This window comes from Malania oleifera, chromosome 12, assembly GCF_029873635.1.
Source record: "Malania oleifera isolate guangnan ecotype guangnan chromosome 12, ASM2987363v1, whole genome shotgun sequence".
NCBI classification, from domain to species: Eukaryota; Viridiplantae; Streptophyta; class Magnoliopsida; order Santalales; family Ximeniaceae; genus Malania; species Malania oleifera.
The window spans coordinates 59,502,590-59,646,768 of NC_080428.1; the positions used below are offsets into that span (position 1 = coordinate 59,502,590).

The following is a 144,179-nucleotide window of genomic DNA, read 5'->3' on the forward strand; positions in this document are numbered from 1 at the left end:
TAGCCTTTGGGCTAAGTATACAACTGAACTCCTATACTTGGGAAATCTTTCGTGCGGCTCATTTTTAGAGTGAGTCACTATCCAAGTACTACTTGTCCTTAGAGAAGGACGATCTCAAACACACCTACAAGAAGGATTAAGTAACTGACACTGGTCCCCAAATTATGTTGGGTTCACAAAGGTTAGTGTCTAGATTAGCTTTGACTCTCCACACCTTTCTATTTTTTACATGCTTATTTCTAAGTGGACAGTCCAACTGGATATGACCAATTTGTTTACATTTAAAACATATCATTCAACACCTAAGATCTTGAGGTGGGATTTGGGATTTTGATTCTCATGTAAAATATCCTAAATAAAGATCAGGTCGTCTCACATTTTCAACCCCATTAAATCCAAGACCTTCTTTTCTAAGAGAGTTTCTTTGGGCCCCTAGGAGTTTTTAAAAATATTATTGGCCCTCAATAAATTTAAAAACAATTTTGGAGCTATCCTCCAATTTTCTCTCAAGCTTGGCAATTTTCAAATCTTTTTCTTTAAGAATCGAAGCAAGAGAATTCTTTATAATTTCAAACAATTTTGACCAATTTTCAAATTTCTTTTTCAAAACATCATTCTCCTTGGTCATTTTGTTCAACAATTTGGATACAGAATATATTCATATTACAATTCTCTAAAAGCAAGCATGCTATCAGAATTACAATCATCATTAGAATAATACGAAGATAAAGAACAAGATAATGATACCTCATCGTCCCGTGCCATTAGGCACAAGTTTGCAATCTCAGAGTCACTGCCATCTGAATCTGAATCGCTGTTGTTTTGTTTATCCCACGAGGTACCTGCTTTCATGGCTTTCTTCTTTTTCCTAAACTCCTTTTTCAAGAAAGAGCAATCCGGTTTGATATGCCCGATTTTGTTGCAATTATAGCATGTGGGAGCATTCAATTTTTTTTTTCTTTTACTAGACTCGCCCTTCTCAGATGCAAATTCCCTAAACTTTCTGTATGGCATATTGTTCTTCCTGAAGAACCTGTTGAATTTTCTAGTCAGCATAGTCATGTCATCTCCAGATTCAGGTTCATTGCACTCACTAGAAGTATTAGTAGATGTTTTTAATGCAGTCACCCTTTTCATCCTATCGTGTTCATTCAGTCCCTCATTAATAGCTAACTCATAGGTGATAAGTGAACCTATCAATTCATCTAATGACATAGCCTTAAGGTCTCTACCCTTAGATATGGTCATAGCCTTTGCTTCCCAAACAGAAGGCAAACCCCTAAGGTCTTTCTTAATCATATCATACGGAGGATAGGTCTTACCTAATGCATGCAGTGAATTAATGATGTGTGTGAATCTAGTGTACATGCTCTGAATGGACTCACCAGTGTTCATCCTAAATGCTTCATACTCACTGGTCAACATATCAATCCTACTATCTTTTACATCTCTAGTACCCTCATATGTGACCTCTAACTTATCCCATATCTCCTTAGCAGATGAACATAAATCTATTAAATTCATGACCACAATACAGATTATTCATGGCAATAGCATTTAAACTAACAGCTTCATATCATCATTAGTATACTCCTCTTCAGTTATAGGAACTCTAGTTGTACCTTCAATTTTCATAGGAATATAGTTTCCCTTAGAGACAACTCTCCGCACCTTCTAGTCAATATTCTGAACATAGATGCGCATCCTCTATTTCCAGAAGGTGTACTTGACACCACTAAAAACCAGAGGTCGTGTGGAAGAGGATCCCTTAGGGAAAAAGGTTACAGTGTTATGAGCCATCTAGATCTTTTGCAAAATAACTATTAAGTTTAAGCCACTAGGCTCTGATACCAATTGTTAGCTTTACTGTAATCCCAAGAGGGGGGTGAATTGGTATTTTAAAATTTAATCCCCTTGGTCAATCCACTAGCAGCAGTATTACACAAACCTAAGGTCAATCTAGTGCATATAAAATAAATCAGTATATATATATATTTTCAACTAAAATTAAACTACACAAGTGATTTAATTAAGCATGCACGATTAAGTAGTAAATAGAGACGACACCATAAATGTTATTGAGGTTCTGCAAACTACCCACCTCCCCGCCTTTGCTCACCAGCACAATGATTACACTATGGGTTCACTTAAAGGGTGGAGCGGCACTTAAGTACAACTAGGTCAATTAGCACAGGGCTGACCTCAACCTTTATAACCAATCTTTCTGGGCTGGATTACCGCCCCCTCAAGCCATGCCTGAAATACAAATAAAATGCTTCTCAATCAAGTAGATTTGTACCAGTAATAATCAGAGCACACCAATCATGTAAGAACAATAAGCTCAATGGTGTATATGTGCAATCCACACTCAGAAAAGTGATTATCTCAAATCTAGCACAAGAGTGTATCTACAAGCAAGTCTTTGAAACTAAGTAATGATAAAATCTCAATCTTAGTTTAGGGTTTCAAAGATTCAAGCGAATGGAAATTTAGAATATCTCAAAAATATCTTTCTTAATATCAAGCACAAGGAGATATTCAAATCTGGGCTTGTAAAAATATTTTTGCACACAAAAATACAAGCCCTAATGAGTCTTGCAATAATAGTGCAAAGACCCACAAGGCTATGAGATTTTTCCCAACCAAAGATTTACTATATAAAATCAAGGGGAAAATCTTTGCTTAACCCTCAAATAAAAATAAAATACATAAGAGCATGTGAGGATCTCTAACAATAATATTCAATGAACAAAACACTCACAATGCTAAATTTCTCAAAAGAGTAGTAGAATATGAGTGTATGAGGTTTGTATAGCAAAATAGGGCTTAGGATTTTTCAAAGGATTTTTTCTTAATCTCTTTTGCTAATTAATCCATAATCCAAGAAAATTAGCCCCTATATATAGAGAAAGGCTTAATTTTGACTGTTGGGGATATAGGGGTAATTATTAAAATTATTTTAAAACTGTTTAAACAAATTAACTCCATTTAACCTTTCTTAACCACTATAAAAATTAAAACAACCCGAGAGTTTTGGGCGCCTGATCCATGGTTTAGTCGCCTGAATAGACACAATAAAAAAAAAAGTTAATTTTTGAAGTTCGAGTGCCCGAAACAAGATTCAGTTTGCTGACCTAAGGCGATTTTCATTCTATCTGTGGTTTGGTTGCCTGGTCCTAAGTTCGGTAGCCCGAGGCATTTTTGAACATGAAGTTAGACTACCAGTACGTTCATTTTGGTTCGACCGCCCAATACCAAGTCAACTTGCTGACTAGTTACTGATTCAGTCACTTGAAGTGTTTTGAACACAGTGGTTCAGTCGCCCTAAGCCTTACTAATTTTACCTTATAAGTCCAGTTTTACTTCAATTAAATCCCCTGATAATATATGTGATTTTGGGGACATCTTATGTGTATGTGCAAGGACCTAAGGTCTTTTGAGCTTATTGCATTTACATGCATGATATGGAGTGATTATTACAGACATTTTCCTAAATTACTATTACAGACCCAAATGAGCATAAAATAAATTACAATAAGAATAAATCTTTTGAATCTTTAGATTTTAAGTCTTCTCATGCCATCAAGTGATCTTGCAAATATGAACCTGCACACAAACTTAATAGACATTAAATACCTGAGTATTTGTCATAATCAAAATCGGGTATGACCAATAGGGTCAACATCCAATATATGTCCAAATCTCTAAGTTGAGGACCAATCCCACAGATCAGAAACAGAATCATCTACGGTTTGTTATGGTTTATCAGAACCCATCCACTGCTTCAGAAAAATCATAGAAAGCCGTCGACGTACTTCTGCCTCCAGCCTACAAGACAAAATCCTATAACTCTCAACACCTAACCTACCCATTTCCTATCCTCATTGTCATCTATTCCTATACTCTGGTATTAATTATCCGCAAGTCTACAGAACCTAAAACCTAATACTCTGATACCAAACTGTAATGCCCCGAACCCAAAACTAGGGTCCAGAGTGTTATTTAAAATATATCTCCGATACAACCTTTTGACGCCCCAAACCCACCAAGTGGAGCTCAGGTGCCACGTGTTCCATTACCTCTATCTGATATTCTCACATCAATTACGTAGCGGAAATAATAACAACTCCTCAATAATATACCAGAGTTTCTACATATCTATAATCTCAAAAGGTATTCTCCATCATGTAGTATTCAAACACACACACACACACACACACACACACACACACACACACACACATATATATATATATATACATCTCAAAAAACTTAAATATAATACAACCCCAAAATGTACAACTCAAAAATGTAACCAAAGTTTATACTCTCTCTCTCTCTAAAAAATGCTATGCCAAGCCCGAGCTTACTGAGCTCGATCACGTGGTCCTCCTGAAAAAGATAAAATTCCATATCGGGTGAGACACATCTTAGTAAGTCGAAATAGATTAACACCAATGTGTGGCTAACATAAGGTTTATGTACAAATATATAATCATCATTTATAAAAGTATCACAATTATGAAACCATTCTCTGTCCTTACTCACACACATGCAAAATATTTTACCAACGAGAGTTTCCAAGGATTGGGGTGATTACTTGCCCATACAAGTAGCACCCCTTTTCTCTGATACCTTATGCAACCTATAGCTACAATTGAAGCATATCAGGGCACTTACCTTACTCAGTAGGCCCTCAGGTGATTCGTTTATCTCATACACACTCACATTCACACAAATGTTTACTGGCAGAAGTTCCCGAGAATAGGAAAGATTACCCGCCCATACAAGCAGCTTCCCTCTGCCTAATACGTTATGCAATTCAGTATGGCTACATCATATACTAATCAGGGCACTCGCCTTTCTTAGCAAACCCTTAGGTGGAGTGTATACTTCGTCCCAAATAAATATAATACTATAATATATATAATACATATTTACTTTACTCTATATCTGTTATCTCTGTACTACTCATTTTTTCATGTTCTTAGTATTTCACATTACATAATTCACTTTCACATTTCACATCACGTGAATCTCATTTCCACATTTCACATCATTCACATTTCACATTCACATTTCACATTACTATGATTTCATGCTATTCTGTATTCACGTCTACATTCACATATTCTGTTCTCATATTATTCATTGGTCAAATTAAACAATTATGCATTTATAACTCACTACCAGGTGGATAATCACTATCATGCTTCCCCCCATGACGGGCCATGCGACCCAAATAATGGACTTAACCCTGGTCGGGCCACCAGAGTTAAATTAGAAAACAACCTCTTCGGTATGTAATTCAGATTGGCTTTCCCACACTGGTCTTGACTCCAGAGGGAATCTCTACCCTACACAACACAATCGACCATCCCGTCTCCACACTCTCCACGAGACGTGTGGGTGCACTAATCTCTACCAAAAATCACGCGCAACAGTATGTGCCTCACTATGGTCCACCGGAGTTCTCAAATCATAGATTACAATTTAACATTCACATTCAGCTCTGATTAACAATACACATGCAAATAATCCCAGTGCATTTTAGTATTTCCAACATGTCATACATATATCACAACTCAACTCAGTATTTTCATTTTACTCATGCCACACATTTCAAATAATAAGTATAATTATATCTCATTAAAATAGTAAGCCAACCCATATTCATCATCCATTTTACTGAAGATACACATCAAATTATCTTCACAATTTCTAGAAAACACATTACTTTAATCATTCCATTTTCACAAATAATAACTATAACCCTAGGCTCAAAAACCGTAGTTCAAACGGTTGGATTTTCTTTTAAAACTCACATATTAAACATGTATATTTATATACAAATATAATTTCTATTTTAACCAGTGAATTCACAAAAACTATTGACTTAATCTATTCCCCTTCCCTGGTTTCCTGAATTATGCCCGTAGGGACCTCGAAACGATGCTTGCGGCGCTCACCTGAACCCTAATTCAATCAAATCAACCCTAAATAAAATACTATTTTAACATTTTCTAGGTCCATAAATTCCAAATAAACAATTAAACTCCCCAAAATAACCAATTTTCTTAATTCCCTAAATCTTACCCTTGCTTTAGAGTGGTGCCTAGGACCCCCAAATTGAAAATTTGCTCCGACCAAAATGACGATGATTAAGACTAAGACCCCATGGTGGTGCCCAATCGTCGATTTAACTAAAGATTTAAGGAGAAATTGAGGAAAGAGAGGGAGTATACCTTACCCCAGAAGTGGTGCCTACGCTGCTCCTACGACAAATTCACTTTAGTAGAAATATCGGTGGCGGAGATTGGAACTCAGCGATATCTTCCATTTTCCAATCGGCCAAATATTTGCCGAGAAAATGAGGAGAGAGAGTAAAAATGACTGCTGAAGTGAGCGTAAGAAGTAGAGAGAGACTAAAGAAAGGAGGCTGAAGAATTGAAATAGCTTCCTAAAGAAGCTTTACTAATATATATATATATATATATATATATATATATTATACTTTAACTTATATAAATATATTATAATAAACTTACATATATATTTATTTATGTATGTATTACTTATATTATATTACTCTTATGTATTATATTACTCTTATATATATATATATATATATATATATATATATATATATATTCCAATTAGTTTTTTGTCTTTCATAATATTCCATTTTATTTGTTTATTTAATTAATTAATTTAATAATTTTTAATTAATTGATTTATTAATAATAATATTTTTTTTCCGATTACTACATTTTGTGCCACATATCATTCACCGTTCAATTTTGTGTCCTTAAGATAGAACTCTTGTTCTGCCTACGTTGCTAGCATAAAAGGGTCATTTTGATACCATGTATTGCTAAAATTGACACTTGTAAAGTAGGCATCTGTGTTTATCTCACTCTTTTTATTGCTAATGTCCCACTAGGTACACTGGAACATGTGGACAAGTATGTTAGTTCCATAGTGAAGCTCTAGAATGTCATCCAAAACTGTCACTACTATTATGAAATAATTTTTTTTTAAATAAAAGAACTAATAGTGACGGTTCTTTAAACTATCACTAATAAGGGACTAATAGTGATGAATGTCTAAAACCGTCACTAATGTTGTGAAATGATTTTTTTTTATTTTTTTTAAATAAAAGAACTAGTAGTGACGGTTCTTTAAACTGTCACTAATAAGGGACTAATAGTAACGAATGTGCAAAACCGTCACTAATGCTATGAAATTATTATTTTTTTTTATCTATTTAAAATAAAAGAACTAGTAGTGATGGTTCTCTAAATTGTCACTAATAAGGGACTAGTAGTGACGAAACTATAAAACCATCACTAATATTGTAAATTTCTTTTTTTAATTTATTAATACAATAATAATAGTGACAGTTGATTAACCATCACTAGTAAGTCCCTTTTAGTGACGCATTGAAATCGTCACTAATACCTTAAGAATCGTCACTAATATTTTCCCAAAATAGTTTTCGTGCGAAAAGTACTTTCCCTCGCTTGTTTGAGGGGGGGGGGGGGGAAACTAGTTTTTTGTGACAGAAGTTTTAGTGAATGATGGAATTTCGTCACTAAAAGTGTAGTATTAGTGACATATTGAATTTCGTCACTAATACCTAAACTATTAGTGATGGTTTTAAAAACTGTCACTAATACTAAACTTTTAGTGATGAAATTTCATTCTTCACTATAGCTCCGTCACTAAAACCAATTTTCTTGTAGTGCATCTAGTTAACTGAAATCATGACTTCATAAGACTTATTTTTGAATTCTAAATAGTTTCACAAGTCTTATGCAGTTTCAAATTTGTAACCATGTTGAACATAATATTTTTATCTTAAGTGGTCATTTACAATGTTACATGCATTTTGCCATTACTGAATATTCACTGTTAATGCATGCTAAAAAGGATCATTTGCATGATGTTTTAAATGATATATGTAAGTCTTCGCATGCTTAATGATCATGGTTTGAAATCCATTGCATGTTGATTGGACAAAATGAATATATTTAATGCATGTAAATTAATTGAATAGATTAGTACATGTTAAATCCAAAATGCTATATAAATTGAAAACATGTACACATGTTATAATCTTAGGTAGGAAATTCTAGTTCATGGACATATTATGGTCCAAATCCTTGGGTTATAAACTTCATGTAGGACCCAAATGGTAAATCATGTTGTTTTTAAAATTCAATATCACATGTCATGATTATTGTCCATAAACTAGGATGAATGCATGACATTGGGGTATCCTTTATTTTTCACACACTCATTGAGTATTTTGAGTTGTGTAATCTTCATTATGAACCACAACTGCATAATCATTACACAATATGAATATAGCCTTGATTGACTATCAAATTCTGGATTGAAATGCAATATGTCATGCTTGTGTACTAAATGTTTTATATTTGTTGCATGCTGAAATCCTTTGAATGATGAATATATGATAAATGCATGCTAAATGAACATCATCCTTGAACTAAATGCGAGTATGCGAGCATGCAAATATACAAGGGAGCTTAAGCCCCATCCTAAAGAATAAGGATTAAAATCACATAACCTATGGACTCATATGCATTGTCTTTCTACTGGTTTTATTTTGGGTCTTGATGATATTATGGAATACCTTGAATATTAAATGATTATTATCTCTTCCATGCTAAGTTTTTATTATGAAGGATAAACATATGACGAATGTGTTTAAATGAAATTCATCCTTGACCGTACATACACTTATGTGTGCTTGAGAATACAAGGGGAGCTGAGTCCCATCATTAGAGAAAATTAGGGCTTTAATGTAACATTCTTGTGGATATCATATGCATTGGATCATCATTTTTTTTTTTCGTTTTTGAGTCCTAGGCTCGTGTGAAAGCCATGAGCATCGTATCCTGTTTTTATGGATCTATAAGATGATATGGATTGTTCTTGGTGTTTATGAACACAAAATGGTTTAATATCGTTTTCTAATGCATATGTGCTTTATAAGAATGATTCTATTGATTCTGTAAAATTATTTTAATCAATATATAGTAGAAATGTTTAAAAAGTATAAGTAATTTATTGCATCTAAGCTAGCACTCAAATTGAAAGGGGGAGCCCTTGAAATTAAATTTCCATATCTTGTTGTGCTCACTAACATCTTTAGGCTTGGATTTATATTGACCTTATTGTGGCATGTGCCTTAAAGTGTGACGATTTTATTGAAAATATTAAATGAAAATATATTGCTTAGCCACAATATCTTTGAATTGCCATATGATCTTGTATTGAATGTTCTATATTTTAGATTTATATGGTTGCATCTTTTTGGTTAATATATAAATTGTTTTGTGCTTAAATGTATACTAGAAAAACATAGCTTGCTTGAATCTTCATGTCTCTTTTTAGCAAGCTTGGGTATCAGCCCCCTGTACTTGATTGATAATGTGGAAAAAGGAATTTTTTTCGAGCAAGAACTGACCTTATATAAGTTATATCTTATATCTTGCCATGTGTGATTAAATGAATTCATGACATGCACTTTGACATCAAATTCATTTGTGTCATGAAATTTTTTTAAGGGCTCTGGAGTTTAAATAATTCTTTCAAGAAATTTTATAAGCCCTTTTACTTATGACAAAAAAGGGAGATATTTTATGAGCAAAATTATTATTTCTTTCTTCCTGTTGTTTGTTCTTCAAAAATGGAAAATGATAAATGTGCTTAATTAAATATTTTCCTTAAAGAAAACTCCAATACATAAACTACACATTGACTTGAACTATACGTAAATGTTCAACTTGGAAAATCCTAAAGTATTCATGTTTGTATATAATTGTTTATATTGAATATCTTTTTAAATTATACATATTGTAGGGGGGGAGCCTTGTCAGAAAACCTAATTTTACTCCTGTGTTTATCATCATCAAAAAGGGGGAGATTGTTGGCTTTTTGAGTATAATCCCTGTTTTGAATATGACAAACCACAATATTTCATCTCTATGTTTAGTATATGAACAAGTTTATATCTCTGGAAGCACGAATGACAGATGGAAAATAGAAGTTGTATCAGCACTTAGATGATCATACCTCGGCGTATTCCATGGCGTATTAAGGAGCAAAAGCATGAAGATTTTATTTATTATTCAATTGTAATATTAATAGGTTTCAATTGTGCATGCATATCATCTCATTTAAATTGAAAATCTACCTAACCTTAGATTGACCTTAGGAACCACGAACTTTCATGAAAAAACTTTTTATTCAAAGTTAAACTTATACCAAAAGGTTTAAAATGGTTTTGAAGTTAAAGGATGCAAAAACTAATTTTTACATAGGGGTCGATCAACCAGCCAGTCAACCAAACATTAGAAATGAGCATTTTTCTCAATACATAACTTCTTTTCCTAAAAAGTGTTCAACAAGAAAGTTGTTATATTTTCTCTTAGTTTTTTGTTAATACCAAGAATGTCAAATTTGGAGTTATATAGAAAAAGTTATGGTCAAAACACTGAAAGGTGTTCACACAAAAAACCCAAGGACAGCCGACCGAGGCTTGGCCTTAGCCAACCGAAGCTCGTGGATTTCAAGCCTCAGTAGACCGAGCTTGGCCTCAATTGACTGACCCTCTCGAGAAAGCGTCTCAACGACAAGAAAATGGCTAGTTTTTGAAATATAATATTATTTTAACCCCCTCCCCTAACGGCTACATAACAGCTATATGTGATTTTTGCATATAAACACAAGCCTTAAACACCTTTAAAATGTTAGAGAATCACTTTGGAAGATTATTTAAAATTATTTTTGATTCTCTCCCCTATTTTAACCCCATTTGTTCTTTAAATTCTTTATTTCTCCTATTGCTTCTTGAAAATCTTTTTGGAGAAAAATATTTTGGGGTTTTTGTTTTACAAGGCTTGAGCATATATTATCTTACATATATATTTTGCTCAGTAGCCTTTTTATTCTCATGGTCTTCAAAGAAAAATTATCTTCTCTAATCTTCATTTGAAAAACTCTTTTAGGAGAGAATATTTTTAAGGGTTTATTTTGGATGACTTGAGCTTATATTCATGCTTATAATTATAGCTTGAATGCCTTTTTATTGTTCTTCAAAGTTTAAATTTCTCCTACTTCTTTATTTTGAAAATCATTTTGGAAAAATTATTTTATGTTATTCATTGAAGGTTTGAGCATATATTTAAAATTATATATATATATATATATATATATATATATGTTGACCTTATAGGCCATATCCTATTTTGATTATGACAAATACTCTGATATTTAATGGTTGATGAGTTTGTGTGCATGACCAATCAGAAGTATCATATGGTGCACGCACATGGGCTTAAAGAAGTCAAAGACCCAGAATGTTTATTCATTGTAATTTAATTAAGTTGTTATTCGGCTCTTTATAATTAAAACTCAATGGTTAGTAATAATTAATGCATTACATGCATGATAGGATAGATAAGTTCAAGACCATAGATGGACCTTAGGGATCACCCTTCAGTCAACCGATGCCGGATTTTTGAGTATAGTTGAAAAGTCTGGGCCATTGACCTTAGATTGACCCTAGGTCCCTAATCATCACATGTAAAGTTCCCCATAACTTAAAACTTATACCTATATGAACATGGGTGACTTCTAATAAAGAATAGGACCGAAACTGTGCATTGATTAGTGCTTCGGTTGATCGAACTTTCATAGTGTAAATCACTCAGTCGACCGAATCGATCAAAGGTCAATATTTTGACCATATCTCGATCGACCGTACCGTGCCAAGTTTATATGACTTGATCGACCGAACACCCACCGAGTCAATGTTTGACTCCTCAGTCAACTGACCAGAAATATACGAGCAATGCTTTGGTCAACCGAACCCCCACGTGGGAGAATCCAATCGTCCGGTTGACCGAACTACCAAGTTCAAAATCACCTGGTCGATCAAACCGCACGAAATTGAAAATTTGCCTTTGAGACCCTTAGTCTAGTCGACCGAACTCTCAGTTCAAATTTCTCCCGATCGACCGAACTTTGTCACTTGGTCAACCGAACCTCAAGTCCGGTTGACCAGTGTTCTCGGGTTGGACAATTTTTTTACAGAGGTTAAATTTTTTAAACAGGGTTAACTTTGCTAAAATGTTTTAAAACAATCCTAGTAATACCCTACATGTCCTAAATGGTTATAATTTTGGGGAACTCTATATATACCCCCTCACTTGCAAAAATTAGTGTAAGATTAGCAAAACAATTAGCAAATTTTCTGTGATTTTCAAAAGCTCTATTTCTCATATTTAAGCTTCATTCTTTTATTCTTAATTATCCTCATTGCAAATCTTGTTAAGTAAGAGTATTATTGTGAGTTTCTAGTTAAGCTTACACTCTCGTTAGTTCTAGTTGATTAAGATACATTTTTATCCGAGAGTAAGCTTGAGTTTTTCTAAGAGACTTCATTAATAAGTCTTCCATAGGAAAACTTCGTAGAACTTGCGAGTTTTGCATCATCATTGCAATACTCAAGAGTTCGTATTGCTTTTTGTTTGTGAAATAAATTTTTACGAACCGTTTTCAAATATCCTGTGTGCTTATTTTTGAGAAAAATACTTTTGGGATATTTTCTTGTGAAGATCTTTGTCGTTGTATCTTTTCATCGATGATATCATCTTGACACAAAGATCAAATAATTTTTACAAACTGATTTCAAATATCTTGTGTGGTTTATTTTGAGAAAAATATTTGTTGAAGGTATTTGAAAGTGTGCTTGAAGATAAACACTATTTTACAAATCAACTTCAAATATCTCTTGTGACTTATTGTGAGAAAAATATTTGTTGAGGATATTTGACGTGTGCTTGAGACCTTTATTGTTTTATTGTGATTGACACTATTATTTTGACACAAAGATCCTTTCACATACACTCTTATGAACTGATTGTCATATTTGCATTAATCTTTGAGAGTAGACATTAAGACTACACTGAGCGTATCGTATCTTATCATTTGGTAGTGCGCATTGATTTGTGATATTGAGCTATACTGGTGTACATATTTGCTTGTGAAGAAGCGTATTTCCGTGTACAAATATTTCATATCATTTGGTGTATTCTAGGCATGGGCTTGAAGAGGGAGACTAGACCTGTGGAATAGTCCCGAACTGGCTTAGACCTGGTTAGGAAAGTTAGGTATGCCACCCTGATAAGGAGTGTTGTATTAGGTGCCTCTCCACCCGTTTAAGTGAGTCGTAGTGAAATCCTTGTTTTGATGTAGCCAAGGCGGGGACGTAGGCAGTTTGGCCGAATCTCGATAACATATTGCGTATATCATTTACTTCTTCCGCACTTTACTTTACTGCACGTGTATGTTTATTTATTTATTGCATAAACTAACCCTAGGTTGTGTAATACTATTGTTAGACTGATTGACGTAGGCGATAATTTTTAAATACCAATTCACCCCCCCCCCCTTCTTGGGATTGCACCAAAGTTAACAATATATATATTGCTTGAAATCCTTCTTGATTTTCTAAGGTCAATCATTTTAAGGAAATCCCTAATATTCTCCTACTCTTATCTTGAATATATTCATTGGAGAATTTCTTTAGGTTATACAAGAGAGAACTTGAGCATATATCAATTTAATATATACTTGCTTAAGAGGTTTCTTTTTTTATTTTATAAAGGTCAATCATCTTAATAACAAAATCCTAGTTTCTCTCTCTTATCTTGAAATATATTTTCGGAGAAAACTTTGGGTTAATCAAGTTAGTTTTGAGCCTATATTCAATGATATATCATTGCTTGAAAAGCTTCTTGAAAAAGCAAGAGCACATATTCATTTATAATATTTTGCTAGTAAGCCTTTTGGTATTTAAATTTCAAAAGGTCATTTTAGAAAAGAAATCATTTTCCATACTCTCACTGGTTTACATGAAAAATATTTTGAGAGGAAAAACCATACTCTATTGAGCTTCATTGTTTACATCATTTGAGAGTGCATTTAGTGCTTCATTGTGTACATATTTGCTTACTTGAGAAGCATATATTTATATGAAAAATCTAATATCCTTGTATTCGAGGCGTGACCTAAAGAGGAATACACCGTCTTGTAAGGTGTACTGGTTTGGCTCTAACCCGGTTAGGTGAGCTGGGGAGACTTCGCCCCATAAGGAGAGATTTAGTTCCGCCTGATAAGTGAACTGAGGAGACTCCGCCTCATAAGGAGGAACTAGTTTGGCTCAATCTGGTGAATTGAGCTTAGGAGACTCCGCCTCGTAAGGAGAACTAGTTTGGCTTCACCCATAAGTGAGCCAAGGAGACTCCGTCTCATAAGGAGTATTGTAAATGGCGTCACTACGCCCAGTCAAGCGAGCAAATAGTGGAATCCTTGGGTGGTTGGCCCAAGGCGGGGACGTAGGCAGGTTTGGCCAAACATCGATAAAAATATCATGTCTGCTATTTCTATCTCTCGTATATGTTTAATTTTGCACACTTTAATTTCAGCACGTGTATGTTTGCATTTATTGTTTCAGTTGATTTAGGTGTAATCCCAAAAGAGGGGTGAATTGGGTATTTTAAATTCTTTGAAACTATTTACCACTTAATCCGTATTTGTATATTTAACAAATCAATTGCAGGGATTTAAAACTAAATTAAATTTATTTTATCAATGAGTTCTTTTTACCCAATTAAGTGCATGTAGAGTTATTCAACATACACATGCAATACGATTAATGAAATGTAGTGTGGAAAGTAAAGAGATAAGGGAAGAGAGAACGCAAACATGATTTTACGAGGTTCGGCCAACCCGGCCTACGTCCTCGCCTTGAGCAACCCACTCAAGGATTCCACTATAATCCCTGCTCCTTAAATTGGTACGGAACTTTCCTTACATCCGCTGCTTACAAGAGGTACAACTTCCTCCTAATCTGCTGCTTACAAGAGATACAACTCTCTCATCAAACCCGGTTCATGACCCAAACCGTGATTACAATCAAATCTGTAAAACACTTAAAGTTGCTTCTAACAAAGCTAGTGAGTACAATTGAAATTCCTAACACATAATCATATAATGAAACTTGAAGCTCAGAATGAATGTAACGATATAATCGTTATATGTAAGAATATGATTCACTAACTTCCCCTTTTGTCAAATCTCCCAAAAATATTTATATAAATCAATGCTTTGGAGAACTTAGGTTAAATATTTAAAAAAAAAAAAAAAAAAAACCTTTGAAGATTGCAAAGATTTGAAACACACTTTGTCACAACAATATTTCTCTCAAGTGTATATAGATAACTTTTAGACTTTTCAATCAACTAGAATTTGGAATATTAAAAATATCATGTCTTTGAATGAAAAACTCACTTGAATAAAAAATATGTAATCAATAACAAAAGCTTTTCTCAAGTGGTAATCTTATCAAAATGATTTAATATATGCACACTCAATATCAACCAACAAACATTTAAAAGTAGATTTTGCAATGGCAAGCTCTTTGAAAACTAGATATTAATCAGCACATCAGTTTAGATGAAGAAACTCTATGAGAATAATTCTTAACAAGTAGTGTGATTTACTAAACCTCAATATCAGAAAGAAATCAAGATGTGTATATGAAATCCCTTTGTTTTTCTGAGTTGATTTGCCCAAGCTTGATGAGTACCAGCTGGAATGCAGGCAATCGTATAGCTATATGCTCAAGTTTTTCAATTCTCTTTCAAAAATATGTTCTCTTCTCTTCTCATTAATCTTAGCTTACGCACTAGGGCTTAGATGTTCAATATATAGGTATCTTGCTCTTAGAATAGATCTCAACCGTTGGATCAAAAAATATGTCGTGAGTTCTCTTATTAAAAATTAGATTTTTAAGTTTTCCCGCAAGTTCAGACGACTGAGGTTAAAGGCCCAGATGAATGAAGTTCCTTAGAGCTTCAAAAAATTAACCTGGACACAAGGTTAGACGACTGAAGTTTAGGGTTCATACGACTGAAGTGTCGGGTTCAGATGACTGAAGTTTGAGTTCAGTCTTCTGAGGTGCTTCTGCCAGGTTTTGTGTTTCACCATAAATTCTTTAGGCAACTGAACTTAATCTTCGGTCTTCTAAAGAAATTCTTCAGACGACTGAGGTTAACTTCGGTCTTCTGAAGTGGCAACTTCAGGCGACTTGAGTTCGGTCGTCTAAACTTCCTATTTCCTGAATTTTTTCTTTATAGTTTGAAAAACTGCTTTGCTCTCTTTCTTGGCTCTTTTATAAAAATATTTTCCGAGGTTTTAAAAATATTTCTAAGTCTATGAATGTCCCCTAATGATGTTCATGAAATGCATGAGTCCTAAAGTTAGTCTAGGGTGTATGTTGAGTCTCAAATTAAATCATATAAATATGTAAATACATTAGCTCTAAGTACCCATTCCCGTGACGTTCTTAAACTTGTTGCTTGCATCTTCATTCTTGTACTCTTTGAGTTTCATGGATTTTCCAAGTTGTGTATGCTTTACTCTTCATGGCTTCCATGACTTGTTTTCCTTCCATGCATGCTTAATATAGCTTCTATTCACAATCTCAATGCACAGATCAAATACCAAGTGATTTGTCATTATCAAAACAGGATTGGACTCATAGAGTCAACAGTTTCAATTATTTTACATACACACTTTAAATTTTAATTGGGATATGATGTGGTGAATCGGCGCAAATTTTATTTAGCCAAAAAATTTTAAAACCCAATTCAGCCCCCCTCTTGGGATTACACCATAACTGTCACCCCTTAAGCAATCGACTAATCCAGTGTGATTGATTAGTGTATTTGGTTGTGCTATGCGTCCCAATCAATGTCACATGTCAAGCAATGAGGTATATTGAATATTTGAGTCTTCTTACTAATATGGACATACCAAAGAAATTCAAAGTACCTGGCTTTGATAAATATAGTGGGAAGGGATGTCCTAAGATTTATCTTCATATCTATGCTCGTAAGATGACTCCTTATGCTAAGAACTAGAAACTATTGATCCATATATTTCATGAAAGCTAAATTGGTCCAACTTTGAAATGGTATGCTTCACTTGCAAGAACAAAGTTAAAAATGGTGTAATTTGGCCAATTTATCCTTAAAATAATATCAGTTTAATGTTGACATTCTTATAGACTAAATAGTTCTTTAGAACATGGAAAAGAAGAGTTTGGAAACTTTTAAAGACTGCGCTCAGAGATATTTTGAGGATGACTACTCTACACTCCAATTTTAACCAGACCTCTCTTTTTCTCTTTATGTGATGATTTACATAAGGAGGGGTCGATTCTATAGTCTAAAAATTTGAAGGTCCTCTTCTAAATGTCTTATTGAGTCCTTCTTTGAAATCAAGTCCCTGCTACTTTGAGGATAAGTCCCTGTCATTGAGCCCCTGAAATTAAGCCCATATTATTAAAGTCCACGTTATTGAGTCCTTGTATTAAGTCCTTATCTTTAAAAGTCAAGTCCCTTTTAATTGAGTCCTTTTCATTAAGTCTTTATGTATTTAAAATTGAGTCCCTGTTTGTTGACCCTATTGGTCATGTCCCGGTTTTGATAATGACAAATACTCTAGTACTTAATATTTGTCAAGTTTGTGTGCAGGCTCATAATAACAAGATCATTTGATGGCATGTGAAGACTTGAAGACTGAAGACCTTGAAGACTTTTTTTATGTTGTAATTCATTTCACTATTATTGGGTCTGTAATATTTAAGTAGGAAAGGTTTGAATAATCATTGCATGGCATGAATGTAGGAACTATAAAGCTCAATACCTTAGAGACCTTAGGGATCACCCTTCCGTCGACTGACGCCGAATTTTTTTAGTAAGAAAAATGGCCTTAGAAATGACCATAGGTCCTTACACAACACTTGAGATTGTCCCCATAATCACATACATTATCTGGGAAATTAATTGAAGTGAAATTTGGCTAAATTGCAAAAATTGAGAAAGGTCAGACGACTGAACCCCAGGTGAACTAATCACCTCGAGCGCCTGAATTGTTGAGAAGTCAATAATTTGACTAGCTCTCGGGTGACTGAACACAAAATGTTCTTATCTCCCTCAGGCACCCGAACCCTCTGAAAGGGACTTCTCAACTACCCGGGCTGCTAAACATTCACGTTCATTATGGCCTCAAGCGACCGAATTGGTCAGTTCTGTTAACCAAACTTGGCTTCGGGCACCTGAACCTTAGACATTTGGCTATTAACTTTGGTTCAGCCACCCAAGCATAATTTCGGGCACTCGAACCTTTTAAAAATTATTTTCTGGCTAAGTCTTTTCAGGCGACCGAACTTAAGTTCAGCCATTCGAATCTCTCGAGTAAAATTATTTTGTTAAGAGGTAAATGGGGTTAATTTTTTCTAAACTTGTTTTAAACTTTTTTTATATATTCCAATTGGGTCCCTAACGGTCAAAAATCCTTCATTGCCTATAAATACCTGTTCATTTGCAATAATTAGCAAGAATTAGCAAAATTGATTAGGGCCAAACTCTCTCAAATTCAAAAATCCTTCTTTAGCCTATAATACTCCAAAACACTTATACGCATCATCCTTCTTGATCTTACAAGTGTTGTGAGTATATTTTGTGTGCTTGTGCTTCATTCATACTTGCTAATACTCTCGTTAGATTATATTGATTGTTTGATTTTATTGAGAGTAGAAGCATCAAGTTCTTCCACAGATTTAACTTGATAAATCTTGTGTGGGAAGACTTGGAAGGTGGTGTTTCTTGCATTGTCATTGCAAGTTTAACTAAGCCTATATTTTTGTGTGCAAAAATTATTTTCAAAGCTCATTTTCAAACAACTCTTGTGCTTGCTACATTGAAGAAAATATTTTTGAGTTTGTTTGAATATTATTGCTAACATCTTTGAAACCCTAATTTGACATTGAGATTTAGTTTATCTGGTTTTCAAAGGATAGCTTGTTTGATACACTCTTGTGCTTGATTGTTTATAAACATAACCTTGAGTGTTGATTGCACACATAGAGCACCGAGCTTATAGTTCTTACATCATTGAGGTGCATTGATTATATTGTTTTGAATCGGTACATATCAGCTTGTGTAAGAAGCGTTTGTTTGTACGCATATTTTTATGTCATTTGTATTCTAGGCATGGGCCTGAAAAAGGAGACTAGCCCTGTTGAATAGTCCCGGATTAGCTTAGACCCAGTTAGGAAAGCTAGGTACGCCATCCTAGCAAGGCGTGTTAGTTGAGGTCAGCCCCTTTAATTGACCTAGTTGTAACCGATGCCACTCCACCTGTTAAGTGAGTATTAGTGGAATCCTTGAGCTTGCGAGCTAGAGGCGGGGACGTAGGCATAGTTGGCCGAACCCCGATAACATTTCTTGTGCATGCTTTTAATTTTTGCATTTTAAATTCCAGCACATTAATGTTTATATTTTACTATTGTGAATGATTGGGTTTATAATTGCATAGACAGACCCTAGGTTAAGTAAGGCTACTGTTAAATTGATTGATCTAGGCGGTAATTTTTAAATACCCAATTCACCCCCCCTATTGGGAATACACCAAAACTCACACTATCGGTGAGACCCTGTTATTGAGTCCTTCTTATTAAGTCTTTATTTTTAAAGTCGAGTCCCTCTCATTTAAGTCTTTTTATTAAGTCCTTATTTTTAAAGACAAGTCCATGTTAATTGAGTCCTTTTTATTAAGTTCTTATGTTTTTGAAATCAAATCCTTGTAAAATTAAGTCCCTGCTACTAAATCCCCATTATTATTGAGTCCCAATTGTTTGGAATTGAACCTATTTTTGTTAAAGATTAATTTGCTTGTGAATCCTATTTTAAGCCCTTTTGATTTCCTAAAATTGTGGGTCCCCACAAGCCCATTGATAGAAAAAATTCAAAAAAAAAATTTATTACATTAGCAAGGGATACGTACAGAGGTACATATACATTGGGGGTACATATCCAAATACAATACAAGGGGCACATATTCAAATACATGCAAGGATACATACGAGGGGTGCAAAACTAAAATAGAATGAAAACCCAAAATCCAAAGAGGATGGAGCAGCTCCCCTCTGCGTAGGAATATGCCACGATCCCTCCCAAAGATACTTGTATCAAAAAAGGAAAGCAAATCAATCCTGCCCAAGGAACAAAATTTGAAAGAATATCATACAATTAATTGAGGGATTTTGAATATTGGGGTGTATCCCCCCATATATTTGGCCAGACTCTCCATTTAAAGGAGAATCAGTTAGATCACAAGGATGGGGGGGGGGGGGATTGTTTTTCTATAGGAAGGAAAGCACAATTAGGGTTTGCAGGCCTAACAAGACTTAATTCCATTTTGATAATGACAAACTAAGGCATCTAATTGTGCTATCGAGTGTATTACACATATTACAGTTTTAAAGCACATGAATGATGAAGAATGGAAAGCCATGAAGAACACAGGTAAATCAAAGATGGCTATTGAAGAAAAGCTTGGATGAAGATCAAGCTTAAGGATATGAAGACCTAGTTAGTTTAAAATGTGTATTGTAAACTAGGCTTGATGTAAGTACTTATCAATTGGTCTTTGTTTTGAAGCTCTTAGGATAACTACGTGGACTTAGATACCTTTTCAATTCTTGGAAAATATTTGTATAAAGTTCAAATGATATTCCAAAAGGTTAAAAATCAATTTCAGAATTAAAAGATAAAGTAATATTGAATTTCAAGGTGTTCAGGCGCCTGAGGCAAGTGCTCAGTCAACCAAAGGCTAAAGTCTGAACAAACTGGCATGACATTAGAGAGTTTGGGTGACCAAACCATTGGTTCAGTTGACTGAATGACTACTGTCATTATAAAGTTCCAAACAGTTTTGTTCGGGCGACTAAACGTAGAGTTTAGTCGACCGAATGACTACTGTCAATCATGAAATTCATATTTTAATTTGTTTAGTCGACCGAACCCCCAGTTCAGTAATCTGAAGCGTGAGCGATAAATTTCACGAACAACCAAAAATCTTTTTTATTTTCAAATATAATGTTACCAAAACTTGCACAAATGATCACAATTCAAACCTCGTTATTTATAGCTAACCCTAATTCTGTTAGAGAAAAGAGAACACATTGATTTACATTGAAAATTGTCATTGTGTGCCGTTCTTAATAAAACTATTTTTCTGGTTTATTCTTTCAAGTTTAAGTTTAAAAACCAAAAAAAAATTGAGTCTATTTCTTTGAGCTTCTTAGAAAATATCCTTTAAGAGTATTGTAGTGTTTATTGTGTACAAATTTGCTCTGGTTAAAGAGATTTTCTTTGTACAAAAATCAATTTTTGATTTCTCTGTGTAACGTGACGACTCTGTGATTGAGTCGTTGGCAACGCAAGGGTTGTTTTCACTTGAAAGGCTTCTCCGCTTACTATAGGAGAGAGGTGTCTCCACCTACTGAACAGAGGGATTAGTGAATCCTCATAATGGGTTACTTGAGGTAAGGACAAGTGAGGTGGTCCATAAAAAATTATGGCACAAAATCCGTCAATTATCTTATGACAAATTAACAAGAGGGATTAGTGAATCCTCATAATGGGTTACTTGAGGTAAGGACAAGTGAGGTGGTCCATAAAAAATTATGGCACAAAATCCATCAATTGTCTTATGACAAATTAACAAGACAAGACATAGGGGGAGGGAAGAAGAAGGAGGTCCCAAATGGCATCATCCCCCACCTTTATATATATATATATATATATATATATATATATATATATATATATATATGATGGCATCATCCCCTCCCCCCTTTATATATGTTCATTTATGGTTTGGCAATGCGGCTACACACACGCGGTTGCCTATTTTTTCTTTTTGAAATACCCTAATGGAAAAATGATGTTGTTTATGACATCACACATGCATCAACGAGGAAAGCCTTAAAAGGATAGGGTTTTCTCAATTTTTGCGTAAAAAAGCATAAATTCTCACTAGAATATTTCAAATTATTTAGGACTGTTTTGGATTACCAAAAATAACTAGAAAGGGTAAAAATGTCTCGAAATGGAAAAAAATGGGTGAAGAGAGACAACTAGGGTTTTGAGTTGTCCTCTTTTTAGTAGTGTCCAAGATTATCTTTTGCATAAATCCTATGATTCTTGAGCCCTAAAAAGAGAAAACGGATGAAAGTACCATGTTTTAACAAATTTGACATAGACAAAATACAATGTCAATAGTAAGTATTATTTTACTCATCATTAGTTTCCCACAATATTGATCCTTAAATTATTTTTTTCAAGCTAAGGAGGAAACTTCAATTAAATTACATCAAGTCGGACCAAAAAATTTAAAATAGAAAAGAAAAAAAAATCTTTAGCATACTAAGCCAAGCCTAGCCAAGTAGACCAAACTAAGTCGAATAAGCCAAGCCAGTTAAGTCAAGTCAAGTCACTTGAGTCGATCAAGCTGCCAAGTTGTGGAGTCTTCATACCAAACTACGAGCCACTCAAGTTGTTCAAGCTATTTGAGACATTGATCCAGCTGAGCTTGTTTTTTTCTTCTTCTTTTTTAATTCTATTTAAATCTTTATTTTAGTCATGCTCTCTCTCTCTCTCTCTCTCTCTCTCTCTCTCTCTCTCTCTCTCTCTCTCACACACACACACACACACACACACACATGTTTCCTTTTCCTTTCTTCTTTCTTTTTTTCCTTTTTTTTTTTTTTAACCAAATCAAGCAATCCTCTAAGCTAAACAAGTCGTCTTCTTTGCTAATTGCAATTTTTTTCTCGTGCAAACCAAGCATATTTTCCCCCTATTGTAGATTTGTATGAATGAAACACATATTTTCCTCTCTTTCTATATACTTATAGTAAGTAGAACTAATTAATTAATGTTTTCCTCACCTTTTATCACCCTCATGAGCACTACTCATTTGTCAAGAATGAGTAGAACTCATAAAGTATAAGCACGCATTCGTCTGTTGATGTAAGTAAAACTCATTTGTAGTAACAAAGCTCATCTATCAATGAATAGAGTTCATGTATTAATGTAAATGGAGTTCATCTATTAATATGAGCAAAACTTATGAATATATCTCTCATCTATAGGTATGAGCATAACTTATCTATCTTATAGCAAATCTCATCTATTGATATCACTAGAGCTTATGAAATGATATAAGTAATACTCATCTATTAATAAGTGCAGATCTCATCTTGTCATTGGCCATTCTACCAAGTAAGCCTTTTTGGCCTATTGAATTAATCTTGCAGTCTTTTTTATGAAATATGTTTTCTTGCATTTAGATATTACTAAAAAATTGAATGTCTTGTCATATTATAATCACGTTACTAATGTTCACTTATCGATGACTTCTTATATTTTTCTTCTATATGTGATCATATTTCCACGAATGTCCAATTTGTTTGTTATGTTTAAATTAATTAAAAATGTCATGTCCTAATCTAACAAATCCCACTTAACAAAGTTAGGATAGATCACAAGAAAAGTTCGGATTTTAACTCTATCACAAATATTGAGATTCAAAAAATATACTCAATAAACAAACCAAGAGAAAACCGAATAAATAAAAATTTGGGATATTATGATTTATAATCAGTAAAAATGTAAAAGGTTCAAAATGTTCTATATAAATGCACTTTAAGGATAGTGGACCCACAAGAACAAGTGAACAAATAACAATGTAGTATGATTCCTCTATTGATACTGAGAATGAAAGAACAAAAAATGTATGTACTGCTCACTCTATACAATTTAATAGGGTTGATATGAGATGGTGGTTAGTGAGTGAACAATAAAGTAAAGGGTTACAAGAGTTATCCTATCTTTATAAAATATAATCTTGAAAATTTATCGTCTTTTCCAAAAATAAAAGCATCTTTATTATAAGTAGAATTTAAAATCTAGTTATCACATTATCACAAACATATCTATTAAATCACATACTTAAATAATAGTCAAATACAAAATCTACCAGATAAACAAATTAAACAGAATCATACGCGTGCAAATAGAGCCTACAATAAAAATATCATAAATATCAGAATATTTGTGGTGGACACAGTTCTCATACTCCAAAATATTAGCAACAATTCAAACAACCAAGTCTTTCTTCAGATATTTATATAATTACAAAAAAAATAATTTTTTTAAATAATATAACTATTGTCAAGTAAAAAACTAACCTTTAATGGCAGAATAATATATATATATATTTAGATTACGCACCGAGTTTCCACGTGTCCGTTTTACGGTACATGTGACTAATTCCGCGCCCCTTGAAGCTGACCCCACAACTCCAAAGGAAGGTAAATTTCAGGAATCCAGGGGCGGAAATGAACCCGGATATATGTATATATATTTGTACCTACATAAGTATGCACACACTTATGTTGATGCACATGCTCGTATGTACTCACATACCTCAAAACATGCTTAAACACCCGTACATCTACACATATCCACCTCCATGCACTTATGCATGCATGCACATTTATTCATCTATGCCTTTATACATCCATGCATCCATGCACTTCTATTCACATCTGGATAAACACACTCACATACATGCATATGCACATTCATCATGCATATGCACATTCATCATACATTCACATCTTTATGCACTTATGTCTATAAACTCATACATTCACACATTCATGCATTTATGCAAACTCATGCCCATGCATGCATGCTTACATACACCATGCAGGGCAAGGTTTCAACTCTCTCCAAGTTTTAGGTTGTTACCAAGACTAGGTAGGGGATATAAATGAAACAGAGATGATAAAAAAAAAAAGGGAGATGAAATTGGTGATTTAATAGGATAGGTTGAGATGAGAGGCATTTTGTGTCCCCTACCCCTAAATATATTTATAGGAAAATAAAAAAGATTAATATGGGGTTTAGGTGGGGATGAACTGAAGATGTGCACAACGATGGAGGTTGGCTAGAGAGATGGGATGCAATAGTGCATGGCCTTGAGCAGTGAAGTTTGCATAGAGAAGGAATGGCTTGGGAGAGGAGATAAAGGAGGCGGGAAGTGGTTTTTCATCAAAGGGAAAGTCGACTAAAGCTTAAGCACTGTTGTGCCGGGCATCCCACTTGTGCCAAACACCAATACTACAACTATTTCTATTGAATATATAAGAAATTAAAGTAATGTAGAAACTAATAATAAAACAGTAAAAAAAACAAGGCAAGTAATTTACGAGGTTCGGTATAGAATTACCTACATCCTCGGGCACCAATGATCAATCCACTACTTCTTGACAAAGTACAACTTTGAGGTGTGTTTTACAAATGAAGAGTTGAGCTCTCTGTATTTCTTCAACCTCAAGTCCAAAAAACACTTCTCTCCAATGTGGGACAAATAATATAAAAATTTCAAAACAACCTTTTATACTAATGTGGAACTATTCTACCAATATGGGACAAAAAACAACAAATCTCCACATTGACAATAAATTCAACAAATTTTTCAGTCACCAACATTTTCTGGAGTTCCACATTATCGACGCCTTCCAAAAATATTCAAACTTGCAAGACATTGATCAAGTCCAAATAATGTTTGAACTTGATTGTTGTCACAATCTTGGTCAACATATCTGCGGGATTTTCAGTTGTAGCAATCTTCTGAAGAAGTATCTTGCCTTCATCAATAATATCCCGCATAAAATAAAACCGAACGTCAATGTGCTTCGTTTGTGCATGGTAGACTTGGTTCTTTGCCAAGTGAATAGCACTCTGGCTATCACAGAATACAACAATGTGCTTCTGAACAACTCCCAAATTTTCAAGTAAACCCTACAAACAAATAGCTTCCTTAACAGCCTTTAAAGTTGCCATGTACTCTGCTTCTGTTGTAGACAAGGCAATGGTAGACTGTAAGGTAGACCTCCAACTCACTGGACCATTAGTAAATGTAAAAACATATCCAGTAGTTGATCGACGTTTATCCAAATCACCTGCAAAATTCGAATTCACATATCCAACAACACGTTGATCAATAGTATTATTTTTCTCAAATACTATACCAATATCAATCGTATTCATAATATATCTCAAAATCCATTTCACAGCTTGCCAATGTCCTTTACTCGGATCATGCATATACCTGCTCACCATATTAACAGCTTGTGAAATATCAGGTCTAGTACAAACCATTGCATACATCAGACTACCAACAGCACTTGCATAAGGAACCTATGACATATACTTACATTCCTCATCTAATTTAGGAGATAAAGCCGCGCTAAGTTTGAAATAAGGAGCAAGAGGAGTGCTTACTGGTTTTGACTACTCAAACATGCCAAAACTCTGTACTACCTTCTTCAAATACTGTTTCTGAGATAAACTAACTCTTCCTCTCATTCTGTCTCTGCGAATCTCCATGCCAAGTATCTTCTTTACTTCACCAAGATCTTTCATCTCAAACTCTTGATTTAACTGCCTTTTCAACTTATTGACTTCTTCCCTATTCTTTGAAGCTATCAACATATCATCAACATACAAGAGTAAATATATAAAAGATCCATTTTGTAGTCTGAGAAAATAAACACAATTATCATGTTTATTTCTGATGTACTTCTGACCCATCATAAATTGATGAAATCGTTTGTACCACTATCTTGGAGACTGTTTTAAACCATACAACGATTTACCCAATTTAAATACCCAATTTTCTTTTCCAACAACCTGAAATCCATCTAGCTGAGCCATATAGATTTCCTCTTCCAAATCACCATGTGAAATGCAGTTTTTACATCGAGTTGAACTAGTTCAAGATCAAATTGTGCTACCAAAGTTAACAAAATTCGAATGGAAGAATGTTTAACAATTAGAGAAAATACCTCATTATAATCAATTCCTTCCTTCTGTGCGTAGCCCTTAGCTACCTATCTAGCTTTGAAGCGAACATTATTTGCATATGGAAATCCTTCTTTCTTTACATAAACCCATTTACAACCAATTGCTTTCTTACCCTTGGGCAGCTGGGTTGGCTCCCAAGTCTGATTCTGATGAAGAGACTGTATTTCTTCATCCATTGCTTTTTTCCACTTGTCTGATTTAGAGTTCCTCATTGCTTCTTTGAAAGTGTAAGGAACATTATCATCCATAACTGGAAGTGCATAGGCCACCATATCAGTATACTGAGCAGGTTTTTGAATTTCTCATCTTGGCCTTTAAGAAACAATTGATTCTTGTTGCTGTGAAGATTCTCGAATTGAAATCTCTTCTTCTTGTACACTATTCCCCACCGTAACTGGAGAGTTACCTTGTGTAGTCTTATTTCTCACTGGGTTTCCCAAAATTGTCTCAACCTCCACCTGTTGTTGAGTACCACTGGTCTTCTCTTCAACTCGTGACTCCTTGCGTATTGTTTTTTTCATCATCACAAGTTCATCAAAAGCCACATCCCTGTTTAAAATCATTTTTTTGGTCTCTAGACACCAAAGACGATATCCTTTGACTCCTGCACTTATCCCCAAGAATATTGCTTTCTTGGCTCTTAGATCCAACTTAGATTCTTTAAAATGATAATAAGTCATAGTACCAAATACATGTAAAGAATCATAATCACTAGCAGACTTTCCAGACCATACCTCATAGGGTGTTTTTCCCCCTATTGCAAATGATGGTAGACGATCGATGAGATGACACGCATATCTAACAGCCTCAGCCGAAAACCTTTTGTCTAACCCAGCATTAGACAACATACATCAAACTTTCTCTAGCAAAGTACGATTCATGCGCTCTGCAACCCCATTTTGCTGTGGTGTATTTCGAACTATGAAGTGTCGAGCAATACCTTCATCCTGACATACCTTCATAAACGGGTCACTCGTGTATTCACCACCATTATTTGATCTGAGCCGTTTAATCTTTTTTTCAGTTTGATTTTCAACTAATTTTTTCCACTTAAGGAAAATATCACACTTCATTTTTATGCTTCATAGAATACACCCAAACTCTTCTGTAAAAATCATCAACAAAAGTGACAAAATAATGCGTACCACCCAATGAAGCCGTTTTTGTGGGTCCCCATACATCTGTATGGATGTAGTCTAAAATACCTTTAGTCTGATGGATTGTTGAGCCAAATTTCACTCTAGTTTGTTTTCCCAGAATGCAATGCTCACAAAATTCAAGTTTGCACACCTTTGCACCCTTTAACAAACCTCGCTTAACTAATTATTGCAAAGATTTTTCTCCTGCATGTGCTAATCGCATATGTCATAACCTGATTGTATCTAAACCTACATCTTTCTTAGAAACAATAGCTGTTGAGCCAATAACTATACCACCTTGTAAATAATACAAGTTAATTTTCCTTTTTCCTTTCATCACCACCAGCGCACTTGATTTAATCTTTAAGGTTCCATCTTTCAAAGTGATAGTGAACCATTTAGATTCTAATGCACCCAATGAAATCATATTCTTCTTTAGGCTTGGAACATACCTAACATCAGTCAAGCTCTTAATAGTTCCATCTTGACATTTCAACTGTATTGATCATATTCTAGTTGTTTTACAAGTATTATCATTTCCCATAAAAACAACTCCACCATCTAATTCTTCAAAATTAAAAAATCATTCCCTATTGGGACACATGTGATAGGAACAATCAGAATCCAAAATCCACTCACCAAAATAATGTGATGAAGATGTTCCAACAAAAGAAAAATCTGACTCACTTCTATCATCGTTGGCTATATTGGCATTAGAATATGCTTTGCCCTAATTCTTCTGCTATAATTTAGGGTAATCTTTCTTCCAATGCCCTCTCTCATGACAAAAGGCTCATTCATCTTTAGCAGGTCTCCCACGAGATTTACTCCTCCCATGAGATTTACTCTTCCTTCCAGGCATACGACTCTGAGAACGTCCCCTTATTGCTAGTGCTTCTGATGTTTCCTTATGGACCCTCTGATCCTTCTTTCTGCATTCAGTACTAATCAATGCAGTACAAACAACATCGTAAGTAACTTTATCTTTCCCATACAATAAAGTGGTGGTCAAATGTTCATACTTATCAGCGAGAGAATTCAGTAACAATATGGTTTTATCCTCATCTTTCACCTTTTCATCCAAATTTAACAAATTGGCCAAAATTTTATTGAAAGCATTTATGTGGTCATTAATTGAAATACCTGGTTGATACTGGAAGCGAAACAATTTCTTTTTCAAATAGAGTCGATTTTCTAGACTCTTGGTTATAAATGTATCTTCCAATGTCTTCGACAATTTCTTTGCTGATGTCTCCCTTATAACACAATATTTCTGATTTTTGGCGAGACACAGACGAATCGTACCACATGCCTGACGATTGACCTTTTCCTAATCTCTGTCACGCATATCTACTGGTTTATCATCCAAAGCAATATCTAGTTCTTGTTGATACAAGATGTCCATCACCTCATATTGCCACATACCAAAATTATTGGTACCATCAAATTTCTCCACCTCAAACCGAACATTAGCTATCGTCTTCAATGATGATGTCGAAGCCAAAGGTGTTGGAGTTCATATGGATAGAGTTTCTTCTACTACTGCACTAGTTTCTGTCATCTTCTATATATTCAATAGCAACCAACAAAGTAAAAGGCCTAGGATGAATAGTACGTACCAACTGTGTCTACTCTATTTATCCTATGAAATTCCACTTTGACCAAGCCGACCTCCAAGGAGTGACTGAGCCGCAATGGTCTCTGAGCCCTCGCTTAGACAAGGTCTTTCTTAGGCATCAAACGTGGAATCAAGGATCCTAACAGAGGAACACCTCCGTATCAACACTATTCAACCTAGATCTGATACCAATTGTTGTGTCGGGCACCCCACTTGTGCCAAACACCAATACTACAACTATTTCTATTGAATATATAAGAAATTAAAGCAATGCAAAAACTAATAATAAAATAGTAAAAAAAACAAGACAAGTAATTTACAAGGTTCGGTATAGAATTACCTACGTCCTCGGGCGTCGATGATAAATCCATTACTTCTTGACAAAGTACAACTTTGAGGTGTGTTTTACAAATAAAGAGTTGAGCTCTTTATATAGCTTCAACCCCAAGTCCAAAAAACACTTCTCTCCAATATGGGACAAATAATATAAAAAATTCAAAACAACCTTTTATACTAATGTAGAACTATTCTACCAATATGGGACAAAAAACAACAAGCAAAAGTGAGGAGGTTCATAAAAAATTATGGCAAAAATTTTGTCAACTGTATTATGACGAATTGAACAAAACAAGACATAGGGGAAGGGAAAAAAAAGAAGAAGGAGGTCCAAAATGGCGTCAATCCCTCCTCCCCCTATATATATATATATATATATAATTTTTTTCATTTATGGTTTGGCAATGCAATTGCACACACGCGCTTCCCTATTTTTCTTTTTAAAATACCCTAATGGAAAAATGATGTTGTTTATGACATCGCGCGTATGTCCACACATGTGTCAACGAGAAAAGACTTAAAAGGATAGGATTTTCTCAATTTTCGCGTAAAAAAGCATAAATTCTCACTAGAATATTTCGAATTATTTAGGACCGTATTGGATCACCAAAAAATAACTAAAAAGGGTAAAAATGTCTCGAAATGGGTGAAGAGAGACAACTAGGGTTTTGAGTTGTCCTCTTTTTAGTATAGTGTCCAGGATTATCTTGTGCATAATTCCTATAACTCTTGAGACGCTAAAAAGAGAAAATAGGTGAAAGTACCATGTTTTAACAAATATGACACAGAAAAAATACAATGTCAATAGTAGTTATTATTTTACTGATCATCATTAGTTTCCCCCAAAGTTGATCCTTAAAAAGTTTTTTCAAGCTTAGGAGGAAACTCCAATTAGATTACATCAAGTTGAACCAAAAAGAAAAAAAGAAAAAAGGAAAAAGAAAATCTTCAGCATACCAAGCCAAGCCTAGCCAAGTAGACCAAACTGAGTTGAACAAGCCAAGCCAATCGATTCAAGTCAAACCACTTGACTCGATCAAGCTGCCAAGTTGTTAAGTCTTCGTTACAAACTAACGAGCCACTCAAGTTGATCAAGTTGTTTGAGCCATTGATCCAACTAAGCTTGTTTTTTTCTTCTTCTTTTTTAATTCTTTTTTTTTAGTCGAGCTTAGCAGTCAACCTCTCTCTCTCTCTCTCTCTCTCTCTCTCTCTCTCTCTCTCTCTCTCTCTCTCCCTCCCTCTCTCTCTCTCTCTCTCTCTCATTTTTCCTTTTCTTTTCTTCCTTATTTTTTTTCCTTTTTTCAACCAAATCAAGTAGTCCTCTAAGCTAAACAAGTCTTCTTCTTTGTTCGTGCAATTTTTTTTTTTTTTTCCCATGCAAACCAAGCATATGTTTTCCCTATTGTAGACTTGTATGAATGAAACACATATTTTCCTCTCTTTCTATATACTTATAGTAAGTAGAACTCATTGATTAACAATTTCCTCACTTTTTATCACCCTTATGAGTAGTGCACATTTTCCAAGTATGAGTAGAACTCATCAAGTATAAGCGCACATTCATCTTTTGATATTAGTAAAACTCATTTGTACTAACAAAGCTCATCTTCATCTATTATAATGAGCAAAACTTATAAATATATCTCTCATCTATAGGTATGAGCATAACTTATCTATCTTATAGCAAATCTCATCTATTGATATCACTAGTGCTTGTCAAATGATATAAGTAATATACTCATCTATATATTAATATGAGCATAGCTCATCTTGTCATTGGCCATTCTACCAAGTTGGTCTATTTGGCCTGTTGAATTAATCTTACAGTCTTCTTTATGAAATATATTCTCTTGCATTTAGATATTACTTAAAAAAAAAATGAATGTCTCGTCATATTATAATCATGTAACTAATGTGCACTTATCGATGACTTCTTATATTTTCTTCTATATGTGATCACATTGTCACGAATGTCTAATTCGTTTGTTGTGTTTAAATTAATTAAAAATGTCATGCCCCAATCTAACAAATCTCACTTAACCAAGTTAGGATAGATCACAAGAAAAGTTTGGATTTTAATTTTATCACAAATATTGAGATTCAAAAAATATACTCTATAAACAAATCAAGAGAAAACCAAATAAATAAAAATTTGGGATATTATGATTTATAATCACTAAAAAATGTAAAAGGTTGAAACTGTTCTAATAAATGCACTTTGAGGATAGTGGACCCACAAGAACAAGTGAACAAATAATAATGTAGTATGATTCCTTTAGATACTGAGAATAAAAAAACAAAAAATATATGTACAACTCGCTCTATGCTATTTAATAGGATTGAAATGAGATAGTGGTCGGTGAGTGAACAATGAATTAAAGGGTTACAAGAGTTATCCTATGTTTATAAAATATAATCTTGAAAATTTATCGTCTTTTCCAAAAATAAAAGTATCTTTATTGTGAGTAGAATTTAGAATCGAATTATCACATTATCACAAACATGTTTATTAAATCACATACTTAAATAATAGTCAAATACACAATCTATCAGATAAATAAATTAAACATAATATAATTAAATAGAATCATACACGCACAAATAGAGCCTACGGTCAAAATATCTTAAATGTCAGAATAATTGAGGTGGACAAAGTTCTCACGCTCGAAAATCTTAGCCACAAGTCAAACAACCAAGTGTTTCTTCAGATAATTATATAATTACAAAAATAATATTTTTTAAAAAAATAATATAACTCTGGTCAAGTCAAAAACTAACCCTTAATGGCAGAATAATAAACTATGCTACAAAATATCAAAGTTAATCTTTAAACATAAACAGTTTCATAAATTTGTGTGAACATGTATTAAGTCCATAAAACAAAATTAATTTTATTATCTACTAATATAAGAATATGAAAGACAAACAAAGTATTATTAGACCCGCGATATAATATACATGCTATCCATGATGTCTCTTGCTCTTATTGTTGTTGTTGTTGTTGTTATTATTATTATTATTATTATTGTAGGAATCTAAAAAAAACATTATTAATTAAAATTATTAATCAATTAATTAGTTAAATATTATTAAATTAATGTATTAAAAAAATAAATAAAAAGAAATAATATGAAAAGAAAAAAAGCTAATTGGAATATATATATATATATATATATATGTAAGTTTAATATTATATATGTATATAAGTTAATGTTAGAAACCTGTGAGCATTCAAATCAAAGTGACACCAAAATTTTAACATGGTTCGGTAAATAACAACCTACGTCCACGGAGCACACACCAAGTATTCACTATCGCCAGAAAATATTACAATTCTCTCTCTCTCTCTCTCTCTCTCTCTCTTCCTCCCTTCTTCCTCTCGGCTCTCTCTGAGCTTCTCACACTTCTGCACACACTCTGTGCTATACAATCACATCTTCCACAGCCCTCTATTTATAGGCTTGGAATTTAAATCATATTTAAGATAAAATTAAACATGAATGGAAGTTACAATGGAAGGATTAATGGAGAGATAAATTTCACCGCGTTTCTGACTCAACTCCTAGCTTGCAACGCATCTCCAGCTGTCTCCTGGCTATCTTTTGACTCCAACTCTAACAATCTCCCACTTGGAGACAGAGACGCCTTCTCAACCAGTATCATGAATAAATGATGTGCTCCAAATATGTCTTCATGCATAAAGACCAACTAAAGTTGAACACAACTTCAGTTTCTCTGTAGTCACCATCTTCCTGTCTGCTCGATTTCTACAGACTAATCTGATGGCTGTCATCTTCACAACTAATGTAAAAATGTCGGCGTAGTCAATCCCTTCCTTCTGCTCAAAGCTTTTGACTACCAACTGAGGCTTGTACCTTCTAGAGTCGTCATGCTCCTCTTTAATTCTGTACACCCATTTTTTGTGAAGGCCTTTGGGCAACTTCCACGTTCTATTGGAGGTGAGGGACTTCTTCTCATCCTTCATCGCAAGCTCCCACTTGCTTGAATCTGCCACCTAACATGCTTCATCATAGCATTCGGGCTCTCCTCCATCTGTAGGAAGTAAGTAATCAATATACCTTCTGTTTGGTATATGTGACCGAGTAGATCTCCTAAGCTCCAAAGCTGGAGTAAGAGACGGTGGTATGACGATCTGCTCCACTGGTTCCTCCACCTAAGGATTCTCGGTATTCTGCTTATGTGTCCCGACACATTCTGAGTGGACCAGTTCTAGTCTCTTCTTCTTTGGGGCATGAGTGTTTATCTGAAAACTAACCCTCTTCTATTTCCTGACTATACAATCCTTACACATGTCAACCTGCACTGACTGTAGACCACTCAATTTTTCCTTTGAGGGTATCACCCTGAGTCCCTTCTCGCTTATGTGACCAAGTCGTTGGTGCGAGATGTTGTTGTCGTCATTTCCTACAGCAACTGAAATAGACATGGAGGCATTGGAGGTTAGAAAAAGTGTTCCGCTTTTCTTACCTCGCGCAATCGTTAGTACACCCTTTGAAACTTTCCATTCATCACCAATGAATTTCGTCGTGTATCCCTCATCTGCCAGTTGACCAACTGAGACCAAATTCTTTCTCAAGTCTGGAATATGCCTGACATCCTTTAGCTTCCATACTAACCCAAATATATTGATCTTCACAACTCCCTTGCCGATTACGTCGCAGGGTTGATCGTTGCTAAGGTACACCTTACCAAAATTACCTGGTGTGTACTCCTCTAGGCAATCTCTGCAGCATGTGGCATGAAATGAGGCTTCAAAGTCTAAGACTCAAGACTTCTGCTTGCTTTCCAAAGAGCAGATCAACATCTCATCATTCTAGGAAGCAATATTTATTTCTATCTTTGCCCTCATCTCGAATTCTTTCTTCTAACTTCTACATTGGTTCTTGTAATGACCAGTCTTTCCACAGTTCCAGCACTCAATAACTTTTGAGCTCTGGGAACCTGTGTCCTGCGTACCTCTGGGATTTCTGGATTTAGGCCGTTTGGGCCTAGATCTGCCGCAGTTGTTTGATCGTCCATGCATGTTTCCTCTGCCTCGACTCTCCATGTTCAAGGCTGAACTCGAAGTCGAGCCATGGTTCGATTACATTCTCATTTCCTCGTTAAAATCATGCTGACAACCTCATCGTATACAAGCTTCGATTTTCCTGCGAAGCTATTGATGGCAGTAACGACATCATTTCAACTTTCAGGAAACTGACAGAGAATCAATAGGGCTCGAATCTCATTATCAAACGTTATTCCAACTGAGGCAAGTTGATCAGACAACTCATTGAAGTTATTCAAATGTCTACTGAAAATTTCACCTGCAAACATGTTCATCGTAAATAGTCTTTTCATGAGATATACCTTGTTTTTGGCTGAAGGTTGCTCATACATATTAGAGAGCGTATCCATCAGAGACTTGGTGGATGTTATATGCTTGATATTGAATGCCACAGATTTCGACAACGTCATTCTGATGGCTCCGAGGGCTTTTCGATCAAGCAATTCCCACTCATCCTCGCTCATGGATGTTGGCTTACCCTTCAACGATAAATGTAATTCCTTCCCAAACAAATAATCTTCTATCTGCATCTTCCAAAAATCGAAATTGTTTCCATTGAACATTTCAATTTTTGAGCTCTTTTCATTTGACATCTCGATTATCTGATTTAGAGATGGAATTAGCTCAAATAGATAGCACAGTTGGATCTGGAATGATCAAAAACCTTACAAATGGTTCAATTCGCTCTAAAAACAGACCCAAAACGATTTCGAAAAGCTCAGTCAAACTTTGTCAAACTTGTTGACGTGGCATAGTTGACGTGGCAGGGCGGGGCCCACTAATGACATGGCAGGCCCTATTGAAGTGGCGCGCTGGCGTTGCACACTCCTGCTGATGTGGTCCGGCTGGCGTGGCAGTTAACTCAGCAGCGCTGACGTAGTCGGTTCTGAGCGGCGGGTCGGATCCGAGTCAGGGATCGGATCTCGGGTTCACCCGGGTTTGAGTCAACTGTAGGGTCGGGTCTGGTAGTGAACCGGGTCGGGTCAAGATGGATCGAGAAAAGAAGACGCATGCAACGCGTTAAGCGCGTGAGAAACTGGTCGCCGGCGCGGGGCAAAGCATTCTGCTCCAGCGAGGCGCGTGCAGCTTCTTCTGAACTCCTTTGAAGCTCCGGCTGGCACCCTACCCTTCTCTTCGTCTCGATGAACTAAACGCGATGGTGGCCTCAAAACACAGTTTTTTTCAACTAGACAGAGCTTTGAATTTCGGGATCACTTTCGATCAGGCTTTTCTGCTCCAACCGGGCTCTGATACCACTTGTTAAGAACCTGTGACCATCCAGATCAAGGTGACACCAAAATTTTAACGTCGTTTGTTCAATAACGACCTACGTCCACTGAGCACACACCAAGTATTCACTATCGCTGGAAAATATTACAATTCTCTCTCTCTCTCTCTCTCTCTCTCTCTTCCTCCCTTCTTCCTCTCTGCTCTCTTTGAGCTTCTCACACTTATGCACACACTCTGTGCTATACAATCACATCTTCCACAACCCCCTATTTATTGGCTTGGAATTTAAATCATATTTAAGATAAAATTAAACATGAATGGAAGTTACAATGGAGGGATTAATGGAGAGATAAATTTCACCGCGTTTCTAACTCAACTCCTAGCTTGCATCGCGTCTCTAACTGTCTTCTAGCTCTAGCTCTAATAGTTAAAGTATAATATAGATATATATATATATATATATATATATATATATATATATATAAAAGCTTCTTTAGGAAGCCATTTGAATCCAATTGAAATTGGATTTTCAGTATGCGCCTCTCCCAGAAAGCTCTCTCTGCATCCGTCTATTTTCTCCATCTCTCTCCTCCTCTCCTCTCCTACTATCCTTGATTTCGTCAGCCTAGTGAGCGTCAATCAAAAAACAGAAGGTACCATTGGATTCCTAAATCCACCACCGACATTCCTACTGGAGCGGATTTGTCGTAGGAACGGCTTAGGCACCACTCTTGGAGTAATGTAACTTTTTCTGATTTGCTCAATTTCTCCTTAGATCTTCAGTCAAATCGACGATTGGGCACCACCGTGGGGTCCTAGTCGCGATGGTCATTATTTTTGCTAGAGTAAATTTTCAATTTAGGTTTCCTAGATACCACTCCAAATCGAGAGTGAGATTTGGGGAATTAAATAAATTGGTTGTATTTGATGGTATAATTATTTATTTGGAATTTATGGATTTAGAAAATATTAAAATAGTATTTTATTTAGGATTGATTTAATGGAATTAAAATTTTTATTTTAGGGCTCGGGTGAGCGCCGCAGGTATCTTTTCGGGGTCCCTGTTGGCATAGTTCAAGAAACCAGGTAAGGGGAAAAATATATATTAGATTAGAATTTTTATGAATTTAATGAAAAATGAATTTTGTTATATATACGTGTATATGTTTCGGTATGTGTTTAAAATGTCAACCATTTAAATTATATTTTCCGAGTTTAGGGCTATTTATTAGATACGTATATGCGAAAATGAACGAATGAAAATGAAAGATATTTTTAGGATAATTATGTACGATAAGAAAGGTATATTTTGAGTATATGAATGTTAAATGCAGGTTGGCTTATTATATATATATGAATTTTACTACTAAATAGTGTGGCATGAGTAAATTGAACCTTGTATGGGACTATATTATATGTATGAGATGCATGTTATGCAAGAAATGCAGTGTCAATGAAATGTTATAAGGATCATGTTGCTTGTGTTTGATAATGCAACCATGTATGCAATGACAGCTAAAAGGAGATGTAAACTAATTGATAACAGCTAAAAGGAGTTGTATTAGCAGATTCTAACACATATCTATGTGGACTAACTGATGTACATCTAAAAGGAGTTATAGTACGAATGAATGAAATAAAAATGAATGAAATGGAAATGTGAATGAAATGGATATGAAACATGAAATGTGAACGATGTAAAATATTAAAGGTTACGTAAAGTGAAATGTCAAGAAACGCTTAAGTTATGAACATGAACAGATATGGATGGTTGAATAACAACAGACAGAATAATGTATTAAGGTATTATCAAGTATTTATGTTGGTAGAACATGTTACTGTAGGACAGGGCAAACTCTTCGCTTGAGGGCTTGCTGAGAAAGGCGAGTGCACTAATAGTATCAGATGTAATAGTAGGCTACATAACGCACTATGGCAGAAGGAAACTACTTGTATGGGTGGGTAGATTTCCTTATTCTTGGGGGCCTTCGCTGGTAAACTTTGTATGAATTGTGTGAGTATGAGATTAATATATCACTTGAGGGCTTACTGAGTAAGGCGAGTGCCCTGGTATGCTTCAGTTGTGACCTTTGGGTTGCCTAATGTATCAGGGCAGAAGGGTGCTACTTGTATAGGCGGGTAATTACCCCCATTCTTAGGTTATCTCGTGGGTAAAATACCTTACATGTGTTTGAATAGGATCAAAAAATGATTTCAGAAATTATGCTAGTGATTTGCAAATGATGAATGATATATTATATACAAACCTCATGTTGGGCATACACTGATTTAATATATTGTTTCTTCCTTTACTGAGATGTGTCTCACCTGAATATGAACTTATCTTTTTCAGGACCTCCACGAGATCGAGCTTAGAGAGCTCGAGGTGTTTATAGCATTTTTTGAATATAGAAAAGAAAGGGTATATACTTATCTGATATCTTGGGTTGTATATAAGTTGTGTTCTATGTTTTAAGTTTTAAGTCTTCTGAGATATGTGTTGTTGTGAAATATATTGGTGTTTGTGAATACTGAATGGTTTTGGAGATGTGTATATATGAGAATACAGGTGATGAGTAGTTTTTTTGGAATATAAATAGAAATAGTAAACTCTGGTATTATATTTGTGGAGATTATTTTTATGTTTTCCGCTACGTACATGATAATGGATTAGTAGCACTCTGGGCTCACGTAAAGGGTCGAGGCGTTACAGATGGTATCAGAGCAATGTCTAGTCGGAAGTGTGATTAGATTCACATCGCCTAATTATGGAAATATTAGAGTATTAGGTTAGGGATGATTTATACCAGAGTATAGGATTGAGTTGCGATGAGGATACGGATGAGTAAATTAAGATACCGTTAGGAATTCTGAGTTGTGTTTCGTAAGCCTAGGGACAAAAATCCCTTGGTGGTCTTTTGTGTTTTTATGAAAAAGTAGTTAGGTTCAGAAAATCATGCTAAATCCATCGATGGTGATGTTTCCGAACAGAGAAATTAGAACTTGGAATTTGAACTCGAAGGTTAGGTTAGCTAATTTAGGGAGAAAAATCTTTGAAGGATAATAATTTAAGTGATGCAATTTAATGGTTTGTGGTCAAGTTGGGTGTTTGATATTTAAATTGGAGTATATGGAAATATATGGTATAAGGTTGATTAGTTGATTTCAGAGGTTATGGTATTAGGGTAAACCAGCAAGTATCTCTAAGTAGAGGTGGACCAGCACGAGTGTACTCATTGATTCCTTATTAAGGTAGATATTGCCAATGGGGTAGGCATGAATTTATGTTTAAGATAAATTATAGTTTTATTTAATTATGGATAATGTAAAAATTTATTTAATGATATGTATTAGATTGTGTGAGATAGTTTTGAACAATTATCTGGTATCAAATTTCGAGGACGAAATTCTTTTAAGAAGAGAAGAATATAATAACCCAGAAAAAAAATCGTTATTAATTAAAATTATTAATCAATTAATTATTTAAAAATTATTAAATTAATGTATTAAATAAATAAATAAAAATGAATAGTATGAAAAATAAAAGAAAAAAAACTAATTGGCGTATGTATATATATATATATATATATATATATATATATATATATATATATATATATAGGTAAAGCTTCTTTAGGAAGCCATTTGAATCCAATTGAAATCGGATTCTCAGTATGCGCCTCTCCCAGAAAGCTCTCTCTGCGTCCGCCTGTTTTCTCCATCTCTCTCCTCGTCTCCTCTCCTACTCTCCTCAATTTCTTCAGCCTAACAAGCTCCAATCGGAAAACGGAAGGTACTGTTGGATTCCTAACTCTGTCACCAATATTCCTACTAAAGCGGATTTATCGTAGGAGTGGCTTAGGCACCACTCCTGGGGTAAGGTAACTTTTCTCAATTTACTCAATTTCTCCTTAGATCTTCAGCCAAATCGACGATCGGGAACTACCATGGGATCCTAGTCATGATCGTCATTATTTTGGCTAGAGTAAATTTTCAATTTGGGTTTCCTAGACACCACTCCAAAGCGAGAGTGGGATTTGGGGAATTAAGTAAATTGGTTATATTTGAGAGTATAATTATTTATTTGGAATTTATGAGTTTAGGAAATATTAAAATAGTATTTTATTTATGGTTAATTTAATGAAATTAAGATTTTTATTTCAGGGCTCGGGTGAGCACCGCAAGTATCTTTTCAGGGTCCCTGTTGGTGTGGTTCAAAAAACCAGGTAAGAGGAAAAATATATATTAAACCAGAATTTTTATGAATTTAATAAAAAATGAATTGTGTTATATATACGTGTATATGTTTCGGTATGAGTTTAAAATGTCAACCATTTAAATTATGTTTTCCGAGCTCAGGACTGTTTATTAGATACATACATGCGAAAATGAACTGATAAAAATGAAAGATATTCTCAAGATATTTATATAAGATAAGAAAGGTATATTTTGAGTATATGAATGTTAAATGCAGGTTGGCTTATTTTATGGGAAATACCTATATATGAATTTTACTACTAAATAGTGTGGCATGAGTAAATTGAATTTTGTATGGGACTATGTTATATGTATGAGATGCATGTTCTGTAAGAAATGCACTATTAATGAAATGTTACAAGGACCATATAGCTTGTGTCTGATAATGTAATCATGTATGAAATGATAGTTAAAAAGAGATGTAGACTAATTGATGACAACTAAAAGGAGTTGTGTTAGCAGATTCTAGCATATATCTGTGTGGACTAACTGATGTACAGCTAAAAGGAGTTGTAGTACGAATGAATGAAATGAAAATGAATGAAATGGAAATGTGAATGAAATGGATATGAAATGTGAAATATGAAGGATTACGTAAAGTGAAATGTCAAGAAATGATAAAGTTATGAACATGAACAGATATGGATGGTTGAATAACAACAGACAGAATAATGTATTAAGGTATTATCAAGTATTTATGTTAGTAGAACATGTTACTTTAGGGCGGGGCAAACTCTTCGCCTGAGAGCTTGCTGAGAAAAGCGAGTGCAGTAGTAATATCAGATGTAGCAATAGGTTGCATAATACACTAGAGCAGAGAAAAACTACTTATATGGGAGGGTAAATTTCCTTATTCGTAGGGGCTTTCTCTAGTAAAGTTTGTATGAATTGTATGAGTACGAGATTAATTTATCACTTAAGAGCTTATTAAGTAAGGTGAGTGTCCTGATATACTTCAATTGTGACCTTTGGGTTGCCTAATGCATCAAGGTAGAGGGGTGCTACTTGTATGGGCGGGTAATCACCCCTATCCTTAGGTAATCTCGTGCGTAAAATACTTTGCATGTGTTTGAATAGGATTAGAAAATGATTTCAAAAATTATGCTAATGATTTCCAAATGATGAATGATATGTTATATACAAACCTCATGTTGGTCACACACTCTTTTAATATATTGTTTCTTCTCTTACTGAAATGTGTCTCACCTGAATATGAACTTATTTTTTTAAGGACCTCCACGAGATCGAGTTTAGAGAGCTCGAGGTGTTTGTAGCATTTTTAGGATATAGAAAAGAAAGGGTATATACTTAGCTGATATCTTGGGTTGTATATAAGTTATGTTCTATGTTTTAAGTTTTAAGTTTTAAGTCTTCTAAGATATGTGTGGTTGTGAAATATACCGGTGTTTGTGAATACTGAATCTTTTTAGAGATATGTGTATATATGAGAATACAGGTGATGAGTAGTTATTTTGGAATAAAAATAAAAATAGTAAACTCTAGTATTATATTTGTAGAAATTATGTTTATGTTTTCTGCTGTGTACATGATATTAGAATGTGGATTATCGGGTAAATGAACATATTAGTAGCATTCCGGACCCACGTAGAGGGTCGGGGCGTTACAATTATTATTATTATTATTATTATTATTATTATTATTATTATTATTATTATTATTATTATTATTATTATTTTATCTATGATATTTAAAACAAATGCCCCATATTTTAAATCATAAGATTTTCATTTAAAGTAAATAACTTTACTCTAGATTAAAAAATTTTAAATTCACACTAGGCAAATATTGTAATTAATAAAATTCTTAACTTTCAAATAATTCTTGACAATCTCTGAAGTAATATTAAAAATTTTGCAAAAAACATTGCTCATAAACTATATAAAAATTAGATATAGTAATTTAAATATTAAATTTCTCATTATTTTCTTACAATTATGCAAAACTAAATACATGACATTATATATATATATATATATATATATATATATATATATATACTAATATTCCATTTATATAATTACGCCCTTTTTGCCATTCTACACCATAATAATTAATACTAACACACACACACACACACACACACACACACACTCATACACTAAATTTTTTTACTTTATGCAAAATAATTTAGAATTTTATTTCTTAAATGTGCTCAATATATAATAAATTTTATAGAAATTACATGTGAATCTCACATGAATTATTTAAATTAACAAATATAAATTTTACTATAATTATTATGTTATTAAATTAAATAAATGTAAATATAATAATAAAATCAATTCCTAATAGATGTTTAGGAGAATTAACTTTAATTACACAACACAAAATAATTGGAAACGGAAAATTATTAATCAATCACTCACTTTTTTGTGCGTAGAGAATTTCCTCTATTTGGCTTTTCACCTATCAAAGTTATCAATCAAATGACAGAATTTCAGAAAATAAGGTATAATATTTAGTCAGTGGTTAGGCGTGTGCAAACGATCAGTTCGACCAAATTCGATTAATTAACCTAATTTTTCAATTAATACTAATTCCTAACCGAACTGACTGAACTAGTTGTTGTAACCGAACCGTACCTGACTGAACCAAGTTTTTGGGTAATTTGGTTAACCGAATTTGATTGAATAAATTTAAAATTAATTATAAAAAAATGATTACAAATTTTGTTTCTAGTTTACCAATTTCAGCTTAATTAATAAAAGAGTTTATTAATAAAATGAATATTTTCAGATTAAATATTTAAGATTTAACATATATCATATATCATATATTAGTATTACTAATTTATATTTGATTATTAATTAATTAGTAATTTAGGTAATTTGGTTAACCGAATTAAATATTGTCTGAACCGAAAAACGAATACTTAAAGTTATATAAATCTTAAATCGAGCCTATATATTAACCGAACCGAATTACTAAATTTGACCGATTAATTTGAATAAATCTGAATTATGCTTACCTCTAGCTCGGCCATTGCCGGCTAGAAGAAGAGGAAGGAGAAAGGAGGGAGAAGAAAAAGAAAGGAATAACTGAAAAGCAGAAAGGGCGGGGAGAGAGGGCCGTCCTGACGCGTGGACCTGCAGCTAAGTAAACGCGTAGGGGTGAATTTTGCATGCTTCACGTTTTCTTTCTTTCTTTCTTTCTTTCTTTTTGGGCTAAGCATTTCACCATCAATAATTATAGAACACATATTATATTAATATGTATTCAATGAAGTTTTCATTCTTTAAAAAAACTTTAAGCTCTTTCACTCCAATTAAAATTTCTATAATTTTTTCTCATTTTCTAAAAAATGTTAAGACAAAATAAGAATTTTTATTTTATTTTTATGATTAAAAAATTTAAAAAAAATAATTTATTGCATGAATATAATCTTACTAATTTTGTTATTACTTATATCAAGATTTAATTTCAACCCAGGAACTAATTGTAAATCCAAGTATTTTATTTTGATTCCATCAATTCCCAAATTATATTTTATCGCAATTGAATTATTAGTTAACTAATGTTTTGGCAAACATTAATTTAGTAATTGGAAATACTATAGTTATCTCATATATATAAGCCTATATATATACATATATTATGTGTATGGTACAATTATATAAAATCGTTGGTTAGTAAAAGTGATGATTAGTGAATAAATGTATATAGGACCCTACTTTTTAGTAATAATAACGCAACATAAACAAATAAGTAAAATCAATCACATAACATCATTTGTGTTTATTGGTATTACAAAAATATTAATTCTATAATTGACTCATTTAGGATTAATGTTGGAAAGAAATCACTCAATGCTTTGCAATCTAATAAATAAATAGGAAGAAAATTCAAACTCATATGATTTAAAGTATTCAAAATAAATAATTATCATCATCAACCAAAAGCTCAATGCATATAGAATATACCTAAGGTTCTTGATTACCTTGCATTCATGGAGTTGAGATACTCTCAATTTGGAGCTAATTAAATTGTCTCCCACTTCCATCTCTTTTGTGCGACCATTACACATACACACTTGTGTTTCAAACTCTATATATAAATTGAAAATACCTCTTACTTTAGTGCAATATGATCCTTCTAGTCAATCATGGCTTAAGTCCGAATAGCATTTTCCCCACACATCCCCTTATTTTATGATGCTTTTTATTTCACTCAATTCCTCCTCTCTTATCTTCCCCCTAGTTGTCATCATCTCTATGATACCTCGTAGAGGAAAGACTTGAAAAGAATTTGATGTTATTATCTATATCAACAATGATCACCTTTCCTTTTGGAAATCTTTCCATAAGAACTCCACGATTAAGCGTGCTTGGCTTAGAGTAATATTGGGATAGGTGACCTTTTGAAAAGTTTTCTTAGGAAGTGTGTGAGTGAGGACAAAACACACTAAAAAGGATACGTGTTGGTCTATGGGGCTAGTAATTAGTTTGATAAGGCGCCCCCTATTGTCTGATCTAGGTAAAGGAGGAGAGACGCAGTGCTCTTTACCATACCCATGACGAGGTGTTACAAATGGTATAAGAGTCATTACCCAGTCAGAAGTGTGATGAGATTTAAATCGTCTGGATTTGAAAATGTGGGTTCACAATGAAGACGTTGCGTTCTGTAAATGGGGGAGAATGTGATACTCCGTGGAAGAAAAACTTAAAATGATTAGATGTTACTACCCATATCAACAAGGTGCACATTTCTTTTCGGGAGTCTTCCCATAAGAACTTTACGGTTAAGCATGTCTGGTTTAGAATAATCTTGGGATGGGTGACCTTCTGGGAAGTTTTCTCGGGCCACCCATGTGAGTGGATTCTACACAAAGGTGTGAGCCACTTTGAAGAGGACTTCAGAGATCGGACGAGAGGGCTTGTCGCTATCTTACACTAGATGTGTACTAGAGAGATCATGCTGACAAGGATGTCAAAAATCAAATAAGAGAGCCTATCACGAACTCACATCGAATGTGTATTAGGGAAATCACACTAATGAGAACTTTAGAGATTGGATGGGAGAGTCTGTCACAGTCCCACATCGGATGTGTACTAGGGAGATCTTGGACTTATAAGGATAGTTTGGGCTCCAACTAAGTGAGGCGCCTTTCTAGGACTAAACCATAAGACCAATGGAGCAAAGTAGACAATACCCTACCAGAGTTGGGCTCAAGACCATTACACCCTTCAATGTTGTTGTGAAAGCTTTACACATATATAATAACATTCTGTAATTGCATTAGCATTTTAGGATAACCATATAATCTACAAGATCTAAGGCACCATAGTACTTATCAAAACTTGACATCTTAAACTTTAACAATAAGGGAATCTCCATAACCTCCTTAGTGAAGGGAGCGTCTAAAAGCTTGAAGGTTTGGTTGCCCATTAATGATTGATATAAACTTCCTTCATCACCTACTCAAGTCAGTTGTGAATATTTTGAACTTTTCTTTGTGAATCAAAGAGTAATGTTCATTGACATTGACATTGTTTACATCTTCTAGACTTGACATCCTTTTCACTTGCCTTGAAGTGGGTTTCGGGCTATATTCTTGATGTGCATGATTTTCTTTTTTCCTTTCTATGATGTGGCTAAAGGAGGTGATACTTGGTTCTATGCCAAGGAATCTTTTTTTTTTTTTTTTTTTTTGGTGCAAAATCTCCCCAAGTATGGCTCCATCTTCCTCCAAAAATCAAGAAAAAATTTCCTTTATCAAAACTGTTGTGTCAGGCACCCACTTGTGCCAAACACCAATATTACTACTACTGCTATTGAATATATAAAAAAATTAAAGCAATGCAAAAACTAATAATAAAACAATAAAAAGAACAATACAAGAAATTTACGAGGTTCAGTATAGAATTACCTACGTCCTCGGGCGCCGATGATCAATCCACTACTTCTTGACAAAGTATAACTTTTACGTGTATATTACAAATGAAGAGTTGAGCTCTTTATATAGCTTCAACCTCAAGTCTAAAAGACACTTCTCTCCAATGTGGGACAAATAATATAAAAAATTCAAAACAACCTTTTATACTAATGTGGAAGTATTCTACCAATGTGGGATAAAAAACAACAAATCTCCACCTTGACGATAAATTCAACAAATTTTTCTGTCACAAATATTTTCTGGAGTTCCACATCATCGACGCCTTCCAAAATTATTCAGACTCGTAGGATATTGATCAAGTCCAAACAATGTTTGAACTTGATTGTTGTCATAATCTTGGTCAACATATCTACGGGATTTTCAGTTGTAGCAGTCTTCTAAAGAAGTATCTTGCCTCCATCAATAATATCCCGCATAAAATGAAACCGAACGTCGATGTGCCTCGTTCGTGCATGGTAGACTTCGTTCTTTGCCAAGTGAATAGAACTCTGGCTATCACAGAATACAACCATGTGCTTCTAAACAACTCCCAAATTTTCAAGTAAACCCTGCAACCAAATAGCTTCCTTAACAGCCTCTGAAGCTGCTATGTACTCTGCTTATGTTGTAGACAAGGCAATGGTAGACTGTAAGGTAGACCTCCAACTCACTGGACCATTAGCAAATGTAAAAACATATCCATTAGTTGATCAACGTTTATCCAAATCACCTACAAAATCTGAATCCACATATCCAACAACACGTTGATCAATAGTATTATTTTTCTCAAATACTATACCAACATCAATCGTATTCATAATATATCTCAAAATCCATTTCACAGCTTGCCAATGTCCTTTACCCGGATCATGCATATACCTGCTCACCATACTAACAACTTGTGAAATATCAGGTTTAGTACAAACCATTGCATACATCAGACTACCAACAGCACTTGCATAAGGAACCTGTGACATATACTTATGTTCCTCATCTAATTTAGGAGATAAAGCTGCACTAAGTTTGAAATGAGGAGCAAGAGGAGTGCTTACTGATTTTGACTGCTCAGACATGCCAAAACTCTATACTACCTTCTTCAAATACTGTTTCTAAGATAAACTAACTCTTCCTCTCATTCTGTCTCTGCGAATCTCCATGCCAAGCATCTTCTTTGCTTCACCAAGATCTTTCATCTCAAACTCTTGATTTAACTGACTTTTCAACTTGTTGATTTCTTCCCTATTCTTTGAAGCTATCAACATATCATCAACATATAAGAGTAAATATATAAAAGATCCATTTTGTAGTCTGCGAAAATAAACACAATGATCATGTTTATTTCTGATGTACTTCTGACCCATCATAAACTGATGAAATCGTTTGTACCACTGTCTTGGAGACTGTTTTAAACCATACAACGATTTACCCAGTTTACATACCTAATTTTCTTTTCCAGCAACCTGAAATTCATTTGGCTGAGTCATATAGATTTCCTTTTCCAAATCACCATGTAAAAATGTAGTTTTTACATCGAGTTGAACAAGTTCAAGATCAAATTGTGCTACCAAAGCCAACAAAATTCGAATGGAAGAATATTTAACAACTGGAGAAAATAGCTCATTATAATCAATGCCTTCCTTCTGTGCGTAGCCCTTAGCTACCAATCTAACTTTGAAGCGAACATTATTTGCATCTAGAAATCCTTCTTTCTTTACATAAATCCATTTACAACCAATTGCTTTCTTACCCTTGGACAGTTGGGCTAGCTCCCAAGTCTGATTCTAATGAAGAGATTGCATTTCTTCATCTATTGCTTTTTTCCACTTGTCTGATTTAGAGTTCCTCATTGCTTCTTTGAAAGTGTAAGGAACATTATCATCCATAACTGGAAGTGCATAGGCCACCATATCAGTATACCGAGCAGGTTTTTGAATTTCTCATCTTGGCCTTTAAGAAACAATTGATTCTTGTTGCTGTGAAGATTCTCGAATTGAAATCTCTTCTTCTTGTACACTATTCCCCACCGTAACTGGAGAGTTACCTTGTGTAGTCTTATTTCTCACTGGGTTTCCCAAAATTGTCTCAACCTCCACCTGTTGTTGAGTACCACTGGTCTTCTCTTCAACTCGTGACTCCTTGCGTATTGTTTTTTTCATCATCACAAGTTCATCAAAAGCCACATCCCTGTTTAAAATCATTTTTTTGGTCTCTAGACACCAAAGACGATATCCTTTGACTCCTGCACTTATCGCCAAGAATATTGCTTTCTTGGCTCTTAGATCCAACTTAGATTCTTTAAAATGATAATAAGTCATAGTACCAAATACATGTAAAGAATCATAATCACTAGCAGGTTTTTCAGACCATACCTCATAAGGTGTTTGTAACGACCCGAATAAATGGTAGTTAAATAATAAAATAAAAAGGGATATGGGAACCGGAAACAGGAGGAGGTTGTCGACGAAGTCGACGAATACAGGAGATTCGTTGACGAAGGCTTTAGAGAATTTGTCAACGAACACAGGGCTTCATCGACAAAAGCTTTAGAGAATTTGTCAACGAACACAGGGCTTCGTCAACGAGAAAATACCGAGAGGGGTTCTGAGGCAGCCTAAATTTCGTCGACGAATACAAGGTCTCGTCAACAAAATTTGTGAAGGACTTGTGAACGAAGAACGAGCTCATCAACGAAATCCTTTGTTTTATATATATGAAAATCCAGATTTTAAAGCTTCATTAAGAAGCTAACTCACACTCTCTCTCTCTCCCCTTCGGTCCTCTCCCTTTCTTTTGTCAATTTCGGGCCATATATACGTTGGATTGACAATCCGAAGTCACCACGATGCTCCTGGCGGAGTTCTCTCTAAATCTGTTAGAACGGATCTTGGGAGAAAGCTAGTTGGAAATCATCCCGGAGTTGAGGTAAAGCTTTTTAAGCCATATTTGGTCTTGCGCTAGTTATAAGAAATGTTGTGCGCATGAAAATACTGAAGTTTAATACTGGGGGTTTCTAGTTTCAGGGTATTGGTCAGGGAACCCCTCAGGTGTTAAACTAAAATGTTTTTGGATAAAAACTTTCTACTCAATATTTGGATTTTTGATAGCTAAGGAAAATATTGTATGCTTAAAAATACTGAACTTTAATTCTAGGATTTTTCATTTTCAGTGTGTTGAGTTAGGAACCCTGTGGGTACGAGGAAAATTTTCTTAGGGGCTTTGCAGGAGTCAGGTAAGGAGATAAACTAAACTAGTACTGTTTTGGAAAATGCTTATATACATATAGTTATCATTTGATTTATGGAAAATGTATATGTATATGTATATGTATATATATATGTTTTATATTTGCAAAATACTGTGAAAATGATCATATGTTGAATATGTGGAAAATCTATTGTGTGGCATGAGTAAAAATGTTGTGAAATGCTGTTTTCTGGGAATGTGGATGATATGGATTTTTATGATGGAAAACCGGCGTATGGGCCGAGATGTTTTTATATAAATATATGTGGATGTGTTTGCCGTCGTATGGGTCGTGCTATGTGATTTGCCGGCGTACGGGTCGTGCTATGTGATTTGCCAACGTACGGGCTGTGCTATGTGATTTGTCGTCATACGGGCCGTGCTATGTGATTTGCCAGCGTACAGGTTGTGCTATGTGATTTACCGGCATACGAGTCGTGCTATGATAAAATGTGTAATATCGGCGTACGAGCCGATGATTTTCATGATACACATATATATGTGAAATAATATAATTGATGTGAAAATGAATGATATGAGATACCTATGTATCACAATTTTAGTATATGTATATGATATCAGAACCTAGTTGACTTGGTTTAAGCTAGCACTTACACGGTACCGTTGCTATGTGTCTATGGTCCTCGTGATCATGATATTTGTGTTAACGCCGCTGGGCGGAGTGGTGTGAGATTAGATGGTCAATATGGTTATGTTCAAGAAGTGTGCTGTTATCGCCCCTGATGTACGGACCAGTCTGGGTAGACCCATCGGACCTACAGACTAGACTATTGACTTGGCAGTGGTCGGCCAACCATTGTCAGGTCCTGCTTTCGGGCCACACAACCCAGTCATGTGGGGGTAATACATGACAACAGCCAGCTAACCTACTAGGAATGTTTTTATGATATTATTATTATAATATGAGATGAGATATGTTTATGAAATGCAGTATGTTCTACCGTGTTTTGATGTACTTATGTTTTTTCAGATTTGATAAACAATATTGAATATGTTATGTATGGTATATGTAGAACACAGAATACTCATGTTGCCACATACTAGTAATAGTTTATTTCCCTTACTGAGAGGTGTCTCACCCCTAAATTTCATTAACTTTTCAAGAACCCCAGATAGGAGAGCGGGAAAAGCCCCGCTGACATAGTGTGGATTATTAGCCCTTTTTGGAAGGGTAAGTTTTTGGTAGGGACAATTGGGTTTTTGTGGGAATTGTTCCTAAATTCCATTTTTGGAATATATATATATATACAGAGAGATAGTGATTGTAGTACTCTGGTATGTTGTATTGCACATTATGATGAGATGTATATGATTTTATACTTTCTGCTGCGTAGGCTTCTGCTGTATGTTCTGATGTATCCCTGGTACCCATGGGTCCTGGTGGATTGTGACCTGCTGTGTTAGGAAATGCAATGTGTGTGGTAATGATTATATATATATATATATATATATATAGTGTGTGTGTGTGTGTGTGTGTGGAAAATGAGCAGGTCGTGACAGTGTTTTTCCTCCTATTGCAGATGATGGTAGACGATTGATGAGATGACATGCATATCTAACAACCTCAACCCAAAACCTTTTGTCTAAGCCAGCATTAGACAACATACATCGAACTTTCTCCAGCAAAGTCCGATTCATGCACTTGGTCACCCCATTCTATTGTGGTGTATTTCGAACTGTGAAGTGTCGAGCAATACCTTCATCCTGACATACCTTCATAAACAGGTCACTCATGTATTTACCACCATTATTTGATCTGAACCATTTAATCTTTTTGCCAGTTTGAGTTTCAACTAATTTTTTCCACTTAAGGAAAATATCACACACTTCATTTTTATGATTCATAGAATACACCCAAACTCTTCTAGAAAAATCATCAACAAAAGTGACAAAATAATGCATACCACCCAACGAAGCCATTTTTGTGGGGCCCCATACATCTGTATGGATGTAGTTTAAAATACCTTCAGTCTGGTGGATTGCTATGTCAAATTTCACTTTAGCTTGTTTTCCCAAAATGCAATGCTCACAAAATTCAAGTTTGTACACCTTTGCACCTTTTAACAAACCTCGCTTAGCTAATTGTTGCAAATATTTTTCTCCTGCATGTGCTAATCGCATATGTTATAACTTGGTTGTATCTGAACCTACATCTTTCTCAGAAACAACAGCTGCTGAGCCAATAACTGTATTACCTTGTAAATAATACAAGTTATTTTTCCTTATTCCTTTCATCATCACCGGGGCACCTGATTTAATCTTTAAGGTTCCATCTTTCAAAGTGATAGTGAACCCTTTAGATTCTAAGGCACCCAATGAAATCAAATTCTTCTTTAGGCTTGGAACATACCTAACATCAGTCAAGGTCTTAATAGTTCCATCTTGACATTTCAACTATATTGATCCTATTCAAGTTGTTTTACAAGTATTATCATTTCCCATAAAAATAACCCCACCATCTAATTCTTCAAAATTAGAAAACCATTCCCTATTGGGACATATGTGATAGGAACAACAAGAATCCAAAATCCACTCACCAAAATAATGTGACGAAGATGTTCCAACAAGAGAAAAATCTGACTCACTTCTATCATCATTGGCTATATTGGCATTAGAATGTGTTTTCCCCTTATTCTTTTGCTGTAATTTAGGACAATCTTTCTTCCAATGCCCTCTCTCACAACAAAAGGCGCATTCATCTTTAGTAGGTCTCCCACGAGATTTACTCCTCCCATGAGATTTACTCTTCCTTCCAGGCATACGACTCTGAGAACGTCCCCTTATTGTTAGTGCTTCTGTTGTTTTCTTATGGACTCTCTGATCCTTCTTTTTGCATTCAGTACCAATCAATGCAGTACAAACAGCATCATAAGTAACTTTAGCTTTCCCATACAATAAAGTGGTGGTCAGATGTTCATACTCATCAGGGAGAGAATTCAGTAACAATATGACTTTATCCTCATCTTTCACCTTTTCATCCAAATTTAACAAATCGGCCAAAATTTTATTGAAAACATTTATGTGGTCATTAATCGAAATACCTAGTTGATACTGGAAGCGAAACAATTTCTTTTTTCAAATAGTGCCGATTTTCCAGACTCTTGGTCATAAATGTATCTTCCAATGTCTTCAACAATTTCTTTGCAGATGTCTCCCTCATAACACAATATTTCTGATTTTTCGCGAGACACAGACGAATCGTACCACATGTCTGACGATTGATCTTTTCCCAATCTTTGTCACCCATATCTACCGGTTTATCATCCAAAGCAATATCTAGTTCCTGTTGATACAAGATGTCCATCACCTCACATTGCCATATACCAAAATTATTGATACCATCAAATTTCTCCACCTCAAACCAAACATTAGCTATTGTCTTCGATGATGATGTCGAAGCTGAAGGGGTTGGAGTTCGTGTGGACAGAGTTTCTTCTACTGCTACACTAGTTTCTGACATCTTCTATATATTCAATAGCAACCAACAAAACAAAAGGCCTAGGATGAATAGTACGTACCAATTGTGTCTACTCTGTTTTATCCTATGAAATTCCACTTTGACCAGGCCGACCTTTAGGGAGCGACTGAGTCGCAATGGTCTCTGGGCACTCGCTTAGATAAGGTCTTTCTTAGGCATCAAACGTGGAATCAAGGATCCTAACAGAGGAACACCTCCGTATCAACACTATTCAACCTAACTCTGATACCAATTGTTGTGTCAGGCACCCCACTTGTGCCAAACACCAATACTACAATTATTGCTATTGAATATATAAGAAAATTAAAGCAATGCATAAATTAATAATAAAACAATTAAAAGAATAAGACAAGAAATTTACGAGGTTCGGTATAGAATTACTTACATCCTCGGGCGCCAATGATCAATCCACTACTTCTTAATAAAGTACAACTTTGAGGTTTATATTACAAATGAAAAGTTGAGCTCTTTATATAATTTCAACCTCAAGTTTAAAAAACACTTCTCTCGAATGTGGGACAAATAATATAAAAAATTCAAAACAATCTTTTATACTAATGTGGAAGTATTCTACCAATGTGGGACAAAAAACAACAAAAACCATTTTCTTTTCCAGTGAAACACCAAGTTGTGATGATCAAACTAACAAGGGAGAATTATTTTCCTTTGAATGACTTGAATCAAAATTATGCAAGGTTGTCACTATTTTATATCATCTATACTTATTTTGGTCCCATAGTGGGCACCAAACTGTTGCCATCGAAATTCATTAGACTGATCCACAATCTCAATTTAATGAAAATAAAGTTTAAAAAAAAATAAATTTGGAAATACTTTGAGGGATCTCTTTAATGCTTAAATTAGGGACCAAAGTAGTAAGAATAATATGACAATAGTATAAGAATTGTGTTGGTATGAGATGCCATACCTTCCGTTGAGGTCCCTATTTATAATAGTAAAAGACTCTTTTGATATATGTTACCAAGTGCCCTTAATTAAAAGGGACTTAAAAGGGAGTTAAAAAGTGCGTTATTTGTTCTCCTAGGATTCATTTTGTTTTCTTATAGATATTATTTTGCTTACCGTCAGTACTCATAATCAAATTTATTGGGTCATGCGATGTTAATCTTGAAGTGCTAAATTATATATATATGTGTGTGTGCGCGCGCGCGCGCGCCTGCGTGTTTTATGACTTTATCTACATCATTCATTCATTGTGTATCATTGGAATAATAATCAATTTTCTAATTCGAGAACATACGAATATGAACAAGAGATTAAGAGATTATTTAGAACCATTTATACAGAAATATTTTTAAAAAAAAGGTGTTGAATTTAATAACTATTAGTTGAATTGAAAAAATACTAAAAGTTTTAAGTGGTATTTGATTATATTTAAAGTAAGTGGTATTTGAATGCTTACTTTTATTATAGGTTGTTACATGATTAATTTTAAATTAAAAATGTTAATTTAATAATTTCATTAATAATTATTTTAATTATTTTTAATTAGAATTAATAAAATAATATATGATTATTATTTTTAATTAAAAATAATTTTATTATTAATGTATATTTATGACATATGTCTATCATATTAATTTGTCATAAAACTAATATAATTAATTAAATTAATATTTTAATTTATTTAATATTAATTTAAATTAATAGATGGTTCTTCTTTGTTCCATAATTGAATTATATTTTATTAATAATTGATATGTCATAATGCATAGTAAAATAATACATAATTATTTTTTATGTATATTAAAATTTTAAAATTTAATTAGAAAAATTAATATAATTATCAATTAAATTTGGAATTAAAATTATGGATTTGGGTGTGAATTTCAATATAATGCAATATAAAATTATACTAAAAATTATTTAAATTCACCCGAACTCAAATTCAAAATTTAAAATTCGTATTTCCAAAATCTTTAAGTTTTTAATAACTATACACACTACATAATATAGCTAACTATGCTACTATTTGTAATTCAATTTAGTCAAGACCAAATAAATTATAATTTTTTAAAATCTTAGAATAAATCTTTCATAATATTTTCAATTGTGTTAAAAAAAGAAAAATTAATGAATATACATTTTCTTTAAATATTTTTTTGATTTAATTTATAAAATTAGGATTAAATACCATCTCACTTAGACCATGACTAATTGAGGAAAATTATTATTCTTTTCAATTAGTTTTTAAATTGATTTATAATTCAACAATATTGTATTGCAACTTCGTTGTAAGCTTGATAGGTGGGTGACAAAAAAGAGCATTCAATTTAATTGGAAATTTAAGACTCCATATTAACTGTTTCTGATATTGTCCTAGGAGTTGACTTAAAATTCAAATATTATTCTTAAAATCACAAGAAAAATTTGTAATTCGTTATTTTATACTACTAACTTATTGATAAAAACAATTGTAAATTTAACATTAAAATGTTGTGATGAAAAAGAGCACCTTTCGAAGGTTTGTTTACCTCGGAATTTTGCTTTAAAAATGAAAATTATAGGTTTTTCTCTTATTTAAATCGTTAAAATCTAAGGGCCCGTTTAACTATGAGGATAATTTTTATTTTACCATTTTAATTTTCTAAAAAAAATATTTTAAAATAAGCTTATTTTTTAGTTTTGCTACTTCTTTAAAAAAATTATAAATAATAATAATAAGTTTTGACACTATGCACAATACCTATTATACAATCTTTTTCTTTATATTTCATATTATTCATTGCAAGTAAGTGTAATTGTTATGTGCCCTTTCTATTCTTTTATTTGGTTGATTTTGTACAATAAGTACACCATCAATTTTATACCATCTCTTGGTCTTAGAAAAAGGCATGGCTATAACATATTTACCCAATTGATTTTTGAGGGCAATTTAGAATTGACTTGGATTTTGTGGGCATTTTAGAGTTGCAAAAGATTAACTTTGCTATGCTAACTTTTGCTCATTAAATTTTTAATCAACTTGAGCTCGTATGGAGTTTAAACCAAACTTTAATATGTTTGTTCAAACTTTTTCATTACGTAAATGAACAAACTATAGAGCCCTTACCAAGCCAACTTACCAACATGCTCGTAGGTGTATTAGTTCTTTTGGAACCTCTCACTCTAAGAGGCAGAAGACTCTAAATATTTTTCAAAACAAAATGATATAAAAGGAGCTTTTACTAATACCGTCTTAGAGCTTCATTGCCCTCAGAAAGCCAATCTATTAACCTAACTAAATTCAAATTAGGGAGTTTCAACCATACAAGGTCATATCCAAATGGTGCATGCTTTTAAGCTACTATAGTCTATTAAGTCTAATTCAACCTTATTAAACGAAACCCATAAATGAGCATGATTCAAGCCTATTAAATGAATCCAAATCAAGTCGAAACAAGCCAAATCCATTCATATTCAATAAACGACCTTAAAAATTGAGCATCAAAATTGCACATTTATATAATGAGCAACCCTGAACGAACTCTCATTATATCAAACTCTCAAGCCGCTCATGAGCAACTTGATTTGCTTGTAACTCTAGTCAACATGCTAACTAAAAGATAATCGTTTTAATAATTTCAAGTTTGTTTATACTTCTCCTAGTTATATTAATTATTATCTATATTTTGAGTAATGTATATAGAACACTATGAGCAAAATTTGTTTAAAATTTATTTAAACTTTAATTTGTTAATTTAGAGTGTAAAATTTTTTGTTTACTAAATACCCAACAGGTAGATTTCAAACAAATTAGATTGCTCTTATGATTCTTAATTTATGATTTTAATCTTAATATTATTTTTTCAGAAGCCGCGCTCATTAATCAGATTCTAGAGGCTCATTAATCAGATTCTATGCCTTTTTTTCATATAAAGCTAAGCCATATGTAAAATTTTTCACATTTAAATACTTCGATTTCTTACCTCAAAGTGAAATTTATCAGACTTCAAATTAAACGTAAAAAAAGGAAAAAAAAAAAAAAAGAGAAGAAAAATAAAAGAGCCCAAAGACTTGGACAAGTTTGTTGGTTAGATCTTTGGGATCAAAGTCTTTGTAAGATTGCATCAGTTACTATTTTTTTTTTTTGGTATATGCTCCTTTACAAAGTTATCTAATCTATGTTTGGAAATATGAATTTCGAAATTTGAACCTAAAATTCTTTTGAACATGATATAAAATTATATTGACCTGCTAAATCTATACAAATAAGTCCAAAGCTTAAAATTCACATTCCCAAACACCGCCCAATACATTTTTATTTTATTTTTTTCTGTAGTTACACAATAGAATACTAAAAAGAGGAACACTAAAATTCCCCCTGCTCTTTGCATATGAGCTAATTGATTCCATTCTTGGGCAGCAATGCTCCGAAAAGCACTAATAAAATGCTCTAGAAATATAATATATTCAACCAGATCATCGCCCTGCATGGGTTGGGCTCACCAAGACAATTTATAAAGGTTCTTTGCTTGACTCAGCCAAATACTTCAAGTCTGCACCACCATTAGATGACTTCCAGAGCCAGAAAACAAATAGAAAAAATGCATGAAGTTTGTTTCCAGGACAGTACCTTGGCAGGGTGGCATCCTTAAACATGACATCTAAGCTGTTTTAAGGATTTATGCAGCTTATTTTATTTAATCAAGATATTAATATTCCTGCCATATCGGACTCTGCTAATATTTCTTTGATCACGACACAAAGCCCTCCAGAATGATCAACTCAGTCTAACAGGTCTAAAAGATTTTGGCACCTCTGTTAGAACCTCCTCAAGACATGTCCGTTGCCTACGAAAGATGAAGCTTTCTAACAAGCAAAAGAAACACAAAAGGAAATGGAGAAGGCATCTTTCCATCTGCAAGTGATGGGAATGGAATCCACAGAGAACAATGAAGGAAAGAAAAGGGAGAATAAGAGACCAGGGTGGCAGCTCTCTATACATACTGGTTTCCTGAAGATCTGAAATTGCCCAAGAACGAAGAAAAACAACAAAATGAAGCTCCTGCTCCAGTTCCCATGCTGCTTGTGCTTCTGCTTTGTGAAGTCCAAAGAGGATAAAAACAAGGATAAAAAAGAGAAGGAAGCAAAGGGGGAATAACAGATCATGAAACAAAGGATGAAATAGTGTGAAATGCCTGCTTTTGTTTCTCCTCTTTTTCTTTCCTTCTTGGAGGAATGCGTCAAAAATTGTACCCGTCTTTTCATTTGATATGTACTATAAAATGGCCCTCTTAAGGGGTCTTTCTTCTGAATATTGTTCATGTTGTTGCCTGTAATTGCCTGTAATACTTGACAGGTGAAAAAACATCTTCATTCACTCTTTTTGCTTGTCTCTACACAATCTTTTGGCACCAATCCCATCTCTTTGATTTGATCTTCAACCGAAACCAAACCAGTCTCTGCAAGAAACCTGAGGGGAAGAAACACGGCATATAAACACATCAAGCAAAAATATTAAAGCAGTTCATATTTTGGAATTTTGTTCTTTCAAGTTGGATGATTTTAAGAATTTAAGTCCTAACACAGGCCATTACTTGATTGTATGAATGTACTAATAAACTATAAACTGAGAAGAGGCCTTCCACCTTTGTAACCCCACAACTGCCACCGCCCACCACTAAACTTATCCATGCAAGAAGAAGCAGGAGAAGGAAAGTGACTGCTCTATTTATTTATTTATTTTTAATTTTATCCTAATTATATATGGTGAAATTGAAACCACATGTCAGCATCTAAATGGTCTCTGCTTACAACTAGACAGGTACGTGTATGTTTTATGCTTCACTTCCCAGAATAAAATCTAAATGCCCACAATTGATACCTCACATTCTGAAAGACATTTTCATTAGTGATCATATCAACAGAATAAGTTTTTAGGTTCAACATAACATGGTAAACTTATGACTCAAATTGATAGGCGTCAAGAATTAACCACTGCAGAAATCTGAGAGCTCCAAATTTGAGAGTTGCAATGCATAGCCATTTTTATTGGTAGTTCATTGCCTGACTTCACCTAATTTGCCCCTTTACATTCCTCTATTATTTTTTTTTAAATGCCTTCATTGTTGTGCCTACCCAAATTGCATCTAACCAATTGCATGCACCCAAACCTAATCATTCTTTTTAGCTACTAATTGTGAGCTTCAATAATAGTTGTTAGATTACCACTGAGCCAACAATGTGTATCAAGCTCTAACACTTCCCCATACATGCAGCCTGATAATGCATGGAGAGATAACACACAATAGATAACACCAATTACAAGGAATACAGTAATTTTTTAAACACCATATAATAAATGCGGGCAATGAGGCTAGAACCCAGGACCTCCTAGCAACCAGCTCTGAAACCAAGTTAGATTACCACTTTCCCTAAAACGCTTAAGCTGTTAGCTTGTGGGCCAACAATGGATATCAAGTTTTAAACATAATCAACATTGACAGTACTCAAGTTGTCTTTAGTCTAAATATTAGAACACCTGGCTTCCTTGTCTACATGTCCTCCTATCATGATCATTACAAACTTAAATAAAGCGAATCCTACCATTAAAAAAATATTGACTGCTAGAACAAGCAGATCCCATCTTTAAGAAACCCTAACCCCTACTCAGTTAACCAACTCTAGCTTACCATCATGGAATTTTGCAAGAGAGGCTAATTTACGCACTAACATAGCAATCATAGGATTCTGCAGAAGTGAGGCTACTTTCTGCACTGATGTAGCGACTCTAATAGGTTGCATGAAAATCATCTAAAGAAACAACCCATTGAAGGTTATCTTAGTCACTCAACATTATTAATGTGTTAGTGTTATGTTAATAAGTGAGAGTTAGAAAGGGTATTATGGTCATTGATATGTGCTATGGCATATACTATAAATCGAGAGAGAGAGACCTATCATTGTTATTAGGTCTTCCATTTGACCTAATTATTCAACATGGTATCAGAGTAAGATTCAACCTAAACCCTACCACCACCACCAAACCAAATCCTAAACCCTACCACCAAACCAAACCCTAAATATAACCATCACATGCAAATCAGTCTGCATAGGAGGATCAACCACACTCCAACAGCCTAGAAACAAGTCCAGGGACTGCTGGAAAACTCAACCATTGCCAGAAAATTCCCTGGCCTCGCTGCTCAAAACCTTCAAAACCCTTCCATATTTCACAAAACCAACCATATAACCAACAACAGAACCCTATGATCTATAGATCTGCAAAACCTCATTGCTGGAAACATCCTCACATGCCGCCATGCGCAAGCCTACTGCCGGCAGTGCGGATCCCAAGCACTGGTCTGTGAGACAAAATCCGGCCACCTTTTTCTGCTTTTTTTTTTTTTTTTGGTAGAATGTCTTGATTACTTCCATAGACCATAATATCAAGCTATTGGGCATGTTTTTTGTTCAAAAATCCAACTTTTTTCAACCATGCACTTTTGGCAATTCAGTTCTGTCGTTCGGTACAAATAAAGTTCATTGGTGAGTCTCTTGGAGCAGTGGCAGTGTTTATATATCGATTTTGTAGGGCTGTGGCAGTGCTATGTCCAGTTGTTAGTGACTCAATCGTGATTGAATCAGTGGTTGACATGTTTGTGTTTGTTTTGGTTGGTCTGAAAGTTCACTTGTGGTTGTTTCGGTTGGTCCAAAAGTTCATTTTTGGAATCCAAAAACCATTTTGTTCACAGCAAATTTCTGATTTGCTGCTGTATTGAGGTTGTGTGTGTGTTGGGTGGCATCCTCAAATCCCAAAAGTGTATTTCCCTCATTAGGCACTTGTTCAAGCGAACAGCGTACTATAATAATCTCGAAGGAAGGGTATTCAAGGTTTCTGTAGCATCAAGCATATTATCACATTGCATCTTTTGCTCAGATGGTAATCCTAGTGTTTATATGTCATCTGGTATCTCTCCCACTGGTCCTTAGTTACTGATTTTGCTACTACCGACCATATAACAAGTGTAACCAACTTCTTTTCTACCCTTGAATATCCTAAAAATATATCTCCAAATTATCCTTGCTTATAGGTACACAACTACAGTAACGGGATAGAAAGTTTCTACTCCCTCCATCTCTCTTTCTTCTGTCTTGTACATAAGTCCCTTTCAATCTCATGTTAGTAAGCCTACAAAGGCATTAAATTGTTCTGTAACCTTCTTTCCTAATTATGTGGTTATTTAGGATCTAAATATGAGGAAGACAATTAACACAAGATGTGAGGCTCGAGGACCTTACTACTTAGAGTCGCTCTCTTCTCCTATTGCCTGCACAACAGCTGCCACACCACTTCAAATCCATTGTCACCTTGGTCATCCATATATGGATAAATTGAAACAACTAGTCCCTACCTTGAGCATCCATCCAGATGATACGCCCAAAACAAATTTTTGCATTCCCAATTTTCACTACCAATGGATTGTCATGCCATTTGGGCTTAAGGTGGCCCCATCCATCCTCCAAAGGGCGATGATCAAGATCTTCCAGCCCATTCTCCATCATGCCCTTATATATATTGATGATATTCTCCAGTTCTCGAGAGACATGGCATCCCATGCTAAACTCCTTAATCAGTTTAAGGAGATTGCTGCACATGATGGAATCATGCTGTCAGAAAAGAAGCTGATAATTGGGGTTAAAGCAATGGATTTCCTTGGGTGGAAGATAAGCCAAGGGAAGTACGAATTGCAGCCACACATTGCAACACAGCTTAACACTTTCCCAGACACTCATATGACGACAAAGCAACTGCAACAATTTCTTGGCATTGTTAATTATATGGCAGACTTTGTCCCAAAGTTGGCAGTCTATACAGCACCATTGCATCAGCTATTAAAAAAGAAAGATGTACACCCATGGGAATCTAGACACACCAAAGTAATAAATTCATTTAAAGGAATGGCTATGCAATTGCCACCTCGCTAGATTCCTAACAAGGGAAAAAGAATCCTGCAAACTTATGCAAGTGACAATTACTCGGGTGCAGCCTTAATTGAAGAAAAAGAAGATTGGACTAGACACGTTTGTGCATACAAGAGGGGAGCATTCAAAGAATCTGAATTGCATTATCACTCCACATTCAAGGAGATCTTTAGCGGTAAAAAGGGGGATTGAGAAATTTGAGTTCCATCTAATTGGGCATACTTTTATAGTAGAGATGGATACGTCATCTTTTCCAAAGATGATACAATTCAAGCAAAAGATCCTCCCACAAGGAGAACTTCTTAGATGGGTTAACTGTTTCTCATAGTATAAATTTGAAGTGAAGCACATCAAAGGAAAGCACAACATCATTAATGACTTCCTTTCAAGAGCAACCAATCTCCAAGTCCTCTTCATTATGGCATCCTCATCTTCTTCAAGTTCATCCAGTTTCACAAAAAGAATCCAAAGTCTCCCTAGTGAAATCCGAGACAATATTCTTTGTCATGCCATTGATAGGGGAAACACCAAAATGATACAAGGGCTTCTATCTATTCTTCTTTTCAACTATGATCTAGTTGATGCCCCACTAAAATAACTTGACTGGCACTCACTCTATCCCTACCTCAATGGCCTCTGGGGACCCCACTCTGTCCTACATTAATTTCCCTAAAGAATCCTTCCTTCTCCTTCGATATTTAGCCATATCGTATCGTATTTGTATGGTCCTACATAAGCCATGGACATATGTTTTCATCAGAAACAGAAGGCAAAGGCCCCAACAGTATAGTTACATAAAAAACTAGTTCCTATTTTTCAGAACTGAAGAGCAGTGAGTTAATTGGCTTGATTTCATGACAGGTTTCCTGTATTTCTGGTCACCTTTCACCTCAGGGGGGAGGTACAAACTCAAAGAAGGGAGATATATGTCAATATCTTCCCCATATGTGAAAGGATAAGATGCTTCAAGGAAAATCCTTTTGCAGATCCTCACTTATCAGCATCCCATTGGGTGGAGACAAGGAAAAGCATGTGCTATTTCAACAATGTTGACCCAGACAAGCTACCACAAGACCTGTTCAACCTGTTCATTACCAAGATGATGGAAGAGCCAAGACTACCCATTACTCAGTCCAATTCCTCCACTTCTATAAAACCTACATAACATGTTGGCACTATATTATATGGACCAAACAAGTAATAATGGAACTACTAACGACCTAGAAGTCATGGCCCTCTATCTAGCATAGGAATAAAAGGAATACAAAGCAAGATACGATCTATAAGATGCCATGACAGCACCAACTCAGCTCTTTGGCCTTTTGACAACTTTAGCTTTCTGTCACATGTCTTATATTGTCAGCCCCCTGTATTGTCAGCTTCAACATTATGTCATGTGTCTTGTATGCTTGTATTGTCAATTTTAGCTTTAGAAAAGTAGCTTTAATATATGTCACACGTCTTGTACGGAGAACAAAATATGACACAGCATATTCTGTTTCTCCACTCTATATAAAGAGTCCTCTAGCCTAAAGAGGGGTAGAACAAGCGAGAACTAAGAGTCTCTTGTAATAGTTCTCTTGTCTTCCCCTCTAGTCTTGTCTCTTGAATGTTTGATTAATGAAATATCTTTCAGTGTGTTTCTTACTCTATTGTTCCCTATTATACTCTTTCTTTTTATCAATCCTACACTGAGTGCCCAATTGGTATCAAAGTCATGGCAGCTTGAAGACTCCTTTGGAGCCTTCATCACTCCTTGAGTGATGGATCTCTTCGCCCACAGCTGAGTTCTTGTTCTAACTCAATATGCTATGTGGTTGTCACACCTTATGTGGATCCTCCACATCTAAACAGTGAACAAAGTCAAATTGAATGTTTCATTCTAAGCATACCCTTTCTATTGAAGTTATCAAAGAGTAAGACCTAAGTTTCCCTTGACCTGTTGAGAGGCAGTGGAAGGCTGTGTTTCGGTCGGGTGTAGTTGGCTTCTTTAGTGATTGATAGCATGGTTTTAAATAAAGGCCGCAACCGTTACGTAACGCCGTTACGTAACAGTTTTTTGTGTTGCCGATACCATTTGACACCGCGAAATTGGTGTGAATAAAAATCACGGCTGTAACAGCCGTTACGGACCGCGACCGTTACGTAAAGGCCGCTGTGGCCGTTACGTAACTGCTACAAGACTGTTACACCAAAAAAATTATTTTATTTTTTACTTTTTCTTCTTACTTTTTCCCTCTCTTTCATAAATCATTCTCAATATACCATGTGGCGAGAGAGGGAACAAATTATAATGAGGATGACAACGATACAAAATTTGCTATTTCTTTAAATACTCACAATAGATGCGTTAATTAACAATTTGAAAATAGTAGTTAGGAAAATATTTTATTTTGATAATATTAGTAATGTGATATTTATGTTCTATATTTTCCAACTTCAACCATCTTTCTTTTCTAGCTAATTTATATTTGTATTATTTGTATGTCTTATGTATCTAATAGATTAATGGAGTGTATAATGTATTTTGTTCTATTAATTAATTTAGCACACATAAGAATTTATCACAGATAAGAACAATGAGAAGTATAAATGCACACGCACACGTAATTTTTCTATCAATGGTGGTTTAAAACAAATGTAAACTTGTTGTACTTACTAAAGAACTTAGTTACTTGAACTAAATGATCCAAAATACACTAAAACTCTTTCTAAGAAGGGATTAAAGCTTAAAACATGCAAGTACGCTAATAAGCACAAGGTTGTGCGTGCTTCAAAAAAATTCACGATCGTTACACCCGCTTCCCGTTATGTAACATCCGCTACTCCCGCTTCCCCATTACACCTGTTACCGTTATGCTACGCTAACCGCGACCGCGATTTAAAACCACAATTGATAGGGAATAGGAATACTTAGATTTGATTCAGTTTTATTTATAGGTTGGGCAAGGATCTATTCATTCATAGGTTGTGAGAATAGATTCTGAACGTGTCAATTAAGAAAACCATGTCTTCTAGAGCCATGATCACTCTATCTCCATCCTTCAGCTCTTCTCCAAGATCTTCATCTGTGTTTAGCTTAGATCGTCTTAATTATATTCACGAAGTAGATTATGTAGCAGAATATGGCCTTGTCCCTCAAATCAAAAGTTCCTAAATCACAAACCCATACTATGACAAAACCAAATATCCTTTAAATCTTCTGAAGAGAAACACTAGCAAAATAGTTATGCCAAGAGGCGTCAAAGAGATTATCAAGGCATCACCCTTTGATTCTCACCAGCTTTTGGCAATTGAAGCAGAATAATTTGTCAACTTGGAATTCTCCCCAGATCTTCCATGGAAGTATCTCAACTAGGGATTTACCCATATCCACATTGGTGTAGTCAAGTTGTACCTTACCTTCCAATGGAGGAAAGGTCTTCCTGTTTTCTCCAAGATTGCACTCCTCGATTCAAAGTTTTGTAAGTACGAGCATGCTTGCAACATCACCATGCAAACAACATTGACTGCAAGAACGATTAGCTTTACAACCTTTCCCAACTTTTACTTAAACTTATCGGATCCAAATGTGAGGGCTGCTCTCAAAGTTCAGATCTAGATTGTCATAACATCTCAGATCTCTAATTCTATAGCGGCCACTCTTCACCATTAGATGGTCTACAAACTGCAGAGCCACTCTTTTGATCTGGCAACTCCTCGAGAAAACCAAGACGCTCTCCTTGTTAATTACGATTCTACTCTTTTCCCGAGTCATGCCCATATCCAAAGACAGCTTCCCAAAGAATAGCTAATCAAGATTCTCCTAGAATCTTGGGTTACCATGTATAAGCAACTGCGTCAGATCCCCAAACCAGCCATTTGCCATGATTTAGTCTATTAAACTATGAAGAATGGCAGCGTTCACATCTCCTTCCCAAAGGTTCAAGAATCTACGACAAGATTTTCTTCTTATCATGTCTTTCCTATCATGATGATTCAACCTCATCAAGTGCCATCGGCATTTCAAAAAGAACAAAGGATAGTGATTAGGCCGCCAACTACTTCTATCGACCTGGCCGATCCAGCATCTCTAGAATCTTAGGTCATGATCCCATGCTTCAAGGGAGATGGATTCCGATCTACCAACCCATGACCAAAAACAACCACAAGTGGTTTGGCGTTGACTATACTTGTGATGAATGTCTTAATGTTCCTATGTATGGGTCTGATGAAGAAGAAGTCAGAGGAAGGAAAAAGAAAAACAAATCTCGGCAGAAACTCAAGAAGAAATACAAAGATGGAGATCCAACAGTCAGCTTGTACGGAGAGCCATCAGGGAAATTTGACTACAATGTCAAATATTAAGAAAAGAAGGCACAAAACAATGATGATCTTCCCCAGGTTAAAATGCTATGACACTCAAGCTATGATGGTGACTTTCCACCATTAGAGTACAAAGATGTGAGGTCTCAAACAAAACATTCCAAGAAGATCAAAGATCCAATTGACGTCAACCTAGATGGATCTACTACGCAAGTTCCAATAGAGGCAATTCTCAACTGGTAGTCGGAGAATGCCCTTGCCTAGAATAAAATGTTAGAACAAATTGTTGATAACAAAAGGGAGTTAGCCAATAAAGTTGAGAACAAGTTTGACATTACATCCATCCTCGTCGATAAATGCCAAAATCACATCCAGAGGTTGCATGAGGAACTTATGCAAATGATCAAGCACATGTCAGCATTCTCTCCTGCTTTCAAAAAGAAAGAAGCAGAAATGCAACACCTTAAGGCTCAACTAAATTCTCTCAAGCAAAGGCAGCAACAGCAGCATAGACAGATGAGGATAGATCCTCTATTCGTGCCATCCACTTTGGCTTTCAACTCTGCTCAGCCAACATATTAGCATATATCGATGTAGGCATCCTTCAAAGGTAGTGATTCCTTTCTCCACCTTAAAAAGAGGCAGCACACTCAAAGACAAACCCAAACCTAAAGGGTTGAATCAACAACAGCCTCCACTGCTCAAAAGAAGGATAAGAAAAAAGTGGGAGAATCAAGCATCCCAGACCGAGAGCCACATATCGAAATTTTGGAGAAAGAAAACTCTATCACCAAACTTCTTGCTGATATGGCTGATCCCTTGGAGTGGGATCCAGAGGAAGTACAAAAAAAAAGATCTGAGGAAGAGATGCAGTTTCCTAGAGCCACAATGATGACCTAGTCATCCACCCACAGATCAGAGTACGACAATCCCAAAAACGATGAAGGAACAGATGACAACATCAATCTCTCAGAGAATACCCCATTTGTTATTCCTACGCAAAGCTCAAGCAGTTCAAATGGTAATGGACCAACCATTTCATTAGAAGGAATTCCTCCAAACCAATGGAGGAATAAGATCCTTGGGCTCCATACCTAGTGCATAGCAGATCTTATGAAAGAAAGGATTACCTTTAAAGAGGTCATAGAAAGGGTTGTTTCCAAATTTCTCGGAAGACTCAGAATCTGGTGGATTAACCTTATAGATTACAGGCAGTTGTAGATTTCACAAGTTTTGAATCTCAATGTTGTCATATCCACAATCATTGAAGAATTTTGTGGTGCTTGAGAGGTCCACATTACCCACGATAGAGAAGAGTACACGAAGATTAAATGCTACTCACTTAAAAGAAAAGATCTAGAAAAGCATTATAATCTTATCTCTGAAATATACTACACCTTTTGCGGACCAAATGATATCAACCTCAAGCAAGCATACCTTATAGCCTGCCTGATCCACTAAGGGAAGTTCTCCGAGAACTTCAAATAATTGGAAAAAACTTGAAAGCACTTCTCTAGGTAAAATTTACCAAAGTAATCTTATGCTCATCCATTCTGATGTTTGGGGTCCTAGTCATGTTCGTCGAAATTGGGTCCCCAGTTTTTTCAATGACTACTCCAAGATGACTTGGTTGTATTTAAAGAAAGATCGTTCCAAGTTGTTTAATATCCTTTATGTCTTCTGTTTTCAAATAAAGATCCAGTTTGATATGCCAATCAAGATACTTCATAGTGATAATACTAAAGAGTACTTCAGTACCCAATTCATTACCTATATGTCCAATTTTGGTATAATCCATTAATCATCTTGTGCCTACACTTTGCAACAAAATAAAGTTGTAGAATGGAAAAATAAACATATTCTCAAAGTCACTCGTACCCTGTTGTATCAAATAAATGTATCTAAAGTTTCCTAGAGTGATGTCATGCTCATTGCTTGCTCTCTCATCCTCTGTCCTTGGTGTTAAAATCCCATATTTAGTTATTTTCCTTGGGCTCCTTTGTTCTCCCTCCTTGCATATTCGGTTGTGTGTCTTTTGGCCATCAGTTAACTCCAAGAATGGATAAGTTGGATCCTCGTGCTATTAAATGTATTTTTTTATGGTATTCCTGTACTCAAAAGGGATATCGATGTTATAGCCCCATTTTACAATGATTCTTTGTCTTTGCTGATATCACCTTTTTTAGTCTAGACTGTACTACTCTAATTATTTGAGTTCTATTGACCTTCATAAGTCCATTCCTCAGCCTTGCCTTCTAGATCCTAAGCTAATATTTGTGCCCAATCCTCCAACATGTTCATCCAATTTAAGTCCTCGCTGCTTGGATCATCCCAATTTGCAGGTATACACACGGCAACTTAAGGGAGGAGAGCCTCCTCCAGCTTCCACTTCTACGCTTTTACGTCAAATGATCTTATTTCCTCGTACGCTAATCCTCCCATTTCTGCTCGAAAAAGTTAATGCAATTGTACCTAAAATCCAATATCTAATTTTGTTTGTTATGATTTCTTGTCATCCTTATATTACTGTTTAGTTAGTAAGCTGTAACGCCCCGAACCCGGTAGGGTTAGAGGTGTTACTTTCTACAAATAATTTACAGCGAAAGTAAATAAACCTTAAATATCTTTATTACCAGAGTACTTATTAGTTTTATTACAAATGTATCTCAATTATCAAAATTATCATTCTTAAAAATTCTAAAATACACAAACATAATCCAAATGGTATTATACTAATTTTTATTCTAATATGCTCTTTCTATTCCCGCCCATGCATTTGCTATGCCAGATTTCTGGTACGCTCTCTAAAATTATCTGTAATGTAAAATAATATTTGGGGTGAGACGATGCTCGGTAAGAAAGATTATTATTAGTGTGTGGCTAAAATGAGCTTTCACAGTATTATAATTTCGTAAAATAACATTTAATACTGTAACTTCAAAACTATGTTTAAATTAAAAGTAAATTTAAAAATTACTACAAAATTTTTACCAATAACTATAGCAGTAAAATTTTATAACCATACACTGTAACTATTAACTTTAAAACTATAACTATAATACTTAATTATATACATATACTTTCCTTTATGTTTTTCCTTCAAATCATCATTTAGACACAAAAATAATCCTATTTACATAAATATATATATATTTTCCTTTATTCTTTTCCTTCAAATAATCATTTAGGCATAAAATGACCATGTTCACATAAATATGTATATATATTTAATATATACTATAGAAACCTCCCTTAGGCCTATTAACTGTAAACCATGTTTACGCACATGACAAGGTTATGCGGTCCGAAGACTGGACCGACCAAACTAAATCAAACTGTAAACTGTAAGTAAGATTTTCCCTATTAAGTCCTAACCGGGACCAAGTGTGCACTTAGGAGAAATTCACTGCTCTGTAAACCACTCTGTAAACAATGTAGGTGCACTCTGATCCCTTTAAACTTTAAGTTACGGTACCAAGCATTGGTAGCTTTGAACTTTCTTAGCCATAAGGGTTTTTAAAACATACTACTATATAATTTATATAATCTAGTACATATCAACGCACTCACTGAGATTGAAGCGTTACGTATCGCCATCCCCCAATTTAACAAGTCCTCGAGCTAAAGTCTCAAAGATTGGGATGTTACATATTGCCGTCCCCCATTTGCCTTAATATCACCAAATTTAATTTAAAAATATCCTTGTATATATACTTTATGTAATTAAAACAACATTATAAAAATTGTATATATAATTTATGCAATAAAATGAACAACATCATAAAAATTTTACCATATCTTAATTATTTTGTAAAACATGCAACGTAATTTAACAAGCTCATACCACATGATTTTCGTGCTAAAAATATTTTTTTGAATAGAAAATAATAATTATGTAAACTACCCAAAGGAATTAGAACATTTCTTCACCGAAAAATAAACGCAAGTATATTAAAAATAAACTCGAGTAAAATTTAATAAAAACCTAACATAATCAAATTTATTTGCAAATAAAAATGGGTATATTTTATGAAAAAGAACTAACATAATTAGACATACTTATTTTAATTTAATCCTGTGAACCGATCACACTAAAATTTTTAACTCTATAAAAGTGAGATTGGAAAGAGCGGAGAAATGAGAATTTTATGTATAACTAAAATTCTCCTAACGCCACTCAAATTTTTCTCACTTTTTTTTTTCTTCATTCTTCTGCTTTCTTTCTTTTCTTTCCGTACTTTTATTCCTCACAATCTCCTCCTTATATAGTCGTGGGTGAAGAGGATATAATTTGCATTATTCAACGTAGCATGTAAAGATGTTGATGAGTGGGGAAACATACATGATGGGTGCTGATGTGGTCCATCATTTAGCATATATACATATATATGATTATATTATTGTATCAAATAATTGATTGGGGCATGGGCGGTTGTCTTCAAGTGGAGAAAAGAAGGGACGGTCCTCTTCCCTTTTGTTATTATTATTATTATTATTATTATTATTATTACTTTATGTAACTAATCATGCATGGGTGATGGGCTGCAGGTAAACAAATGATGGGATGGGCTCCGTCCCCATCCGATTTATTATTATCATTGTATTATAATTATACATATATATATATAAATATATATTGATATATATATATATATATATATATATATATATACATGCAGATGAGTGTTAACGCAATATTATATTAAATTATCATTGTATATTCATGATATAAGTTTATGTGTGGAATGTACGGACTAATAAAAACATTATTTTCTTTATATGTACTTATATATATGCGTATCAACTGTGTCTACTCTGTTTATTGTACGAAATTTCATTTTGATCAGGCTGACTTCCAAGGAGCGACTAAGCCCTAACGGTCTATGAGCACTTGCTTAGACAAGGTCTTTCTTAGGCATCAAACATAGAATCAAGGTCGTGTTGATGCTAGCTTAATGACCATCTTTATTACTTTATTATTATACTAAGGTAGTTAGTAGAAATAAAAAACTGGTTAACATCTACATATATTATATTACTATGCTTTACTCAAAAATATATTTTTGGGGTAGGAGCATGAACACAGCCCCGATTCCCTCTTATCTCTCTAATTACAAAAGAGGCGCTTCATGTCAATCGAAAAGGGGTGAAAGTCACTGTGTAAGCAACGACTTTTGCGACACGAGTCGCTCTTTTGACTTCTGCGACATGCGTCACACTCTTGACTTCTACGGCACGCGTCGCTTTCTTGACTTCCATGGCACGTTCTCTCGGTTTCTGCAGCATGCGGTAGCCACCTACCGCCATAACTCAGGCAGCAACAGGAGGCCCCTTCCCTATAAAAAGGTTTTCTCTCCTCGAACTCTAGGCATCACGTCTTCGCTTATCAGCCTTCTTCCATCTTGATCAACCGTATCTCGGTTCCAAACTTTTGTTTTTTTTTGGTGGTCTCCTTACTCGCTTCATTCAACTGAAGATGTTGCCAAATCACCCAACTCCCCACGTTGCTGAAAGCAACACTAGATCACCAATACACAGGTGGAAGCCCAGAGAGGAGCAGCTGGAGATTCTAAAGGAGGCCTTCCAAAGCAACAAAGGGGAACTCTTTTCTTTGGAGTTGGCTTCCTTGCTAGCATAACGACACCGGCAGTATGGTCCGATCGAGCCAAAGAATGTACGCTACTGCCCCACCAAGCATCAATCTTACCTCTCCTACCACTGCCACCCCGAGCAGTGTCCCTACTACTATCTCGACTACTCGTGCCAGCACCCTCATCCCCATCAGCAATACTCCGTCTATAAAGCTTACCATTGTTATCACTCCAATGGGCCCTAACCTTTACAATGTCAGCACCGCAATTACCAGAGTGAGAATTTCTGAAGATGCTAGTCTATTCACCCACTTCCTATATATATATATATATATAACAATTTGATCTTTGCATTTTTTTTTTTTTTAATTTAATTTTGACCAACCTACATCATTTCACGATGGGAGGTTGGACTAAAAGTTTGACACTAGACAAGGTATTCATTTAAGTAACTTAATAGATTTTAATTAGGGTTATAGTTAACAAATTTCGAAGATGAAATTTTTATAAGGAGGGTAGGATGTGATGACCCCAAAAATATATATAAACGAGTAAAGTATAGTAACATAATATATGTAGACGTTAGCCGGTTATTTACTTCTACGCACTACCTTAGTATAATAATAAAATAATAAAGATGGTCATTAAGCTAGCGTAAATACGAAAGTATTTCTATGTTAGGATCCTTGATTCCATGTTTGATGCCTAAGAAAGACCTTGTCCAAGTGAGTACTCAGAGAACATTGCGGCTTAGTCACTCCCTGGAAGTCGGCTTGGTCAAAATGAAATTTCATAAGATAAACAGAGTAGACACAGTTGGTACGCATATATAAGTACATATAAATAAAATAATGATTTTATCTATCCGTACGTTTCACACATAAACTTATATTATGAATATACAATGATAATTTAATATAATATTACGTTCACACTCTTCGAGTTTTTTACGAAAATATTATATAAAAAAATAAAATAAAAAAACACATATATAGGGGAAATGGGAAAAAATTACAGAATTGTACCGAACCAACTTTTGAAAAAACGGTTCGGGCTTAAAAAAAAAAAAAATGTTGCTACCGAGTCTCATCATTGTCAGAAATAAAAAAAAAAAAAAAAATTTGACTTGTCAGGCTCATTTAATGAGGGGAGAGAGGAGAGAGGGGAAAGAGGGGAGGGGGACTCTGTTCGCAAGGGGGCGGAGGGGTCTGTGACTGCAGGGGGGTGGGGGATTGGGCCTGTCAGCGGAAAACAGAAAGGGGAGGGGGGAGAGGGGAGAAGGGAGAGAGAAGAGAGAAGGGGGGGGGGTTCTGACGGTTTAAAGGAGATGGGATGGGGAGAGAGAGAGAGAGAGAGAGAGAGAGGACAAAAGGGGAGGGGGGCATGTTGCAAATTTTTTTTTTTTTTTTTTTTTCAAAAAACTAATCAAACCGGCTTTTGAAAGGTCGATTTGGAAAAAAAAAAATTCAATTTTTTCTTTAAAGTGACCAAACCGACTTTTGAAAAGTCGTTTTGGTAAATTTTTTTCCCTATAAATTCACATCACCGTCCAATTGATTTAATTCATATCATCCTCCAACTGCTCTCCAACTGATAAATATTTATTCTGTCTGCACACTTCCTACTATATTTAACACAGAGATGGAGTTTGGTCCACTTGATTCATCTATATTGACATTAGGGACTACATCCTTTCTACAGGGCATGGAATAAGGATCATTCTGACGCCTTTGAAGGGTGTCAGTGTGTCATGCCCATTCTAGAAGCATTTTGTAGATTTAACGAGCAGGGTTCTATCCACTGTACCAGATTCGGTACATTCGCTTAGACCATCATTTAATTAGTGCATTGTTAGAGCGTTGGAGGCCTAAGACGCACACATTTCATTTTCCTTGCGGCGAGGCGACGATAACATTGCAGGATGTCGCAGTCATCATAGGATTATCCGTTGATGGTGATGCTATTACAAGCACGATGCAGCAAGACTGGGATATGCTGTGCCAAAGCCTACTTGGATGCAACTCCCCCACTGACCGGAGCGGACGAAATAGCGTGTCCTTGTCTATGACATGGATGGATGGGAACTTACCTAATCCTACTGATGAAGCATCTGAGGAGGCTGTATTGCAGTACGCTCGAGGGTACATACTACGTCTAATATGCGACTTGTTGTTCATGAACAAGTTGCAATACTATGCGTCGTTGATGTTCCTCCCGTTGTTGAGTGACTTGGAGAGGGCATCAACGAATAGCTGGGGTAGCGCTGCCCTTGCATGGCTGTATAAAGAGATGTGCCAAATTGGTCGTAGGTAGGCGCAATCAGTTGGAGGTCACCCATTCCTCAAGCAGGTTTGGGCATGGAAGCGCACGCCCTTTCTTGCTCCAATTGAGTTGGCCTGCCACATCTGCCTGCTGATGTCGACGATGACCCATTCCCACTTGCGGTCAGATGGCGAGCTTCATTTCATGCCGCACACGTCCCTCAGCATACTTTGCAGTTATATCAATATGACATTGATATGATATGTGAGAACCAGGTAATACCGTATTTATTGCATTTGAATCGTTCAATATGAGTTCGAAATGTTCACTATTCATAGTAATTTTCTAACCTAAATTCATTGTTAGCAGTTTATAAGGATGTCGTACGCTGCGGATGTCTACGTGAATCTACCCCCTATGTGCCTCATAGGTGTACAAATTTGGCTAGTTCGTACTCCTATGATTTGCTTTCAAATCATGGAGTGGCACTTGCCGGACCGTGTAATGTGGCCTTTTGGGCTGAGGCAGCAAATCCCTCGTCCAACTCAGACACATTACGACCCCGACAACCATAATTCGGATCTATACGACTATGACCAGCGCAAAAGTCATCAAATCAACTGGCGCAATAAGTACGAGCGTACTATCCAGATGTGGCAACACAGATTGGACAATGTCGCCTACATACTTAGGGAGCTTCCACTCCCTAGACATCCACGGACGAAAGACGGATATAATGACTGGTACTGGTCCATCACAATTCGCTGCGTGAGCAAAACTTGTCAATTTAAAAATGACAGTGGTGAGTGAAAAAATTACTGAACGCATGTAAGGAATAGACCCCGACTTTATCATTAACTTATTGGTACTTTCAAAACATATTTTGATGTAGGAGCACATGATGAGGAGCATCCACTTGCCAGACTGTGTCCCAACATGTCCCGCTAGATCGATTGCGAAGACGTGTATGCAGTTTGTCGCTGAGGAAGCTCGTTAGTCAATTCATAGGTCTCCCTGCGTCAATGTGGAGGGCCCCGAATCGGATGATGATGTTGCAGCTGCTGAGTAGGAGTCGCAGAGGAGAGGTCACGGTGGACCTCGCCGGAGCCATGGGGAGGTCATGTTCGAGTTGAAAGGAGGGGGGGGGGGCTCCCACCCAACCATCCCAATGGACACAAAGTGATTGGGGATCATCAACACCGCAATTCACACCAACACAAACCTCCATCTGGCACACAGAGGCTTCTTCTTCCCATATGCCATATGGGGGGTATCAGCATCAGTACGGGGCATCCACTAGTACACCATACCAACCGGAGGCTCTGCAGTCCACACAAAGCGACCCACCCGCAATGTATCGGGAACAACAGCAATACCACCAATTCCCGAGCTCATTGCCGATCCCATTTGATCTTTTCGTTGATGGGGGGTTGGTTGATGCTGGACTAGAGGAACATATCCCACCAACAACTGAAGGTAATGATGGTGCAGAAGGGCCAGCTGGACGTTGCAAAAGGCAACGTCAACCGCCGCAAGAACGACGACAACAACCACCCAGACAGCGGAGACCGCGACCATATGGGACTTAGTGACTCAAGACCATGTGGGACTTAGTGACTTAGGCTATTTCATTATGCGTGTATAATGTTTTTTTTTCGAGCAATGAATAATAATAAGCATATTTAACAAAAAAAAGTGTATATATATTTTTTGTACGAAATTTTTATAAATTTATAATTATAAATTGAGCACAACTCATAAATTAATAATGAAATAGAACTGCGGAATAGAACTCGAGTACAACTCACTATTTTCAAAAGCTAAAAAGTTTAATGGTAACTCATAAATTTCAAGTACAATACACATTAAGTACATAGTTGGAAGTTATTATTATAGTCCAGCATGGTCATGACCTCCTAAGCAACTTTGGACACCGATTGCGGTTGTGACCCCCTTCGTGGCAAAACCCAAACCATATCCTCCGACCACCCTCTTGTACATCCATTTCATTACGCAGTCTCGAACTTTTGGGATGTCCTTTCTTCCTGGGGAACTTTCGGTTACCGTATAATGTTGGCACCACTAGATCCGTCCAATATTGTTCATGGAGGACTGGGATGAAGTCCATTGTATACGTCGCATAATGCTCTTGCACCGTGAAACAAGAGTCAATATAGCCACTATACCCCAATATCCTAGCACCGCAGACAGCTAACAAGTCAGAACAAGGGTAGTGTAGATTCTGCCACTTCCCACATGTACACTGGCGTCCCTTTATGTCAACTATTTGAATATTTCGACCCTTATTTGGTGGTCGCAGTGTAGTTTGAAAACTGAACAACCCTCTTTCAAATTTTGAAGTTGATAACCTCATGTCCAGCATACGTCATTTCCCTCCTCTGCATTGGCAACAACATATGTGGCGTGTAACCATTCCCCAACTCCATTGCTTGCCGATATGCCTCCCGTCGGGCACTAAAGTACTGCGCAACTCGATAGAATGTCATCTGGACAATGGTCGTTATCGGTAGACCGTGAGTTCCTTTCAGGACAGCATTAAAACATTCAACAAGATACGTGGTCATGTTTCCGTACCTGACGCCACCATCGTGACATTGCGTTCACATGTGAGGAGGGATCTCTTCAAAAAAGGACTTTGCAATTGGCCCACCCTCTGTTAGGATTCTTTCCATCCTACTATTGAATTTCCTAACTTGGTGCTCCCTACCAGCTATTTCAACCATCTGCTTGAGCATCGTATTGTGCACCCTCTAGTTGAAGTTGCTAACAACATGACGCAAGCAAAACCAATGGTGCGCACGCGGCAGTTGCCAATCATTGTTCTGAGGAATGGCAGCAAGAATACTGGCATGTCTATCTGATATAAGACACAAATTATCGTGATCAGTCACTTCATCCCGAATGCACTTAAGGAACCAGGACCATGTGCACGTGCTCTCCTCCTCAACGATGGCAAACGCTACAGGAAAAATTTATTGATTTGCATCAGGGGCCGTTGCAATTAACAATTTACCTTTATATTTGTCGTACAAGTGCGTTCGGTCCACACAGAGAATTGGAGGACAATGACGAAATCCCTCTATTGATGCTGCGAATGACCAGAACACACATGTCAAAATAGCAGCGTTGTTAGCATCAGGGATTTCTGTCCACGCTCACTTCACCTTTGTACCAGGATTTGTTTCACACATAACATGCATCCACTTTGGAAGCATTTGATATGAAATATCTCAATCTCCAAACACCCTTGCAACAGTCATTTGCTTCCCAAGCCATACCTTTCTGTACAATACATATTACTGGTACTTTGACCTCAAGTGTGCTTGCAAAGCTACAATGGAAGCACCGGCATTACTTTTGATAATTTCTACGATTTCATTTGCTACTAAGCTGGACTTCACTTGCAGGTGGTCTTGCAAGAGAGTCTCATTTATGCATGTATGTGGCCCTCTATATTGTGTAATTTCAAACATCTCATGCTTTCTGCGTTGAGTTGCACGCAACCGCCAAACACAGCTCTCGTCTGCACTGCACCTTAAAATTGTGGTATGTTTGCACATGGTGGATGCGCACGGAGTGCATGAGGTCATCCTTCGTGTCGAAAATCATACCTTTCCCAAATTCCGAGACACCATCCCATCGTCTGCCCTCGAGTGAACTTTCAACTTCAGTTCTGATATGATCAGCTTCGACATCGACCATGTATGCTAACGGCGGCACATCGCGTACCCTCCTGTGACCGACAAGCGGGCTCTAAGGAGGCATGACAACTTCTTCATGGTGAACCTCATATGCAGTTTGTGCACCGGCTTCATCTACCCCTCGGTCTGCCTCTTCAAAATCCTCTTCTAAATCCCCTTCTTCCTCTAATTCACACTCACAGTCCATGTCCGATTGCATTGGCTGGACTATGTATGCCCCCCTCTCATTCATGACAATAGATGGAACCGTTTGGAAGTCTGGTACGGGGATAGCTCCAGTTGAACTTCGGCCATGTCTATACTATGTTGATGGTTGTGGTTCGTGATGATAATTGCTTCCCACATTGAATCCTTGCAAAGTAGACAGCTCACCTCGGATCTCGGTTGACAAGAATTTCAGCTGATATGATGTACCGAGGACATCATTCAAATCTAATGCTACAGTCACCTGTGAAAGATTATCAACTAGTCAACTCGTCTCACCAGTATCATATTCGATATATGGTTGAGAATGGATGAATGCTTCACCCTGAAAACTTGGGGCTCCGCCCATACTGCCGTTGCGAGGAATGCGTTCAACAAAAATCTCAACTACATATACGTCCGGACAAGAACTCTGCGGGTCCGAAGCAATTAAGACGTCAACATCAATTTTTATTGGGACGTCAATGTACACAAAATTTTCACCACCCCCTCGTTACAGATATCTCAATGTCAGTTCTAACATGTACTCATTTGGATCAATATCTAAGCCTTCATATATTTTGCGTTTCAAACTTTCTAACTTCATCCTCCTTCAAACTCGAATGGCTTTCGTTGGCCCAGTGCTGTACTCAATACCGATCGATCCATGAATAATCTCATCGTCAATGTATAATAAGACCGTCACTTTGTTAGCTGACGAATTTGACGTCATTATGACTTTAAAAAAAAAAAAAATTATCTGCAAGAGGTGGTGAAGGAGGTTGGAGGATCAACGAATAAATGAAAGAAGAGAAAGCTTGAGTGATGGCCGAGAGATGATGAACGAATATATAGGGGCATGCATAATCAAACCGACTTTTGGAAAGCCAATTTTGATTTTTTTAGTTATTTTAATACCAAATCGACTTTCCAAAAGTCGGTTCTTTAAAAAAAAATTAAAAAAATTTCACCAAACTAACTTTTGAAAAGTCGGTTTGCTCAGTTCTTTTAAAAAGAAAAATTAATTTGGCAACGTGCATGGCACCGCCATGCATGCAGACTAAACAACCGCCCTCCCCTCTCTCTCCCATCCCATCCCCTTAAAGCCGTCAGAACCCCCCCTCTTCTCTCTCCCCTCTCCCCTATCTGTTTCTACGCTTGCGCTGACAGGCCCAATTCCCCACACCCCTGATTTCAGACCCCCTACCCCTCCTGCGAACAGAATCCCCTTCCCCTCTCTCCTCTCTCCCCTCATTAAATGAGCCTGACAAGTCAAATTTTTTTTTTTTTATTTCTAACAATGACAAGACCTGGCAGCAACAATTTTTTTTTTTGTTTTTTTAAGCCTGAACCCATTTTTCAAAAGTTGGTTCGGTACAATTCTGTAATTTATTCCCATTTCCCCTATATATGTGTTTTCTTTTTTTTTTATATAATATTTTCGTAAAAAACTCCACACTCATCTGCATATATATATAAAATTATAATACAATAATAATAATAAATGGGAAGGAGACGGAGCCCATCACCCAAATGCATGCATGATTAGTTGCATAAAGTAATAATAATAATAATAAAAACAAAGGGGAAGAGGATCATCCCTTCTTTTCCCCACTTAAAGACAACTGTGCATGCCCCAATCAATTATTTGACACAATAATAAATGATGGATGCCATAAATATAAATATATATATATATATATATATATATATGCTAAATGATGGATGCCATAAATATATATATATATACTATAAAAACCTTCCTTAGGCCTGTTAACTATAAGTCATGTTTACCCCCATGACAAGGTTGTGCGGTCCGAAGACTGGACTTAGCTGGCTGGTCGACCAAACTAAATCAAACTGTAAACTGTAAGTAAGATTTTCCCTATTAAGTCCTAACCCAGGACCAAGTGTAAACTCAGAAGAAATACATTGTTCTGTAAACAGTGTAGGTGCGCTGTGATCCCTTTAAACTTTAAACTATGATACCGAATATTGATAACTTTGAACTTTCTTAGTCATAAGGGCTTTTAAAACATACTATTATATAATTTATATAATCTGGTACATATCAAAGCACTCACTGAGATTGAAGCGATACGTATCGCCGTCCCTCAATTCAGCAAACCCTCGGGCTAAAGTCCCGAGGATTGGGGCGTTACGTACCGTCGTCCCCCTTTGCCTTAATATCACCAAATTTAATTTAAAAACATCCTTGTATATATACTTTATGTAATTAAAACAACATTATAAAAATTGTATATATAACTTATGCAATAAAATAAACAACATAAAAATTTTACCATATCTTAATTGTTTTGTAAAACATACAACGTAATTTAACAAGCTCATACCACACGATTTTCGTGCTAAAAATATTTTCTTGAATAGAAAATAATAATGGCGTAAACTACCCAAGGGAATTAGAACATTTCTTAACCTAAAAATAAACATAAGTATATTAAAAATAAACTAATATAATCAAATATAGATAAATATAAACTTGGGTAAAATTTAATAAAAACCTAACATAATCAAATTTACTTACTTACAAATAAACTCGGGTATATTTTATGAAAAAAAACTAACATAATCAGACTTAACTTAATCCCGTGAAAGGATCACACTAAAATTTTTAACTCTATGAAAGTGAGATTGGAAAGAGTGGAAAAATAAGAATTTTATGTATAACTAAAATTCTCCTAACGCCACTCAAATTTTTCTCACTTTTTTTTTTTTCTTCATTCTTCTGCTTTCTTTCTTTTCTTTCCGCACTTTTATTCCTCACAATCTCTTCCTTATATAGTCGTGGGTGAAAAGGATATAATTTGCATTATTCAACGTAGCATGTAAAAATGTTGGTGAGTGGGGAAACATACATGATGGGTGCTAATGTGGGTAAGTGTAGATGGCATCCATCATTTAGCATATATATATATATATATATATATATATATATGATTATATTATTATTGTATCAAATAATTGATTGGGGCATGGACAGTTGACTTCAAGTGGAAAAAAAAATGAATGGATGGTCCTCTTCCGTTTTGTTTTTTTTATTATTACTTTATGTAACTAATCATGCATGCATTTGGGTGATGAGTTGTAGGTAAACAAATGATGGGAAGGGCTCCGTCCCCATCCCTTCTATTATTATTATTGTATTATAATTACATTATAGTATATGTATACATACATACATACATACATACATATACATACATATATATATATATATATATATTTATGGCATCCATCATTTAGCATATATATGATTATATTATTATTGTATCAAATAATTGATTAGGGCATGGGCAGTTGACTTCAAGTTGAAAAAAAAATGGATGGTCCTCTTCCGTTTTGTTTTTTTTATTATTAATTTATGTAACTAATCATGCATGCATTTGGGTGATGAGTTGTAGGTAAACAAATGATGGGAAGGGCTCCGTCCCCATCCCTTTTATTATTATTATTGTATTATAATTACATTATAGTATATGTATACATACATACATACATATATATATATATATATATATATATATGTATTTATGGCATCCATCATTTAGCATATATATGATTATATTATTATTGTATCAAATAATTGATTGGGGCATGGGCGGTTGCCTTCGAGTGAGGAAAAGAAGGGATGGTCCTCTTCCTCTTAGTTTTTATTATTATTATTATTATTATTATTATTATTATTACTTTATGTAACTAATCATGCATGCATTTGGGTGATGGGCTGTAGGTAAGCAAATGATGAGATGGGTTCCGTCCCCATCCCATTTATTATTATTATTATTATATTATAATTATATATATATGTAGATGAGTGTGAACGCAATATTATATTAAATTATCATTGTCTATTCATAATATAAGTTTACATGTGGAACGTACGAATAGATAAAATCATTATTTTATTTATATGTACTTATATATGCGTACCAATTGTGCCTACTCTATTTATCCTATAAAATTCCATTTTGACCAAGCCGACCTCCAAAGAGCGACTGAGCCGCAATAATCTCTGAGCACTTGTTTAGATAAGGTCTTTCTTAGGCATTAAACATGGAATTAAGGATCTTAATAGAGAAATACTTTTGTATTGATGCTAGTTTAATGACAATCTTTATTATTTTATTATTATACTAAGGTAGTGCGTAGAAGTAAATAACCGGTTAACATCTACATATATTATATTACTATGTTTTACTCGTATATATATATTTTTGGGGTCATCACATCTTACCCTTCTTATAAAAATTTCGTCCTCGAAATTTGTTAACTATAACCCTAATTAAAATCTATTAACTTACTTAAATGAATACCTTCTATGGTGTCAAACTTTTAGTCCAACCTCCCATTGCGAAATGATGTAGGTTCGTCAAAATTAGATTAAAAAAAATGCAAAGATCAAATTGGTTTTATATATATAATGGACATGTGTGAGCCTAAATTAGAGTCTTAAGTCAACGTCAGCATTTATTGAAGTACTGGCGGTGTTACTGTTGTCTGCCCGAATCTTTTTCAACTATAACAATGGTAAGCTTTATAGTCGGAGCATTACTGATGGGGATGAGGGTGCTGGCACGAGTAGTCGAGGTAGTGGTAGGGGCACTACTCAAGGTGTCAATGGCAGGAGAGGTAGGTCGATGCTTGGTGGGGCAGTAGTTGAAGTGGCAGCCTCTTCAACTGATCCCCACCTATGCCTACGGTTTTCGAACCAGAAGCGTACATTCTTTAGCTCGATCGGACCATACTGTCGGAGTTGTTCTCCGAGCAAGGAAGCCAGCTGCACGGAAGGGAGTTCCCCTTTATTGCTGCGGAAGGCCTCCTCTAGAATCTCCAGTTGCTCCTCTCTGGGCTTTCACCTGTGGATTGGTGATCTAGTGCTGCTTCCAGCAACGTGGGGAGTTGGGTGATTTGGCAACATCTTCAGTTGAATGAAGCAAGCAAGGAGACAACCAAAAAAAAAGGTTGGGAATCGAGATACGGTTGATCAAGATGGAAGAAGGCTAATAAACAAAGACATGATGCCTAGAGTTTGAGAAGGGCAGACCCTTTTTATAGGGAAGGGGCCTCCTGTTGCTACCTGAGTTATGGCGGAAGGTGGCTACCGCGTGCTGCAGAAACCGAGAGAATGTGTCGTGGAAGTCAAGAGAGCGATACGTGCAGCAGAAGTCAAGAGAGCGATGTGTGTCGCAAAAGTCGTTGCCTGCACAGTGACTTCCGCCCCTTTTCAATCGACATGAAGCCCCTCTTTCATAAAGAGGCATAAGAGGGAATTGGGGTTGTGTTCATGCTCCTACCCCAAAAATATATATACGAGTAAAGCATAGTAATATAATATATGTAGACGTTAACCGGTTATTTACTTCTACACACTACCTTAGTATAATAATAAAACAATAAAGATGGTCATTATGCTAGCATAAATACGAAAGTGTTTCTTTGCTAGGATTCTTGATTCCATGTTTGACGTCTAAGAAAGACCTTGTCTAAATGAGTGCTCAGATACCATTGCGGCTCAATCGCTCCCTGGAGGTCGATCTAATCCAAATGAAATTTCATAGGATAAATAGAGTAGACATAGTTGGTACGCATATATAAATACATATAAATAAAATAATATTTTTATCTGTCCCTATGTTCCACACATAAACTTGTATTATGAATATACAATGATAATTTAATATAATATTGCATTCACACTCATCTGCATATATATATATATATATATATATATATAATTATAATACAATAATAATAATAATAATAATAAATGGGATGGGGACGGAGCCCATCCCATTATTTGTTTACCTGCAACCCATCACCCAAATACATGCATGATTACATGCATGCATGATTAGTTACATAAAGTAATAATAATAATAATAATAATAAAAACAAAAGGGAAGAGGACCCTTCCTTATTTTCCTCACTTGAAGACAACCGCCCATGCCCCAATCAATTATTTGATACAATAATAAAACAATTATATATGTTAAATGATGGATGTCATCTACACTCACCCACATCAGCATCCATCATGTATGTTTCCCTACTCACCAACATCTTCACATGCTACGTTGAATAATGCAAATTATATCATCTTCTCCCACGACTATATAAGGAGGAGATTGTGAGGAATAAAAGTGCAAAAAGAAAAGAAAGCAAAAGAATGAAGAAAAAAAAAAGTGAGAAAAATTTGAGTGGAATTAGGAGAATTTTAGTTATACATAAAATTCTCATTTCTCCACTCTTTTCAATCTCACTTTTATAGAGTTAAAAATTTTAGTGTGATCGTTTCACAGGATTAAATTAAGGTAAGTAGCCAGATTATGTTAGTTCTTTCACATAAAAAATATCTGAATTTATTTGTAAGTAAGTTTATGTAAGTTATTTTGAAAATATTCTTGAGTTTATATTAATGCATTATGATATTCTGTAAATAAATAAATATTTTTAGCACAAAAATCGTGTGGCATGAGCTTATTTTTATTAAGTTACGTTGCATGTTTTATGGAATAATTTAAAATGGTAAAATTATTATGATGTCATTTTAATGCATAAATTATATGTAAAATTTTACGATATTGTTAATTTTATTGCGTAAATTATATATAAAATTTTTATGATGTAAATTATATAAATAATATAGCAGTATGTTTTTAAAACCCCTTATAGCTCAAAGATCACAGAATTACAGATGCTCGGCACCGTAACTTATGGATTACAGTTTATAGAGTGCACCCACACTGTTTACAGAGTGGTTTTATAGAGCAGTAGATTTCTCCTAAGTGCACACCTGGTTCCGAACCAAGACTTAATAAGCAAAATCTCACTTACAGTTTACAGTTTGATTTAGTTTGGTCAGCCAACCAGCTAATTCCAATCTTCGAACCGCACAACCTTGTCATGGGGGTAAACATAACTTACAGGTAACAGACCTAAAAGAGGTTTTTATAGTATATGTATACATATACTTATGTGAACAAGGTTATTTTATGCCTAAATGATGATTTGAAGGAAAAGCATAAGGAAAGTATATATATATTTATGTGAACAGAGCCACTTTTGTGCCTAAATGATTATTTGAAGGAAAAACATAAAGGAAAGTATATATAAATATTTAAGTATTATAGTTACAATTTTAAAGTTAAAAGTTACAGCGTATGGTTATAAAATTTTACTACTATAGTTGTTGATAAAAATTTTGCAGTAATTTTTAAATTTACATTTATTTTAAATGTAGTTTTGAAGTTACAATATTAAATGTTATTTTACGAAATTATAATATTGTGAAAGTTCATCTTAGTCACACACTAATAATAATTTTTCTAACTTACTGAGCATCGTCACACCACAATTATTATTTTACATTACAGATAATTCTGGAGAACATACCAAAAATTTGGCGTAGCAAGTGCATGGGCGAGAATAGAAAGAACATATTAAAATAAAAATTAGTATAATACCATTTGGATTATGTTTATGTATTTTAGAATTTTTAAGAATGATAATTTTGATAATTGAGATACATTTGTAATAAAAACTAATTAGTACTCTGGTAATAAAGATATTTAAGGTTTATTTACTTCCGCTATAAATTATTTGTAGAAAGTAACACCTCTGACCTTGTCAGGTTCAAGGAGTTACAGTTTGGTATCAAAGCATAGGATATAGGTTCTATAGACTCTAGCAAACATTATTTTTACAAGAGTATAGACATAAATCATGATGTGGGTAGGATTGGGTAGTTTAGGATGTTCTTTTGTTGCTCTTCCAAAATCTTCTTCTAAAGCCTTGCCGATATCCTAGTTAGAGGAATGTAATGATTCAAAAGATGCTTGCAATTCAAGATAGTGGTACTTGGGAGTTGGTACCTCTACCTCCTAATAAGTCTATCGTTGGTTGTCACTGGGTGTATATTGTGAAGGTCAATCCACATGGTTCTATGGCTCGATTGAAGGCCTGCTTTGTTGCTAAGGGATATACTCACGTGCTTGGATTTGAATTATTTAGAAACATTTTTTCTAGTCTCTAATCTTGCTTCAATAGGTTTGATCATCTCCTTAGCCTCTACTTGTCATTGGCCTCTACATAAGTTAGATGTGAAGACTACTTTCCTACATGGTCATCTTCAGGAGGAGGTCTATATGGAGCAATGACCTAGGCTCAATGCTCAAGGGGAGTCAAACTTAGTGTGTCGATTCAAGAAATCATTATATGGTTTAAAACAATTTCTGAGAGCATTGTTTGGTTAATTCAGTGTTGTCGTACTTGAGTTTCACCTCCAACGGTGTGTAGTACATCACTATGTATTTAATCGCCATTCTCCAATTGGCAAGATTTTGCTTATCGTGTATTTGGATGATACTGTGATTATTGGAGATGATGATCAAGGCATCTGGGATCTAAAGGTTTCCTATAGACTAATTTTAGACCAAGAATTTGGGGACCATTGAAGTACTTCTTGTGTACAAAAGTATCGAGATCCTATATGGGAACAGTCTTGTCACATAAAAAGTATATTCTTGATCTTTTAGATGAGATTGGGTTGTTGGGACCCAAACCTATTGATATGCCCATGAATCCCAACAATAAGTTAGTGCCAGATATTGGCGATTTGTTGCTTAACCTAGGACGATACTAGAGAACAATTGTTGCGTCAGTTTATTGATTCTTCGAGAACAAATCTCTAGGGGGCAATAATTCACATTTTGAGATATCTCAAAAGTGCACCAAGGAGTCTCTTATATTAGGATCAAGGTCACACATGTTCAGGGATACATAGATGCAAATTGGACCGGGTTGTCGTCCAACCAAAGATCCATAACCAGATAATGTATCTTTGTTAGATTGTTTAGTTGAAGAACATGTTGGAAGAACAGTGTCTTTAGAATTCTCAGTCGATGGATTTTATGTGTGATAATTGAGCTGCGATTCATATTGCCTCCAACCCAATCTTCTGTAAGCAGACAACGTACACTAAAGCTGATTGTCACTTTGTTCGGGAGAAATTTGTACAAAAGCCCATTACAACCACTCATGGGGGAAGTTTGATTTTAAGTTTGCTCATTTGTTCACTAAAGCCTTGAGAGGTGCTCATGTGAAATTCATTTGTAAAAAGCTAGTAGCATAAATATATATATGCTCTAGCTTGTGGGGTAGCGTTGATGGTTGTCCTAGTCATTCAACATTATTAGTGTGCTAGTGTCATGTTAATAAGTGAGAGATAGTAAAGGTATTATGGTCATTGGCCAGTAGACAAGAATCAGACAATAAATACTAAAGCAACATAATTCATTCTTAACACTATCATATGCAACATGTGTTTAGCAAGGGAGGCAAGTGGGCTAAATACGTTTTCAAACGCTAGTGAGTTTTATAATGACTGGTGAACACTCATCCTCCCTAAAGATCTTTCTATGCTATTTTATCTCTAGTGCTAGGAAACATAAAACTAACCGAGGAGTCATACTCCCATTTCACACAAAAGGTATTATCACACTCAATGAATGAAACATATACTACTATTTACATGATGGTTACAAATCTCAAGTACATTAAACAAGCAGTCACAGGCAAGCATAATACCCTAAACAAGCTTGGTATATAAGCCCATGGCATAGAACATAGGCAACCTTCAGTTGGTCTGCAGCCTAGAGTTACCAAGCTTAAAGTCTCTCTTGAGGATGGTTGTAAAGTCCATATGGAACGGGCTTTCTTACAATGATGCCATAGATGCAAGTGCTCACCATTTCGATCCACAAAATAGGCATAAAGATGACATTACTAAGAAGTTTAAAATTGATGTACCTTCCTATGATGGTAGGTTTAACTCCACAACTTTCTTAGGCTAGCTACAAGAGTTAGAGGACTACTTTAAGTGGTATGATGGCAAGATTGATGCATCTGGTGTCTAGTTCACTAAGATGAAACTTGGCTTTGTTAAGTGATATTGGCAAACATTTCAATATGACTTTAGAGAGTAGATGTATGCCTCCTAGTAGGAGATGAGAATTAGATTGCAAAAAAAAAAAAATATGTCCTTATGCATTAAGGCTAAGCTTCCGAGTAAAGGGTCATACCAAATGGCACCTTTAGAGTTGACTAAATTTTGAAAGTCGCTCAATGAGTTATTGGAACTTGGAAACAAGTTATGTGTCCTTCCAATGCACTATTCAAAGCACTAGTGTTGTTTCAAAGGAAACATGATGAGAGCATGCAGATGTGTGTGGACTACTGCATGCTTCACAAAGTGATTGTGTGCAACAAGCATCTTATTCCACTGAATCTACTAAGTTATGCTGAGTGCTTCACCAAACTTGACTTGCAGTCATGCTACATAGTAAAAGGTGAATAGCCAAAGACTACTTGCATAACAAGATTTGGAGCACATGAATTCTTGGTGACACCCTTCAAGTTGACAAATGCGCCACAACTTCTTGCACACATGATTCATGACTACCTCAATAAGTTTGTCGTGGTATATGGTATATCTAGATGGCATTGTTGTCTACAGTTCTATTTAAAAGCATCCATGAAAGGTGTTCGATAGGCTAAAGGAAAATTGTGTTTATATGAAAGAATAGAAGTGCTCTCTCACTCAAAAAAGTATCAAATTCCTTGTTCATGTGGTTGAACAAGGTTGTATCCGAATGAATATTGAGAAGGTGAGATCTATTCAAGATTGGAAGATCCCGACGACAATTAATGAGTTGCATTCCTTTCTTGGACTCGCCAATAACTATGGGAAGTTCGTGGATGGATAACCAAGAGTGCCCCATTAACAAATTTGCTAAAGAAGGATCATAAGTGGAGTTGGACGAAGCAGTGCAGGAGCCTTTGACAACTTGAAGGAAGCTGTAATCCAAGATCTCTCTTCCAAATATCATGAACCCCTTGGTGGATTAATGTTTCAAGATGGGCATCCTAAGGCATATGAAAGCCATAAGCTTAATGAAGTTGAGTGGAAGGACATAGCTCAAAAGAAGGAGATGTTAGCAGTGATTCATTGTCTTCAAGGGTGGTAACACTACCTACTTAGGGCTCAGTTCATGGTGAAGATCAATACGCCTAAACAGGCCTGTTGGCAAGAATTCATGGCAAAGTTTGATTTCTTCTAAACACAAGGCAGCACAGATGAATAAGTAGCAAATACACTAAGCAAGAAGACCAAGCTTGCAGCCTTACAACTGGTAACTCACTTGATAGTAAGTAACGTCACGGAAATAATATGAGGGTGCATAAAGGAGAACCTTGTCAAGATCCAATTGCCCAAATCCTCATGAAGTTGATGGAAGAGGGCACATTTGTTGTTGGCACATGGTGACTTGCTCTTTGTGGCTCAAGTTGGTGACATGAGGAAGACACTACTGTAAGCATCATGACACCATGTGGGCAAGCCACCCAAGATGGCATCAAATTTTGGCACCAAACCTATCTCACCTACTAGCAAGACAAGGTCGAGCGAATGAAGATTGTAGGATTGTTGGAGCCTCTCCAAGAACTAAAGATACTGTGGGAGAGTGCCTCATTTGACTTAATCCTCAGGGATGCAAGGTGTATACTTGTGGTTACACAAAATTCTGAGATATGGTACTTTCATACTAGCACTGAAGTACTACTCGGCTGAGAGCACAACACACTTACTTTTTAAACATGTTGTGAAGATTGGAGTGTTCCCTAAGACATCATTAATGGACAAGAGACAAGATTCACAGGAAACTTCTAGACAAAATTTTTCAAAATCCTCGATTCACAACTTGACATCTCTTTGAGTTGTCATCCACATAGAGATGGACAAATAGATAGACTCAATAGGCTAAAAGAGCACTTCAACATTTCATCATACCAACTAGAAGAACTAAATGCAGCTACTCTACGTAGCTCAACTCTGTTTCAACACCTAAAAGAGCCCCAAGATTAGCAAGAATCCTTTTACGCTTGTTGCAAGCCAACAATCCCTATTATCTCATATTAGACGAGTCAATACAAAGGAAATACTTTGAGAGCATACATTTTCACAAAAGAATGTAGATAGAACATGGAAATTGCCCAAGACTACCTAGAGAAACATTGAAGGGGATGAAGAAGTGGACAAATGAGGGAGAAACACGTTGCATTTCAACATGGGCGGCTTGGAGCTTGTTAATCTAGAGCTAGAATAAAACAAGTCACTACGGGTTTGAGTTAGGATAATACTTCACATATATGAAGGACAAATCCCATCTTGGCCAAAATTAAGAAAGCCCCTTATGGGGTTGATCCTTTGATTTGGATGAAGGTGCATCCTCTTACAAGGTTTCACATCAACTACCTCAAGCCATTCATCACCAAAGATCCAACCCGAAGTAAGTCAATGGGAGCAAGACCTTGCAACCTAACAATTAAGAAGTTGAAAATATTCTTGCTCACATACACACAAGGTCTTAAATTTTGATTTCGACTCAAATTTTAAAGCTCCAAAAGTATGGAAATTTCGATTTCGATGTCAATTTCGATTTTGATTTGAAAAAATAACGAAAATCAGTAGTTAAGCAAGGAATTCTCCGTGAAACTTTAGAAATGGTAAACATAATAATGTAAGTTTTAGGACTAATATATTACAAGTTAAATACATCTATATTGTGTATGAGGTGGAAAAGTTGTAACATAATATGTGTATCAAACATATATGTAAGATAATGTACAGGAAACATATTCAGCTAATACAAATGAAATTCATAAATCATTTAAATATTATTTATTATACAAATAATGATAATTTAGACATAAATGGTTAAATAAAATGTTGCTGTAAGTTTATTTTTTCATATAATTTCAAAAGCATTTGTAATAATATTTTGTTTCGATAAAATAATTAAAATAAATTAAGAGAGAAATTTCACTTCACTCCTAAATCTCTTATTTGAATTTCAAGGAAATTTCATTGTATAGTCAAAATTTGGACAAGTTTCGCTGAAATTTCGAGATTTCGATAAATTTTGGGATGATTTGTTGAGATTTCGATGGAAATTATGCAAGATGAAAATTGACTTCCATTTCGATTTCAAGGGTGACGGAAACTGGAAATATCGACGGAAATTCAACAATTTCATGGAAATTTAAGACACTGCATACACATCATCAAGGAAGAAGCAATGCAAGTTCTTAGTGAAGTGGAAAGGCCTCGAAGATGAAGAAATTAGTTGAATGTTAGCAAAAGACATAGAAACAATTATTGGAAAAAATGAAGAGTAACTAGCATCAACGTCTATGAGGACGTGAACAGCATCAATTGGGGAGAATGACATGAGCCAAACTTGTCCAGGGCAGTAGGTTTACTTTGATAGCTTGCCTTGAGTACATGGCATGTAAATACTCGTGTAGGTTTTGTTCTTCAATTAGGATAATGCCTTAGCAAAAAATAGTGAGTATAACCTTATTCACATTGATATTTCCAAGTTTCAAAGTGAGAATAGCATAGAAAGCTTTTTAGGAGAGGGTGGGTGTTCATCAATCATTGTAAAACCCATTAGCTATTTTAAACAAGTTTAGCCTACTTGCTTCCCTCACTGAACACACATTACCAACGGAAATATGATTAATGAATTGCACTGCCTTTATGGTTTACCACGTGACTCGTGTTTACATATATCTTTGCTTACTGCTTCCACTTTATTTGTCCTCGATGTTGTGAATTTGTTCACATGGTGAAATTGCAGTTTAGTTAAGCGAGTGTCCAGTATTGGTGAAGGAATTTTTGGCTACTTTATGTGTGGATTTTGGAAGGAGGAAGGATATGGCTGCATTATGGAAATGTGGTATCTTTGTGGTGTCATGGGGGTTATGGCTGGAGCATAATGCATAGATCTTTTCTGGGAAGAAGTTGAATTGGCTATTGGTTTGAGAAGAGATTCACTATATGGCCTCATTGTGGCGTGTAGGGTTGGGTTTTTCAATGGAGTAAGCTTTGTAGAAGTTCAATGAGATTGGAGGAATCTATTAGTTGATTTTTTTTTTCTTCTCTTTTTTTTATTTTTGTTTTTTTAGTTGTTTCCTTTTGGTTTGTTCCAGATTTTTCTTGGAGATGTCTTACTATCCTTTCTTTTTTTAATTCTTCTCCTATTAATGAAATTTTTTCTTTTGCTCAAAAAAAAAAAAAGAAAAAAATACTGTGTTACAACAAGTGCTACATGGCTCTTAACAAGGTGTAAGGTGTGAGGTGTTTGGCCATGACACTTACCCTTGCTTAAAATAGCACCTCATCCCTTACATTTAGCATGGGTTGGTAATCAAAAATAGCAACTGAAACAAAGACATTGGTCAAGAAATCTACTATAAACGAAAACTTAGGTATAATGGGGGCATCATAAGAGGAGATGCAAGTGTAGATACATATGGAGTAACACTATGGTATGACTCCTACCTAAAGTTTTGGCTGCTTCCCATCCTTAGATTGACGACCGAACTAAGGTGGTCAATTGTAGTTTGGATGACTTATATGCGTACTACATAATATATGCTATGGGAGAAACCTAGAACCTAGGATTTGTGGTTACGTTCTATAGAGTTCGCATCTAATAGTCCAAGTCTACTAGAAAGAGCCCTTTTGAAGTTGTCCCTTGTTATTTCCCTCATCACCTTGTTGACCTTATTACCTGCCACCTAATGCCCACGCCTCTATGTAACCAAGTCTTTTGCCACAGATATCCTTGACTTTCATGATGATGCTAGACAACAAATCACTATGAGAATTACACAATATAAGGTATCTCATCATGTCAAGTTTAATGAGGGTGATTATGTGATCCTATGTAAGTGTCCCACATGTTATCCGAAGCATTTGTAAGAAGCTATATGCTCAAACTTCTAGTCCTAACAAATTCTTCATTGTTTGGACCCTAACGCTTTTGTACTTGAACAACCATCTCATACGAGCATTAGTCTTATTTAAGGAAAGCTTTTACGAGGACTTTAGGAAATGCCAACACTCTTTAGAGGCCAAGGTCCAACACGGCCGTATACATGTCTGACAAGTGTCATTAATTAGTTTCAGCATTTTTATTTTCGAACACTTTTTTGAACAATCAATGACACGTGATGACATGGCATTAACACATATGGGACATGCCTACAACTAAAATTCTGCACTTCTGCTTCCTTTCTCAGTTTATATAAAACAAAGAGCGAGAGCGGGAGGGAGAGAGAGAAAGAGAGAGAGAGAGAGAGCAAAGGCATACAAAGACTTGAAGCCCTAGTGTAAGCCTCCCGTTGTTCTTGACTTCCAAGTTCAAAGGCCTAGCGCGAGCCTTTTCCTAGCTTCGTGTTGCTTGGTAGGACCTCATAGCTACTTTGTCAAATCTCCTAGCCTGCTTCTTTGAACCTCCCAACCTCAAACTCTCAAAGGAAGAAGGCTCTTCTTACTTTGTTTGACTTCAATCCAAGTATGAAGTCCACTAACTTTACTCCACACCCTCCTCCTTCCCACCCTTTTCTACTTCTCCTTCTCTTTGCGCCCCCCCGCCCCCCCTCTTTCTCTTCCTCTTTTTGCAATTTAATTTGAAAATGGCCACTGCCTATTAAAACATTTTCCTTTCTCCGTCTATTATCTTTTAAAAAATTGATGGATGAAATTGTTATGGAACTTATGAGATGGGTCATTGCCGCACAGGTGTCTTTCTTAATTGCTCAACTTGCTTTCATTCGTTTTTTCTTTTTTTTTTTTAATTAATAGAAAAAGAAATTTCAGTAATAGGGAAAGAATTTACAAGGAGGGAGAGTAAGAAACCTCCCCAAAATCCTGGTTCAGACCTGAAAAAAATCTAAAACGACAAAAATAAAGACAACCAGTTCCTCCAATCTCTATTTAAATCCTGTAAACTAGCTTCCCTGAAAATTCTAGACCTTACACATCATAAGTCAAATATTGAATCATTTCTCACACCAATGATGAATTCAACTTCTTCCCAGAAAAAATTCACACATTAAGTTCCAACTTCCAACTATAAACCCCATAAAACTACAAACTTGCTACACTTCCACAAGGCTGCCCTATCCTTCCTTCTTCCAAAGCCATTGAAAGAGATAGCTAACAAGTCCCCCACTGAATAGGGGCAAACCCAACGCTCTTCCATAATAGCAAAGTTTGCTCCATATCCTCCATCCAAAATCACAATGCAAAAAGAGATGGGAAGCTGTTTCGAAATTCCTATACCAGAGCACGCAAACATCTGCAGAGAGAGCCTTCAAAGGTCTAGTAATCTGCAGTAAGTTATTGGTATTTATTTTGTTAAGAACAACCAAAAAAGTACACTTTTATTTTCGGCGGAACTTTAACCTTCCAAATAATAGGATAAAGAGGAAAAGGAGAGTTTGAATCGGTCAAAAATTTATAGAATGATTTACAAGAAAATAGCCCCAACTGATCTAGACACCAAGAACGAACATCCATTCCCAAAGATAAGTTGCAATTGTTCAATACAGACACGAAGGAAGACAATTTTACCATCTCCCTCTCATTTAGAGGTCTCCTGTGATGAAGACTTCAAGACGTCGGAGAACTACTCACATTGTCCACAAAAATGAAAAATAAAAAACAACCCTATTCAGTGCAAAGCACAATTTAAAAAGACAAGGAAAAGAAGTGGAAAAAGAAATATCGCTGAGCCTGGGTCTTTCCAAAAATGAATCCAAGAACCCCTCCCACCTCAAATTTAGTGTGAGGAGTGAAAACTAGAGTAAATCTGACAAATAGACCTCCACAAACTCCCCAAAGAACATCTCAAACTAGCATTGGTATCCCACCCCTTCTCATCCAACACAAACTTACTACATATAACTCTGTGCCATTGGGATTTGTCTTTTAAGGGGAAGTTCCACAACCGTTTATATAAAAGAGTGGTGTTTTTAGACACCAAGTTACCAAGACCAAACCCCCTTCCTTTTTAGACCTACAAACCTCTACCCAACTCACTAAATAGTCCCTACAACTCACATCGGACCAAAAAAAATCTCTCATGATTTTCTCAAGCTTACTAGCAATCCCCACTAGAATTTAAAAAATAGATAAGAAATATGGTAGAATGCTAGAAAGAAGACAACCTAGATAAGTGTAATTCTACCTCTAAGAGAAAAAAAGGCACCCATCCAACCATCTAATCTCTTTGTTAGCTTTCCAGTACTGGATTCCAGGAATCTGCTCCCCTAGGACTCCCTCCCAATAGAACTCCCAAGTAAGTCAGGGGCCAATCCAATAAACCACACCCCCACGTTTGCAACCCAATCACCAATTCTCTCAACTGGTACATTTAAGGCTGTTAAAACACTCTTCCCCGTATTAATTTTGAACCAAGAATCCCTCGAAAAAACTTGAAGAATACCCAAAATTCTTCTTGATGAAGGGCTATGATTATCAAGGAATAAAATGGTATCATCAACAAATTGAAGATGAGAAACCACCAATCCTTTTTCAATTGCCCTATCCACCATCCTACTTAAGACATCAACGGGCGATAACAGGTCTTCTTGTCTAATGCCTCTCGAAGTAGTAAACCAAGATTAAGGTTCACCATCTACAACTATCGAGAACTACGCATTAGACAAACAGCCCCTAATCCACCTATGCCAACACCTCCAAAAACCCTTTTTCACGAAGACTTTATCCGAGGAACTATGGATGTCCTCCACCACCTCATTAGCCACCAAAATAGCATCCACTACTTGTCTCCCTCCCCCCCCCCCCCCCCCCTCTCTTCTTCTCTCCACAAACACAAAAGCACCTTGGGCACTTGAATGTCACTGAGCATCGCAATCAACCTTGGAATAACTAGCTAAAACTTTAGAGAAAATCTTATACACACTAGAGATAAGACTAATAGGTCTAAAATCCTCAACCTTGGAAGATCTAGCTTTATTAGGCACCAAGGCCATAAAAGAGAAATTGATACTCTTGCTTAAAATCTCATTCCCATTGAAATTAGTGAATACTTTCAACAAATCACACTTAACAATCTCCCAACAATCTTGAAAGAAATCCATGTTGAAATAGCCCAAACTCAAGGCCTTATCTTTGTCCATCCCAAAAAACCACCCCTCTAACTTCTTCCTCATCAAATGGTCTCTCTAACTAGTGCATCTGATCATCAAAGATAGGATCCCAATCTAAACCCTCAATCATAGGTCTATTATGGGTTACCTCAAAATACAAATTCCAAAAGAAATCAATAATAATAGATGTAATCAGAGTTTGATCATTCGTAAACCTCCCATCTCCCAAATAATCAAACTTTTTCTCTTGTTACCATTCACTAACTTGTGAGAAAAAAAAAGGAATTACAATCACCATATTTCACCCATTTAAATTTCACCTTTTGCCTCCAATTCCTCATTTCCTAAAAAATCACATTTTCCAACTTATTTTTAATTCAGACTCTTCTAGCCCCTCATTTTTCAACAAAATAACCTCCTCCTCCTTTCTACTCAAACCTACCAACTCGCCTAAAAAACTAGGTTTCCTAATTGTTACATCTCCAAACTTCCCTTTATTCCAAGTGTTCAATCTCTCATTCAGCCGCTTTAATTTCCTCATGAATCAAAAACCTTCCTAGGCTCTCTCCACTTCTTCTCCCCAAGAATCCCTAACCAAAGGCTTAAATGCTGCATGATTCAACCACATGTTCTCAAACTTGAAAAGGTAGAACCCCACAACACCTTACTAGACTCCAGCAAAATAGGGAAGTGATCAGAAGTAGTCCTAGGAAGTGAGGTATGAGAAAGGTTGGGAAATTCATCCTCCCACTCATTACAGAACATAAATATACCCAATCTACTAGTCATCACCCTTGCCCCTCCCCCCTCCTCCTCCCCCTCCCCAACATAGACCAAGAATGAAGCATTCCCCAAAGGTAGATCTCTCAACCCATAATCCCTAATAAATGAATCAAACTTGAGCATACTCGCGATGGATCTAACCCCCCCCCCCCCCCCCAAAACCTTAGTTTCTTCTCTCTAGGTAATCTAACCACATTAAAATCACCTCCCAAGATCCACCTAGGGGAACAAAGGCCGAAGATAGAGAAAAGCTCTCCCCAAAAAGAGTTCCTCAAAGTAGGTCTAGAAGGTACATAAACTAAAAAGACCCACCACTAGTATCAACTTTTGAAATAGAGTGTGTATCCCATAAGGCAAGAATATCCCCTGAAGAATAGCATGCATTACACAGGTCCACAAAGCAATCTTCTTCAATTTTTAATTTTATAAAACCCCAAAATTCCACCAACAAGTTATCCACATTGTGTAATACTACCCACATTTACCAAAAAATAGAGAAAATGGTAGTCCAAATCTGTCTCACCACCCAAAAATGTAAAATGAGATGCCCATTACTCTCATTTGACATTAAGCACATCATGCATATACTTAGGTTGATGGCCATATAGGATCTCCCTTACAAATAACAAGTCATTCGTATTAATCATGTTGAGAGTCAAGTCTAGATGAATGCCTTGATTTTAAAAGGAACCTCAGCCTTACAAATGACATTATTAAGAGACAAAGAACAAGAAATTGAAGGTCTCAATAAATGAAGGAAGAAGGATTTTGAAGAAAAAGTACCAGATGAATTCTCAAATCACTCCTCGTTTGGGGAACAAAAGAATAAAAAAACCTCGCTTTTATTTAGAATCTTAAAGAAAAGGATATCCAAGAAAGAATGCCCGCATCCAAAAAGTAAAAGGATGCGATTAGATCATCATGAATGGATGATAACAGAGGCAAGGAAACAAAACCGCAACAAAACCTCTCCAGCCCAAACATCTTCCCAAAACTCACTTTGAACCGTGTAAAAGGAAAGAACAAATGGGCAACCCAAGAAACGTGCTTCCATGGGCATGCATGAGAAACATTGCAACCTCTTTGGTATCCTACCCATTTCGATCAACTCCACATTTCTTACAACCTTGGGCCTTAGGGACTTAGCTTCTAAGAGTACCTCTATGACCATTTCCATGACAAACGAGATGTTTCTAATACCAAATAGCAAAGCCCCAAACCATTTTCTGACTTAGATCTCCTAATGACATCCCAACTAACAAGACAATCCCTCTTATTGTCTCGTGTACCAAACCATAAGAAATTTCTCATAAGGCTTTCCATAACCCCTGCAACACTAATAGGAACTCTTAAAAGGGATGAAAAAATGAATAAAGATATTAAAAAGGGAAGCACTAATGCCCTCTTCTCTCTCTCCAATCTCCTACCCTACCCTCTCTCAACCACCAAACCCCTAAAGGCAATGGATGTAGGATTGCCCCTCAAAGGAAGACTTCAATAAGATAAATGTCAAGCTTCAAATATACAACTAACTAAAGCCATGTATCCCTCTGAGTCACTCCATGTTAATACATACTGCCACACTCTTAGACATAATCTTCAATCCCAAATTATTCTAAAAAATTCTGAATGAAGTAGAACCTTTCGAAATTTCTAACACCATCCACAAGGGAAAAAAAAAATAGTATCAAGGTGAGGCACTTCTAACTCCTCCCTAGCTATCAATAATCCTCTAATTGCCCTGTTCCTTAATCATTACTAATCAATCTACTTAGTACATCAACCACCAATGCAAACAAAAATGGAAAAGGAGATCCCCTTGCCTCAACCCCTGAAAAGCCCTAAACCACTCCCTAGTTTGTCCATTCACAATCACAGACATATTCATAAATGGCAAATGACCTTTAATCTAGTTCCGCCAAAATAACCAAAAACTCTTCTTATCCATCAAGGCAATAACTTTAGCTCCAAAAATAAAATAAAATAAAATAATAAAAATAATAATAATAATAAAAAAAACAGTTCACCATGCCATAGGCTTTCTGAAGTCCAAATTGAGAATGAAACCCTACCTCCCCCTTTTCACATTCTCAACTACCTCATTAGCAGCCCATCTAAAAAATGTCTGTCTTTAGTGATGCAACTGCAAATTGAGACAACGTCCCCCTTCCTTTTCACATCCTCAACTACCTCATTAGCAGCACATCTAAAAGTTGTTTGTCTTTAATGATACAAATGCAAATTGAGATAAAGCCACTGCATCCCCCAAAATCGCTCTCCCTTCCTCCTCAACTACCTTATTAGCACTCTAACAGCCCATCTAAAAACTGTCCGTTTTTTATGATGCAAAGGCAAATTGACATACAGTCAATGTATTCCCTAAAACCCCTCTCTCTCTCTGTCTCTCTCTCTCTCTCTCTCTCTGTCATTCTCCATTCTGTCTCTCATTCTCTGTTCTGTCCCTGCTGCCAGCACCCCCTTCTCTCATCTCTTCTGCTCTGTTCTTCTCTCCTTCTCATCTTCAAATCCTCTCCCTAATTCTCTCCATCCTCTTTCTATTTCTGAATTCTGTTTCTTTCCTACATCAAATTGGTATCAGAGCAGACTGCAGCCACCACGCAGCCATCAGCCTGCAATTTTCCAAGAAATTACAGCTGTGCCACTAGTTTTCAAACTCTACTGTTCAGGTTTGTTTTGTCACACCTCAATAGCCATCAAAATCAGAACCCTCTGAAACACCAACCATAGAATTTTCATCGTCATCCAACCACCAGAGAGTCCCCACACTCAGTCTGAAACTTTTTCTGACCAAACCACCCCTCCCACCATCCAAATTTCTACACATTGCAGTTTTCTTGATACACCACCACCCTCACTAGAATCCCCACCCCTCGATCTGCCACCAGCCAGAGCACCATCATTGGAGGGCTGGCTGCACAAAAACCCCACGCACCGGCAACCTGCGAGTGATAAACTCCCAAAGTGATCTCCTGCTTCCAAATTCGCAAGAAATTGCCTCCAGCCACAATAAGTTGTGTTAGCCTATGATGCATATTTTTGGAGGAAAATCTCAAAGCCAACCTGGGGTTTCAAAGCTATTTCCTGCTGTTTCAAGGCTGTCTCCTAAGGATTAGGACAATCAGGAGTTGAGTAATAATTATATTGAGAATTTCATAGTCAATGCAATTTGTGTTCAAAATCCTCAATGAAGAAACCAAATTCTCACATTTCTCTTGATTAATGTTTGCATGATTAGGGAAATTAGTGATTTGCATAATTCCAAGTTTTTTGTTACCATTCAAAAAAAACAGGAAAAAAAAACTGCCCTTTGTCTTGTGAATTCCTCCGGTTCATTCATTGCTTGAATCCTTGTTCAACCCATAGGGTCATAGCTCCTTGTTGCCACATTATGTAGGACCATGTCAATTCATATGCATTATATTCGATAGTTTCATGTCTGAACATTGTAGTAATTTTAGGATTCATAGCACTAGTAATCAAGTTTAGTCTTCTTCAACATCATTGCACCATATTGCATTACCTGTGGCTATTGAAACCATCCCGACTAAACTAGCACCAATTGATACTCAACCTATGTTTGCCCAATTCAACACTCTTCAAAAGTGGGTGGGCCAAAACTTTGAGCGCATCGCAAAGCAATTTGCCCAACTCATGAAGTTGTTAGGTAAACGCCCTATTGTAGATGATGTAGAACAATCAGTTAGGCACCTTTATGAGTCCCTAGCTCAAAGTATTCATGTTACTCAAGGAGTTCCTATAGCACCTAACAAGATGAGTCAAGCTCCAAAACAAACTAGTTGACCAGTTCAGTCCCTCCAGCCTCAAGTCAATCTACAGCCTAGATTTAGGTAGATAACTTTGAGGAGTTTGACAATGTAAGGTACCAACCTAACCCTAGACATGCTCCACATTCCCCTAGGCATGATAGCGAGGACTATGAAGATGCTTCAAAAAGGGATCAAGGTAGATGTGAGTGCCTATAATGGGAAGTTAGACCCAATCTTCTTTTTAGATTACATTAAGGAAATGGAGGATTTCTATAATTGATACATATATAGTTTGAGGGCAAAGTTTGATTTGCCAAGATGAAACTCATAGCACCATCAAAGAAGTATCATCAAACTGTGCAACAAACCCTTGAATAGTTTGGTGAATCACCTATTACACTGTGGGGGGCAATGAGACAACAATTGAAAAAGAAATACCTCTCTCCTTCCTATAAGAATCAATTGTTCAGTGACCTTTTGAACCATCGACCAACCACGACTATAGTAAGCCATATTGAGCGATTTGAGGAGCTAATGCTTAGGAGTGGTATTGTTTTCACCCATCGGTCTTATAGAAGATGTTAGGAAAGAGGTTGAATTGTTTTCACCCGAGTCTTTAGAAGAAGATTATTAGAAAGCTCTTGCCATTAAAAAGCACGTCAAGATCTCTCATAGTTCTTCACCTCAGGTGGGTTAGTCTCGTCATTCCAAATCCTTTCCTCAGTCTAGGCATACCATCCCTCAGGCTACCTCAAGAGAGTTCTACAAAGCAAATATAGTTCCACCATGTTGTTCACTCTAGGTCATATTCTACGGTTACAATTCTACCATATACGTCTTTTTCATTCCGTCGACATCCATATAATACACAAAAAGAAACTCCAGATATTTGATATCTTTCTCTTTGGATGAGATCTCACTTCCAGCAACAATTTCATTAGATATCTTATAACTAGAATCCCTCTTTTTTCTGATCCAGTTCCCCTACCACCGCGAACCCTAGTTAGATTCGGGCTTAGCGGGTCTAGTATTTCCTCAGGCTAGTACCTCATTTGTGCTGAGTATCGATGTTGCCATGCTAGAGGTAACATTGTTGCTTGCTGTCCTCAATGAGCCTTCGCCTTAAAACGTGAACTAATGACTTTCATGATTGTGAGGCTCAAGTTATAAATGTCATTGAGTACTCAGGAGATAAGGGTGAGCTTGATGATGATTTTTGAGGATGACTGCCATGTTAGTGTGGTTAGGTGTGTCCTATCCGAGAAGTGGAAATGGACCACTATTTTCCACACTTTCATTCGTCATGGAGATAAGATATGTAATGTTATTGATGGGGTAGTAGCATAAACATGATCTCCAAAGCTACTCTAGGAAGATTGAACCTTAAAACAGAGCCACACCCTCATCCTGGTAAGTTGGGTAAACAAGACAAATCTACTAGTTACAAAAAGGTGTCTTGTACCCATCAAAATGGGAAATTATAAAAATAGGGTTTATTGTGATGCACTCTCAATGGTCATGGCTCGTTTCCTATTAGGGCGACCATGGTTATTTGACCATGACGTAACCAATCATGGTAGGAAGAAACTTGTTTGTTTAGGCACAAAGATAAGAAGATCACCTTGACCCCTACCAAGCCCACTCTCAAGGATCCTAAGTTAAGGAACAAGATAGAACTTCAAGTCCCTGTTCAAAGAGGCATTCACTTGCTAGATCATAGGGCTTTTGAATGAGAGAGCTTACAAAACAAGTTGTATTTTAGCAATCACCTCTTGAGAAGTTCCTTTTGAGGATCAAGAGTTTTCATGTGAGTATCCACATGTGGCAAGAGAGTTGTTAGTTGAGTTCTTTGAAATTGTACAGAGTGAGTTACCTAGTGAGCTACCACCTATGCAAGACATTCAGCATGCCATAGATTTCATTCGAGGTTCACAATTTACTTAATTTTCCACATTATAGAATGAATCCAAAAGAGCGCGCTGAATTGAATAGTCAAGTAGGAGAACTTCTTGACAAGGGCTTTGTGAGACACAGCCTCAGTCCTTGTGCAATACTAGCTCTTCTAACTCCGAAAAAAGGATGGATCTTAGAGGATGTGGGTGGATAGTAAAGCCATCAACAAAATCACCATCATGTATACGTTCCCTAACCCTAGACTTGAGGATATGCTTGATATGCTACCTGGCTCTAATTGGTACTACAAGATTGATCTACGCAATGGGTATCATCAAATTAGAACTAGATCAGGATATGAGTGGAAAACAACCTTTTAGACCCAGGATGGTTTGTTTGAATGGTTGGTCATTCCTTTTGGACTCTCCAATGCTCCCACCATTCTACGAGGGCTAAACATGTTTTGTAGCCATTCATACAAAAGTTCCAAGTGATCTATTTCGATGATACACTAATCTACCATAAAATAGCTGGATACATCTTCATAAGGTCTTTTTCACTTTGAGGGAAGTGTAGTTATTTGCTAACCTTAAGAAATGCAACTTCTTACACTCTAGTGTGCTCTTTCTTGGTTTTGTGGTCTCCGGACAGGGAACAACCACTGATCTAGATAAAGTTAGAGCCATGAGAGTGGCCTAAACCTATTTAAGAGGGTTAAGACACATCTTCTATAGCCATTCATAAAAAAGTTCCAAGTGGTCTATTTCGATGAGACATTGTTCTACAATAAAGTACCCTAATGCATGATATGCATCTTCATGAGGTCCTCATCACTTTGAGGGAAGTGAAGTTATTTGTTAGCCTCAAGAAATGCAACTTCTTACAATCTAGTGTGCTCTTTCTTGGTTTTGTGGTCTCCACACAAGGAACAACCACTGATCTAGATAAAGTTAAAGCTATTAGAAGTGGCCTAATCCTGGGACTATTACTTAAGTTCATAGTTTTCAAGGCTTCGCTATTTTCTATAGGTTATTCGTAAGGCATTTTGGCACAATTATGGCTTCCAACACAGAGTATTCGAAGAAAGCAATGTTTCATTGGACCTATTGGCACCCCATTTCGACCCGAACTTCATGAAAAGTTGACAACAGGAGCAATTCAAAAGTTAGAGAGGCAAAGCCATCCAAGAAAAAAGGGGGGGGGGGGGGGGAAGTCAAAGACGACTACAAAAAATGTTTATTTAATCGAAATTTGGCTTTAAAAAGCCAATAAAGTTAAACTTCTGAATCAACCAATCTTAAGGTGCCACGTATTGCTTATTGGATGATTGAATACAAAGATTTTGTGAGTCAACATATTTTCTTTATGGTGGAAAAATGTTTTTCAAGTTTGAGATTAAAATCCTACAATTTTTAGAATTTTTCTGGTCAAAAGTCAATTTTTCAACCCTTTTTTTATTTTTTGAAAAATTTTATAGAAGAGATGAGATGACCAGATTTTGATTTGAGAGGCTAAAATTATTTACTTAGGGGTAATATTCAATTATATGGAGCTTCAAATTTTTCAGGTGGCAAAAAAACAAATTTTTATCATTTTTATATTTTTCTCCACTTTTGAGAAATTAGAGGGATTTCAATATTTATATTGCACATATCATGACATTTTATGATTTTTTCTTAAATCAAGGGTGGGATATGAATCATTGAGCAATTTATTTTAGGAAATTCATTTTTTATATGTTTTAAATTTTTTATACTAATTTCAAGTCATTAAATAAGTAAAAAAAGAGAAGCTCGATGCACAAAGCTCCTGCATATACAGAGTCTGGGGAAGGGGTGAACCACAATGGGTCTATAGTACGCAACCTTACCTTACATTCTTGCAAAAAGTTGTTTCCACACCTCGAACTCGTGACCGGTCACACAATGACAACTTTACAACATAAGCTCCCCTTCTTAAGTAGTTAAACAAGTGAAAATGAAAAAAAAAAAATTAAAAATTAAAAATTTTAAAAAAATAAAAGAAAATGAAAAAAAAATAGAAAAAATAAAAAATCATGTTAAAAAATATTATTATTATTATTTGCCATCACAAAGTCAAATTCAAGAATTTACTTTTTGATTAGAAGCATTTGATAAGACCATATACCTAAAAAAAAAGGAAATAAAAAAATATCATAAATCCCTAAAAAAAATAGGAAAAATGGCTAGAGAAAGTGGAGCCCACTCCCACGACTAAGAGAGTGGACCCCATGCACTTGACCATTCATGCACATTTTAATATTTTTATTTTTTTGGATTTTTTTTATATTTTTCCCAAATTCCTCGTTCAATTTACGTTATAACCCCAACTTGTTTCAGTTATTTACCTCTTTTTTGTTAGGATAAATTATTATTTAAAAAATGAAAAGTCATTTTTGCCCCCCTTTCTCTCTTATCTTTTTGGCTAAAAATAGAACTATTTGGGGCATGCTTTTAGAAGAGCACTCTCCCACTATTTCTCCCCCATTCTTCTCTCTAACTTCACTCCCTACAACCCCCTCACTCTCCCAAATAGCAAGAGAAAAAAAAAAAATAGAAAGTGTGCGGATGTCAGAAAAAAAAAAAAAAAAAAATAGAAGAGAGAAAAGCATGAGAAAGATTGTGTGGGGGAAGAACTTCATATTTGAGTTTCTCACTCTCCCACCTTTTCCAATCCCATTTCCATGAGCAAGAGTATCATTTTTCCATACAAGAAAGTGAGAGAAGTGAAAGAAAGAAGGAAAGTGTGACAAAGATTGAGTGGGGGAAGGAAAATTTCTTCATACTTGAAGTTCTCACTCTTCCACTCTTTTCAATCTCATTTTCCACACTAAGAAAACAATTCTCAAAAAATTTAAAATAAATAAATTTAAAAATAAAAAGAAAAAAATAAGCAAAGAGAAAATTGAAGGGATAGTATCAATTCTCAATAAAAAAAAAATTTTTTTTTAAAACTAAAATAAGAAAAGATAATATTAAAGGGATACCATTTGCTTCTTCTTCTCCACTTTTTATTTTTTCCTCCTTTCACTTGTTGGGTCCTCTCTTAGACTTTTCTCCTTATCTCTTGATCTTAAAGATTATCACTGTTAATGAAAAATACTCATAAAAAAAATTGCTAAAAAAAAAATCAAGCTATAAAGTGAAGTAATTGAAAGACCATCTTTAAGGGGCAAGCTAATTTGTTACAAAAAAATGGTATTTTGATCATATCACTCTATTGTCTTGCATTGGGTTCATTCATTTGAGTTTTTTGAGATCCATGATGTGTCGTTTTGAAGGCATTGAAGCTATATTTTTTAGGGTTCTTTTCGTAAACTTGGACTCACTTTGTAGGGGAAATTATTCTCACTTCCCAACCAAAAGGTGCACATAGTGTGAGTACTTGACAACCTTCCAGTTTGACCAGACTTTGACCACCTCTCATTTTCTTACCGTTTTGAGTTATCTAACAAATAGTATATCATTTTGTGGGAAAACCTGTATAATTAGTTAGTTATTTTAGGATATTCTTTTAATAACAGATTGTATCCTTAGAATTAGGCCTATACAGCTAAGTTTCCTATTCTGTTAAGGTGTCGCATAAATCATGGGATTTCCTATTCTGTTAGGGTGTCCCATAAATCATGGGATTTGATTTATTAATTTACTTTTTAGGAATACTAGGATTGTTGTATATATTCACATGTAATGTTTAGATCAATACATAACTCTTCTCAATTTTCGACATGGTATCAGAGCCAAATTAGACTCCTTAGGGTTTCAATTTTTTTTTCAGCCTTCATTGCTGATATTTCTAGCCTTCATTGCTAGTTTCTTCCCGTCTTTGCAAACCTCTCTTCTACTCTATTTTTTGAGCTCGTGCACCTCTGTTTCTGCCAAACAAGGCTTGTTTCGTCAAAGCCTTAAAAACTTCTATTTGCCTTCATTGCCAATTTTTCTCTTCTGTGGGTTTCACTTTTGCCCAGTTGTCATCATCATTTCTGCTTCCGACTGACATCATCATTGATTAGCTGATTGTTCAAGCCTTCAAGATGTCAGAAATCGTGGAGACTCTACTACAGCCCAATCAGAAGAGGTAATCCGACCCCAACAAGCAAGAGAATTGCAGAATATGCCTCCTACAGGTTAGATGGAAAGAACTACCTTAAGTGGTCTCAACTCATTTGCACAGTGTTGAAAGGCAAGGGAAAGATTAGCCATCGCACGAGTACAGGTCCTAAACCAAGGGATCCTAAGTTTGAAGCATGGGATGAAGAAGACTCTTTGATCATGGCGTGGTTGAGAAATTCCATGATTCCAGAAATAAGTAACACATGCATGTTTTTGGCTACTGCAAAGGACATCTAGGATGTGATTCAGCAAACCTATTCCAAAGCTAATGATGCGGCACAAGTGTACAAGGTCAAGGTAAAAACTATGGCTGCAAAACAAGGGAATAAAACAGTCACTGAATATGCAAATCAACTGAAATCCTTGTGGCAGGAATTGGATCACTACCGGGTGATAAAAACAAAATGCTCCGATGATGCAGCGGTTCTAAAGGCCTTTATTGAACAAGATAGGGTGTATAATTTTCTAGTTGGACTTAATCTAGAATTTGATCAAGTGAGGATACAAATTCTTGGGAAGCCGGAGATTCCAAGCTTTAACGAAGTAGTGGCAATAATCCAAAGTGAAGAAAGTAGAAGAGGGTTGATGCTTGAACCACAAATCACTAATAGTTCGGCTATGGTGGCTAGTGGTAACAATAAATCAGCCACAAACATGGAGAGAGGAGCAACATTTGAAGGAGAAAAAGGTAGCCAGCCGAAAACCCAAAATTGTGACAGATTATGGTGCACTTACTGCAAGAAGTCTCGTCACATCCGTGAAAAATGCTGGAAACTTCATGGAAAGCCTCCAAGCCGAGAATGGGGCCAAAAAGGAGGACAACCATGGAACAATGGACAAGTCCACATTGCTGCAGGACCACAAGGTGAATCAACATCACAGGAACTGAATAGTTTCAACCAAGAAGAGATTGAGAGGCTGAGATCAATTATCAACAGTCTTGGAAAACCTTAAGGATCTCTAGGTACTTGTTCTTTGGCATATTCAGGTGAGCTTCCATCTTCTATTGGATTAAATGTCTCAGATAAAACCTTTACCAACTCCTAGGTCATGGACTCAGGAGCATCCGATCATATGACCCATTTATCCAATATTTTTTCAACCTATATTCCATGCCCAAGCAATAGGAAAATAGCCACAGCAGATGGATCCTTGACCACTGTAGCTGGTTTTGGGGATGTGAAAATAAGACCATCAATAACTTTGAAAAATGTCCTTCATGTTCCTAAATTGTCCACAAATCTGGTCTCTATACATAAACTCACTCAAGATTTATGTTGTAATGTGATTTTTGACAGTAGTAATTGTATATTTCAGGACAAGGATTCGGGGAAGATGATTGGACGTGCCAGGAAAAGGAATAGCCTCTACTATCTTGAAACACGAAGTCAATTGCACATGACCAAGGATAGATTATCTTCTTCCTTTATGTTAGAGCTTGTCTTATCCAATAAAGAAAAAATTTTACTTCATCATTACCGACTTGGACATCCGTCATTTAGGGTTATTAAAGTTATGTTTCCTTCCTTGTTTAAGGATTTAGATGTTGAAAACTTTCAGTGTAAGGTATGTGAACTTTCTAAACACAAGCGTGTACCTTTTCCAATTAGTTACAAAAGAAGCTCAATTCCTTTCTATCTTCTTCACAATGATGATCACATAAATTGGCGGAAAAGGATTCATATAAACGACCCCACTTAGTGGGACTAAGGCTTGGTTTTGTTGTTGTTTATTCACAGTGATATTTGGGGTCCATCTACTATTTCTAATGATCATGGGGCAAGATGGTTTGTTTCTTTCATTGACGATTGCACTCGTGTTACCTAGATTTTCCTACTTAAACATAAGTCTGATGTTAGTATTGTATTCCCAAATTTCTATTCCATGATCAAAAACCAATTTGGGGTCAATATCAAAAGGTTTAGGTCAGATAATGCCAGGGACTATTTCAATCAAATTCTTACCCCATATTTTCATACAGAATGAATAGTACGAGTCATCTTGTGTCAATACCCCACAACAAAATGGGGTAGCAAAGAGGAAAAATGGCCATCTCCATGAAAAAACCAGAGCTTTGTTGTTTCAAAAAAAATGTGTCTAAGGTTTTTTTGGGGGAAGCAGTTCTGACAGCCACTCATCTAATAAACCGTTTGCCTTCAAGAGTCTTGGGTCTCAAGAGTCCTATGGACATACTTTCCACATTCTACCCAGACCTAACCACAACAAACAACCTTGTTCCTAGGATTTTTGGGTGTGTGTCATTTGTCCATGTTCATGGTCACAACAGGGGGAAATTAGATCTAAGGGCTCTAAAATGTGTCTTTGTGGGCTATTCTTCAACTCAAAAAGGATATAAGTGTTACCACCCTTTGTCAAAGAAATTCTATGTCTCGGTGGATGTTACGTTCAATGAACAAGAGTCTTATTTCACTAATCCTTATCTTCAAAGGGAGAATTCAACTAGGGAAGATAAGGAAGATTTTTTGCTTGATTTGCCATCAATTCCTATATCTAAAACCTTGGACCCTATACCTGTACCTCCTTGTTCATCTTGTTCCAACCATGTACCTAAGAGTTCTTCTGAACCTGTGCCTGAAACACCAAATGAACCCAAAGAAAAGACCGATTCTGCTCCTAGAAATACCATATTTGGCAAGGTGTTCACAAGAAGGAAGATGTCTGTTCCTGAACCAATGCAAGTCCAAGAGTCCAACTCAGATTGTTTGAATGAGGTTACAATTGTTAACCATCCATTGCAAGATGAAACTGAATCTCATGTTGATAATGATGACCAGGACCTTCCAATTGCCATTAGGAAAGGAACTCGAAAATGCACAAAGCAACCATTGTACCCTCTTGCACATTTTTTGTCGTTTAAGAATTTTTCACCATCCCATAGAGCCTTTCTTGTAAGCCTAAATACCATCACCATTCCTACCACCTTATCTGAGGCTTTGTCCAATGGAAAATGGAGACAAGCTATGAATGTGGAGATGGAGGCGTTGGAAAAGAACAAGACTTGGGAGTTGGTGAAGTTACTGGCAAGAAAGAAACCGGTGGGCTGTAAGTGGGTATATACGGTGAAGTATAGCGCAGATGGGTCGATTGAGAGATACAAGGCGCAGTTGGTAGCCAAGGGGTATACTCAAACCTATGGGATTGATTATTTAGAGACCTTTGCTCCTATTACAAAGATGAACACGGTTAGAGTATTATTATCACTAGCAGCTAATTATGGTTGGGAGTTGCAACAATTTGATGTCAAGAATGCTTTCTTACATGGGGAACTAGAGGAAGAGATTTATATGCAAGTTCTACCGAGATATGGGAAGAATTTGGCTGCTCGCACTATGTGTAAATTGAAAAATGCACTGTATGGCCTTAAGCAATCACCACAAGCATGGTTTGGGAGATTTGCAAGAGTTATGTTGGCTATGGGATACAAACAAAGTCAAGGGGATCACACATTGTTCATTAAACACTCTCCTTCAGGGGGAGTTACAGTCCTTCTAGTGTATGTTGATGACATAATAGTGACAGGAGATGATGCTAAGGAGATACAGGTCTTGAGTCAATATTTGGCTAAAGAGTTTGAGATTAAAGCGTTAGGGAGATTGAAGTATTTTCTCGGAATTGAGGTTGCTCACTCTAAGCAGGGAATTTTTATCTCTCAACAGAAGTATGTCACAGATCTTCTGAAGGAAACTGGCAAGACAGCATGCAAACCAGCAAGTACTCCCATGGATTCTAATCTTAAACTTGGAAAAGCTGACGAGGATGTCGCAGTAGACAGAGAAATGTATCAACGCCTGGTAGAAGACTCATTTATTTGTCTCATACACAACCAGATATAGCATATGCAGTGAGTGTGATTAGTCAGTTTATGAATAGCCCGAAGGAAGTTCATTTCCAAGCAGCCCATAGAGTACTACAATATCTCAAGGGAACACTAGGGAAAGGTATCATGTTCAAAAGAAACGGAGGATTGGTACTTGAGGCATACACTGATATTGATTATGCTGGATCAATTGTTGATAGAAAATCAACCTCATGATATTGCACCTTTCTCGGTAGGAATCTTGTGACATGGAGAAGAAAAAAACAAAGTGTGGTAGCTCGGTCGAGTGCAGAGGCTGAATTCCAGGCAATGGCTCAAGGTGTGTGTGAACCACTTTGGCTGAAGATCATCCTTGAAGATTTGAAGATTAAGTGGGATGGCCCTATGAGACTTTATTGTGACAACAAATCTGCAATCAGCATAGCTCATAACCCAATACAACATGACCGAACGAAGCACATTGAAGTTGACAGACACTTTATCAAAGAAAAGTTAGAGAGTGGATTGATTTGTACACCTTACGTGTCTACACATGGTCAACTTGCTGATGTCCTTACCAAAGGGTTGAGTAGCTCTGTTTTCCAAACTATTGTTTCCAAGCTAGGAATGGAGAATACCTTTTCACCAACTTGAGGGGGTGTGTGGGAAAACCGTGTATAATTAGTTAGCTATTTTAGGATATTCTTTTAATTACAGATTGTATCCTTAGAATTAGGCCTATACAGCTAAGTTTCCTATTCTGTTAGTGAGTCCCATAAATCATGGGATTTCCTATTCTGTTAGGGTGTCCCATAAATCATGGGATTTGATTTATTAATTTACTTTTTAGGAATGCTAGGATTGTTGTATATATTCACATGTAATGTTCAGATCAAAACTCTTTTCAATTTTCGACACATTTTAAATATATGTGTCTACTTTTTGATGGTTTTGGACATGCATTAATTGGACCTTCAAAATAAAGTTATGGCCAATTTTATCCAAACATGCATCATGGATTGCACCTCTCATGGACAAAACAATTTTGAAACTCAACTTTGGACTCATGTTTTGAATTCATTTGAATGAACCATGTGACCTACCAACTATCATTTTGAAGCCCCATGATTCAAGTTTCTACAAGTGGTACTTTGGTCTCAATTGAAGTTTTGCGGAAGAAGTTATTGACTATTGTGTATAAGTAGTTCAAATTGAGTCAGTGTCATTTTCAATAAGTTCACATTTTGGCCTTGACTTTTAACCTTGGGACAATGAAAGTTTTCATAGACCATATGAAATAGTATTCGATACATATAGGGGGTTTAAGAGAGGTACTCTTTCATTTGGTTTTGGATACCACAAGCAACCCTTATTTTTAGTTACAATCGTCTATTTTCTACATTAAATAATCTCCTTTGTTGAATGAAATATTTGTTCAAAGCTCTCTTTTTTCTAACATGGTTCTTGATTGAAGTAATAATTGATTCCTTCAAATTTTTTGAAACCCTAAATTTTCAAACACCTAAAAATTTCAATAGTAGATTTTCAAAAGGGGTCAAGCTTTTTTATATTTTCAAAAAATGTGTTTACCATAGAAAAAAGGGCCCTAAACTTGAGGTTTTGCTTAATCATAAGCATAAACCATAGGACAAAAGTAGGGAGCCTAAAGCAAAAACTCAACCTCCAATTCAATTATTTCCAGACACCAACCATTTCATTTCTATTGACTTGTGGAAATGTTGCTTTAATACACGGAAATCATTTTCATAAAACTTTGGAGATTATTTTTCAAAAATAAGATAAAAGATTTTTTGCAATGCAGTAACCCTTATGTTTTTTTTTTAAGGGATGCAAACAAGTGCCTAACATCTTCCCCACCCACAAGTGGGCCTCCTTACCAAGATCTCTAATTAGTAAACCTTTAAGAGTCATTGTTTGTTTATGTTTGCAAGTGAATATAGGTGTCTAATCTTGCCATAGAAGTTGGTTGGTGACAACTCCAAACACATTCTTCTTATTCTCCATCTTCTTAACGACTCTATCTTTTCTTTTATCATTGGGCTCAAATCACATGTCCATAGGACTCCTTCAGCTAGTAGAGCTTTTATAGAGGACAAAAAGAAGATGACTGAAGCACTTGTACTTATGCATCCAAACTTTGAAAGTCTTTAAGGTGGCTTGGGATACCACTAGGGTAGGTATATGTGGGCTTCTGAGTCAGGAGGGACACCCTATAGCATTTTTGAGTGAAAACCTCTTAAATGCTAGACATAGATATTGCACCAATGATAAAGAGTTTTATAATGTAGTGAGAACCCTTTGACATTGGAGATATTACTTGTTACCCCAAGAGTTTGTACTCTTTTTTTACCACCTTGTTGTGCAATATCTGAGCTCACAGAAAAAGTTTAGTGTAAGCATGCTAGTTGAGTAGAGTTCCTCAACGAGCACATATTTGTTCTTAAGCATCATTTCAGTGTTGAGACTAAGGTGGTTGATGACCTCAATTGTTCTCCATATCATGAGAGCCATGATTTTTGGGTTTGATCTTCCAAAGGATGAGCAATCTACTTGTCCTGATTTTAAGCTTATCTTTCAAGAGGTAAGTGAGGTTCATCGTAGAGATTTTCTAGATTTCATCATCCACGAGGAATACCAATTTAGAGGTACGAGGTTATGCATTCCCTATACCTTTTTTGGAGATCTCTAAGTTGGGAATTGCATGCCAAATGGGTTGGTCATCTAGGGACGGATAAAACCATTGCCTTAGTTGAGGATAGGTTTTATTGACCTTCCTTGACGAGGGATGTGGCTGGGATAGTGTCTAAATATCACACTTCTCAGTTAGTCAAATCTAAGATACACAAGACTGGTCTTTAAACCCCTCTTCCATTGCCATACAATACATGCCTTGGAGAGACCTAAGTATGGATTTTGTTCTTAGGCACCCCAAAACAGCCCAGGGACATGATTCCATATTCATTGTTGTTGACGGATTCTCCAAGATGGTACATTTTATCCTAGGTAATAAGACTTCTATTGCATCTTTTGTGGCCAAATTGATATTTAAAGAGATCATCGAAAATTGCATGGTTTTCCAACTTCCATAGCGCCTGATAGTTACTTTTGGAAGACACTTTGGAAAATGTATGTCTCACTTGATGCTTTCTTCTGCTTGCCACCTCCAAACTGATGGTCAGACTAAGCTTGTGAATCACAGTCTTGGTGACCTACTTAGGTGTGTTATGGGAGAAAAACAGAGCAATTGCGACTTGGAGCAACCTACTATTGAGTTTTCTTATAATAATTATGTGAACAAGTCCATGCATAAGAGTCCTTTTGAGTGTGTATTCAGTAACAAACACCATGCACCTATTAATCTTGTTTCGTCGCCACTAAGTACCCATATTCAAAGCCAATAGAGTCCTTTGTTCATCACATTCATGAGTTGCATGTTGAGGTTAGGTGAAAACTTGCCATGAGTAATATAGATTACAAACTTGCTGCAAATGTGCATCACAGAGCAAGAGACTTTAATGTAGGTAATAGTGTCATGTTTCGCATTAGACCTAAATGCTACCCTAGAAATTTATTTAAAAAGCTCCATGGTCGTGCCATGGCCATTTGCCATCCTTAAGAAACTTTGACCTAATACACATTTACCTAATTTGCCACTCATATGACCATTAGCCAATTTTCAATGTGGAGGATTTGACACCTTATTGAGGCACCTTTAAGCCTCTTTCTTTGCCATCTAGAACTCATGCAAGGTCAGCAACTCCTCAGCCTCCCTTTATTTCTTAGGCACAAGGCAATAGAGTTTATTTTGGATGATGAGTCCGCGATGTCTCCTTAGAGTGTCGATACTTAGCTCAGTAAAGAGGCTGCCTAGAGTCAAATCTACATGGCTTACTAAGGATGCTATCCAAGATAGTGCTACTGAGTTGCTAAAGTCATATTTATAGTTCCACTCTCTAAAGTAGAGTTCCTTTCAGTTGGGAGAGTACGACAGAGGACCATCTACATCCATCAAGCCAACCATTCAGCACACCTATTTTAGGTGTAGATTTGTATTAAGATTTTCTTTGTATTGTTTAGTGACTTTCCTTGGTATTGTGTACTTTAATGTTTCATAGGGGGTTTTTTATGTTAGTAGTAGTAGTAGGTATGAGCATAGGACATGTAAGTTATTGTATAGCTATTTTTTTGAATCATAATACAATTGCACCCTCTCTCTCTCTCTCTCTAACTCACTCACAGGTTCTTCTTCTTCTTCCTTCCTCGTCTCTGTTTTGTTTTGTACTGCCATCCTCCATTATGTCCTTCTCTTTCCCTGTTCTGTCCCTGCTGCCAACACCCCCTTCTCTTTTCTCTTCTGCTATGTTCTTCTCTTCTTCTAATTCTTTCCCCTAATTCTCTCTACATTTTTGAATTCTATTGTTTGTCCCACATCACAACACCTTTGTTAAAATCTTGTAAAGACCAGTAACCTGATAGGCCTAAAATCTCTTACTCTTTTGAACCACTTCTTAAGAACAAGGATTATAAAGGTAAAATTCACACTATTTCCCACCACGCCATTACCATGAAACTCATAAGAATATAAAAAATTATAAATTGAATATTAAATAAAATATATATATATATATATATATATATTATCCTCTTGAATGACCTATGGATGTCCTAAAAAAGGCAATTGTAAAACCATGCTTCATCCCTACATGTATCAAACATCACCCCCTTACAAACAGCTTTATCCCCCCACAATCAATATTTTCTATAGTCCTTGAAGTGAACAAAATCACCTTGCCAATTCGCTTGTGATCTCTCACAAAACAACCCAAATCTAACTCCAACTCTTCAACAAGTCCTTTTGTCTGCCTCCCGTTAGCCACACTATGAAACAATCTAGAGTTATAATCTCCCTTCGCCATTTTATCCTCAAGTTTTGTCCCCGGATAGCATCCTCTCTCAAAAGAATCACCACCAAATCATTACCAAGGTGAACACTTTTAACTCCATCCTCCACACCCAACAATCCACTCCCCTTTAACCTATCCAAGCCTTCATTTAAAAGAATATTTCATTTTCAGATCTTTTTGTTACCAAAAATATCTTTATTCCATAATTTCAAATTATTTTTCACAAACTTTGACTAACTTGACCTTTTCCCATTAAATTTTCACATGCTCCCAAAAAGAAGGGTGCATCAATTAGATATTCTCAAATCTGAAAGGCTGAGGCCTTCAACTGTATTGGAATCTAACAGCATCAAACAATGGACAAAAACAAGCCTACCGAAACCTCTTAAACAACGTTCAAGAAGAAATAAAAAATAAAAAAACTCCCAAACAAAATCTATCAATACAAGAAGCATATCCATCTCCTAGAGCCACCCGAGTAAAATGAAGATTGGTTAAAGGAATATCCATAAGCCCAGAACATCATAAAAGAATCAAACTTCCTAGGTCAACCTAGTCCCTCGCAACCTATCACTGCAATTTGGAATAACATTGAAGTCCCCTTCACCCTCCAATGCAGACAAAAAGACTAACTAACTCATCAAAAAATACAAGTAAAAGAAAACGAAGTGGGCTTGTAGAACAACATGACCATCATTCCTCAAAACCCTCAAGGACAAGATTCAACAAGATAATCTCTAAGTAAATCTACCCCAGTATCCCACACAACTACTTGGCCCCCCAAAACAATCTTAAAAAGGGAGAGACAACCATTTTTACATATAGAAAATATACTCTTAACTAGGAAAACACCCACTAATAGAACCCCAAATTCCTAAATCCTTTATCATGGTTAATGGAAGAAGCAAAACTAACCAAGTATGCAATTTTTTAGCTTTTTTCCTATCACTGAGGTCCCACTTTCTAAGCCTAACCACTTCCCCCACTATGATTCATCGAACTAAGACCTAACGCATCTCCAAGGTTCTAAGCAACATGGTTATCCCACTCACCACTCCAACTGCACTCCATCTACTATAAAAATGGCACTTAAGACCATGAAATTTGGCAGCAAATGGTACTTCATAAAAATGCATTGGACAACTAACTAAGTTATTCCACTAAATTGAGAGGATCATGTAATTATACGTTTACAAATGAACTTGACAGACCAGTGATTAATAATGGGTAAATTAGACCAATGGGGACTATACTTCTATATTTTGTGGATTGATGTTTTCTTTTTCTATTGGAGGCATAAATTTCAAAAAATTATTGCAATCCTATGTCACCACACATGTAACAAAGATCTAGGGGAGATCTAATGAAGCAATTAGATAAGAAGGAGTCTAAACTTTTGCTCTATTCCTATTTTAGAGATTGGATTTCTTTTTTTTCTTTCAACAAAAATTTAGATCCTGAAATCAAAGAAAAGTTTAGTCCCTGCCAATAAAAAGGGCAAAAAAAGTTTAGTTGCAATTAAAATAATTGTTTCTTGCTTATGTGTCACCCACATTGGATAGAACATTAATGATGTGTCATCACATCACATTTTTGTTAAGTCTCTCTATTACTTGCGGGACAATAGTCCAGAGGATGGTTGCAAAGCTTTTTAAATCTAATCCCTCCAAATAGGAAACATAAAAATCCAATCCCCGTATACAGGGTAAGACTTTTGTCCCAAGAGGTCTGATTTACCCTATATTATTCTCCTCCACCCTTTCACATTCTGCAGCACATAGTCAACTTCACAAATATTATTTTTGAGAAAAAGAAGAAAATTTACTGCCGAAGAGAGAAATACAGAGAAGAGCAGTGGAGCACAAGAAATCCTCCTTATATGAGACAGATGAAAAAGAAAAAACTGAAAAGAATCAAAACAAAACTGCCTTCCCATCACACTGAAGATCCAAAAAGGACAGCTCTTCACAACAACCAGCTGCAAACGCGCCCCCAATTATGCCAAATACTGTGTTCTATCCCAAAGCATAGAAAAAGGAATCTTTTTTTCTCTGTGAAAATATGAGCCTTCCTTTCCAACCAAATGCCCCACAAGATGGCAAACAGCCCATACATCCATGAAGCTGATCCATCTCTACTCCTTCCAAAACCTCTAAAAGAGATACTTAATAAATCCTCTACCAACTCCAGACAAACCAACTCTTTCCAAATAATCCACAAAGAAAGTTGCAAATCATCCAAGATAATGAGCAATGAAGAAACAAGTGAGAGGCAGATTCTGAACTTCCATAGATAGTTTCCACTTAAATGTTACGGGCTATTTTGACATTGGTCTTGACTAAGCAATACAAAAATTCTTATTAGATGCCCAATCTCACAAGAAGTTGGCCAAAAAGAAGGCCTGCATGACTTGAAGCTAGTACTCGAGACACAAATTTCATCGGTCAGTAAGTATGAGGCATCCTGTTGGAAACTTTCTTCTTAGCCCCATGACAGCTGAATAGCATTACGATGGACAGAAAGGAAGATCAATACAATGTAACTTGGCCAATAGTAAGCGAAACAAAGTCCCAAATTAAACATCCATCTTACAATTCAATCAATCAATAACAAATTATTTCAGAACCGCAGGCAGAATAAGACGCCAATATACACGATCAAATCAAAAAATATGTGTTCCACAAAAATTGAGAATACCTGCTAAGAAGCAAGAACAGGGTCGCTGTGATTAATACGAGAAAAGTAACGTGAAGGATCAATCCAGAGTCACTAGAACAGAATGCTATGACCAACAGAGCAACGAGGCACAAACCCAGCATCAAAAACGCTGCTTTCAGGGCATTCCACGTCGGACCCTTTAATCCAAACAACAAAAGATCACAAACTTGTTCAGAAGATTTGGAAGAAACGATCATACCAATCTTAATTAGAAGAGAAAATAGAGAATAGTTGACTAAGCTGAGAAAATGAACGGACGTTGACACCAGGAGCCAGAGCTCCAAGTAACACTGCTTTTGCTGATGATAAATCTTCTTCGCCACCTGATTTAGAATTGCCCATGTCGTTCGCTTCAGATCTCCAGTGGCGAGTTCTGCGAACAAACGTGGTGGAGACACAAAACGGGGTTAATATGAAAAAAAAAATGAGTGATCACGATCGCCTTGTCTGCCCTTGAGCAGTGCTCACACACCATTCCTGATCTACAAGTCAACATGTCAAGTTTACTTTTTGAACAAGGAATTTTAAAAAAATAAACTAATTAAGAGCGACCATTAAAAAAGAAAAAGAAATAGACTCCATTAAGTCAAATCGGTACTCATAAACATTGTGATTTTAAAACATTCAAAAAAATTTCGGTAAATAGCCTATTTTCCTTCTTTTCCATTTTCCTTTAATACTTCCAACTACTTATAAAATATTCTTTTCAATATCTTCGATAAATAATAAGGAATAATCAGTTCACACGGTTCCAACATTCTTCTGAAATTAAAATTTAAAATTTTTATCATAAAATTTTAATTTTTAATAATTATTCGTACCCTAATAAATTGTCATTCATAAACTGTGGGCACTATTTCTCACTGTGATTTTTTTTTTAATGAAATTAAGACATTCATGTTTTTATTTTTTTGGTGTCACTAGAGACCAATTTAGATTTGAACTTGCAATGAGAGATAATTCGTTTCTTATTATATATTCAAACTCTTTCTAACTCTTAAAATTTGAAATTAAGATCTAAACATAAAATTCACAAACTTTAATAATCATAATTTTTCCTAAAAATATACCTCCAAACTTATTACTAGGGAAAATATTTTTTTTTCTTTTAAATTAAATTCAAAATTATGTACTCTACAGTAAGGTTACACAATCTCTAATTTTAAAATTTTGATTTTGGTTTTCTTTTTGCCTATCAAAGTTAATGAAAAATATATATATTCCTTACTTTTTATTGTTGAATTAAGAAAAACAAATAATAGTAACAACAATAATAATAATAATGGGATTTGGATTTAGGAGTTTGATTTTTTTTTAATAATTTGGAGCATGTTTTTGTAAAGAAATATATATTTTTTAATTATTAATTAATTATTATAATACTTGAAACATTTTTAATAAAAAAAGTTGAAATATATTTAAATTTTTAAAAAATATTCTTATAAAAAGTAAAAGTTGTTAAGATGAGAATGTTAAAGATGAATAAGCAGTATAACATTAAAAAATAAATTAAGAAATGAAAATATTCGTAACAAGTTAGGTATAACTCATGTAAAAGATAATATAAGAAAGGGATGGTTTAGGTAGTTTGGCCACCTACCACATAGGTCAACTAGTGCATTAGTGAGGAAAGAGTAGGTTAGCTATTATGAGAGGTAATAGAAGGGATAGGTGTAAATCTAAAATAACTTGAAATAAAATAGTGAGTAAAGATTGATGTGAATGGTGTATTCCCGAGAGAGAGAGGATGAATTGGGTATTTTTAAAAATTATTCTTAGGTTCAAATTAAATCGCAATAAGTATTTCACAACTTAAGGTCTTTCTAAGCAGTTACCAATTCCACAGACAATAAGATATGCAAATATATTTAAAACAAGATAAAGCAAATTAAATAAGCATTCAAATGTGGAAATTAAATAACATAGGGAAGAGAGTGACAGAGAATATGTTATTGGGGTTTGGCCAAACTTGCCTATGTCCCCGCCTCAAGCTCACCAGTAAGTGGATTTCACTAAATGCTCACTTAACAGATGGAGTGATGTTGTTTACACTCTCCTTACGGGGAAGAGGCTCCCCAACTCAAATTAGGGGGCTGAGCCACAACCAATTCTCCTTACGAGGTAGAGACACATCAGCTCAATTACCAAATTTGGCCAAATTGTGCACCCTTTCCAGGATGGTGCAAATCTTAACTTTCCTAACCGGGACTGAGCCAATTCGGAACTCCTTATAGGGCAAGTTTCTCTTTTCAAGCCACGCCTAGAATACAACAGATATAAAGTTTTTCGTACGAAGAAATACTTCTCAAAAAGTAGAATGTACACAATGAATCACTATATGCACTCACGTATGATATGAAATTAAGCTCAAGTGAGTAAGGGTATTTTTCTAAAGATAATTTTCAATCTTTGAAAATGATATATATGTTAAGCATTTCAAAGATTTAAACCCAAATAAAACTTTCTCCAAAATTATTTTTCAATAGAAGAGTAGGAGAACTTAGGGCTTGCTTTCAAATTATTTTCTCAAGATTAAGAGACCTTTCAAGTAAAGATATTATATATAAATATATGCTTGGGGTACTCTTGACTAACTCGCTAAATTTCTCCAAGAATGATTTTTGAAATGAAGGATGAAGCGGAGAAATTTATGTAATACAAAATCTTTCAAGCAATGTATATGAGTTTATATATGCTCAAGATTTTGTAAGATATAACTCAAAATGATTTTCTCCCAAGAAGAGTTTTTCAAATAAACAAGTAGGAGAAAACTATAAAATCACTCTAAAAAAAAATTATTTTTGCTAATGAAAGTGTAACAACCTGAAATTTTCATCCATTATTTTTCCACATAATAGCATTCATAATAACCCTGATAACTAGCTAATAAACTGGACCAATCATGATCAACCCAGACTTGTGGGTACTGAGGAAAAACCTGTCATACAATTCTGATACCTAAGTAGCGGAAAACGTAAGTTACATACATACCATCCAACCAGTCACAATACCAGAGTTTTACTAAATTTGTCATATATGTACAAACAACCCAAAAGAACCAAAAAGAGTCAACCTAGGATCATAACCCAAAAATACTTTGACCCTAGCTCATCTATTTACCCTTCAAACAGGGTAGTTCAATTAGTCTCTAGTACTACGAAGCTTGGTTCGTCTGTCTATCTGGATTTCTTGAAATGTTAAATAATGTTGGGGTGAGACACCTCTCAGTATAGAGAAACATGTTATTACCAGTATGTGGTATAAGAGTTAGTTGTCAACATATCATTTAATTAATATTGTATACATTATACATCAAGAAAACATCTGTATAATAACACATGCTTATGCTATTTAAAATATGAAAATTTCTAAGTTATCTATTCAAAAGTGCTTATATCTATAATAAGTAATTTTTGCTTCCTGTGTGTACTATGCATAACATAAATCTATAACTTCTCCCTACATGGATAATATGTCATGACTTACCCCCTCATGACTGGGTTATGCGGCCCATAGGCAGGGCTAAACACTGGTTGGCTCTCCAGTGCTAGCCTAACTGTATGCATATCTAGATGCCTATAGCACGAAAAGTCCGCTCCACCTGGTTCGGACGCCAGGGAGCTCACAACTCTACCTGAGGGCACAATCGGTTGTACCATACTTTGTTTGAGACGTATGGTTGCACTGTTTATACTGTATCGCAACGGTACCATACTCTATAAACTATTATGTTCCATCGGGGTCTAATATTGTATAACAATATTTCTATATAAATCTAGTTGTTTTACCATGATTCTGTATTAACTATATAGCCATGACGCTATAATGACTGTAAATCTGTATGTCATGGCTCGATGCTCTGTAAAAACTGTATTTCTATATATCATGGTTCTATATTCTGTATTTCATGGTTCTATAAAATTCTGTATAATCATGGTTCTGTATATTTCTGTATAATCATGGTAATAAAAATATTGTATAATCTTGTTCTAAAATATACTACGTGATCATAATTTTGTAAAATATTGTATATCATATAAACCGTATTTATGTATAATTCTGTATAGCCGTAGCTCTGTATATAAAATTGTATAAGTTACATTTCATAACTCTGTAGGCTATATAATCATGCTTCTGTAAAACTGTATAACATATTTTATAATTTTCCAGTATTTCTTATGCCACACAATTCAATAAAACTCTAATGATATATTTTGTAAACTGTATAATTTTCATGCTCTGATCAAATATTATATTATACTGGTAAAATGTCTAATAATGCTGACATAACATGTATTCCCCTTACCTGACTATCTTGGCTCTAAATACTATTTATAATTTCATGCATGCGGCATTTATAATTTTCAACACCCTGAAATAACACCCGTATAATTTCCAATCAAACAACTGAATTTACCATAATAATTATTACATTCATATTTTCCCCAACTCCACATATCTAGCATTTCTAAACAATAATTTACCTGAGCTCCTAGAAATATACCTGTTGGGGTCCTCAACCCATACCTACAGCGTCCCAAAAACATTCTAATCCTAAAAACATGATACCCCAGTTTTACTCCACAAAACACCAGTATATTCCCATACAACACATAATCTAAACTTAGATAAGCTTGGTACTACTAAAAATACCCAAATAATCAACTTACCCTAGTTTTGGGATGGTGCCTAAGTTGGCCTAACCAACAATCTACTCTAGCAGATTTGAAGAGAATCTTCCCAAGAGTAGCGTGACGGCTTCTGATCGTCGAAACAGGAAGAAATAGAGTCAGAAATCTAAAGAGAATGAGAGAGGGACAAGTTTAAAAAGAGAGAGAGAGAGAGAGAGAGAGAGAGAGAGAGAGAGAGAGATAGAGAGGACTTTGCATGAATTTCTTGCTAGAAAACCCAAGTTAAGCATAATTATAAAATGTGGATTCGTCGACGAGACACATCACCTTGTCGACGAGTCCATGAAGAGAGTTCGTCGACGAACTCGTAACTCTCGTCAACGAACTTCAGGCTCTGCTAAACACCTCTTAGTAAGTTCTCATGGATGAGACACGTGTCCACGTCGATGAGCCCAAGAAGGATGCTCATCGACGAGCGCCCTACGTTCATCGTCGAGACCTTATGAGTCCCTTTTTGAAAATTTTATTTTCCTCTATTTTCTTTTATTATTTAATTACTATAATTCTTTGGGTCTCTACAGAAAGAGTATGAGAGTAAATGCATTTTGATATAAAAATGAATGCCTAAAATAAAATTTTCTTTCAAAAATCCCTTACAAACAATGGGTTTGCAAGCAAGGAAATGAAAGAGAAATCAAAAACTCTCTCAAAAAAAATTTTCAATGGGAAGAATATAAAAGAGTATGAAATTTAAAGCACTAAAATATTTAGGAGATTTATCTAGCTAATATGCTTGCAAATTTTGCTAATGAAAAGGGTATATATAGAGTATTAAAAAAGTTGATCATTTAGGGACACAGAGGGTATTTTCATATTTGATTAATTAAAAAATAATTTGCTTTTAAGCGTTGAAAAATAGGGCAACTCGAGAGGTTTGGTCGACAAACCAAGACGTCGGTCGACTAAGCTACGTTAAGATTTTGAATTTTTCTCTTAGTTCGGCCAATTGAGCAAATCGCCGGTCGGCTGACCTCGGGCGATTCTAAAGTCTTTGTGGGTTCAGTCGACTGTTCTAATGGTCGGTCGGCCATGCCTTGAAGACCGGTCGACTAAGGTTGTTTTTGAACTAAAAGCGTTCATTGGCTAAGGAAGGTAGAAAGGTCAAATTCATAGGGTAGTCAACTGTGGAAGCTAAGTTCAAAAAATGGTCAGACGACTAAGCCTAGTCAAATTTTGACTTCTGGCCTAATGTGTGGTCGATCGACTAAGTGGATTGTAACTTGAACTAATCGATCGATTGAGGTCAGTAAACTCCTCAGTTATTGCTCTAATTTTGACCCTAAAGATATTTTAAGAATCCTTGTTTGGTTTTAGCTTTTATGAAAAGGATTTTTGATTAAAGTGGTGGTTCCTAAGGTGTAGAGGCTCGAACAAAGAAAATAAGGAAATTAAATAAGAAAAAGGAAAAAGGGGATTTCAGCAGGATTCGTTGACGAAGTACATGTTCTCGTCAACGAAGGCCCTTCTGAGACTCGTCGTCGAAATTCAGAGCTTCGTCGACAAAGAGATCCAAAACGTCCGAAAAATATCAGGCTTAGGGTTCGTCGATTAGGCCCTTCTTTTGTCGACGAGCAACCTTATGTGGTTCGTCGACAAAGGCGTCATTTCATCGACAAATTTGTCCGGGTCAAGGGGTCTAAGATTTTCAATTGCTTCATTGTTAAGAAATCAAAATCTCTCTCTCTCTCTCTCTCTCTCTCTCTCTCTCTCTCTCTCTCTCCCTCTCCCTCTCTCTCTCTTTAGAACAATGCCCACACTCTCTCTTTTTTCAATCTTTCTCCTTTCGTTGCCTATTTCAACGACTGGAAGTTACCACGAGGATCAGGGAGTGAATATTTACAAGTCTAGCGGAGTGGATTCTTGATTTTGGGAAAAAGCTAGGGTTTGGTTTTCGAGCATCTTTTTTCAGGAAATAGGTAAGGGGATTATATTACGTCAGCTATGTTTATGAGTTCTAATGGAATGAAATGTTAAAACGATTTTTAGATAAACAGTTATGGCTTTTCTAGGGTTTCTGGGCCTAGGGTTTGGTTAACCGACCTTATTTTCGAAACCAATTGTTTAAATTTAAATATGATATTTTTAAAATATAGTATTGGACTTTCTGAACGTTTTCATTGGTTGTTATTTCAAACCATAGACTATTTTAAAAACCAACCAAAGACGGTAGGGTTGATTATCTCTATTTTTCACATATTTAGTTATATATCTATATTTAGTAAAATAACAACCTGGAGATATTCATACCCCAATTTTAGCAACAGTATTTATGTTCTCAAGCTGATGAGTTATGTATGAGTTACTAGATGAAAACTTGTGTGGCATAAGTATATTTTAATTGGCATTAAATGAGCAGGTTTTGTATAATACTGAATTGTAATGGCTATAAACCGAGATGTGAGATATGATGGCTATATGCCAAGAGATGAGATGAGATGTGACGACTAAATGACTAAATGCCGAGTTTATGAAATGCTAGGTTGTTTTACCGACCCAGTTATGATAGATATGATATGCCGGTTTTTACCAAGTTAGTATCTAGTAGATGAGTTCACAGAAGTATGTACAGATTATCTTATATTACAGTTTTATGAAATGAATGATGATTACAGTTTTATACGATGTAAATTTTCATATATGATAGTAGAGCTCTGTTATGATGTTCTCATGGTTAAATCATGGTACCGTAGCTATATGTATGTAGGGGTGCAACCACACGTCTTAGATAAAGTGTGGATGGGAAAGGCAACTGGTGGCCTGGGTAAAGTATCTCCGAATGAGAGATTCCGGGGCCCTATTCGATGGAGTATTCCGGATGACTCAGCCTTCAAGCGGCCTTCGGGTACAAATTGAGTAGACACCATCATACTACTTTATGTTTGACTTAGCATTAGTCGACCATCTATTTACTAGGTCCAGCCTTCGAGCCACACAACTCGTCATGGGGGGAAGCATGTCGCGCGTGTATGTGATGGCGTGATGATGCTAATTCTACAAATCAGGTTGTATCTTCTAGGCATATATAAGCATATTTACCATAGAAAGGGCTATATTGAGCCAACAATATGTATTTTCAGATTTATAGAGTAGTACAGATTTTTAAAATGTCAATTAAATGCATTTAAATGTTAGCAGTATATGTACACACGAAATCTCATGCTAGCTACATACTGATGATAATATAATCTGTCTTATTGAGAGGTGTCTCACTCTAGCATACAAATGTTATTTCAGGTCCTCCGAGGGATCGAGCCTAGCGTGTTGCCAGGAAGAGTTAGATAGTAGACAATCCTTGTCAGAACTGGTGAAATATTAGACAATGTCTGTCTCTTTTGGGGATTGTATATATAGCAGATTATGTTTTTAGTTATGTATGAATGTATATGGAAAATAGTTAGAAACTTTGGTAAATTTTATTAGATGATGTACGTTTTCCGCTGTGTATGTTTATGCAGTTCAGTATGGAACACCCGTTTTCCCTTATTTGGGCGTGATGTAAATGTATGGTATTAGAGAAATGTATGTTATGTATGTTTAGTGGCACTCCGTGCCCACCTAGAGGATCAAGGCTTTACATAAGGTCTGTCTATGGTAGGTCTTGAGCTTAGTAAACATATCATGCATGACATGTAGTGTTACAAACTAATCAAAAACAAAAATGCATTTACAAATTTACAATAAATGTCTTCTTCTTCTTCTTCTTCTTCTTCTTTACTCTTCTGTCTTTATGGAATACGTCGGACAATATTTTTCTTTAAGTCCTTCAGGCTTCCATTCTTCTATCCTTATATGTGTGTGTTGAATTATAAACCTGTTCACATACAAAATACACACATAAGATCCAAGTGATTTGTCAGCATCAAAACAGAGATCGGACTCAAAAAGTCAACAATCTCCCTCTTTTTGATGATGACAAATGCACCAAAGCAAAATGGGTTAAGTCTGAAAAGGCTCCCCTAACGATATGCATAACTAAAGATAAGTAGTATAGTTCATGCACATCAAAAGAAGAAAGACATTTTACTTTTTACGTTCATTATGCATTTAGATTTTACAATGATGCACATTAAAGCTTAGATATTTAACCCATTGAAAATATTTTCTCTATTTAAAAATTTTCCCCCCTTATCATTTTTATCATTTTGCTAAAAAATTCTCCCCCTTTTGGCATCGGCAAAAAGAGCTAAACTAAGTAAAACATAATTTGATCATTTAAAACAAACTTAACTTAAGAGAACTCCCTCTTTTTTAATATAAACTTGGGCATAAAAATTTTATAACTGTTTGAAAAATATAGCCATTAAGCATACAGAATAGTATAACTGGTCATTAAAAGATTAAAATGTCATGAAAAATATGGTTAGATCATAATTATCCTCAAACCATTGCAGTTCAAACAATACATAAGACTTGTAAAAAAAATAAAGTTCAAAACATACGGCATATGTGTGACAACCTGCTTAATTTCCAATTTTTTTTCCATATTACAATAAATACAATATCACAAATCCCAGCTCAGTAGATCATAATCCACCTGGACCCATGGGTACCAGGGATACAACAGAACACATAACGGAAGCCTAAGGAGCGAGAAACATACAATCATATATATCTCATTATACCATACATCACAATACCAGAGATACTATAATCACTGTATATATATATATATAACACTCAACCCAAAAAGATGTTTTAGGGTCATTTCCACAAAATACATCCAACCTTATCAAAATACTTATCCTTCTGGAAGGGCAGCTCTACCATACTAAACCAGCGGGGCTTTACCCGCTCTCCTATCAGGGGCTCCTGAAAAGTTTATAAAATTTTGGGGTGAGACACCTCTCAGTAAGGGAAATAAACTAATACCAGCGTGTGGCAACATGAGTATTTCGAGTTATACATACACCATACAAAACATATTCAGTAACTGTTTGTCAAATCTAGGAAAACATATATATATATATATATATATCATCAAAACATGGCAGAATATATTGCATTTTCATAAACATATCTCATCTCATATAATAATAGTAACATAAAAGGTTAGTTGGCTGTTGTCATGTATTACCCCCTCATGACTGGGTTGTGTGGCCCGAAGGCGGGACCTGACAATGGTTGGTCGACCACTGTCAAGTCAAGAGTACAGTATGTAAGTTTGATGGGTCTGCCAGACTTGGTCCGTACACCAGGGGCGCTCACACATTTCTTAAAAACCACATCGACCATCCAATCTCACACCACTTCATACAGTGGCGTTAACACAGATATCATGATCATGATGACCATGGACACATAGCAACGGTACCGTGCAAGTGTTAGCCTAGACCAAGCCAACCAGGTTCTGATATCATATAACATATACTGAAACTGTGATACATGGATATTTCATATCATTAATTATCAAATCAATCATATCATTTTACATATATACGTTTGTCATGAAAATCATCGGCCCGTACGCCGGTATTACACATTTTATCTTAGTTCGGCCCGTACGCTGGCAAATCATAGCACAGCTCGTACGCTGGCAAATCACATCCATAGCTCAGCCCATATGCCGGAAAATCATATCATAGCACAGCCCGTACGCTAGAAAATCACATCCATAGCACGACCCATACGCTGGCAAAATATATCCATAGCTCAGCCCGTACGTTGGCAAATCATACACATAGCACGACCTGTATGCCGACAAAACATATAAAAATCTCAACTCGTACACCGGTTTTTCGATTATAAAAATCTGTATCATAATCACATTTCCAGAAAAATAGTATTTCAAAACAATTTCTACTCATGCCAAACTAACAGGTTTTTCACATATTCAACATACCATCATTTTAATAGTATTTTCCCAAATATAAATCATATATATAAACATATTTACTTTTCAGAAATCAAATGCTCTATATATATATACATATATTTTCTTAAAAAGAACTACCTTAGTTTATCCCCTTACCTGATTTCTGAAAAGTCCCTAAGAAAATCTGCCCCGCACCCGTAGGGTTCCCCGTTCAACACCCTAAAATAACATTCCTCAGAACTAAAGTTTAGTATTTCTACGCGTATAACACTTTCTACAACTGTCAAAAATCCAAATATTAAGTAGAAACCTTTACCCTGGATTTGGGATGGTTTCCACCTCAGCCTCACCGACGATCCGCTTGGTAGACTTGTAGAGAACTTTCCCAAGAGCATCATGGTGGCTTCATATCGTCGAACCGACGGAAATCCGGCCCGAAATCGAAGAGAAAAGGAAAGGGAGCAGAAGGGAGGAGAGAGAGGGAATTCCTGCACTGAAAAATGACTGAAAATCACGTTTTAACCCTGTTTAAATTGTGGCCTTCGTTGACGAGCCACGTCACCTCGTCGACAAGGTCAATACAAAATTCATCGATGAACTCTCCCCTTCGTCGACGAAATTCAGAAACCCTAAAATCATCATCTCGGTATTTCCTCATTGACGAGCCACGTTACCTCCTAGACGAGCTCCTATTATACCCTCGTCGACGAGTCCCCTGTATTCGTCGACGAGGAGTTGAAAAATTTCCTCGAGATTTATCCTTTCCAAAATGCAATGTCGTAGAAGAACGCGATCTGGTTTCCATTTTCCTTTCTTTTATTATTTAAATACCATTATTCTTCGAGTCATTACAATATGATAACAAAGAGTAGGTTTAAGCATGAATTTAGTCAAACTAGTTTGTATGCATTTTCATGTGCAAACACCGAACCAGTTATGCATTAAAAATATATATAAACAATAAGGCAAGAGATAATGAATTTTAGTTTTGAAAATATTTGTCACGCCCCGAACCCCAAAATGGGACCTAGGGGTGAAAATGTAACCTAACTTGTCTATGTATCATACAAATCATCTACAGATACAGTATAAAAGGATGAGGGTCCGACCCCGTGGGGTTCCCAGGCACCCTAAACACATCTAAACACAATCATATATGCAGCGGCAAAAGGTCATTCTATATATACATATGCAGTATCATACCAGAGTCTATACAAGAACAAAGACAGGCTCTATCATACAACGTACAACTGGGTGCCAAACACATCCCAAAATGGCAACCCATGAAAACACAATCCTAGCACTTACACAAGCGCTAAACATAGTACACCGGCTACTACGCTCCCTACACCAGGACGCTAGTTCCGGTTACTCGAAGGACCAGTAAAAATGTACGTATAGTAGGGGTGAGACACCTTTCAGTAAGGAAGAACACAAGTTATATCGGTGTGTGGCATTTGAGTGTTATCATAACATACGGCCATGCATAGTTCAATAGACAAAGCAATCAAAAACCAGTTCAGTATTTTCACAAAACAAGCAATACAATCTGGTGTCGTCACACCCTTCGACTCGAAGCTTGACTATCTAGTGGTATTTCACACCCTTCGGTAAAAATCGGCAATCTGGTGACACCCTTCGGCTAACGCCGGCAGTCTGGTGATATTTCACACCCTTCGACAAACGCTGGTGCCCCCGGTAACCTGACATAGCATCAGCGTTGAACCGGTGCAGATCTAGTGTTCGCACACCCTTTGGCTCAAAAGTCGGCCAATCTAGTGGTATTGCACACTCTTCGGCAAAAGTCAGATTTTCAAACCTGAAACAATTCGAAATCCTATTCCTATTTCACCAAGATACAACATATGCATGCTCATATAACCAAACAAATCACACTCATTTGGTAATCTACAATCATGGTTTTCTAAACATATATAGTTTAAACAAGTCAAGGCATGACCATCCCTATAACACAGTATAAATCAACATATATGTTTGGTTTTCAACAAAACTAGGGATGCAGCCCGTCGCCCCCCCTTTTTCCCAAAACTATAATCATGAAAAACACATAGTTTTCCCCATTAGATCCCCCCCAAATGAGTAGCCAAAACACACACAAGACCGTGAACCACAGTTCCACCGAGTCCAATTTAAAAAATAACCGATATACACACAATTCCCCTTACCTTTTCCCCGAATAGCCAATCCCGAACTCTAAGGTCCCTAAACAGCGAACCGAGTTCCAAAACCTACAACCAGCAGTACAGAACATACTCACAACACTGTTCTATACTAAACTACCATATCAAAATTGAAAACCGAGTCTTACCTCGATTTTACGCCAAAACCCGAAAATCTCCTTAACGGGATTTCGATCCGTAGAACTTGTAGAGAATCCTTCCATGATCCTTGTGGTAACTTTAGATTCACGATTCTAACGATGAACGACGAAGAAATTTAGAGAGATAAAGAGTATGGAGAGTTCTAGAGAGAGAAAGAGAGATATTTGAAGTTTCTTAATGGTTAAGCAATGAAATTTCTATTTATAGCCCTTTGACTCGGGCAAACTCGTCAATGAGATGGTGTCCTCGTCGACGAGGCTCTATAGTCCTCTCATCGACGAGACAGAGGATTCGTCGACGAATCCTGATATCACCGGTTCCCGAAACTCCTCAGCTTCTCCTCATCGACGTGCCGCTGAACTTCGTCGAAGAGAGATGCATGACCTTCGTCAACGAATTCTGGCTTTGTCGACGAAGCTTGTTCAAATATCAATTTTACCCCTCTCTTAATTATTTAAACCTATCTATCACGGTTCAGGTTCTTTCAATCTCCTCTCCTTACAAAAATTTCGTCCTCGAAATTTGCCATCTCTCGTTCTCAAACTTATTCATACAATCGAATACATATACACAACTCTAAAAAGAAACTGGTGACTATTACAGCGCAACTCCATCATACACATATACATATATACCCTCACTTATGTTGGAGGAATACTGTGGTTACATATACAATTGTCTCAGGAGTTCACAATACACACACTCCCGACGACTAACCACCTATCCCAACCCAAAGTAGGATCATGTACAAGTGCTTAAAACAACTGTGGATACTTCCAAAGTATTTCCGTTTCTAGTTCCCAAAAAGTTTCCTCAACCTCGTGGTTCCACCACAATACCTTCACTAATGGTATTCCCTTAGTACGAAGCTTCTAAACTTTATGGTTCAGAACCTGAACAGGTATCTCCTCATACGCTAAAGTATTCCCAATTTCCAACTCATCGTAGCTGATAATATGTGAAGGATCCAACACGTACCTTCTCAACACGGATACGTGAAACACATCGTGGACCCTCGAAAGTGCTAGAGGTAATGCAATCCTATAGGCTATTGGACCCACTCGCTCAAGAACCTCAAATGGTCCGATATACCTCGGACTCAACTTGCCCTTCCTCCTAAATCTCATCACCCCTTTCATCGGAGCGATACGCAAAAATACCTTACCCCCCTCCTCGAACTCTAAATCACAGCGACGAACATCTGCATAACTCTTCTGCCGGCTCTGAGCTGATTTAATCTTCTCTCGGATCAAACCCACCTTCTCAGACACCTGCTGCACGAGTTCAGGTCCTAACACCTGAAGTTCGTCAACCTCATCCCAACATAAAGGAGATCGACACCTCCGACAATACAAAGCCTCGAACGGTGTCATCCCAATACTAGTCTGGAAGCTGTTATTATAAGCGAACTCTACAAGTGGCATAAACTGTATCTAGTTACTAACAAAATCTAACACACAAGCTCGCAACATATCTTTTAAGATCTGTATCGTCCTCTCCAACTGTCCATCAGTCTGGGGGTGGAACGCTGTACTGAAAGCAAGCTATGTCCCCAGTGCCTCTTGCAAGCTCGTCCATAATCGAGAATTAAACCTCGGGTCTCAATTTGACACAATGGACAACGGTACTATGTGCATTCTCACAATCTTATGCATATACAACTCCGCCAGCCTACTAAAAGGATAGCCAACTTTCATCGGTATGAAATGAGCAGATTTCATCAATCTATCCATGATCACCCAGATAGCATTCTGCCCGTGAAGCACTGGTGGCAAACCGGTCAAAAAATTCATGGAAATATGCTCCCATTTCCATACCGGAATAGGCAAAGGCTGCAACGGCCCTGCCGGCCTCTGATGTTCAGCTTTCACCTGCTGACACGTTAGACACTGCTCCACGACTTGAGCAATCTGCCTCTTCATACTAGACCACCAGAAGGTCTCGCGCAAGTCCCGATACATCTTTGTACTACCAGGATGTACTATATACAAAGAGCGATGCAGTTCCTCCAGAATCTTCCTTCTAATCTCATCATCGTTCGGAACATATAACCTGGTCCCAAACCTCAGCATACCTCCATCAGAGATGTTAAACTCTGTAGCCAGTCCCTACTGTACCTTTTCCATAACCCCTGCCAACTCTGCATCACTAGCCTGTGTGGCCCTTATACGTTCAAACAAAGTTGGCTGGATCACCAAGCTAGGAAAGAAAGTCTGTTGATCACCAGTTACTAACTCCACGCCAAGGCTTCCCAGGTCTCGTCTGATATGATGCTGAGCTACAACCGTAGATACAATCACAAGTTCTGACTTCCGACTCAACGCATCAACCACCACATTAGCCTTCCCCGGGTGATAATTGATCGTGCAATCGTAGTCCTTAATCAACTCTAGCCACCGCCTCTGCCTCATGTTCAAATCCTTTTGTGTGAAGAAATACCTGAGACTCTTATGGTCAGTGAAGATCTCACACTGCACCCCGTACAGATAGTGTCGCTAGATCTTCAGTGCATATACAACAGCAGCCAATTCAAGATCATACGTAGGGTAATTCTTCTCGTACTCTTTTAATTACTGACAAGAATACACTACTACCTTACCTTGCTGCATAAGCACACATCCCAGACCTTTCAAAGACGCGTCGCTATAAATCACAAACCCACCATCCCTCGAAGGAATGGTCAACACTGGAGCAATAACCAGCGGTGCTTCAAATCCTAAAAGCATTGCTCGCAATCACTGGTCCACTCAAATTGGACTCCCTTCCTGGTCAATCGAGTTAGAGGCACAGATGGTTTAGAGAACCCCTCCATGAACCGACGATAATAACCTGCCAGTCCTAGAAAACTCCGAACCTCCTACACATTCTTCGGTCTCACCCAGTCGACCACCGCTTCAATCTTTCTAGGATCAACTGATATACCATCACCAGTTACCACATGGCCTAAGAATGCAATCTGACTCAACCAGAATTCACATTTTTTCAGCTTAGCATATAGCTTCTTCTCCCGCAGAATCTGTAATACTAACCTCAAATGATCCTCATTCTATTTCAAACTCCTCGAGTATACCAGAATGTCATCAATGAACACCACCATGAACCGATCCAGGTACTCATGGAAAATCCTGTTCATCAAATCCATAAACACCACTGGAGAATTCGTTAACCTAAAAGGCATGATCAAAAACTTGTAGTGACTATATCTAGTTCGGAAAGCCATCTTAGCTACATCCTCAGTTTTAACCCTCACCTGATGATATCCTGACCGCAAGTCGATCTTCGAAAAGACCCGCATCCCCTGTAATTAGTCAAAAAGATCATCAACACGAGATAAAGGATAGTGATTTTTCACAGTCACCTTATTAATTTCACGGTAATCAATGCACATCCGCATCGACCCTATCCTTCTTCTTCACAAACAATACTGCAACTCCCCAGGGTGAAACACTAGGTCGAATGAATCCCTTGTCCAGTAATTCCTGTAACTACTCCTTCAACTCCCAAAGTTCTGCTGGAGCCATCCGGTACGGAGCTTTAGAGATCGGTGCCTTTCCAGGCAGCAACTCTATCGTAAACTCCACCTCACGATCTGGAGGTAAACTGGGTAAATCATCTGGAAACACATCCGGGAACTCGCTGACCACCCGAATATCCTCGAGTCTCAACTCATCCCGCGGCGGTTCCTTCATACAAGCTAGGTACCCCTGACATCTATCCAAGAGTAGCCTCCTCGGCTGCAATGCTAATAGAATCTGTGGCGCTAGATGCACACAGGATCCCACAAATTCATACCCCTGCTCCCCAGGAGGTCTGAAAACTACCACCTCCCTATGACAGTCGATCACAACATAATAGGAGAACAACCGATCCATCCCCATAATGATATTGAACCCCGACATGTCGTATACTACAAGATTCGCCGATAGTAGCTTCCCCTGAATTTCCACTGGGGAGTCTACCAACATCTTCCTACAGAAAGATACACTCTTAGATGGCGTAGTAATAGATAACACCTCATTCATGTCTCGGGTCTCAACCCCACACCTTCCCGCAACATTCACAGATACAAAAGAATGGGTTGCACCCGAATCAAATAAAATAAAAGTTTTATTGGAAAACAATAATAAGGTACCTGTCACCGCGTTCCTTGCATGCTCAGTGTCCGCTGGAGTAAGAAAATATACTCTGGCCGGAGCTGTATTTATCTGAATAGTTCCCCGAGGAATCTGGTTGCTCCCTTGGTTCATACTGAATGCAGGCACGTCTCGCTTTGGTGCACGACAATCATGAAACTTGTGACTTGGCTGGACACAGTTATAGCAATTACCCCCAAATGACTGGCACTTACCCTCGTTCCATTTGTGACATCTGGTACAACAAGCCCTAGTCTGGCTCATCTGAGAATCCTGACGCTCGGTATTCTGACGATAACCCGAGCCCTTGTTCCTCTTCTTCCACGATCCCTGATGAGATCCTGTTAGAGACCTAGAAGGTACTGTCCTCTTCCTCGATTCCTGATCCACCTCGTCCTCTTAGATACCAGTCTCAATCATCGTGGCTTTATCCACCAATATTGAGAACTCAAGGATCTGAAGCATGCCCACCAGTCTGTGGATATCCTTCCTCAGGCCCTTCTCAAACCTCCGAATCTTCTCATACTCGCTCGAGATAAAACATGGTACAAAGCGGGATAGCTCTATGTACCGAGCCGCATACCCCTACACCATCAAACTCCCTTGAGTTAGAGCATAAAACTCATCTCCCTTCGCATCACGTATAGAAGCTAGGAAGTATCTATCGAAAAACACCTCCTTGAAACGGCTCCATGACATCTCCTCAAGACCACCCCTCTGCTTCTCCAGCAGATTCACTGCAGTCCACCATCGACCCGCCTCCCTAGATAGTTGGAAGGTAGCATAGAGGACTCGCTGCCTATCCGTGCAGTGAAGAACTTCTAAAATCCTCTTAGTCTTCTCCACCCAATCCTCTGCTATTGTCGGGTCAGGTCCTCTAGAGAACGTCGGAGGATGCATGCGTGTGAACCTCTCAATGGTGCACCTTGAGCAGTACGAGAGCATTCGCATCTCCTCACACTTCGCCCGATCTCCTGTAATACCTGCCTCATCAAACATTGAGGCACAGAAGGAGACTCATCACTCGCAGTCTCCTTGGAGCCACTTCCTAAGTCATTATCCTTGGGCTCCATTTTGTTACACAATAGGAATCTATCAGTATCCCTATAACACATACAGTTAACACAATGATCTACATTAATCGTGTTAACTACTCCCTACCAAGTCCAGGTCTATCCTATTGCACTAATACGAAAGTCATCAATGATCTACCCTGCTTTTACTGGAATTGTCATTCTAGGAAAAACACAAAATACCGTCGACAATTCCCGGTCTAGCAACCGAATAACCCTAAACCAACTCTACCCGTATCTAACATTTTATACTCTGGTATGTCTTCATAGCTAGGACTAACCAAGTCTACAAGATCTAACAACCTAGTTAGCTTTCATACCAAGCTATCATGCCTCGAACCCCAAAATGGGACCCAGGGGTGAAAATGTAACCTAACCCATCCCTGTATCATACAAATCATCCACAGATATAGTACAAAGGATGAAGGTCCGACCCCGTGGGGTTCCTAGGCACCCTAAACACATCCAAGTACAATCATATACGTAGCGGAAAAAGGTCATTCTATATATACATATGCAGTACCATACTAGAGTTTATACAAAAGCAAAGATAGGCTCTATCATACATCGTACAACTGGGTGCCAAACACATCCCAAAATGGCAGCCCATCAAAATAGTCCTAGCACTTACCCAAGCGCTAACCGCAGTACACCGGCTACTACGCTCTCTACACTAGGACGCTAGTTTCGGTTACTCGAAGGACCTGTAAAAATATACGTATAGTAGGGGTGAGACACCTCTCAGTAAGGAAGAACACAGGTTATATCGATGTGTGGCATTTGAGTGTTATCATGACATACTACCATGCATAGTTCAATAGTCAAAACAATCAAAAACCAGTTCCAATATTTTCAAAAAACAAGTAATACAATTTGGTGTCGTCACACCCTTCGGCTCGAAGCCAGACTGTTTGGTGATATTTCATGCCCTTCGGTAAAAATCGGCAATTTGGTGATATTTCACACCCTTCGACAAACGCCAGCAGTCTGGTGATATTTCACACCCTTCGGCAAACATTAGTGCCCCCGGTAACCTAGCATAGCATCAACATTGAACTGGTGCAGATCTGGTGTTCGCACACCCTTCGGCTCGAAAACCAGCCAATCTAGTGGTATTGCACACTCTTTGGCAAAAGCTGGATTTTCAAACCTGGAACAATTCGAAACCCCGTTCCTATTTCACCAAGATACAACATATGGATGCTCATATAACCAAACAAACCACACCCGTTTGGTAATCTAAAATCACGATTTTCCAAACACATATAGTTTAAACAAGTCAAGGCACAACCATCCCTATAACACAGTATAAATCAACTTATACATTTGGTTTTCAACAAAACTAGGGATGCAGCCTGTCGCCCCCCCTTTTTCCTAAAACTGTAATCATGAAAAACCCATAGTATTATCTATTAGATCCCCCCATATGAGTAGCGAAAACACACACAGGACCGTGAACCACAGTTCCATCGAGTCCAATTTAAAAAATAATCGATATAAACACAATTCCCCTTACCTTTTCCCCGAATAGCCAATCCCGAACTCGAAGGTCCCTAAACAGCGAACCGAGTTCCAAAACCTACAACCAGCAGTACAGAAGATACTCACAACATTGTTCTTTACTAAACTACCGGATCAGAATTGAAAACCGAGCCTTACCTCGATTTTACACCAAAACCCAAAAATCTCTGAAATGGGATTCCAATCCGTAGAACTTGTAGAGAATCCTTCCACGATCCTCGTGGTAACTTCAGATTCACTATTCTAACGATGAACAACGAAGAAATCTAGAGAGATAGAGAGTAGGGAGAGTTCTAGAGAGAGAGAGAGAGAGAGAGAGAGAGATTTGAAGTTTCTTAATGGTTAAGCAATGAAATTTCTATTTATAGCCCCTTTGACCTGGGCAAACTCGTCGATGAGATGGTGTCCTCATCGACGAGGCTTTATAGTCCTCTCGTCGACGAGACGGAGGATTCGTTGACGAATCTTGATATTACCGGTTCTTGAAACTCCTCGACTTCTCCTCGTCGACGAGCCTCTAAATTTCGTCGACGAGAGATGGATGGCCTTCGTGGATGAACTCTGGCTTCTTCGACGAAGCCTGTTCAAATACCAATTTTACCCCTTTCTTAATTATTTAAACCTATCTATCACGGTTCAGGTTTTTACAATATTTCTTGCCATAAAACAAAAAAACAAAAAAAAATTTCCCTTTTTGATGTTTTCGAAGAGTATTAGGGATGATGGTTACTGAAAAAGAAACTTTGATACAAGGCACAAGCAAGCATCATTATTCTGATTTAGCATTTGAGCACAATCCATAATATAACCAGAATAATTAACCACATAGATCCCAAAGATATCAGAAAATTTAAAACATGGATCATATGGCAAAACTAAAGAACCTATGGCTAAGAAATATATTTATTGGCCTAACTAGGCTTTTCAATCTTGTTTTGATGATAACAAAATGAAGGATGTTTTAACATGTGTTGTTGAGTGGTTTTATTTCAAGACCAAACCAAATAACACTCATGGTTAATCAGGAAAGTAAGCTGTAAATCAAACACAATCAAATGAAAGTTTCTCAATATATTGAAACAATGAATGACAAATGAAGAGCTTAAAGGCTAAGCAAGACTTGAAGTAAAGACTGAACCTCAAGAGGCTGCAAGACTTAGTGATTAAGGAGATCATGTTTAGAAAAATGTTTATAAGTACTTCAAATTCATTACTATTTAGATATATAAAACTCTTTAGGATAAGAAGACTTAGAAACCATTTCTTCTAAAACTCTTGAAAATGATTTTGAAAGAGTGATACTTACGTTTTTCAAAATGAACTAGAGTTTAAAAATAAAAAATGAAAAAGAAAGGACTGGTCAGCCGACTGACCAGAACACACCATGTTTGGCCAGCCAACTAACAAGCACAATGAATGGAAAAAACATCTGTCTAGCTGACTGACCATTTCTGAACTGGGATCAGTCAGCCGACTGACTCCTTAGTTTGTCTAATCGACTGACTATTTTGAACATAATTGAGTTAGCCGACTAACAATTTATCAGAAATTTTTTTTGAGAAACAAAATGGTGTCAGCCGACTGACAATTTATTAGAATTATTTTTTGAGAGACAAAATGGTGTCAGCCGCCTATCTAGCCGACTGACTAGTACAAAAATGACTCATTTGAGTGAGTCAGCCGACTGACTGACTCTACGGAGATTTTAAATTTCAAACTATACGAGAAGTTTTTTAAAATTGATTCTATGATTTAATATCTTTTGAAAAGTTGCCTAAATACTCCATGTTAAATAAGGAAACTTTTCTTTAAGAAGTCTATAAATACCTCTCTTGCTCAATGAAAAAATACGCTCAAATAATACATGATTTCTACACTAAAACTCTCCTAAAGCTCATACTTGCTCACACTCCTATTGGAGGAAACTCTACTAAATTGCTGGTTGATTAAAAAGCTTTGGTTCTGATTTGAAACTAGGATTTCTATATTAATAAGAAAAAACCATTGGTGACTTTTAAACCGTTGATCTTATAGGTCACACCCGGTTTTGATAATGACAAATACTATAGTATTTGATAGCTTTCAAGTTTGTGCACAAGTTTATATTAGCAAATTAGTTGATGACATATGAAGTAAAGCCTCAAGACCCTAAAGATTATTTCTTGTTGTAATTTATATTATTTGGGTGTGTAATAATTTATATCGGTCTGTAATAATCTCTACATGTCATGCATATAAGATATATGGTAAGCTCAGTATGACCCTAGTATGACTCTAGGTCCCAACACTCATGCACATATATCATACAGAATTCAGAAGTGTTAAAAATGCATTAAATTGAACATTATTTGGGAGTTTGAGAGAGCTCGGGCGGTCGAACCACAGGGGTTCAAAACTCCTCGTGCGCCCGAACTATTGAGAAGTCAATAGTTGACCTAAACTCTCGTGCGACCGAACCATTTTATGCATATCTTCCACGGGTGCCTGAACCTTTTGAAAGGGACCCCTCACCAACTCAGGCAACCGAGGAAATTAGTTCAAAAACGGCCCCGACGACAGAACCTCTGTGTTCGGGCAGCTAACCCCACTAACTAGGCACTCGAACCTATGAACAAATGTTTCTGACTTTTGTTCGTGCTACTGAACTTACACTCGGGTTGCCGAACTGTTTTTAAGGATTTTTAAAAATAAGTCTGGTCGGGCAACTTAACCTCTATTCAGCCACCCGAACCTTGTCAGGTTAAAATTATTTTAACTGAGGTAAATATAGGTTAATTTGGATTAATACTTCCTAAGCATTTTAGAAATTTTCTAATAATACCCTGAAGGTCCCAAACGGTTATAATTTTACCCTAACCTATAAATATGTGTTCATTTGTGTGGACTAGTAACAATTAACAAAAATCATTAGTGCAAAATCCTCTCTCTTTCAAAAACTCATATTACCCAAAATACTTTCAAATACTTATTCCCTTGATACATCTTAGCATTGTGATAGCTTATTGAGTGGGATAGTGCTTATTAGAGGTTGCTTATACTCCCATTATTTTTTCTTGATTGATTGTTATTGTTTTTGGGGAGTCAAGCAAGAATTTTCCCACAGATTTTTATTTGATAAATCTAGTGTTGGGAAAAACTCATTAGCTTAAGGATCTTTCCATTGTCATTGCAAAGATTCCTATAGCTTGATTTTGTTGTGCAAAATATTTTTAACAAGCTATTATTTTGTTTTTCAAACAACTTTTGAGCCTACTTTCTTGAAGAAAATATTTTGAGTTGTTTTGAATATTTGCAGCATCTTTGAAACCCTGATTAATTATTGAGATTTGATGTATACTGTTGCAAAGAAATAACTTGATTAGAACACTCTTGATCGTATTAGTGATAATACCTTGTTGAGTGTTGCTTACACAAAATCACATCATTGAGCTTACATTTCCTATATTGTTGATGTGTGGTTGATTGAGTATACTATGTGTATTATAGTACATACATGCTTATTTGAGAAGCAAATTTTCGTGTACGTAAATTCATATTTTTTGTATTCCAAGCGTGGACCTGAAGAGGGAGACTAGCCCTGTGGAATAGTCCCGGATTGGCTTAGACCCGGTTAGGAAAGGTAGGTACGCCATCCTGGTAAAGCGTGTTGGTTAAGGTCAGCCCCTTGAATTGACTTGGTTGTAACTGGTGCCGCTCCATCTATTAAATGAGCATTAGTGGAATCCTTGTGCTGGTGTAGCTAAGGCGTTGATGTAGGCACAGTTGGCTGAATTCCGATAACATATCGTGCATGTTCTTTATATTTTCGAAAATTTTTTTCTCCACTTCTATTTTCAGCACATGTATATTGTATGCTTAATTCATTATACGTAGTACATGTATTGATTGGGTTTATAATTAAATAGAAAGACCCTAGGTTTGTGGAATGTTGCTGCTAGATTGATTGACCTAGGGACAAATTTTTAAATACCCAATTCACCCCCCCTCTTGGGAATATACCAAAACTAACAATTCGTATCAGAGCCTCATAGCATTGACTTAAACGTTTTTACTAAAGATCAGGATGACTCACATTGGTGTATCCCCATTCGGAGAGGGACGATCACCTTCCAGTCCTCTATTATTTTGTGATTTTTATTACATCACCTGGAAACTTAGAATGAGCGTATTTATAAAATTAATGGACTGGAGGACCTGACAGATGATTGTTAAAGGAATTTGTATGCTTGTAAAAAATAATATTAATTTAATGCATGCAAATTCACATGCCATGGACTTATTATACTGTGCTTTAGATACTGATATTCTTCATGAGATTATGACATATAGTAGTGCACAGGAGATCTGGGTTGAGTTAGAAAATAAATATGGAGAGTCCCAGGAGAATGAGACAACCGCTCAGGAAGTGGTAAATAATAGGGCAATCGCATTAACAGACAGAGAGGTATACATTCCTATCTCCGCCTCTGTAAATGATTTTGTTGCTGAATGTTATGATATGTCAAATGATGAATAATCTATTGAAATTCATGATAGTTATATTGTTGATGCATGCGATGATTCTTATGAAAAATTTTCTGATATATCTTATGATGAATGATCAGTTGTTTCTGATAATGATACTGTATGCATGGATTCATATGATAGTTATAAAGATAAATCTTGTATTGAATCATTCAATGAGTTTTATGATGAAAGCATATAATTGAATAGACAACTAGAAAAGGATTTATTTAAAATTCATAAGTCTCTAGTTAGAATGTCTTATCATAAAACATTTCTGAAAATTCAAAACAAAAGGTTGGCTAAACAATTAGAGGAATTAAAAAATTATCATACCACCTTAGAGAAGAAAAGCATGAAGAAAATATTGAAAATAATATGCCAGGAGGAAGAAATGGGAGATGATAAACCCTCAGGTCGTAAAAAGAAAAATATTTTCAAAAAGGGTTCAAAATCACTTAATAAATCCCATACAAACTTTTATGCCTCATCGAGCAAACATAAAATTAGTAAGCATAGCCTTTCACGAAAATTCAAAACTTGCTTACAACACAAAAGAAAAGGGAACAACAGGTTTAATTGCTTAATTGGAGGTGCCAGAGGCTTAGAAAAAGAAATGAAATGGATAATCATGAAAGCAAACCCTATAGGACCTTTGGAAAAATGGATCTAAAGTAATATTACATAATCATTTAATCCATCCTTAGTTTCTAGGTTTAGGGGTAGTAATGACCAAAAGGCTAGGAAGTGGTCTTTGCTTAAAATATCAAATCTTGGTATATGCATTCACTATATAATATTGTTTTACCAAGAACCTTTAGAGAATCACGTTAGTGTGGAAATACATGTAATATATCCAATCAGAACTTAATGCATATATATCATAATGATCGGTGAAAATATGAAAACATTGGTAGTTAACTGAAATAAAATCCACTTCCAAATGGACATGGCATCTTTGCCAGGTAATTAATTTCAAATGCTTAATCCATACTTGAATGTATAATTCCTAAGTTAAGCATAAATTGTCCATTGCATAAGCTTGTGGTTTAGGGAATTTCATGCTATATATCACATAATCCTAAACCCATCCTTGAACTTAAAACTCTTGAACAAGTTGGAGTCATAACTCTTGGTATAAGCACTGTTTATCAAAATTACATATCTATAGTGTGCTTATTAAAAATCATCATTCTCAATCAAATTAGAGGTAGTCTGGGAGGGATTCAAACTGTTCATCAAATTATAATAATAAAATCCATTTGAACTTTAAATGTAAAAGTTATCTAATTTTGATTTATATAGAAAGCTCTCTCCTTCATAAAAATTCTTTGCCCTTTCACGATCATATTCACCAAAGACTCTTCCTATCCCCTGGTTTGTATCCTTGCTCATAGTTATAATCATATCTAAAGGATACATTCCATTCATCAAAGAGCAATGTTAAAAAATTCATATGGTCCTAGCTACTCTTTGTCAAAAAGGTGTGGACATATTAACTAGCATGAAAACAATTTTGAAAATGTCCACTCATAATGAATACTCTTCGAACTTAACATAAATTTTAATCCTTGAGAGTATTTAATCCTATGCCTCTCACACGTATTGAGATTCATAAGCAAAGAGGCAAGGTTGGCTTACGACCTTGAAAAATATTGTTTGTGACTTTTTGGTCTAAGCCTAAGCATTCAAAGTCAAGCTAAAATTATTGAAAATTTTATAACCTTGTGTGGAGAAAGTAGATAATTAAGAAGAGGCATAAATTGAATAAGTGAATAACTCAGGGGGAGCATTTCTCTTCATGAATATATATATATATATATATATATATATATATTAA

General features: G+C 36.1%; 1 protein-coding gene across 1 annotated transcript; it reads right to left on the reverse strand.

The window, feature by feature from the left end:
• Positions 1-57,336: 57,336 nt before the first annotated feature.
• LOC131144186 (uncharacterized) lies at positions 57,337-118,926 on the reverse strand. Its single transcript, XM_058092649.1, has 3 exons — positions 118,523-118,926; positions 118,244-118,401; positions 57,337-58,587 (listed from the first exon to the last, which is right to left on the reverse strand). The coding sequence occupies exons 1-3, from the start codon at positions 118,604-118,606 to the stop codon at positions 58,488-58,490; spliced, it is 342 nt and encodes a 113-aa protein (XP_057948632.1). The 5' UTR covers positions 118,607-118,926; the 3' UTR covers positions 57,337-58,487.
• Between the last annotated feature and the right edge of the window lie 25,253 nt (positions 118,927-144,179).

What these genes read in the sequence shown, in the direction of transcription:
- LOC131144186 (XM_058092649.1), bottom strand. Translation starts at nt 118,606, where the DNA reads ATGGGCAATTCTAAATCAGGTGGCGAAGAAGATTTATCATCAGCAAAA. An exon ending in CTCTGGCTCCTGGTGTCAAC is followed by an intron (nt 118,402 to 118,522) that starts GTCCGTTCATTT and finishes TTTGGATTAAAG; the next exon opens with GGTCCGACGTGGAATGCCCT. An exon ending in CTGTTCTTGCTTCTTAGCAG is followed by an intron (nt 58,588 to 118,243) that starts GTATTCTCAATT and finishes TCTTCCCCTCAG; the next exon opens with GTTTCTTGCAGAGACTGGTT.